The sequence below is a fragment of the Rhinichthys klamathensis genome, unplaced genomic scaffold (assembly GCF_029890125.1).
Source record: "Rhinichthys klamathensis goyatoka isolate OS25496 unplaced genomic scaffold, OSU_Roscu_1.1 h1tg000048l_1, whole genome shotgun sequence".
Lineage (NCBI taxonomy): Eukaryota > Metazoa > Chordata > Actinopteri > Cypriniformes > Leuciscidae > Rhinichthys > Rhinichthys klamathensis.
Genome location: NW_026606594.1, coordinates 18,883 through 163,061, shown reverse-complemented (window position 1 = coordinate 163,061; position 144,179 = coordinate 18,883). Strand labels below are relative to the sequence as shown.

General features: G+C 38.9%; 1 protein-coding gene across 15 annotated transcripts; it reads right to left on the bottom strand.

Moving 5' to 3' along the window:
* Window positions 1-24,187: 24,187 nt before the first annotated feature.
* On the bottom strand, window positions 24,188-135,340 carry nav3 (neuron navigator 3). Of its 15 annotated transcripts, XM_056247431.1 has the most exons (43): window positions 135,254-135,335; window positions 131,291-131,408; window positions 130,629-130,681; window positions 120,437-120,509; window positions 114,980-115,163; window positions 108,219-108,287; window positions 103,698-103,846; window positions 95,104-96,112; window positions 91,925-92,037; window positions 82,977-83,085; window positions 75,211-75,579; window positions 73,485-73,616; window positions 58,643-58,763; window positions 58,142-58,418; window positions 56,790-57,519; window positions 53,805-54,239; window positions 53,583-53,624; window positions 52,242-52,393; window positions 51,916-52,104; window positions 51,693-51,745; window positions 50,214-50,234; window positions 49,832-49,855; window positions 49,235-49,258; window positions 48,945-49,022; window positions 44,143-44,226; window positions 43,167-43,278; window positions 42,334-42,455; window positions 41,536-41,556; window positions 39,564-39,587; window positions 38,943-39,118; window positions 38,538-38,624; window positions 35,616-35,769; window positions 34,475-34,661; window positions 30,918-31,015; window positions 30,714-30,809; window positions 30,469-30,637; window positions 30,133-30,368; window positions 29,050-29,204; window positions 28,449-28,520; window positions 28,030-28,226; window positions 27,830-27,948; window positions 27,538-27,741; window positions 24,188-25,024 (listed from the first exon to the last, which is right to left on the bottom strand). In XM_056247431.1, exons 3-43 carry the CDS (start codon window positions 130,629-130,631, stop codon window positions 24,905-24,907), a joined length of 6,789 nt encoding a protein of 2,262 aa, XP_056103406.1. In that variant the 5' UTR covers window positions 130,632-130,681; window positions 131,291-131,408; window positions 135,254-135,335; the 3' UTR covers window positions 24,188-24,904. The 15 variants fall into 15 exon arrangements, with proteins under 15 accessions (XP_056103406.1, XP_056103412.1, XP_056103407.1 ...); XM_056247437.1 differs by lacking the exon at window positions 38,538-38,624 and having other exon boundaries at window positions 135,254-135,340; XM_056247432.1 differs by lacking the exon at window positions 41,536-41,556 and having other exon boundaries at window positions 135,254-135,340.
* Window positions 135,341-144,179: the final 8,839 nt, after the last annotated feature.

Genomic DNA, 144,179 nt, shown 5'->3' with positions numbered 1-144,179 from the left:
TTTTTTTTCTTCGTCGGAAGAAACCACAGGTTGCGAAGCAAGTTTGCATTAACAAAGACACTCTAGCAACGTAGGGAGTGACAAGCTCAGGCAATCATGTAACGTGTCAGTTTGGTTGCGCCATCAAAAAAAAAAGAAAAAAGTTTGGTTACGCCATCGTTGTCTCGTGCTGCTGGGTTCCTCCTATGGTTCCTCATCAGTAACCGGCGATTGATAAGCAGAAAATGAGTGCCCTTCATCTGCATGCCATGCAGGCTAGACTTGCGAAATATTATTGGATAATTCGCTCTATTCGTGTTTGATGTGAACACAGCATAATGAACAGGCTGCGATGTCAAGATTGCAATGCTGGAGTGTGTGTGTGTGTGTGTGTGTCCGACTCGGCGCGCGCGAGAGAGAGAGAGACACGCGGGCGCGATCGAACAGTGGAGACATAAAAACATACTCCGTCATTTTGTTAATACAGGACATCAGTCAGTCTGCAAAGTGTTTACAATATTTGTGTAGGCCTATACTCGCAATAAAACACAACATTGTCCTTTTGTCACACTGTATTTCTTGTCAAACTGTAGCCTACAACTGTACACACCGTTTTAAAAGCAAAACATATTTATCCAACCCCTTTGTAAAACAGTCTGTGTTCCATCTTTTGGACATTCATCATATCGCATTGGTTTTCATTTCTTGCCCTCAAAACAGAGCACTAATCTGTTATTTTTAAGTTACACATTGATTAAAAAAGAAAATTAAATTTGATGGTAGTATTATTTTATATTGAAATCAATTATTTATAATTCTGATGAGAATAAAGTTAGGGTTAATTAAAATTAAGGAAAACAAATATATTGATCTGAAATATTGCAAATTAATTTTAAATTCATTCAGGTACAATTACCAAACATATCTCATATCTATCTTTTTATTAGTTTAATTAATAAACCAATTATATAAAACTATTATCAGTGCACTATAAATAAACTGGTTCTATGCCTTTATTAATAAAACTTATTTAAAAAATACAAGGCTTAAGACATTTATAAAAATGCCTTCTATATTTCTGTTTTGCTTTTCACGCCATTGTACCGAAATCGTACCGAACCGTGATGTCTAAAAAAACCCCCCCGTCCCGCCGCGTCACTGTCACCTTTTTTTACTCTGAGGAGTTTGCAGGTCTGATTGTGAATTTAGACTTATGTTTACATTTTAATTATTTGAGTTTTCCATGGTTGTGTTGACATTTCTGTCTTGGGATTGTAATCAGAGGAAGGTTAAGTTTAAAATAAAAATGTTTAAATGTAATATATTTTTTCTCCTGGTCCTTATTTTAAATGGGTCATAAAAAAATCAATAATTATCGATATCGACCGATATGAAACACTGATATCGTGATACAGTTTTCAGCCATATCGCCCAGCCCTTCTTCACCACCACGGCCCACGTGCGTCTCTCAATCGACGGTTTACAGATCAGTGGCGTTCCTCACCTGAGGCTTGGCCACAGTCCTGTCAGTGCCTGATGGATGGCGTGACACTCGGCCGCTACCCTGTCACTTTGCCTCTGAATAAGGAAGAGAGACAGAGAGCGAGAAATGATGAAGAAATCTAAATGTTAAAGGAATTGTTTGTCTAAAAAAGTATCATCATTTAATCACCTTGTTGTCATTTCAAACTCAAAATACTTTCTTACTTGGATCACAAAAGAAGAAATTTGGGATAACAATGGTGGCTCCTTTTAATATGTGAATGAGGACTGGGGCAGCCAAGCTCCAAAATGACATAAAGAAAGTGTCATTTCATTAAACCATTCCTTCAAGATAAATAGAAAAAAATAATGAGAAAGAGTGAGTGAGGAAAGGAAAGATGAGAGTGAGAGTGAGAAGGAGGGACCCATGTACTGTGACTTCAATGTGGCTGATTCGTTCTGCGGGCTAAGTTAGATTGCAGAAAGTGCGTTGGCGTCCATCAGCTTGCCTGCCTGTCAGAGACCGTTGACAAGGCCAGGGCTGGCTGAACAACATGAGGAAAGGACAGCCAAGCAGAGGAGAAACCAGCTTTTATGAATTTACATGGAAATGAGCACATGGGGGTGGGGGGGGGGGGGGGGTTTGCTATGACCCCCATCAGGTCTCCCTGCCATAGTGTAACCATCATGGTTATCACACAGCTGATCACAAGATCCAGCCAATCAAAACCAAGACAGCAGTGGCAAAAAAAGCCCACAGAACTCAATCAGGGCCTCATGTGAGAAGCCACTTTTTCTCACATGAAACCAAACAAGTTCAGTTGTAATTATACCACATCAGCTCCCACACATGCAATGGATTTCCGTTTTAAAACTGTGATGTCCTGAATAATTCCCATTTATGATTTAGCCTAAGACGTGTGATTAATCAGTATCTAGGAGCAGCATCTTTGGAAAATGCGTTATATTTTTGAGCATTTGAATTGTCATGTTGTGCATGCAAAATTAGGAAAAGTGAATGTGAACTGAATTTGCAGAGTCGCGGTTTAACCGCATTGATATGCTTGCGTAGACTTCAGTGAAATGTGCGCTGGTTTCGCTCCGCGTTTCTGAGCTGGTGAGAGAGTCTCATCGACAATAAACACAAGCTCTTATCGGCCTCATCAGGGTTCCAGACTGCGACCATTTTTTGAGAATGTGCAAGTTAAAATTGTATGTGGTCGCATTTGTGCGAGTGCATGGTCATGTACTCAGTTAAATTCACGCATGCGCAACAGAACGCCGTTGTATCAGCAGCTGCTGCAGTCTGTATGTTCAAAATGAACGAGTACATCATGAATTCATTTTCCAAACCGTGTTTTTGACTTGACTTTTGACTGAATTACTACGGTACGCCTATAATAAGTGTTTATATTCTGACTATTTTATCCCGGGGTCGGCTCGGCTGCGGAGTTGCCCAGTGCCTGCGTGACTCGCCATAGACATTAACGGAGAGAAGTAGCTCCAGCCACAATGTTCTTCCGCAAGACACTTGCAGTTTATTTAACGAACGTACACGTCATGCCCATTGCACACTGATGGTGAAACTCGCCAATTAGGAATTAAGTCATAATAAGTGTAAGTTAAATGTACAGTGTACGACATGTAAAAAAGACAAGTGGCTAACAATGTCAAGATCAATATTTGTGTAGCCTGACACGGTGTTTTCACACTGCATCCGTTCCAGAAGCGGTGCGTAGCAGTGCAGAGATCGCTTACACACCGAGTCTATTTTTGCTGTGCTGCATGCGCTGAATTAAAGTGACAGCACATAGTTCGTGGTCAAAATGAGCACAAATTGACATGACAATGAATTTCATCATAAATGCATTTAATTAAATAAAATGTAGTAATCTCACCATAAATGCCTTTAATTAAATACTACTATTTTTCAAAGTCATCTTTTGACTTTTAACTTTTTAATAGTTTTTTTGAGAATATTTTGATTAGATAGTTAAAAGATTAAAGCATTTTGCTAACATGAGGTCTGTCGTCACTGTCAGTCTTTTTACATCAGAGCAAAACTATGGTATGCAGATTAAGACCACTATTCATCAGCATGCATTGATTAATCCCATGGCATGTAGCAAAAAAAAGAAAAAGAAAAAAAGGTGCGACCAAATCACATGCTGGTGCGACCAACTGAGAAAGTTGGTAGCACCAGTGCAACCAGTGGAAAAGTTAGTCTGGAGCCCTGCTTATCCAGCACATTTACATTAAATGTGATTAAAGCTGCTGTAGGTAACTTTTGAAAAAAATGTATTTGCTAAAACTGTCATTATGTCCTGACAGTAGAATATGAGACAGATAATCTGTGTAAAAATCAAGCTCCTCTGGCTCCTCCTAGTGGTCCTATTGCCATTTGCAAGAAATACACGCTCCCGGTCAGAAACAACCAATCAGAGCCAGGAGGAATGTCTTAGCAGTGTCAATCACGCTCGTGTCCGCGCTGATCACACCCCTCTCTTGCACAGCGCGAGCGCGAGCCGTCGTTCAATCTCAAGATTACCGGCATGCTGCAGCTGTGCTTATGACGGAGAAACAACCTAAACTGCCAATTCTCGAGTGACACCTGCTCATAAAACAAAGAGGTAAAAGGAAAAAGACCGATGACGATAAACAAGGTAAAAAGAAAGAATTACACAGAGCCCATTGACTCGGTGTCAAAACTCTAGCCGCATAACATGTAGATAAAATGTCACGCACTCTGCTAAGCAACAATTGAAACCTGCTAATTCACTGGCTTGTCATGTTGCTGAAATAATGTACTAGCACACCTTATCTAGCATTATATATCGCTAGAATAATTACTTACATACTGTAACGTTAGTTACCATTATATTAACGTTATCTTACTAGCTATTTATAACTTATAGAAAGAGTGCAACGTTATAAAAGTTACATGTAGGCTATTGCAAAATACATAATGATTTGAGGACCAAGTTTGTAGTCAAAGTATGGGCAGGCCATAGTCAATGTAAAGCATATTGTTGACGTTTAGTCCCTATTAGTGAATGTGCCATATAACTTTTTATCCGCTGTTATCGGTGGCCCTGTTTACTAGCCTGCGCGTTCACGACAGGAGGACGAGCTGTGGAGGGAGGGCTGTAGCGCAGCAGAGAGCAAGGGGGTGGGACCTGTAAGTTGTGCTTGTTCAAATTTTCAGGCTAAGTCAACGTTTTCTCAAAACTCCCTACTGCAGCTTTAATATTGGATAATTTCACGCGCTTCCGTGTCAAAGTGTCTGTTATGAGATTTATTGAAGATTCGGCTTCTGTTCATGTGTGCCAAGTGACATTTTAAAATTCCCGAACGGCTGATGTTTTACAACCATATCCGGAATAAACAGTGTATGATAAAGAGATGTATGGTAACCCTATACATAGAGTTAGGGTGTTAGTAGAAGACATAAACTGTGATATAAGATTTTGGCCATATTACCCATCTCTAAAGCCCTATTCGCACTGGATTAGTATTACCTGGTGACCTCTAATAATTTGTAATAATTGCGGAGGTTGTCTGTGATCTTAATCCCATGCGAATCGGCCATGTCTGTAATTTGTAACGTAAAAATTCCCCCGCAAATGACCTACCATATTTTGCCGACACCGAGGTCCTGTGATAATATTAGTCCCCTGCGAATCGGCATCTCTGTGATTTGGCGGGGTCGTATATAATGTTTTCAAGGTTTTTGTTGCCAGTGCGCCTTTTTATCCATCTTTCGCGAAGAATGGGTGCTGGGTCATATAGCTATACCTACACCACAACTATATCATTTGCAGAAAGATAAGGCTGAAAATCATCAGAAGAGCGAAAACAAAAAGAATGATTAGATGGAGATGGATGACATAGCAGAATGCGGTAAGGAACATTATTCTGTTTATGATATATCATACAGCTAGACCTATAACGACAAAACATTTCCAAGCAATAGCCTATTGACATCATATCTGGGAGATAATCTAATTAATTAAATGTTTTTTAATAGACTGCAGCAATTCACATTTTGTCAGGACCTCTAACAAATACCTTATTTTGTTTAGTTTTCTATTCAGAATCGTAGGAGAATCGTGATCAATATTTATTTTTAAATTGTGATTCTCCAGAATTTATCCAGAATCGTGCAGCTCTAGCTGGAAATATATTAAGATGGTAAGAGAATCTCTAACAGTTCCAGTAATCTGAGAGCAGCTCTTTTGTTTCAGCATCTGTCCAATTTCCACAGCATAGATAATCATGATTTTCAACTTTACAGACTTACTATTAAACGAGCTTTAGCCTGTGACTAATCGTGTCAGCTCCTTTAGAACTTGTGAAGTGATTAACTCATACTGTTTGACAGCAGATGTACTAGCCTTGTACAGTAAATGCTCCAATGATTAATCTCACAGATTTGTTCACTTTTGTCATTAAAATGAAAGTATTTGGCAACCTCTTAAAATGGCAAATTGCTACAGTGGCATCTCAGAAGTATTGTAGAGTTATTCTTGAGCAACTTCACAAAACCAACAGAGCAAATTGTTGGGTGATACTCATAGTCAAATCGCCCTATTCGTGTGCGTGTGACAAGCCGATACAAAATATTATCGTCAATGGGTGAGCTTTTTTTTTTGCGTAGGCATATTTACGCATAAAATCTGCGCATTTCTGGCTTACTTGAACACACACACGTCACTAAGCAACAAATAACGGTGCGCTTGTTCACTTGCATTGAAGTAATAGCGAATTTGGTTAACAGAAAAGACATTGTTATTTTCCAGCATCCTACATGTTCTGATACTGTATTGATCTGTCCACCTAAAACACATTTTTGGTAAAAAAAAAAAAAAAAGCCCCTTAAAATCGATTCCCTATTTTCGTTTTCGAAACTTGTATTGGTTGGTCCGATCAATTGTGCAATCGATTTTCGAACGTAAAGTGACAGCCCTATTGTTTATATATACTTACTTTTATTACAACAGGAAATGACGCAAGAAATGTGTATCGTTGTCCATCATTTTGCGAGCAAAGATGGAGTTGGTGATAAAGAAAAATGTCAGGTCGCAATATTGGAAATATTTTAGTTTTAAACAATGAAGGCAAACCAGTGGATTTCACACAAGCAATGCGTTAACTTTACGCCGGTGAAGAAGTCTCAAACCCCAGTGAATTACACAATACAATTTTCTTAATATACAAGTATTTTCTTAATACAAGTATTTAATGAAAAAACAATCATTTATGAACACAAAACCAGGAACACTTCCATGGAGAAATCAAATATTCAAATTTTGTTCAAGAGAAAAAGTCTTTTAACTGCAAACCAATTAGGAAGTTGGAGTAAAGCAGATGGTATCATGTTTTGCTCATCAGGTTCTTCCCAGTGGAGACATCTTATAAATTCCTAAGCCTAAATACAATTAACAGAGGTAAAAAGCTAGTTAGGCTATAAATGAACTACACCATGGTCACATAACTTTATCGTCACAACCATTAAGTCTCTAAACAACTATCTTAGTCTTAGTTTAAAATCTATGAGTTAAAGAGTTTGAGTTAGAAAATAAGTTTTTAAAAGTGTGAACAACAGGCTGTGAAAGCGGACTAGTGAGTTGATACATTTTCCTTTTCTTTGTGACAATGTTTATTGTCCTCGACAATCTCAGTAGTTCCATTTAGCCACTTGTTAGAAATCACTTTTTTCAAATCACAGAAAAAATTACGCTATTACTGATGTATTCTTGTTAGTGAATAAAATGTGAAAATATCTTGAGCACGTGTTAGCCATTCAATCCTTATTTCAGGCATTTAACCAAACCCATTCAAAAAACCCAGTTACTTTAGGACGATGGCACTGGAAGCTAACTAATTTCCAGGCTTTATAACTCATTCCAGCAACCCTCTATAAAAGACAGGCTCTAGCCCAGTTTTTTTTACTCTTTGATTTCTCGGTTTGACAAATGTTGAAGGTTTTATGTCTCAACAACATCTCAAACTCCGGTTCACACTATTTTTTAAACAGTTTTGCTTTTTTAAACTCCATAGGTTCAACAACATTTTTCATTATTGTCAGCAGCCAAAGTTTCACAACACAAAACATCTTGGTTGGGGGTGAAAAAAAGTGTATTCTTACTGTAAGTGAACCTTAATGTAATCTGGGTCATAGTTTTAATGTACCTTGCATAGTTGGTTTGCTCATGGGGTGTTAAGTAACTTGTCCATGTTGGCATCTGTCTAATTAAACTAATGTAGCTTAACCCAGTCACAAAAGAATTTGAACAAAATAACGTCCTGATTGGACAACCTCTGACATCAACAACAAATTATATGAGAAGAAATGTAACCTCCTTTCAGAAAGTTAAGATGACACATAAGCCAATTTAATTAGCTATTGTAACCTTGGGTGTTCATATAGGTGTTACTTGCCTTTTATTGGATGCAGGATTTCATTTTATTTTTCACTGTTTGTGGTCCTATGAAAGAATCTTTGGGACATCACTCACCATTTGAAAACCACTCATTTATTTCACCCACAAGACAGAGATAAAAATTAGTTTGACTCCACGGTTTTGTTCACCCTCAACCACGTGCCATTTTCAAAAGACATATGAGACAGATCAAGGCCAATATATTTTGTCATGCAGAATGCAAAGCATAACTAAGCAGTCAGTATGTTTTATTTTTCTTGCACATGGATGACTCACCTGAACACGTGACACACACAGAACGAGACCAATTCTGAGCATTTGATTACATGGGCTGTTGGAAGAGTTCTTAACATGACACCCACCATTTGCAGGGATCAATGGGAGAAAACGATCACCACATGAGCCGTTCTGATAAGGTCTAGTTCCCTCAAACACTTAAGCGTTATGAATTGATATTCTGTATGTCTCTAAATCATTCACAAAGATAAACAAAAGCCTTTTCTGAACTCTTTAAAGGATGCAAAGTCCTGTCTTAGGTCACAGTCTTCTATTATCTCATCGATCTGTTGACTCATTGTGTTTAAATGCGATTGTGAAGCTGGTGTGATTGTTCAAATTAAAGGTCCAAGATGAGGCAGTGATTTACCTTAAATGTTACTGCACTGGGTTTTACAGATAATCAAATGTAATTATTGCTGGTTGATTGTGTGATGCTAATTCTGACTTCCAATGCTAAAATACTGTTTTCCAATATAATGACACTGCTTATTCAGTTTATATAAGATAGACATGCGACTTGATTAAATGTAATCAATGTTACAATGTGGCTGCAAACAATGGGGGGGAGGGGGGATCTTTCAGATGTTTTGCACATTTGTGAGTGCATTTACCTGTACAATCTTAACATTGCTTAATATGCAGTCTAAGGTCACAAATGATTTGACAATTTTCTTTCTTTTATCGCAAAAAACTATTTCAACTAAACTAAACTGCACAGTTTAACTAAACTAAACTAAAGTGAATGGATGCTGTGATGGGTATCGTATTCCTATCGGTAGATGTGGATCAGCTGAGTCAGCTGATGCGAGCTTGACTAACGTGACCTCCCAGAAATAACGCTACGCTTGATTTTTATGAAAAAAGTCTCTTATGCTCACCAAGGTTACATTTATTTGATAACATATAGTTAAAACAACAATATTGAAATAATATAATTATGATTTTTAATAACTGTTTTCTATAAAATCATTGAAATGTGCTGATTTGCTGCTTAAGAAATATTCCTTGTATAGACACACACGTTTGTTTTCAACATGCGCATATATCTCAATATGTTTATCTCTACTTTCCTAGGCCACTGGCACACTTACAGTCAGAAAAAGTGAGAAAAACACAAGTGCACTCCCATAATCAGCAGAGAACACCACACCAAGGGAACATGAGCATTATCCTGATTGGGCTTGAGCAGAGAATCATTTGTGCTTTTGATTCAATTTTGCCTTAACAGTGACCTTCAGGTAGCCTGCAGCCTGGAAATAAATGTTCCTGTTAGCCAGTTGTAGACCAATCTGTGTGTTACAGGTTGGCGGGCTCAACTCCAATCCGACAGTGCCACATGCAGAACAGTGACCATAAACAAGATTGTCTCTCAGTCTCCAGCATATAGTTCATAATTCAAGCCCTATGTGTTGGATGTATATGGATAAAATAGATTTTGTACACACTGTAAGAATTTAATCTGTTTCACCAGTCCCATTAAAGGTTTAATTACCTTCAGGTAACATTCACTGGTAAAATATTCCAAAAGATACCACAATATGACTGACAAATCAAATCAAACACTATGGATAGAGCATTTATTGTATACTATTGCAAATTATAATAGTTTATTTTCTAACTTGTATACTCTTTTCAAAGCTCTTTCATGCTTATTTTAGAAAGTTGTACCTGGGTTACTGTGCTCTTGATTTTTTTGGACTGCTAACATTGTTTGTTTTTTCCCCAAAAAATTTCAAGGCTTGCACTCGGAACCTATTTCAAGGTTTGCGTTCTCGAGCCACCAAACACTGTTGATGTGCAAATGAGCGGGCCGGAGCGCATTAAGGGTTTTCTGTTAGAACGGTGTCGTGTTAACGCCTCCTAAGTTAATAACTAACAATCTTTGCAACGGAAGTGAATCAAACAAAACTAACTTTAGCTGGACAATAACTTTATTCTAGAGCTGCTGTAAAGCCAAAACAATCTATGTTACTTTAATTTCCTATTATCACTGTAAAGCTGCTTTGAAACAATCTATATTGTTAAAAGCACTATATTAATGAAGGTGACTTGACTTGACTTGAGTCCACTCTCATGCCTTGTTTTCTCCTAATTTTTATGAGCATAATTGCATTTGTTTGTTTTTTATTTTTTTTATTTATTCTTATGTTATCGTTTGCCTGTTAAAGACAAATGTAATGTATAAAACTAGACACAGCTCTTTTGCATCAGGAAATCGACATTTCAAAAGAAACTGTCCAGTTTGCTTGAATGGACAGATACATTTATGATTTTCTCATTACACTCTCTTCCTGATGGTCAATGCCTCTATTTTATTTTATTTCATGACATTACAGTATTCAATTACATTAATCCTGATGATCTTTAAACTATCACAACTCTTCTTCACAACTATCTTACAGTACAAAAAAAACATTTAATGAAAATAAATAGGACATCGCACATCACACTGGAAGTACGCCACGTTGCATTACAGGTAGGGCAAAGCAAAGGTACCTCACAAACCTGTTGTATATTATTTGGTACCCCCACTAGTTGGCAGGTAAACAGTGAATCAGTTCATTGTACAAAAGTAACAAACAAAGGTTTTCACACTTCTTCAAGAATGAACAAAGTGATGTTGGTGAGTTTGCATGTTGGTGTAAGAGAAAATATTTGATTAGCGCCAAATGAAAGATCAGGATCTATGCAGTTTCTCTATATGTAGCCTATATTATATTCAATCTGTCAATCCACAAAAAGAAAAAGAAAAAGTATCTTTTAGTCCATATTACAAGAAGATTTAGTTTTTTGTCAGATTTATAGTTGTGATGAAATGGAAGTTGCAACAGATCTTTACTTCCATATTGTGCGTGACAAAAAAAAAGTCATGGTGAGGCGGAAATATAGGTAAGGATAGATACTAATATTCCTAATAAACCCCATAAAAACTAAACAATATTAGACAAAAGCATAGGAAAGGCCACCAAACCTTGAGCTGTTCCTGGATATGTGCAGCACCTGCAACTCTGCATATCTGTCTGAAGGATCCCGACGCTAGAAATGAGAGGCTGAACAAGATCCCTGATCATCTGTGAGCAGACCAAGGCACTGTTGATCACTTCACATGGAAAGTGTCATTGCCATTTAATCCTAAGAGTCAGAAACAAGGTGGAAAATGGTTATTAAAAAACTAAATTATGACTGTTGTTGAGACAAAAACCTTCAGTAGCTTTATAAGTGGACCTCAAAGAAAAAAACTAAATATGACCATTTTGATGTAACACACACCAATGCAATATTTATGAGAGAGACTGAGCAGAAAGGTCAGGAAAGCTCAGAGGTCAATTACAGTTTCCCCAATTACTTAGCTTTTTGTTAAAAGTCATTACAACTGTAAATTACCTTATTTCTTACCCTTCTCAAAGTCCTATTTCAATGCTAATTAAAAAAAATATGAAAATGAAAAATAAACAAATAAAATCACTTTACAAAAAAATGTAAAATAATTATACTGAGACTACTGAACCTTAAGACGTATTTGTGTGCAGCTGTTCAGATAAGCCTCAGGTGCTTGTGTAGAGGTTGGACGCCTCTGTTTTTGACTATAATTGAGTGTCATGTAGTCTGACACTTCCAGGTGCCCACAGAGAGACAAAACTGTATTTAAAAAGGTGCATGGGAGATGCATTTGCATACAGAAGTATTACAGATGGTAGCAAAAGGTGGCTGCATAGGCTTAAACATGGTAAGGTGGAACTAAATTATAAATGTTTTTTTGCTGCAAGAAACCTTGACTAACCTAACTGCCCGTTTGAGCACTTTGCAGGTCATGATGTTTTTGCATGTACATAGACATGTCACTGCATATACACTGGCCTACGTGCAATTATCTCAAATGATGATTATATGACATGAATTCCTCTGTGATTTTCTCTTGATTGCGAATTCTTCCAATGAAGAGGATGTGTGATTGGAGAGCAAACTATGCTGAATCCTCCATGCGTTGCCTGTGTTTGCTACCAAGCTTTTTAAAAAAGCACTGTTTAAGGTGACCTTTAGGTTACAATACAAACCCAAAAGCACTGTATTACCATGCCATTGTACTTTTTGGCATTAGAGTTGGGAGAAATATAAGTGACTTTGCATGTAAATTTGTGTAAATGCAGAAATCTGAAATGTGGCAGCGGGGAGCTTATGCCACATCAGCGCTCTCACTCTGAGATTTATGTTGCATATGGGCCCAGGTGACTCTCATCCCCTTTAATCTATGAAGGTGACCTAAGCCAGACCTCCAGTCGATCCTCTCTCACTCTCTGCACACACTTAGACTTGCTAATTCATCTTCCTTTTCAGCAATGCACCCTGTGCAGGTTTCAGGCTCTAATAGTTTATTTTGTGTGCTGGAAATGGAGCCGAGGCACAAGCAGATAAGTATGGGGTGGGAGGCCATTCGGCTCATCTCTCTAGCACATCTCATTGGCCAAACATGGAGGAGAGATGATCGCTAAGACACCGGCTTACAGGCAAGAGAGCATGATGGATACGGAGAATCCGTTAAGCCTTTAGTCAATAAGGCTACAAGGTATTGCGAGAAGATTCCCATGGGTTTGTTTTGGCAGTGGGTGCTGATGATTTGGAGGATTCACAAGCACGTGGTACTCACTGGTTATATATTTGATTTCAATATGCATATGCATAAAGCACTAATATTAAGAAATATAATTGAATGTGATGGCCAGTGTTGGGGAACATTACCTTTAAAATGTAGCCATAACCAGTCAGTGCAGACAAATTTGGTTATTGTATTTGTATGCTTTGTCATGTCATTTTTTTTGCAATTTCACACCATCCGCCAATGAAAAATAAATGTGTCAATGCAATTACATCAATTATTTTTAATTGTTGGTCTATGTAAAGAGCTAGACAAACCTATTTGGCCAATTTCGGTATGTTTAATGACACTGTGCCCAAGTTAAAAACTGTTAAACTGTAATGTCATGATGACTTTTTACAGTAGCCTAACTGTTACGCAGGCTACATTAACTGTAATATTTTTTGACGCACATACTCGTGAGAGATGACAGATAACTAATGACTAGATGATGCGAGGTGAACATAAGCATTATATAAGTGGTAAGGTAAATTTGTGCAATAAAATGTTGCGAAAGATAAAACACAATGCCTTAAATGTTTAGGCCTAACTTACTTGTTCATACTGTATGACACCCATTCATTGCTAGCGAAAATTCCCTTTAACTGTCATACTACAATATATTCCTGTACTATAGGCCTAGGCTAGTATTTATGTGACTTGGGTACTTCGAAGAATACCATGGTACTACCACGGCACAACAAAGTGAAAATAGTTTCTGGCATTTACAGCGTTTTAAAGGTGCAATGTGTAACATTTTTGAGTATCTATTAACAGAAATGCAATATGACATCCATAACTATGTGTTCAGTGGTGTATAAAGAACTTACTTAATAAACCGTAATGTTTTTATTACCTTAGAATGAGGCATTTATATCTACATAGGCGCGGGAATCCCCTTCTATGAAGGTCGCCATTTTGTGACGTCATGTTTCTATCGTAACCAACAGCGAACAAACAGCGTTACAGAGCGCGTTTCGTCACTACATTGAAAGAGAAGCCGCAGGAAGCTAGAAGAAGCTAGCCATAAACACCGTGAGTAGTGACTTTTCCCTTGTCAGTGGTGTAAATATGTAGTTGGATTGTTTCATGTAACTTAATTCTTCTCCCTCGCTGTGTTATGGCTTTGCTATGTGGGGATAAATGTGCTGGTTAAGTTCGTGAGACAGCTGATTAGTAGGCTACTCTTGTCATTGACCGTAAAACAGTTACAGGAATCACCAACCCCGTCGATCTTGGAAGCATTTTAAGTCGATCGAGTTTCTAAAATCAGAGAAAAAAAGCCTATTGTGTGTAGTAAGTGGTGTCTAGGGGATGCGGAGGCGCGCGCGCTGTTACAATCATGTCATTTTTGCCGCGCGCACCTTTGGGCTCATGCGTACGCGTCGAGTTTAACCAAGGCTTTACGCTTTAACCAGCTCAGCCACAGTAACAGCTCATATTAGCCAGCTAAACTTTTACTACCCTGTTAGAAAAAATATATAGTTGCATAGTTTCATGTGGTTCTTCTCCCTCGCTGTATTACTGGCATGAAGTTGGTTTGACGTTGGACGTTCGATATTCGCGTATTTAGGGACCGTCTCTAAAGTTACATGCGACACTGGTATAAACGTTTTGTAACTTCAATAGTGTTAGAAGACAATGACTTACAGTCATAAAACCTACTGTACATTGTTCACCCAGGTCTCGGGTATGATGCACACCTTTTAGATATTTGATATGTATGACAATAAACTGTTAAATCATATGCAAATATTGATATGCATTTCACTACTGTATGGGATCATCTAAAAGGTGTGCATCATAACCGAGACCTGGGTGAACAATGTACAGTAGGTTTTATGACTAAGTCATTGTCTTCAAACGCTATTGAGCTTTAAATATTGGCATATTTTGTATATGATCCGATACAGTAGTGAAATGTATATCAATATTTGCATATGATTCAACAGTTTATTTTCATACATATCAAATATCTAAAAGGTGTGCATCATACCCGAGACCTGGGTGAACAATGTACAGTAGGTTTTATGACTGTAAGTCATTGTCTTCAAACGCTATTGAGCTTTAAATATTGGCATATTTTGTATATGATCCGATACAGTAGTGAAATGCATATCAATATTTGCATATGATTTAACAGTTTATTGTCATACATATCAAAAATCTAAAAGGTGTGCATCATACCTGAGACCTGGGTGAACAATGTACAGTAGGTTTTATGACTGTAAGTCATTGTCTTCAAACGCTATTGAGCTTTAAATATTGGCATATTTTGTATATGATCCGATACAGTAGTGAAATGTATATCAATATTTGCATATGATTTAACAGTTTATTGTCATACATATCAAATATCTAAAAGGTGTGCATCATACCTGAGACCTGGGTGAACAATGTACAGTAGGTTTTATGACTGTAAGTCATTGTCTTCAAACGCTATTGAAGTTACAAAACGTTTATACCAGTGTCGCATGTAACTTTAGAGACGGTCCCTAAATACGCGAATATCGAACGTCCAACGTCAAACCAACTTCATGCCAGTCGCTGAATTATGGGTTTGCTGTGTGGGGAGAATGTGCTGGTTACGTTCGTGAGACAATCAGCTGATTACTATTATTATATTATGTAAGGTGCATTGTGTAATATTTCTGAGGATCTATTGACAGAAATGCAATATAAAATCCATAACTATGTTTTCAGTGGTGCATAAAGACCTTACTTAATGAACCGTTATGTTTTTATTACCTTAGAATGAGACATTTATATCTACATAGGCGCGGGAATCCCCTTCTATGAAGGTCTGAAGGTATGTTTCTACCGTAGCCGAAAGCGAACAAACAGCGCTAAAGAAACCTCATTGCTTGACTTACTACTCTCTGCTGCTGACTCAGACGGCGACATATTTTGTCTTACGTCGGCCACCGTAGCTTCTCATTCGAGTTTGAAAACCGAGGGATAGGCCGCGAGTGACTGGCTGTTTGCAATTTGCAAGTCTCACCACTAGATGCCGCTAAAAATCCCACACTGCACCTTTAATGTAACGTACTTGTTTACCTGAAGTGAGTCGTTCACAAGCTGCACGTGTTGAACCTCATAAATGCTTTCTTCAACATGGGACGCTTTTGCACTTGCAGGTTTGGTTTCAATGGATTGTAGGTGAATTTACACTATGTCCAGCGCTCTTCGTGTTTTCTGTCTTCTAAAATCTTTTGTTAGTGTTTTAATGAGTGAGAGAAGCTGCTCTAAACGATTAAACGCGTCAGTGAGCTGTCACTGTCAGAAGAATGAGTCACACTGAATCGCGAATCGATTCAGACCGTTTTGCTATATCCTTTGACCGATTTATTACAAGGAACCGACTCCAAAGAGTGATTCAATCGCGAATCAGACAACGGTGAAGTAGTTGAGATTCTATTTGCATATTTAGCCTATTTTATAATTAGTTGTATGGTTCATTTATGTTTTACCTATATTTATTGAAGCCTGTGTGATTATAACGGTATATACCGGTATATACACTCACCGGCCACTTTATTAGGTACACCTGTCCAACTGCTCGTTAACACTTAATTTCTAAGCAGCCAATCACATGGCGGCAACTCAGTGCATTTAGGCATGTAGACATGGTCAAGACAATCTCCTGCAGTTCAAACCAAGCATCAGTATGGGGAAGAAAGTTGATTTGAGTGACTTTGAACGTGGCATGATTGTTGGTGCCAGAAGGGCTGGTCTGAGTATTTCAGAAACTGCTAATCTACTGGGATTTTCACGCACAACCATCTCTAGGGTTTACAGAGAATGGTCCGAAAAAGAAAAAACATCCAGTGAGCGGCAGTTCTGTGGGCGGAAATGCCTTGTTGATGCTAGAGGTCAGAGGAGAATGGCCAGACTGGTTCGAGCTGATAGAAGGGCAACAGTGACTGAAATAACCACTCGTTACAACCGAGGTATGCAGCAAAGCATTTGTGAAGCCACAACACGCACAACCTTGAGGCGGATGGGCTACAACAGCAGAAGACTCCACCGGGTACCACTCATCTCCACTACAAATAGGAAAAAGAGGCTACAATTTGCAAGAGCTCACCAAAATTGAACAGTTGAAGACTGGAAAAATGTTGCCTGGTCTGATGAGTCTCGATTTCTGTTGAGACATTCAGATGGTAGAGTCAGAATTTGGCGTAAACAGAATGAGAACATGGAACCATCATGCCTTGTTACCACTGTGCAGGCTGGTGGTGGTGGTGTAATGGTGTGGGGGATGTTTTCCTGGCACACTTTAGGCCCCTTAGTGCCAATTGGGCATCGTTTAAATGCCACGGCCTACCTGAGCATTGTTTCTGACCATGTCCATCCCTTTATGGCCACCATGTACCCATCCTCTGATGGCTACTTCCACCATGTCACAAAGCTCTAATCATTTCAAATTGGTTTGTTGAACATGACAATGAGTTCACTGTACTAAAATGGCCTCCACAGTCACCAGATCTCAACCCAATAGAGCATCTTTGGGATGTGGTGGAACGGGAGATTCGCATCATGGATGTGCAGCCGACAAATCTGCGGCAACTGTGTGATGCCATCATCATGTCAATATGGACCAAACTCCCTGAGGAATGCTTCCAGCACCTTGTTGAATCTATGCCACGAAGAATTGAGGCAGTTCTGAAGGCAAAAGGGGGTCCAACCCGTTACTAGCATGGGGTACCTAATAAAGTGGCCGGTGAGTGTAAATTGACCATTATGGAATGCGGCATATTTATTGTAAATTATTTGTCTGTGCACATTGTTATTATTTTTAAATCACGTTCTCTCATAATCTTTAATTAAAAGAACTTCCCCTCACTACATTTTCAAGCCACTTCTTACATTTTTTTTCTTGCTCGAGAAGCCATTTCACTTGGATATACATCACAAAAAAGGGAAGAAAAGACGAAGTTATTGCAACGTCTGTTTCATGCCAACTTTAAGGTTTCGTTAGCTGGCCATTTAAAAAAAAAGTCAGGATTTGAAAAAGTAAAAACTTAGATCACTATGATGTGTGATCAAGTGATGTCACAAATTTGCTTGTTTGATTAGAGAATTTTCAAAATCTTAAATATCCCTTCTTCGTTTTACATCATTCTTAAAGTTCCAAAACATGCAGTTTATTTCCAAAGAAATTCTATTATTTTCAGACTTTTGGACTCCACTGTATGTTCCTAAACCATCTTGTTATTTAGAAGGTATGTGGGATTACAATGGTCATGAATGTGCTCTGCCTTATGCCTTACCTTATCTGCCACCCAGATTCTCAACCATCTTATCTCTCTTCTTGAGCTTGGAGCCCCTCTGAGACCATCAGAAGATGAACCAGATGCATGCAATAAAGTCAGATTTCACATAATGCAGTATATAACGTCTTAGATCTGAACCTGTGCAAACACTGAACAGACCTGCCTGACTGCAATACACACTCAGGGTCCGGTCGTTTGCCTGTTCGAGGCCCGTTCACCTCTAGTGTATGTACTTGGTAGACTCAGACTTTTGTTGGAAGAGAAAAGGACACCTTTACCTTAAATATGTGATTTTTTTTTTTACACTACAGTCAGTATGTTTTTTTTTTTTATTACAACTTTTATTCAGCCAGGATGCATTCAATTGATCAAAAGTGACACTAAAGCCTATTGTTACAAAATATTTCTATTTCAAGTAAATTCTTTATCACTTTCTATTCATCAAAGTATCCTGAGGAAACATTATATCACGGTTTCCATAAGAATTTTTATGTTTCTTGAGCAGCAAATGATTTCTGAAGGACCATGTGACATTGAAGACTGCAATGAATGTTGAAAATTCATTTTATAACATAAACATTCACTTATACATTAAATATAAAATGATAAAAAAAACAATTAACAATATTACCGTTTATACTGTAAAACAATAAAAAAAACTCTTACCGCCCTCACTTATGTAAGTAGAGACTATTTATTTGAAATAGCCTTTTCACAAAAGCAAGCCACAAAAATATATTGCTATTGAAACATTGTATTCAATAAGCAGGATTCTCAGACACCTACTACCTGATAAAAGCTTGACTGATGGGAAGCTGATATAATTAATGTGGGTGTTTTAGAGAAACTCACTGAAATGGCTGACACCCTGTAATTTCCACCGACCGCTCAAGCTATAATTTACCTCATTATACCACACAAAGGCACTTTGTATTATTTCTGAAAAGTTGTTATTTTTTATTTTTTTATTTGTCGTTTTCATGAAAGCACTGCATTTTAGATGATCTCATGGGTCTTTGTACATTATAATTATGAGCAACTGACCTCCCCGTCCCAAAGCCCACTGGAAATGAGGGATTTAAAATGTTCTTGAATTATTTAGCATTTGATTAGCTCAACACACAGGAAAGTCGTGATCAATTTATTATTATTATTAATTTATTAAATGTTTTTGCATGGAGTTCGACTCTTGAGACTCAAAACTTTGTGCAAGTAGTTTACAAAAGAGCTTGTAGTTCGATCAGAGATGATCACTGGAAGCACTATTAAAATGAAGAAAAATAGGTCTATGTATTTTTAAGCAAACCTTACTACTATGTCCTGGTGTTCAGAACAGGACATTTTTATTTTAATTATGTAATGGATTAAAAATACACTTTCACGGCTGTGTCCCTATAGTTTTGTCTTTGTATTGAGAGGTCTCTTCCTATATTTTACGATAAAATGTACCGCCCATGCGCCAGGAAACACGTCATCAAAGAGATGAGCTGCAAGAGCAGTGGAAGTTGATTAATGTGCATGGATAAATAATAATAAATACTGCAATATTCCATAAAAAGATAAGAATTGTCAGGGTGGTTAGTAGGTTCATTATTCCTTACATATAAACGTTTTTTCCCCCTGTAGCTTATTTCCAGAACCAATTTGATACCAGGAAATTTCTTTAACTGAAAACAGGTGTTTTGCTGATTGAATTACTTTTTATTCAAACATAAATGTAGTTTTTCAGCATTTTCAACATTCCACATTTTCGGTGTAGTCTATTTGAAGCAAGCAGGTACGATGTTCTCACTAATCAAATCAGCTTATGCCATCAACATGGAGAGAGTTTTAATCTACTGAAAATTCCTCATCCGCCGGAGGGCATGAATCTACTGACGTCTTTTGTGAACCAGAGAGAATGATTCACTGTGAGGTCGTCTCTTTTCCCAGCACTCCGAGACACAATGTTCCAGCCTCATTTCAATTACACTGCCAACTCATGCAGATCAATAATCAGCTATTATGAAATTAGACACTGATAAGCCATTTATTTATCTGACAAGTGAAATCCCAGAGAGACTGAAGCTCAGATTGATGCTGGGAAAAGACCGGAGAGCATCAATCACAGTTACACACTTATGTTTTCCATGACTTTTCCCATCAGTGTATACTGTCCTGAAATGGAATCAAGCGGGGTCTTGCCTCCTGAATAAGACATTTGATCTACTAGTCTGTTTGTATTAATGTCAGGAGAAGAGTGCATTCAGGACATTTACTCATGCAAAGGAAGTTAAACTCATACTTATTCAAGAAGTTAACCCGAAAGCAGGGATTCTCAGCTCTGGCCCTCGAGGTCCATTTAGCTCCAACCTTGATCAAACTTATAGCTTTCTAGTAATCCTGAAGAACTTGATTAGCTTGCACAGGTGCGTCCGAAATTGCATACTGTCTGAGTTGAACTAATTTGAACTTACTTCGCGACCATTAAAAAAGTATCTTCTATATGAATATAGGTAGAATTAATGAAATTAGGACGTACTACATCTGCCATAACTGTCATGTGACCTATAGCATCAGTTGCAGTTGCTTCACTGCCATTAAAAAATCCTCTCCCATGGCCTCATAGTAAAGTGTCCATCTGACTGAAATCACTCTTTTGAGTTGAAACTTATTTTGAATAAGTAATTGGGCTACTCCACGATCGCTAAAAACGTTGGGTCGCATCACTGCCATTCACAAATCCTCTCCCGAGGCCTCATGGGATAGGGATGGGATCCATCATGTGCACACTTGAGAATCTCGCCTGGAATAAGTAGATCATCCGGGTACTTTTTGCCTATACTCTTTTATGAGTACTGTGAATTCAGACACTGTTTTTCACCTAGGGAAGTATGCATCCAGAATCTCGGCATAAGTAGTAGGTCACCCGGATACTTTTCACACTACTCTACTGTGGCGTATGTTTTTCGCATACTATAGTAGGGAAGTATTCAGTTTCAGACGCAGTGCAAGATTTCCTCGCTGCAGTCTGTAGCACAAACCCAATACATAGAGATTTGGGTGAGATACAAGGGGGTTAAAGGGGTTAGTATTTGTTGTAGCAGTGAGTAGGCAATCAGAACTGTGATTAACTTAGTAAGGAAATCTTTATAATCGGCTGCGGGGTGGAGTTTGGGGAATACATCATGTGTCCAGTATATTGTGTTTGTTCCAGTATGTCGTTGCGCTACAGGCTACAGCGAGAGCAGCGTCCTAAACTCTGCAGGAAAAAGACCTTGAGAGCCAGAGTTGAGAACCCCTGCTATAAAGCTTACTTTATCGTATTTGATACATGAATTTCTAAGGCCTCTAAATTCATCAATACCAACACGATCAAATTTTTGCTGAAAAACCTGTTGCACACAATCTCCTATGTCTTCTGATAGTTCATACTTTTTAGCTAGAAAAAGGCCTTTTTAATATAATTCTGTAAACATCATCCTTCAGTTTGTAGTAGATGTGTGTTTTTGCAGTGAAATCTTTAATGAATTTTAGAACATTTTATATATCAAATTTATTTCAAATTAATTGTAGCCCAGTTTTGCTGCCAAAAAGAAACAAACCCCTACTAATAGTGTATTTGCTTTTTATGCAAGAAAATATTGGTCAATAGGTCAATATTGCAGTAGAGTTATTACAAATCGGACACCCTGAGAATAAAGCTGTATTGAAAAGTGCTGTAATGAAATCCGAGTGAGCCGTGTCCACAACACAGGCCTGGTGCTATCGCTTCCAGAACCACAAGAGGGCACAACGAGGTTCACGATCATGATCATTTAATGATCAAACTGAACTTTTTGCAACAGACAAAATATATGACTTTTATACATATAAAACATAATAAATATATAAATAATGAATCGACACTCAATGGTCAGGTGACACCAAATACCATTTATTAGGGCTTTACAAAGACTACAAAATCCCCCAGATGAATTAAATTTGTGGTCTCTTTCTATTTACATGATATGTTACTTACAAATGTACAAAATATAAAACATCTACCAACAAATGTTCCACCTGAAAAGAAACATTTTCAAAGTAGTTCAATGTTATGCGCTCACCGAGAGATGCGTTTGCCATAACACGAAGAAAATTAAAAGAATATTTCCGATGTACCATGGACAATCACTATTTGTGTTTGAGGTTAGGGAGCATTAGGCAGTTTGAAACCTTTACTGCACTTCTTATAAATGTTTCTGTTGAGTACTTTTACACTGAACAATGGTTGACAAGCAAAGCATCAGGCACAGAGTCACAGAGTTTGGAGGTTACACACATACTGTAGCACCACTGTAGTGCTGAGGAATCAAAAAGAAGCCGTTTCCTGAATCAACTAAAAGGTAGATTGGAAAGAATCAAAGGTTAAAGCCTGGCAGTGAGAATGAGTTACTTGGTTTGAGTCAGAAGGTGAAGCTGGATGCGGTAAAGGCCTGATCAAATAAGACGTAAAGCTTTTCAATGGTTCACCTATAGCACCTTGTATGAAACACCTTGTACCTCCTGACCATGTATACATCAAGCTAACAGATTCAGTTACTGTAAACATGTGCAAACTCTGGAAAGTGAAAAGTCTTTCACAGTAACATTTCTGGGAAGTCGTAAGTGATTTATTCAGACACTTTAGTCACACTTTCATGTATGAATGCCATTGCATTAGACTTGCATCTTCATAATAAATTATGCTAGATCTTCAACTAACTACACTTTTCTGCGTCGATTATTTTTTTTACATACATGTTCCACGCACAGAAGTCCTAGCAGAGTAACCACAGGTGTAGTTCGACAACTGAAACGTATCCTGATACGTGTCCTTGTAACACGTCACATGTACTTACTATAGTAATAACAGTACATTATGCATAATTACAAGCAACAAGCCCTAAACCAAACCCTAACCCTATAGTAAGTACATGTTGTCAATTAATATTACTCAGTTCTTAATTGTATTATTATTACACTGTAACAAGGACACCTTAAAATAACCGTTATTTCCTAAATACATGCACGTTGTGTGATTTTGTTATCTAGTGCAATGACATTCACGCATTTTTAAAAGTCCATTGAATTCAAAATGAAGCATTTTGTGGCTGCTAGTTTTGAGGTCATTTATATGCTCTTGTACTCCTTAAAGAAAAGAAAAAAAACCTTTATGCAGATATACACATTTAGAATTTACAGTATTTCTCTTTTAAACATATTGCAATCATAATGGACTATAAATATTAATGGCTTATCCTGCATTTAAGGGCGTATAAATATTTCTGTCCAATCAAATGCTCTTTAGAATGAAAATATCAGCTAGGTTCTGCAATAACTTTTGGTTGTCAGAAAACATTCATGGGGTCTTTAAGCGTGGCTTCCGTCCAAAGGGGCCAGTGTATCTGAAAGCTGCAAGACAGGAACTGTAACAGTGTGATGCAAGTTAGATATGCTTGATGCATTGCAAAGATAAAACAGGGAATCGCTTTGGATGATTTTGCGCCCTTGAACAGTAAACTGACACTAAAGTTTTCTGAAATTGAAAAACACTTCACCTCTCACTGTACAGTTTAGAGTTCTGTATAATAATAACCAGTTATTACAAGACATATAAGGTTTGGACAGGTTGCTGGTTTGCTTTTTTTTTCTCTTTTTCTCAGTAAATCACAAGAGCGTAATGCTAGACAAGAAGAGCAGAAACGCAATACCGAGCGGGCAGAGTGCATCTTTAAGAGGCTGTGCAAGACTTGGATGTATTTACAATCACCTTTTCAACTGTGCAAAACCCACATAGCAAACCAAAATAAAGGATGAATGAACCTCGACTACACGAACACTGGCGCACGGGAGCGGAAAAAAACGTTTCCGCGTGCATATACACACATATAGCAAAGAAAAAAACGGCATGCTAGCGAAGCGACGCGTCGGATTTGTGCTCTCGATTCAAGTGATCCCAGCTCAACTGGGATTACATAAAGATCTTTTTTACTTTTATACATTTGGACCGTTTTATAATGGCATGTTTTGCACTAAAACACTAATTGTAACAAAAATAAAATATGTGGACGTGGCATTTTAAGGAAAATGGTTGATCGGTTCTGCCCTAAGCCACCGTTTCTGTGGAAAAGGACAGCGGCACCACATTTAAATGTCTTCAGAGCTCAGCACATTTAAGGCAGCGAGAAAGCACCATTTTCTGGTAATTTCCACAAAGCTGGTACACTCTCCTACAAGCAGTCGCCTCGCACCTGCGGTGAGGAGAAAGCAACTACGCACACGGCCGTGGACTCGAACGAAAGAGGTCTGTGGTGCAGGAGTGCTGCAGGTCACTATACGCTTGGCAGTGAAACGAGTGGCGAAAGATTTCACAGTAGCGGTAATGACACGTTGCACGTTTTGTGCTTGTTGGCTAGAGGCGTTTCATGAACGGTGCCGGCGAGATGAGTGTAAACCACATGTTGGTTCTGGCACCACGGCAGCACCAGTTTGTTGACTGAGGTCAGAATTCAGAATGTTGCCCTTTAGGTTTTTAAACCTCAGTGAATTTCAACTAAACACTTGCCTCTGTAAACATGTTTAACTAACGAACCTCCAACAAATTCAAATTCCAGTCGTTTTTTAATAATTAAGTAAGCACACACACTTTCCCCCAGTGTCGTGTGTGCCACCAGCACCTTTTCTTTCGCTGTATACTGGACACTCCACCGGAGGCGTCGGGCGTTTCATAAGCCTGTCTCATGAGCACAAGTCCTGTGGGCCCTTTGCTTTTTAAACCAATCAGAAGACTTCCTCTTCGAATGGGGCGGGGCTTAGAGGGCAGACTCCAACGAGGAGTCCAGCAGGTCGTCGTGGTGACTGGCGCTGTCGCTGTCACAGCTCTGGGCACTGGAGTAGTTCGCAGCTTCCTGTAGCCTCATCAACATATTCATCTAATGGACAGAGAAGGACAAACACATACGTTTGCAACGTGGAAGATGTTACTCAATATCGCTGTGTAACAGTCAGTGCCAGGGTTACATGTTACAAGTAACAAATTGATGTAATTAAGTTACTTTTCTAGAGTAACAAGTTCGTAATTTGTTTATTTTTCACCATTATCCAAGTATACTTCCGTATTTATTGACTGACAAATACAATAGAAATGTATCCATGTTCTAGATCACTAGATCGTTGTAAACAATGTAAAAAAAAAAAAAAAGCCAAGAATAGTTTTACTGTTCTGAAAGAAACGGTGTCAGGCAGTGACTGAAAACAAACAGTCTCACAAAAGTAGCTGAGTTAAAATAGCGTTAAAGTGTCACATTAGCAAAATTTCGCAGATAAAAAAGCTCCATTGTCAATAGTACAGTAATGTATGAAGCTCAGCTCAAACCGAAGTCACTTTCAAACCAAGCAGCGTTCTGTTAGTCATCATGGCGAATTTGCCTGGTCGACTTGAACGGGTTGCGAAATCTGTGAGGGGCAATGTTTGCACTCATGCAATGTAATCTCGCTTGCGTGGATTCCTATTGAAACGACTGGATATCGTTCACAATTTATTTTTTAAATAAGTCCTTTTGATTATAGCACATGCAATAGTTTACCATGTTACTTTGAAATGTAACATTACCCAACACTGGTCTGTGCTGAACAAACAAACAAACACACACACTACTACAGTTGTAATGAACTCACACAACCACACTAGTGATGTTCAAAAACACAGCCACGAAGCACGAAACTAATGGTGTTTACACAGCACTCATTTACATCAATGACCACTGTAACACTAGTTGAACAGACAGACATTGGAACAAACACAGATAGAAGGAAACGTTTGTACCTCATCATTCACACAAAGACACAATAGAGAGAAACACTACAACATTAAAATCCATAAATCTATAAACACAAGCGTTATCAGACTGAACCAGATCAAACTAATCACTGATATTTAAACAAACAACAGCAGTTCTGTCACCTTATAATCTCTGAACGTCTGTTCTCAGAGAAAAAAAAAAAAGAAATGAGAGGAGACAGCAAGATGAGACAGTGCAATAATTGTGCATTTGTTTAAAAGCCTTTTGGCTTTTGACCTCAGGGAGCCACAGTCATTATTATAATATTATGACAATGAAATTGGCACTAATAAATATTTGTAAAATGGCTTCTTGAGATTGGGCCTTATTTGTGAAATACGAACAGAACACATTTCTGTGTATAAGTGTTTCTAAAGACATTCTCAGCTGAACTGAAAGCAACAAGTTACATACAAATGGTTTTGTGTATTATTTACAAAGACTTTTGTTCTGCCCATGTGTCCTGATTCGTGAATACTGTAGGTCACATGGCATGTACTAAGTGCTGCCACCTAGAGGACGTTTATTACGTATTGCTCATTCAGACTCTTACATTACAGTTATGTCCACAGGAGAGTGGGAGAGGGCTGTTTTGTTTTAATTATCTCTCTTTTTTTGTCACACACGTCTGGTTTACTATCAGACTGTGGGGACTCTTCATAGACGTAATGGTTTTTATACTGTACAAACTGTCCCGTTACACTACCCCTACCCCTAAACCTACCCATCACAAAACTTTCTGCATTTTTACATTTTCAAAAAAACTCATTCTGTATGATTTATAAGCTTGTTTTCTCATGGGGACCAAAAAAATTCCCCACAAGGACAAGGATTTTGGATATTGCCATCTTTGTCCCCACAACGTAGGTTACACCTTGAACCCACAAACACTTATCACTACCAGACTGCTTGTTTATGTTTACTAAGTCTCTATTATTCATGGACATTTTGGAAATATATGTGAGCATTTGATCTAGATAGCACTTCAACTTTATCATTTCCATGCAGAATTTTTCAGTTCTCCTTTTTGAATGTGTATACATATGGATACATGTCCTTACAAATACACATATAAATGGTAACCTGAAAAATCGGCATTCATTTCCCCCTACTCAAATATTGCCCATGTTTCACCTTGCTGCTCTTGGGCAAATCCTAGTCTAGAAAAAGAGCTAGTTATTTTGCATGACTAGTGATTTAGTACTGTAGTTCTTATTATCTTATAACTTACAGTATACAACACTATTCAAAAGTTCGGAGTATGTTTTAAAAAAAAACAACTTTTATTCAGCAAGGATCCATTAAATTGATCAAAAGTGACAGTAAAGACATTTATAACCTGTCAAAAGATTTACATTTCAAATAAATGCTGTTCGGAAAAAAGTATCATAGTTTCCACCAAAAAAATATTAAACTACGTTCTGAAGGATGATGTGACACTGCAGATTTTGAGTAATGGCTGCTGAAAATGTAGCTTTGCCATCACAGGAATGAATTATTAAATGATGTTAGAATAGTAATATTACTGTATGTTTGATCCGACCCCATACTTTTGAACGGTAGTGCATATCTAAATGAACTGTGTTTTATGAAGCTATCTTTACCAGTGGGTCTCCCTCTGTGTCACTCTGAGATACTTGTTTGGAGGCGGCTCCGTCTTTAGAGGAAGTGTAGCCATCATAGCCCACGTCCTCGGGCCGCAGCTGCAGCAGAGACTGGCCTTCATGCTGCAGGGAGGCGGAGCTCCAAGGGTAGGTGTCAATCACCCATTTGGAAGGGTCCTCCCATGCCGCCCTCTTACCATACAGCTGGAGTGATAAAAAAAAAAAAAAAGGTTTTAGGTATAAATTGTAAGAAATACCTATAATACATGAGTGTGTGTGGTTAAATGTGTACCTGCAGTCCTTCTCGTACTGCTTCCAGTAGATATGGCACTAGAGAATAGTTCCACAGGTCAGTAAACCACACACGTGAGCCGTCCGCATCCATTGGACAGGACAGGAACAGCCGAGGACCTGGAAGCAAAATGATTTAACATCTCTGGGCTAAATAACCAAATCAAATATGTTAATTGGCTTGTATGTTGTGTTTATTACCGATAGTGACGTCTGAGGAGCTGTGAGCCTCTAAGAAGGAATTGAGGTGTTGCCAGGTTTTGGGGATCCAGTCGATGATTTTGATGAGGTCGTTGCTGCGCATGTTCTTATCAATCTCAGTTTCAATCAACTTTCTCTTCAGGAATCGGCCCAGGAAGCCCTTCACCGGCTCAGTGTGGTTGGCACACAGCACCCACCTGAGGGGTTGATGGACTGATATTACACTGAGAACATGACTGGAAAGATCAGTGTGTGTTTATGTTTTTGTACTGTACGTGTATGTGTATGTATGTGTGCAAGTGACAAATGTAAAATATGATCACTTATGGCCCCCATGTGGAGAGAAGCTAGAATAACAATCATCAGATGCTGTGTGTTTTGTTCAAAACCATCTGCTATATTGACATTGAACACATTACCTGAAGTTGTGATGCAACTCCAAGTTTGGAGATGAGGACACACCCTGGTTCATAGTTCCTATGACATACGGGCTGTGGAAGGGACCGATGCACATAATTAGATGCAATTCATTTGCTCAGTTTCAGATACACAAGGAAAATCCACTATAATGGGTGTCAAATTGTGGTATAAAATAAACAGTTCCTGTAAGAAATGCTGATTGGTCAATACAGATAAAATACATTTAGGAAACAATATTTACAGTAATATTGTGAAATATTGTGATCCTTCAGAAATCATTCTAAAAGGCTGATTCGGTACTCAAGAAACATTTCTTCTTATTATCAATGCTGACAACAGTTGGAATCAGATTCTTTGTTGAACAAAAAGTTAAAAGGAACAGCATTTTTTCAGAACAGAAATATTTTGTAACATTATAAATGTTTTTACTTTCACTTTTGAGCAATTGAATGTGTCCTTGCTGAACAAAAGTGTTAATTACAACAACAAAAAAACATTTGGGTGTTGTATATTTACAATATTGATGATCTCTTGTATTTTACTGCTTAAAAGCTAAATAAATATATTTAAAAAGTTTGGGGTAACAATAGGAATCATCACCATTTGTGGTATTTGCAGTTGAGGAATCCATTGAAGATGTCACTGAGGGAGCCAATATGATGGAGGTTATCCAGAATAACTACGGTGGGGAGCTCGATCTCACACTCCTCTGTGTTGCACTGCTCGGCCAGGCTAGAGAGGTACTGTCGAAGATCCTGCTTTGAACAAACACAAAGCACATATGTATTACACATCTGAGAACTTTGTCATTACTTTAAAAGGTAACAATCAGTAAGTCATTCACAGGTTGATTTCCCCAAAATGTGTAAGTCTGTGGCTCTTTCGAAACATTGCTTTTTTTATTTTTAGCATTTGGCAACTTTTGACGAAGGGCGTGAGTTTAGTGTGGGATTATATGTTGGTTTCTGCCAATAGCAAATGGGGAGAATCTTTGGAAAGCCTTTTATAAAACAATTATTTTAACAATTTTTCACAACATTGCACTTCTTCCTGATCTTGACTTCACAATGTCACTCATTTAAATAATCCCCGTACACGGAATAAGCAAAAAGGGGATGAGGCCTGGTTGATCTGCGCTAGAGAAGACCTGCTTTATAGAGTGTTTTTGGTATGTCAGAGTTGCTGTTTTTTCCACCCCGGTTGATTTGCCTTCTTAAGGCGGACAAACTTAGAAAACAGTGGTTAAAATGTATTATTTTATCTGTAATGCACAATTTACGGAGGACAGCTTCAAGAACCTAAGTGAGTACAATGCCGAATACGCACAAAAGCTTCTCCTGAGAGAATTACCAATAGCAATTACCATTTTACCATTATGGTAAGGGGTGTGACATTTCCGTAACACGCTCTAAGCAGTTCGCCAATCACAACATACTGGGCCAGCTGACCAATCAGAGCATATTTTGTATTTCAGAAGGAGGGCCTTCATTGAAACAGGCATTTGAGTCACACTAGGAAGAGAGGAGCTGCAGTGATGTAAAGTATGTGAAAAATAATTAGTTTTTGACAAATCAAGCATGAAAACCTATTCTAGCACACCCCCAAAACAAAATCAAGACTTTGTAAAAGGGCATAATAGGAACCATTTAAAAAATGAATGCTTCCCAGAATGGAAATACATGCCTTGCTGGATTTCTGGTCCACGTTGAAGCTCGCCAAGTTAGTGTCGGTTACCTCTCGACCAGTCTTGGAGATGATGAAGTAAGCCAGTTTAGTGGCTAGGTAGGATTTGCCAGTTCCACTCGGACCGGACAAAATGATTCTACGGTGCTCCATCAGCAGGTTCAAATAGCGTTGAATGATGGGTTTAGGGATCAATGTATCAAACACCAAGTCATCAATACTACCCTCCTTCACACCTACAGTACATAAACAGAAAGACATTTGACTTACTTCAAATCTTTGCTGCACATTTGTCCTCTTTTGAGGACCCTACAAGAATCTTTTGAGGTTCCTCACCTTTGAGGCTGACTGTGATGACGTTGTTGTCGCCCACCAGATATCCACAGGGCAACAGTTCAGGCACCTCAGAAGCATGAGATCGGACCACGTCCCCCATCCTATAGCACACTATACTATCCGAATTCAGTCCCAGACTGGTTAACGGGTCCACACGGAACACATACTCCTTAAGGCAAGAAAATGAATCTGTTAGATCTGAAATATTGGAACTGAAATATATTTGCAAAAGGCTAAACTGGCACCTTAAACAAGCGTCGTATTACACCATCCAACACGTCCCACTTGGTCTTTCCACTGACGCCAATGGAGCCAATCAGATACACCTTCTTCTGCATAGCCTTAGATGACGAGAGGATATGAAATGATGCTCGTAAGGTATTGTTTATTAGTAGTTTCATTTCAAAACAGCTTCTGAAATTAAAACAGGAGAATTAAAATCACTATACCTTGGTCTTGTTGAAGTCGCTCTTGATCATGACCACTATACGGACGCTCCTGCCCTCTTTGCGTAGGTTGCCCTCATAGCCGTCATCCAGCAGAATATCTGTGCACACAAACACGAACTTCAAACTCACTGCATGACAAAAATATCAAAGCCTGAACAACTCAAAAGACTTATCGCCAAATGAGTCATTGAATCTGGGGGAGAAAAACCTTTTCAGCGCTGACAAATTCGGCAAGCGGAGACATTAAAGTGTAGCTTTGACTAGATAAACGCCGACCGCTTTAAGTTTTGTTGTCTGCGGGGCTGAGCTGTTTGGTTTTAACAGGGATTTAAATAAAGGAAGAGGGCTGTTAGTGGAGGAGTGCGGCTTTGATGGGCCTTGTATGAGGAGCTTGGTGAATGGGCAGAAGGGAGGCGCTTTGTATTCATCCTGCACGAGGTTCTGCAGAGGAGTGATAACGTCCCTTCCACCACACGTCCGCCCACGCTCTAGTGCCCCTCCACACATCTCTCCATCAATTAAGTAGCCCAAAGTCCTGAGAGAGAAGGAAGTCGCTACTTTTAATTAGCCGGAGAGCAAGCGAGTCCACGCCATCCCACCCCAAAACGTGGCCACAGGCACACCGTTCAAATCCTCCCTTACAGAAAAGACGGCATTTCACTCTTCGCTGCGTTCTTTCTCTCCTCGCACAGCTGTGAAATAGTCTTTCCCATGCCAGAGTTTTCATTAACGCCACACCAGAATCATCAATAATACAGACATATGCAAATCTACACTGCAGTCCATGAGCTGAGCACACTGGTGGAAAACGAAATCATCCGATTGAAAAATATCTACCTGGACACTGTCAGCGAGATGATTATACGTATCAAGTTTGCTTGCAACGGTTTTTAATTGTGACCTCATATCCCAAATAGTACCAAGTCTCACAAGAAAACACCAATTTAACACTGTTTATCCATGTATCATCAAAACATTGAGCCATAAAAATAATCAATACTAGGATTCCATAAAGGTTTGGATATTTTGGTAGTTGTGATAGTTGTGTTGTGATTTGGATGTATTTGTCATGAGAAAATGCAGTTCTAAATGCCTGTTCTCAAAATCTCATTGGGCCCTATCATACACCCGGCGCAATGCAGTGCCAAGCGCAGTTTCAGCCCGACGCAGTTATCATTTTCACATCCTGCGCCACGTTGTTTAAATAGCAAATGCATTTGCGCCTATTTATGCGCCCATGGGCATGCTGGTCTGAAAACGAGGTGTGTTATAGACTGCGCCATTTACCTACAAAAATCTGGTCTAAAGTCAATGGCGCAATATTTTTTTTTGTTATTTAAAGGCACACTGTGGAATTTTTGGCCACTAGGGTGCGCTCGACCTGTAATTTTCACGTCTAGTGCCCCTAGAGGCCACAAGCGCCGCAGCATTGTCGCAAAAGTCAACAAACAGTCAACCGGTCAACCTCCCGTGTCTTTATGTGTGTGCAGACGGCATTTGATTTGTATGTTGGAGAAAGTTAATCGATTCACTACTGACCAAAATAATAATATAAATATAAGATTAATAATATAAATCCTATAAAGAAAACAAATTGAATAAAAGTAGCATACGCAGAAAACAATGTCTGATCAGGTAAGTCGCATTGACAAGGGTTGCCCAATCCTGCTCCTGCCGATCGTCACAGTTCATCTCCAACCCTAATCAAACACACCTGAAGCAAACAATTAACGTCTTCAGGATATCTTTGCAATGGGTTGGAGATGAAATCAAGTAGTCGGGAAATCGTGTAACAAAACTGATATAACTCACTACATATTTCCGTTATTTGTAGTCTTCAGTTTGTTTTTCCTTTTACACAAATACAAACATATATGAGCTGAAAGGAAAAAAAAACATTTACATTTGTATACGGCAGTATGTTGTGACTTATATCAGTTTTGTTACACGAATTCGCAGTAAATACTACATTATATATAGGCTACACTTTTATGCCGATGTTTATTTTAAACTCTCCCTTTTTCTTTTTTTGGTCTCCTCTGACAAAATCTTTGCTTTCTTCGCTTTCTTCCGAGTAGCTGTTGATTCAGCCATGACGACAACATACAGACGCCGGCAATCAAACGCGAGTTGAGCTCTCACGTTAGAATTTGAGGAAGTTGGGGTGGTGGGGGAAGTGACGTATGCCGTAAAGCGGTCGAATTTTGTAGTTCTTTTTGTGCTCGGGTTACTACCCGAAACCCGAAGTTACATAGTGCTAGTAAAAGCGATACAGACACCTTCAGGCTTCGGCAGACCTGTCATTCAACCTATTGTAAGTCGATGTACCATCTCAATGGGTTTTGTTAATATATTATTAAGGTTGAAAAGTTCCACAGTGTGCCTTTAAAGAGCGTGTTAGTAATGTGCGCCTATAGGCGGGTCCACAGTGCGCGTACACTCTGCTTATTACACACACAGGGACGCACAGCAGCACACAAACTAGCCAAATATTAAAAATAAAAGGATTACAATGTAAAAGATTAATATTGTGTACATAAAGATATGGTGGAATCCGGTTTGTCCTGTAGATGGTCTGCTCGCGTGCTTTAACCTCGCGTACAAGCAGATCTAGTTGCGCTCTGGAGACGCGTTCAGTCTTTCCGCTTGCAAATTCCGTCATGTAAATAGCAATCCGCCAAGGCGCGAGCGCAACTGGAGATGAGACTCTGGTTGGTTTATTTCATGTTACGCCCAAAACACACCCATTACTCATTTCACGAGTTCACACTTACATACAATTAAAGGGAATAAAGTATAATGCGTATTTGGCGTGCTGTCCGGGGGGAGGGCTCCGAGCTCGGAATTCGGCCCGCACCCAGAGTACTCCCCCCCGTATGTAAAGTGGTTTAGGACTAGAAGAGTGGAGAAGGGGTGGTGGAGGGACGCTGGTAAACTGTCAGAGAAATGAGGTGAGACTGGTGAGTCTATAAATACACGTTTTAATCATGATTGCTGAGTGCTCTCCACCCGTGTTAATTATCTGAACGTGCTTCTCCCGAACTTTGTTAATAAAACATCATTAAGAGAATAAGGACAACCCTTTTAGACCAAGCACCTCGCGTGCGCCGACCATTTTTCCCATTGTTAAACTGGATTCGGAAACCGTGGATTCGGACACGCCATAAGTGCAATTGTACCCTGTGCTTTAGAGACCATGCGCTTAGATCGTTAAAATAGGGCCTTAAACTCTAAGACAATAGTCCACACCACAACTATAACTATAACTAAACAGAGGAACGATATTGCTGGATTTTTTTTCTTTCATAAAACGAACCCGAGTATATGTTGTTATATTGGACTGAGTTGAGTACAGCAATCAAATTAATTTATGTAAAACATAGTCGTCATATTGTCATTCTAACTACTTCTATAACATATTTAGATCTGAAGAAGATCCAAAGACTTTTCACAATCCCCAAAAACAAGGTAACAATGGCTAAAGCAACATTTTGATGGTGCATAAACATTGTTAGACCCAAATAACTCCACATTCATATTATGAAGCAAAGCCTGACCTGACATAATGGTGTCTGTGATGTTGAGGTTGTTCAGCGACAGCCCCAGAGATTGGCGTGAGGACGAGGAGGACGTGCTGGAGGTTTCTGAAGGTGGACGGGCTGTTTTAGCAGGTGTGGCAGCAGGTGTGGTGTTGCCACTGGACTTGAGTCTGTCATTCTCAGCCTTCAGCAGCTCAATCTCATTCTGTACATAAAAAACAGGTCGTGTCAAAACTACAATGATAGCTACAATAAAACTACATTTCCCTAACTGGACATATATATGCAGTCAACACATACTATTATGTTACTAGAAAAAAGGGAACTTTCCCACACACTTCAAAACTGAAATACGCTTTTGTGACATACTAAGAAGATTAGGACTTGCTCTTTGTTGTCTAAGTTTTTAAACTGTTTCTAAGGCTTTTAATGACTGTGAGAAGTTAAAGATTTCGTTAATCTTTAGATTAGACTTGTGTGCCAGGCTCAGCAAACCAGTGCTTAGGAAAAGCTCAGACAGATACTTCAAGAGTATGAACAACACAGTCTGGTTGTTTTATCCTGGAATTAGAGCAATTTGGCCCTTTTATCAACAGTTACTTTGATCTTAGTCATTCAATCACCTTGTTTCAGACTTTAAATGATTCAGTCCAATTTTTTTTACAGCATAAGCTTTTGCTGGCAAACACTTCATTAAACAAAACAACTTTGTGGGATTCTTTAAACTTCTGCAATGAGTGTTCTGTGTGAGTCCTAATAAAGTACTTTGACATATATATATATATATATATATTTTATTTTTTCATTTTTATACACTATTGTTAGGGTACACAGCACATACACTATTGTTTAGGGTACACAGCACAACTGTTTTCAACATTGATTGTTATAAAAAAATGTCCCTTGAGCACCAAATCAGGATATTATGATAATTACTGAAGGATCATGTGACTGAAGACCGGAGTAATTGCTGCTAAACATTCAGCTTTGCCATCACAAGAATAAATTACATTTTAATATAATACTATAATATTTTAATATAGTACATAGATCACTGAATTGCACTAAGACACTGGATTATAATTCACAAGACAATGATATAATGTTGCAGGGCCCAGAGTGAGTCAGCATGTATACGTGTGCGTGTGTGTGTGTGTACCTGCATGCGATTCATGGCTTCTCGTATCTGATCAAGGTGGTGGGCGGAGCTTAACGCCTCCAGTCTGATATCAGTCAGCTTCAGCTCCTTCTCTCTCAGTTCATTCTTCAGCTGTAGGATAATCTCGGCCTCGGCCTCTGTACATTCACACAGTCTGCACAAACACACACCATACAGGGAGGAGGTGGGTCACAACACTGTTACACATCACAGAGAGCTACTGTACAAAACACAGGTGGGTTTAATGCACAACAAACTCCTGGAGAATTAGATGGGGTCAGAAAATGTATATGCACAAACACTTTGATGCACACAAATGCACACACTGGGCTTTGTGTTTTATATTTGTGAGGGGCGTCTGCTGCATTCCATTCAAAGTTGGATGTGAGATATAAAGCTGTGAGATGTAAAGCTCCCTGGGTACCGCCATGTTAGCCTGACATACTTTTCCACACCTTGGTGAGTTGTGAATTTATGCATGGTAAGAAGTCAGACTTTTAGTGAAATTCTATTGCGTAGAAAAATTCTAAGTAGGAAATTCCAACATTTCGAGCTGAATGGAATGCGGCATTAGAGATCACATTCATGATCAACACAAACAGGAAGTGGGAATCCATCATGTCCTTCATTAAGGCTTGTTCAAACCAACAACAATAACTATAATGATATAATGATAACTCAAGCTCTTTAAAGCAGGATGGATTCTGATTAGCTGTCATTGTTTTTATCATTCATAAGCTGTAAAAAATCGTTATGAAAGTAATTCCAACAATATAGTTCCTAGCTCTATGTCGTTATTGTTATAGTTGTGGTGTAGAATTCTCTGTTCTCATAGAATTACAATGAATATTAAAACTTAAGTTATCATTATCATCATGATTATCATTATAGTCAATCATCCTTGGTGCGAAAGGGCCTTTAAGCACAGGCAAATTATTGAAGTTAAAGCAACATAATATGGTAAGTAATAGGGGTGACCCCGAATAGTCGAAGATTCGATGCTTCGATAGGAGGAGCCTGATTCGACTACCAATCTCACGGTCGAATCTTCGCAGATGTGTTATTAAACGAGGATTATGTCATTTTGGCTATATGAGTGTGCTCAATGTCTGATTTCACATAGAACTACTGGTTTTCTGTCAAAATGTTAATATACAGCCTATTATGATAATGCTGTCAATAAAAATGTGCAAAGAAAGAAGCTTTTAATTAATATTTTTTAACGTGCGTGCAGCGTGAATAAATCCAAACACCCCGAGACAGATTTAAGTTTCACTTTCGATCCGTGACCGACAGAGGAGCGTCTTGTCGGCAGGGATTTAAATCTTTAAAAATGTCTGGGATAAGAAAATCTAAAGATGCACACAAGCCACAAGGATATTCTCCAAGGCTGGATTTAGCATCAGGAAAACCATGATCGCACTTCTGCCGGCCAACGTTAACAGGTTGGTTTTCCTCGGGACGTTCTAAAACGCTTAACGTGAAAAAAGCTTTTAAAACGCTTAAATGGCACTTTTACGTGCTTAATGTATGTACACAGTAGGCTACACACCTTAAGAAACCATTCTATGTGCAGATAAGCAGATGAACCCAGAATATGAACGCAACGCAACTCAAGTCACGTAAAGCTTTTTCTTTAACGGTTTTCTATGGGAGGAAAATGCTTAACGTAGCCTATAATAAAACGCGTTGCGTTCATATTCTGGGCTCATCTGCTTTTCTGTAGGCTATATAGTATGCTTTATTAATAAGGTGTGTACAGAATTTGATCTTTTAATATAACAGTTTTAGGACAAAGCCGTTAAGCGTTTTTCACATTAAGCGTTTTAGAATGTATTTTATCCGCGCACACAATTTGAAAAGACTCAAACGGACACAGGCCGAGTGAAAGACTGGATTTTGTTTTTTCGATCAGGTATGGGTACAAGGGATTTCAAAACATTTCAGCCGGTTCTAATTTGATTTTTGGATACTGTGAACACGTTTAGCTAAAAAGACTGCCGTTCCAGTTTAGTGTTTATTGTTGTTTCTGCAGTTAAAAAGACAAAGTTGACAATCCTGGCCATAGTTTCGTTATGTTAATAATTTATTTATTTTTATTTTATTAATTGATCACTCAGGGTGATCTAATTTAACTAGCCTATTTGTGACTTGTGTTTTGAATATTTGTTCCCCTGCACTTTAGGCATTTTGCACACATTTGTTCTGCTTCTTGTGACTTGATTCTGACTTATTTCGTTTTGTATTTTTATTTATTATAAATGTATATTGTGTTCTTAATTCTTGATTATTTTTCAGTGCATCGATGTTGCGCTGTAGGCCTAGAGCATGCTCGTACAGGCAATTCAGCCGATTTAGCAAATCCTATCTGCAGTGTGGCCTTTCTGCAGTTATTTATGTAATTTCTTAGTTTTATTGATCCAAAATGTTTTTATACATTTTCTTCTATATCTTTGTGTGATGTTCTGTAGATCGCGGCTTTAAAATGTTAAAGCCCCGCCCCCTCCCCAACACCACACACATGATTCGACTATTAGTCGACTATAGGCAGGACTTGACGAATCTGATTCGACTATGAAAATCCTTAGTCGGGGACACCCCTAGTAAGTAATATTTTAATGCAAAAACTCAGGTATATTTTAATTTGATTCTTAAATGATTATAGACGAGTTTGACTTTTTTTTTCATAAGCATATATTGAAATCTTTGTTTATTTTATTTTATTTGTTTTCACAAAAATCTTCTTAATTAAATTTCCATTTTTTTAGTACATCTCCCATTACAAATTAATTAGAATATATTTTTGTCATACAAGTCTCACATGAAATGATTTGCAACTGAAATATAGGGGAAGGGATCTTTTGTAATTTTAGTCACTGCACACTCTCAATCCTTCCCAGCATGCCACACTGTGCCCGTTACCGAGATCTGTGCTTGTAGACCACATGACCGTTTGACTTTTTCTTTGGCATCCAAATGGGGGAGGACTTGCTATCACAAAAACACTTTCTGAAGACACATGGAATTGAGGAACAAGGACAGAATACAGAAATGATTAAGGGATAGGATGAAATATAAGTAAGATTATCAAAAAAAAAAAAGAGCGCAAAAAAGAAAAGAAAAATCTCAACAAAACAAGTAATAAAATCACTGAAACACAAGTGGAAGTTACTGGTGATAAAAGTGTTGAATGTGTTATGGCCCATTAAGAGTTTAACTGAAATAGAAACAAATGACATTAAACCATAACAAATCTGTGCATGTTTAAGCATCTACTGTATTTCATAGAGCTGTATATGCATGTACTGTATGTGTGTCTGTACTCACTCTGTGGTGGACGGTGATGAGAGCAGTGGTTGGATGGTGCTGGTCTGTCTGTTGGTGTGTTGTAGTTTGGGTGAAGAAGGGAGGGATGAGTCAGTCATCTCTTCAAACTCATCGTGAGATGATTGGGTCTTGTTGGTCTTTTTCTTGCTGAAGGCCTGCTTAAAGGAGCTCCGCAACTGTAAGAAAACCCCCCACATATTATATTCTGTGCTAACCAAATGCATGCCACAATTTCTGAATATAGCCTGAAACATTCATTCAACAAATATTATTGCATTATATAATGCTTAAAAGATCATTAGGTAAGACATTCAAATAGTCGGGTAAACATCACATGGTGATTTTCAGTCAGCTTATGATAAAGGTTAAAAATAAGGTTAATGTAATATATTGAGAGGGTAAATACCAGCCTGCTTGTGCAATTCACTGTGCAGAAACATACAGTACTGGCAGTCAGTGGGACTGGGGGAAGCACATATTTCTATGGAAACACTTAAGATTTGGGGGGGGATGGGGGGGGGGGGGGGGAGGGGTTAGTTGGTGGGGTGGTGGGGGTGGGGGGATTGTTTGAGGTTATCAGAGGCAAACGGCCTCAGTGATGTGGGACGTGAAAACACTAACCTGGGCGGGGATGGAATCAGCCACCTATGGATAAAACACACTCACTGTTACTATTGACTGAAACGTTCACTGCTGGACCAGAATATTCAGGAACAGCAGCATCATTTATTCATTGTTCATTTGATTAGATTAGATCTGAATGGAGGCTGTGTCTGTCAGCATGGAACTAGTTCATTCCACAGAACAGCATTTGACTGGAACTCCATATTTCCTCAACTTCCTTTGACATCAGTGCACTCAACAACAAGGACATTTTTTTCTGACCTGGTATTATTTGCACTTGTTCAGCTACTGCACTCACAACAAGCATATCACATTTTATATGTATCTTAAGTATTTTTATGCGATTCTTTTTTGTACATATACACACAAATAATATGTATTATATATAAAATATGTATTAATATATTTCATTAAAAGCTATAATATATATGCCTATTAGAAGACAAAAAAACATACAAATGGTGAAGGAATTTACATGTGTTAGAAACTATCCATCTATCTATCCATCCATCCATCCATCCATTCATCCATCCATCCATCCATCCATCCATCCATCCATCCATCCATCCATCCATCCATCCATCCATCTATCTATCTATCTATCTATCTATCTATCTATCTATCTATCTATCTATCTATCTATCTATCTATCTATCTATCTATCGATCTATCTATCTATCTATCTATCTATCTATCTAATTAAACTTTTTCTGTTTTCTTTACAAATATTTAGACACATTATATATATATATATATATATATATATATATATATATTAGTGCTGTCAATCGATTAAAAATAACTAGATTAATCACACATTTTTTCTGTGATAAATCATGATTAATTGCAGTTAAAAACAAGATTTTATGCATTTTAATATATGTTATAATGTAATAATTCCAAATTAATGTAGAAACAACACAACGTTTTCTTTTGTCTTGTCGCGGTTGAATGGTTTAAAAGCTTTTGCATTAATATATTGCTGGCCAAAGGGTGGGAGAAAATACAGATGCTGCATTAATTGCGTTAAATATTTTAACGCGTTAAACTGGACAAAAATGAATCGCATGCATTAACGCGTTAACGTTGACAGCACTAATATACATACACACACACACACACACACACATATACTGTATATATATATATATATATATATATATATATATATATATATAATATATATAATATTATCAGAATTTTAAAAAATATTTTTCCTTAAGCATTTTCTTTTTATATATGTGTATTAAATTATATTTAATAAAAGGCGAAACAAAACTGTCCCGCAACTCTCTCTCACAATGCATCCTTATTGTTGAGCCCTGCTTTGAATGTATTATATTGCAACCCTCGTCTCCCTCGTTTTCTTTTTAGTTTGCTTTCTCATTGTCTTTCATCTTTGAGCAGCGTTTCCAGACTGTCTGAATCCAGAGACCACACTGCCTCAAATTGTGCTGATGAATAATTAATAGGCGCATAAAAAAGAGGTGATTGGTATTTATGAGCTCGGTTTGAGCTCTGCTCTCATTATAAGAGTCCAGGGCAGCTCGAGGAAAAGTTGCCATAACTGCTGCTCACAATGCCAATGTTATTTCTCAAACAGCGGTTTACCTCAAGTGCTCTCGACTTAATGTACACCCTAAATGAGAATAAACAACAGCCCGCAAGCGTTAGGAGATAATAAAACTACGAAATAGCTGCGAGTGAACTAGAACAGCTGAGTAAAATATGCAAAACTGCATCTTAATAACATAAATATATCACCGGTAATGACTGCAACCTGAGCGAGAAGATGTTCTTAATTAGTGCATTCCTCAAAGAAGATATAAAGATATGCTTTTTAAAGGGCAAGGACTGAAGGGTGAGGAAGTTTAGGGGTTTGAAGGGCCACTGAGGGGAAAAAACGGGAAGAGCATGTCGGATCCTTCATACGGGCATGCAGGAGAGTTTGAGGGGGTGTTATAGTCACCTTGTGTCCTCTATCCTTTCCCTGCTGGTGTGGTGAGGAAGTGAAAGACAGAGAAAGTGTGAGAGGGGGCGTGAAAGAGGGCGAGACAGTCGGAAGGGGGTGAAATGACAGAAATGTTTGTGCTACGTGTTCTTGATGATCCCAAAGTGGAAACTGAGTTAGAGAGGATACCACTACTAGAATGATGACTAACTAAAAATCACTTTTTCATAGAAGAATTTGAAAACAAGCCTTATAGAATACGATAAAGACACACCTTTCTTTCCTCTTACAATGTTAGTCAATGTTTCACAGTTGCTAAATATGGAAAAGGCATTAATATCTAGATGCTAAGAATGCAAAGGTCATGAGTACGATTCCCAGGGAAACCAACAATAAAACGTAAATATGTACATTGAAAATGTTCATTACATTGTCGCTTTGAATAAAAGCGTCAGCCAAATGCAAATGTAAAATATAATCAATTTGTAATATACTAAACATAAAACTGTAAGATGAAGCCATTTATGCAGCCATCAAGCCGAACAGTTCTAAGAACGGTTATATTTCCACTTGAGCTTGGTTCGGTACGGCAAGATTACTGTTCTCGGCTCTATAAGCTCTTTAAACATGGACTGCAGTCGTCAATTTTTTATATTTTGTCATCTAATGCAGTGATTCATACATTTCATATATATATATATACTCCTTGCTCTAACTTTTTTTTTTCAAATGCTGTGCTCTTGTTTCATCACAGTTGTAGTCATCATTCTACAAGCGGACACGCCTGTGATGCTGAAGCCTTGTGCAATGACTCACCCAGCTTTTCTTCTTTTTCTTCTTGTCGTCTGCGTCTTTAGCGCTACCCATACTGGAATGGCTGGCTGCACTGTTAATACTGGACATACTTTCTGACGAGTGCTGTCGACGGATCCTCAGGTCTGCCACACACACACACAGACACACACACAAACGGTCATCATCACATAACAAACATTCGTGAGTTACAGTGGAACTTACAATGGAAGTGAATAGGGACAATTTTACATTTACAGCACTTACATTTATTCTTCTGTTAAAACTGAAATTTAGTTGTTTAAATTATTATTTTTATGGTTGTTTAAAGGCTTTAGGTGTTTCGACATGGGAATGAAGTAAAATGGCATATACCTTTACACAGAAAATGTTAGTAAGTGGGTTTTTTTTTATACTTACATCATGTTAAAAAAAAAAGAAAAACCAAAGAAGGGACAAGTTGAAAATTCAATTTTGAGGCAATCGATTATACCACAAGTGCTGTCGATTGAGTTTAAAAGGTGCTGTCACATTAGCAAAAATTGCGGTGAAATTTAGTGGGCAAAAAAAGATTCATTGTTTATCATCAATAGTGTAAGGTATGATGCACAGCTCACATAGAAAGTCACTTTCAAACCAAGTAGTGTTTTGTTAGTCAACACATCGAATTTGCTGTGTGACAACTTGATATCATTGCGAAATCCGCGTGGGGGAATCTATTGCACGCACTATGCAAGGATTCTTACTAAAATGAATGGATTTCAACGGTAAATGTGACAGCACCTTAACTTGAACCTGAAATATTCCTTTAATAATTGCGAACTAGGAAGATTTTGAAGTAGCTACACAAGCAGCACCTTTATGAACGTGATCAGGGCCGTTGAGGGCCACTTGAATGGCCGTCTGAGCATCTGTGTTCTGAGTTTTCAACGCTTCAATGGTCTCTCTCAACTCCGCCAGCTCGGACTCCTGCAACACACACAGTTACATTGAATATAAACACAACTGACTTCCCCATATCGCTTAGAAAAATAAAAGCACACCTCCCCCAACAAGCCACACGATTATGATTAATGTCTGTTGCTCAAATGATGCAGGGAGAATTGTGCACCAAAGTTGAAAACTAATGGTGAGAGGTTTGTTTAAATCCCAAACCCTAAATATGCACAATAATAATTGTGATGCTAGCAAGCATTGCTAATTAAAATATCAAATCAGCATTACTTCTGAATCGCTAGAAAGGAAGTGAGCCACATGGCACTTTCGGTTTTTGACCCTACACAAACTCTTTTGTAGGCGAAGCACAAACTCCCTCTCGTACCACCAGCTGTCTTATTCCTCTATCAGATGTTTCCTGCCAAAAAAGCACATGTGGAGATAAGCGCCCCGCTGATCCGAGGAACCGAGCATGTGTTGCAGCCCCCTATTCCATCACAATACGATCTCTCTGTCGATCCAGAGCTCAAGATTCTAGTGCTTACGATAGGGTTTCGGCTTTAATTGAAATTGTCCCGTCTTAACAAAGACGTCCCTCTGTATTCTCTGATGGTTTATTCAAGAGGGATTAACAGAGGCAGGAACTCATTAAGTCGATGATGGTGCTTTGTGCAAATTAAGGAAGCAGTTTCACATTTTAACCTGAAGGTTACATTTACATGATGACTGGATGGTTTTATTGATGGGTGGAACTGCTTAGACTGCTCAGTCCCCCCTAGAAAATGGTACAAATATCTCTTGATTGGTAGAATATGTGCTATTATGTCTCAACAAACACAGAAAACATTCAGATATTTAAGTTGTTGTTCACATTTGTGTGTGTATGTCCTTTCCTACCTTTTGCTCCGCTGTCATTGTTAGACTCTGCAGGCGACAGGTCATGTTCGTCAGACTCTTCTCAAACGCAGCCACCAGGTGTGCCTGTCAAAACACACACACACACACGCAGATTTTTCAACAGAGAGTTCTAATAAGATACTTTACCAAATCCACAGGGTAACTGAGAAAGAATCGCAAAATTAAACTTCTCTGGGTTCAAGGCTATCAAAGTTCAGTCGCTGAACATCAAGAGGTACATGGATAAATAATAGTTATGCTAATAGTATGTATGCTAACGTTCAAAAGTTTGGGGGTCAATAAGATTTGTTAATGTATTTAAAAAAAAATAATATTTTATATTCAACAAGGCTGCATTTATTTGATCAAATATGGTAAAAACAGTAATATATATATATATATATATATATATATATATATATATATATATATATATTAAATGACAGTTTTCTATTGTAATATATTTTAAAATATAATTTATTCTTGTGATGCAAAGCTGAATTTTCAGCATCATTACTCCAGTCTTCAGTGTTACATGATCCTTTAGATATCATTCTAATATGCTTATTTGATGCTCAAGAAACATTTCTTATTATTATTATCAATGTTGAAAACTGTTGTGCTGCTTGATATTTTTGGGTAAACATCATACATTTTTTTTGTATTCTTTGATGAATAGAAGGTTCAAAAGAACAGAATTGATTTGAAATAGAAATATTTTGTGACAGCACAAATGTCTTTACTGTGACTTTTGATCAATTTAATGCGTCCTTGCTGACGCTTGTTTTTCATACAACACAAAACCTGCTTTGCTTTCGGCAACACAAACCGATTAAGCCAATAATGTGAATGCAGTGGGTGTAAAAAAAATATAAGTACACGGTGAGACCCACAGTATAGATTTTCAGATCTATTAAGTTTATCCTTCTGTGCATAAAAATTTACAGCACACACTGGGCATTTGAGCAGGAAAAAACATCATTTGTAAAACTATCTTTGTATCCACCCAGTCTGAGCCTCTGGAGGATTCCTCCTGGGAAACTCTCATCTATACTGCACAGGCAAGCTAAACAGTGCTGTGAACTTTGAAGCATGTTTCAGGTTTAAGCTACTGAGAAGGAGTTCAAAGGAAACACAATGTCTAAGGCTTGTCTGAACATAAGGCCCAGGGCTTTGGTGGAAGAGCCGTCTCTCCTGACCTCAGCTACACTGAAAAGACTTCTGAAGTCTGTGAATGTATATATACACTCACACAACGAACGTAAGAACATCCAAAATATATTTAATACATTTAATACATCCAAAACATCTTTTGGCAATAGAAATGACCCAGTTTAACATCAGACCTTTGACTCATAGGGCCCTATTTTAACGATCTGAAACGCAAGTGTCAAAGCGCAAAGCGCAAGTAACTTTGTGGGCGGATCCCGGCGCTGTTGCTATTTTCCCGGCGGGATAAATGCCTCTTGCGCCTGGCGCAAATCTAAAAGGGGTTGGTCTGAAGTAGCTACATTACTCATAGGTGTGGTTTGGGCGTAACGTGAAATAAACCAATCAGAGCGTCATCTCACATTCCCTTTAAGAGCAGGCGCGCTTGTTCTAAAGCGGATTCCTATTATAACGGCGGATTTGCCAGGCGCGCGCCAGGAGCGGTTCACAGCCGAGGAGAGCAACGTTCTCGTCAGGGCCGTAAAACACAGAGAAGTGACATTGGGGATGGAGAAACCCACACAAATTAACTTCTGTTAAACAGGCGTATGATAATTTGGGTAAATGTGTAAGCTACATGTATGCTTTTATAATAAATTGTCTATCTATCTATCTATCTATCTATCTATCTATCTATCTATCTATCTATCTATCTATCTATCTATCTATCTATCGTAATAATGTATGATTTGCAAAAATGAAAACTGCTGCTTAGATGAGAGAATCAAAGTGTATGCGCGTTGTGCATTGCACTACAGTGTGCACAACACACTACATTGATTATGGCCAAGCATGCGCCCTTAAAATAGCATAATGAACAACGCGCAACACGCCACTGACTTTAGACTAGGTTTTTTCTGGTCAGTGGCGCAATTGTCTTATAGAACAGCAAAATAGCATGAGGGAAAGTTTGCGCCGGAACACGCCTCCTCTTTGCGCCGAACCGCCCCGGGGAGCGCAAGTGTATTTCTTAGTTAACCGACGTGCGTCTGTGGAGGGAAAAGCCCGCTTTGCGCGGGTGCAAAATAGGAATGATACATGCGTCAGTGTACAAAGTCATTTGCGCCGAGTGCAAGATAGGGCCCATAGTGTTTTTAAAAACTAAGGGACAGATCAGAACAAAAAACAAATTTATTTTATTTATAATGCTTTTCTAAAACTCAAAGTGCTATGACAGAGTAATAATAATAAAAGACAGTAATACAAAAAAAAAAGAATACAAACAATAAAAAAATAAATAAAAAAAACAGATTTGAAACGAGGAGTCTTTAGAGACTTCTTAGAACAGTCCAGTTTTCGAGACCATTTTGATATGGGCATCGAATGTGAACTGCGCATCAAAAAAAAAGAAAGAAAAAAAAAGAAAGAAAAACGCGCCACCAAGGTTGCACACTTGAAGCAATGGAGATACTGAACGGCAGTCAGTTAACAAATTGAAATTATTCCATTTATGCAGAGCCGTTGGCATACCACCAAGCAGCATTTCAGTTTTTCACTAATTGAGAAAGTTGTCTAGCATCCACACTGGTAATAGATAAGAAGATAGAATGCATGGGCCCTAACACAGACCCCTGAGGGACACCCTGATGAACTAAAGTTGGTTTGGATTCATTTTTCACCAAACATACATACTGGAAACGATCAGTGAAATAAGATTTTAACCACTCAAACACATGACCAGCGATGCCTAACCACCCACACATCCTTTCAAGAAGGATGGTATGGCATACGGTGTCAAAAGCAGCACTAATGTCTAACAAAACTAAAATGCTACAAGCACCCGTGTCAGAAGAAGTGAGAAAGTCATTCGTGACCCAGACTAGAGCGGTCTCAGTGCTGTGTTCTGATCTAAATCCAGACTGAAACTGTTCTAATAGATTATTTGTGGACAACAACGAGGACCTAAGCTAGATAGCTGTAGTCCTACAGTTATAAATAAAATAAAAACATTTTAAATTCTAATATTTTAAGTTAAATATTGCTGTGTTTTATAAAAGTCAAAAGTTTCTTGGTATTTACTATTTAAAATGCCTGCCAGGAAGTGAAGCCAAGCGAATACTGAGAGGCACAATGCCAAATGCTTGAGTGACTCTAATGGGAGAGTGCCTCTATAAACACACTTTTACGACATGCCCTGCCCTGACCTGTTTGTCCATCCATTTATATTCCTTCAACAATCTGTCCACACTGAGTCCCTCAGCCCAGTCAAGCACACCTGAAACAGGCAGCATTTCCACAAATCTTACACAAAGGAGCCTGACACATGAATCCCACCAAAGCAAACTCTCACCTATTAAAACCTCAAGGTGGACATTTTGACATTAAAATGATTTTAAACTATGATATGCATAGTATGATCCTATGATATGCATACATATTATAATTAAAGCCACATATTAGCTGTTCAAGCAACATTAAGCAACCACATTTATAAAGCTACATCTCGTGTTATCACCTTACCTGGTGTGGTTGTGATGACAATATCTGAGCAAAATGGTCTTGTCTCTTTGACCTTTCTTTCCCAGGATAACGGTTCAGCTGTGGCCAAAACACAGAACTAGCTAAAGCAGTACCCCTGTTAGCCACAGCCATCCTTAAGCTCTCTCACACGCTAATACAAAACTACACAGACTCTCTAATACAAATGCACATGATACTGAAGGATTAACCAATGGGTGGGCAGAAAGTTTTGAATGGAAGAACAAGAGAAACTTTGAGGGTTCATACCCTAATTTGGATACTTAACCTACACTTAAATGAAAATTATAGACTTTCTGATTGTAATTGTAAGTTCAGACTGGTGTCAAATTATTATTATTTTTTTAAATGCTTGTGCTAATTTTAAAATAAATGCCACTTGGTTTGAAACTGTGATACTGGTTTGATAACTAATGAAATAGGATTCAGACATTTGTCCACATAATTTTTGGGTCCAGATATCAGGAAATTTTTCATATAATATAGTTTCTGTGTTGCTGTGGGGCATCAGAATCCAAGAGAAACAAAGATGCTCTCTTTCATCCCTGAATACTGAACACCAACTTTCAAAAGTTGTTCTGACACTGAGAAGTTCAAAAACATCCAGCTGGAGAGCAGACATTTCAATCCACTCAAGTATTGTACGACTTGAATAGATTTAGTTCGAAGGAGTTCTCCCATACACGAATCCTGTCAAACACAAATCACAGAGGAGGTCGAGTGAAGAGACAGGAACTGTCTCATGCTCTGTCACACTTCTCACTAAACTGTCGGAGAGCAAAGCCCTTCATCACACCTGCCCTCATCACTCCTGGGACAGGAAAGTGAATAGAGCTCAGCCCGGTCCAAACTCTGCTCTCTTCCTGCAGTGCCTTCACACAGAAATCTAATGTGACACTGTGAAACAATGTGCCCTAGTTTGTCAATGCAGCCAGGGACACAAACTAAAACTTCTCCTCAGAATATCACAGAATACCTCAGAATCTGGGATTTTGAGATGCTTTCAATGCAAATTCCCAAACATGCTGACTGTTAACAGTTTATATTTTAGAAGCCACTACTGTGCAGTTTGAGATGTATTATGATGCCTTTCTTTGTTTTAGCATCTAACTCACGTTGGCCGCCAGCTGAGAGGTCAGGGTTGCCACTTTCTCCTGAGAAGCGTCCAGCTCTCTCCGCAGTTTTCTGATTTGCTGTAGGAAAAGAAGTGGTTTCTCATTACAAACCTCAATGAGCTGTGCACTCAAACAATGGAGAATAAACTGCTTTCATTTTCTTTGCTTAACAGTAACAAAAGAACCTAGATATCCATCAGTGGCCTCAGGTAAGCACTCTGCGTGTAAGACTTTGAAGTGCTTTCTCTTGTATCATACCAGAAGAGAGTGTATGTAAAATGGGAAATTACCGTTGTATTTTGGACTGTTTGGCCCTTGATTGAGAAAAGAAAAGTACAATTAACTCTATGTTGCATGTTCATACACAATGCAGCCATAACCATGAGACAGGAATACATTCGTTTTTAGTAGTTACACGGAAAGTTTAGCTGTTCGTTAGATGTTAAGCATTAGATGACACATCATATATAGAAGTCTGCAGTCTTGGACAAATATGACAACAGGAGAGAGAATATTAATGGCACACAAACACAAAATAAAGTGAAATCAAAGGTAAATCAGTGATCAAATGAACAAGAGTCCAAATAAAACCAATCCTGGGAAATTATGGTTGTGAGTTGTTAAAGATGTTTGTCCAGGACTGTATGTGAGCCAGTGAATACAAGTGAATTAAAGATATTGATACCATAAGAGTGTCTCATAAAATAATGCAACACAGCGTAAAATATTTTAAATATGTGTGTTGTTGGTAAATGTATTGGTGTGGTTGTCCGATTCAAAGGCGCAACTGATTTTGGACTTTGTGAAAGTGTATCACTGTTTGACCTTTTATTGCTTTTACGTATTACCAAAATCACAAATATAACTAGGAAACAAGATATTCTTACCTCAGAGTGGGCCTTCTCCTCCGTCTGTGGGAGAAAACAACAGTTAAAGGAGACGAAAATAACCCAAAGACAATATTACCAACATCCCAATAGTCTTTTTTTTTGCATTCATAAAAATCTACAATCAGTGTTTCCTATTATATCCAATAAGAAGAAAGAATTAAGAAGCCAAAATCCACACCAGCTCTTTGCAAACACTTAAAGGTAAATCACAAAGCCATTCAAATTAACCAATGATCAGAATTTTGCCATTTGGATCAGATTTATGGTTACCCGTTAGTAGCAGCTGATTTGAAGCAAAACGTTAGACTGTTAGGGTTTGCATTTATCAAAAAAATATGAAGTGAATACAAGCAGACTTTTCTGTATGACAAATTATTACCTTGTCTAAAAAGGCCAGCACCTGAAAGTGAGAAAATGTGTGTTCAAATAGTGGCAAAGTCACAATACTGAGCCACCATGAGCCTCTGAGATGGGTCTACTACCTCTCTAAATCTCGTCATTAGTCTTCATTTATAGCCTTGGTGAATAGTGGAGGTTAAATAATCAACTTTGACATCTTCTCAAATAAATTACTCTTTAAAGTTATTAGTTTGTCAAGCTCAGGCAAATGGAAACAGCATGTATGATGTTACAGTTATTCAGAAACTAGCAGTTAATACTAATGAATTTACTATGATCTAAAATGGCGAGACTCAGGCAAGGAATATAATGTGTATCTATTATATTTTCAAAGGAAACCCAGCTCTAAAATAGAAAAAAAATGAATAAATATCAAATATAAAACTAAAAGGTTTATAGGCAAAATGAAAGCACAAATTAGTTCAAATAAATAATAGCATGCGATAAAATCAATAAAAAAAATACACACTCAGAGTTTTTATAATCATAGGGTACAATGGGGCTAAAGGCACACCGTAAGGAAAATCTGTTTTTCAACACTCCAGTAGTATGATTGCAGAAAAAAATATATCTTTCCAGTCCCTCTAAGGGGGTCCGGGGACATGGACCCCTGTCAGAAAAGTTTGTACATTTTAAAGTTCTATGCATCAATATGGTGCACTTTAAGAGTTATAATAATAAGTATATTATTTTACGTTACAATACCTTTCGTTTTAATTTCTTCACCTGCAAGAGTTAAACCATTAAACTTTTATTTTGGTGGAAGACTGTAGTCTCTGTAAAAACTTTAAAAATGTTGGTTTCATTATAAATATGGTGATTATCTCTAAGGTGGATAAACAGCTTAATACATTATTTTGACCTTTTAAATCTAACCATGTCATGTCCACAATTGTAAAAGTCAGCCAGTTAATTGTCACATTAAATATTGTGCCATTAGCCCTCAAATACCAATATTTAACATATTCTTCAGTTTTTGAAAAACTGTTGATTTAATCAACTTGAATGGGAATATAAATCATTAATAATACTTATGTCTCAAAATATATTTGGTAATTTTATTGATTTTCATTTGCTACATACATCTTAAATGTAACTTAAAAAAAACATTATTACTATATTAGAATCGACTTTGCGTTGATGCGATCACATGAATAACATTTAACTTGCATAGTGAAACGTAGGTTGAGATAAATATAATCAAAATAAAATATGTGCCTTTAGCCCAATATATATATATATATATATATATATATATATATATATATATATATATATATATATATATATATATATATATATATATATATATGAAAAGTACTATTGATTTATTTTTGTAAAACTTTTTAAATGAAGAAAACCAATACTGGGTGCAAGACTTGCTAATTCTTTTGCAAAATTGAAATCTGACTGATTAGTCAATCACAAGATTCTGTAGGAAGACTATAGCGTCACTCACCGCAGAATACAAAGATGATGTGCTCGAGACCAAAGACAGAGAAGAACCATGAACTGTAGACAGAGCAGAACAACATAACGATATAAATATTTCTGGTTTTAATGCTAAAGGAAACCAAAAGTTTTCTAACAGACATGCATAATTACAGATACATGCACAACTATATAGAAACGGCATGTCAATGGATTAAACTTCTTTTAAAGGAAGTAACTTCAGCACTAACCTTCATCGGTGCTGTCTCGGAAGGAGCCGGACCGGCTCATCCCGCGTGGCCGTTCCTCCAGCGAGGTGGCACTGCCACCCAAAGTGTGACCCTCCCCGTACAGCTCGAATGAATCCTGTGCTGGAATACTGTTGGAGCGGCTCATACTGGTGCTGGGAAGATTATACTGTGACATACTGGTGGGACTCACTGCAACACAAATGTCATGATGTCACAGAATTATATCTGTTTATAACCCAATGTCTGTTTATGGTGTAATGAGAAATCCAGAAATTGTAGGTGTTCTACTGTAAAGTATAAATCAGATATGATATATGTTTACATACGCAGGTTTGAGTAGTGGTATTTGCCAGCGTTGGTGCTGGTTGTGCCCGGTGGTGAAAGTGGACTTCCTGTGTCCTGCAGACCTCCAGTGGAGTGAGAACGCAACCATTCCTTTCCTTCCTCATGTGATGTCTGTCTGGAGGATGGAGGATACCTGATTGGAGGCATATATACAGGTTTAGCTATTCCACAAGGATGTATTTTCCCAAAATGCAGTGTTTTATTTTATAAATAAATGCAACTGTTCCAATTATTGAGTCTATTAAACTAAAAGCACTAAATCTTCAGCTGTGATAGGGCTTAACATGATTTATACAATAAAGCTAGATAATAACTGCCCACACAGTCTCGCATCCATTGTTCTGCAGTGATAGCTTTAGGCAGTGGGCAGACTTAGCATGCGTCAAAGACGGTTTCCATTAAACGAATGGAGATCACGTGGATCTTCCTGACTGGACTATCTTCAGTGCACACATCACTGCCTACCTGAGCCTTTAGAATTAAAATACCATATTGTGACCTAAATGATTTGCTCACATTGCGATTTAACTGCAAATAGAAGGTCACACACGCATGTAGCATTTCCGCAGTTTATCTTTCATCCTGACTGCAGATTGATGGCTCTTTTATAGTGGTTTGGACACAACAGTCTGATTTAATTTAAATGCTGTGCTTATCTCTGTGAATATTTAATTGCTTCTTAAGAGCATGTTACTGTTTCTGTGGTTGTCTCTTGCTAAAAGTGTTATTAAATGAGTGTAAAAAAAATCAGTGAGTCACAGCTTGACAAGCCACTGTGGATATGTACATTTTGCCAACACTACCAGTGCTGTGGGTTGCTGTCTGTGTGTTGCTATGCAGTTGCTAAAGTGTTCTAAAACCATTGTTTTCTATCTTAAAATATTTTAAAATGTAATCGATTACTGTGATGGCAAAGCTGCATTTTTAGCAGCTATTACTCCAGTTTTCAGTGTCACATTCAGATTCTTATATGCTGATTTGCTGATTGATCAGTTTAATGCATCCTTGCTGAATGGTAGTGCAAGTCTACAGAATATTTTCACTCGTTTTCGAAATGTAATTACAGCACAAACTGTACAGGATGATGAGCTAAAGTTTAATATTTAGGGTTGGGGGGTTCAATCGCTAACTGTATGAGTAATAATAGTAATCCTTGGTTTAGCAAACACCACTAATACATAGATGTACACATGTAGTGGGTAAGTGACACAAATTCAAAAGCAGTTGATGAGAATATTAATGCTAGTTACTTGATGGAGGTGACAACATAAACAAAAACATATTTGTGAGGACAATTACATGGATGGTGATTATATTAGTACCTTAATCCCTTTTTGGGGAGAGTGTTTCTGTCAAGAGGCATGCTATTAAAACAGAAGAAAAATAAGAGAGTTATCTACGACAAACAGGCAGTTTGATCATATCACGACTAACAGATTTCAACAACAAACTAATGCTCCATTATTTCATTAAGCATATCATGTAATAAGCAATACATTGTCATCTTATCATTTAATTAATACCATATGGATATCTGCACTTACCCCTCAGACAGGGTGGACTTGACACTGCCTGTGCGGGTGACCTTTGGCCCATGGTGATGTGGGAGCGGCAGGTCTATGGACTCTGAGCTTGTGTGTAAACTGGTCATACTGTGGCAGCTCAGTGTGTCTTTACTGCCCGCAGAGGAACTGCTGAGGTTCGGAGGCCAAGGCCGGGCGTTAGAGGGCAGAGAGAGGCCTGACGCCGGACTAGAGGCGGGGGAGTCAGTGCCCAGGTCGGGCGTTTTGCCGTACAACGGGCTGCTGCCTCCACTTTGCCCACCCATGCTGCCCAGACTACCTGTTCCTGAGGAGGGTGAATCCAGGCTGGCCTGCCGCGCCAGTGTGCCATGAGGACTGCCCAGTGCCGATGGGCATTTACCGGAGTCAGGGGTGCCAGGGGAACTTGGTTTACTGCTAGTCTTGCTGCCAAACAACCTGGGCAAAGTGAAAACAAGACAACAAATTGTTCATAAACCTTGCTTATGTAAACTGTCGCAATGAATTGAGTTGATTTCAGAAACAGTTTACACACATTTGCTCTTTCATGAAAGAGCAATGGATGTAAATGTAACCATGCAATCTCATTAAAAAACAAAGTATCATCACACAGTTTCCAGCATAACTTAATTGGTCAGCTTCTACTCCTTGTACATAATCAAATATGCTTTCAGTGGTGGATCTGCCCATGGTTAGCACTGTATGGCTCCAGCAATAACAGCCTGAGGCAAGCAAATTACACTATTACACTTCGGCTTCATGGAGCAGATCAGCGCACCATGTAGACATGTTTTTAAATGGACACACCTACTAATAGAGAGATCAGTGTGCTGGAAATCCGCTCACTCCATCTGCTTTAATCAATGCTGAATTGAGTCTGATCAGAATGGCAAATCATGCTCCCTGAGGAGTGTTTCCATATATGCACTTACATTCCATAACCACCAGGTGGCAATCTGACCCTAATCCGCCTTGTGTGCAACTGTCCTCTGATGTGGGAGAGAGGTGCTAAGACAGACTGCTAAAGTGATTCCGATTCTCAAAAATGGGTTGCAGCATACCTGCCAACTTTTGAGTTTTGCTCGGCGTGAGATATGTTGACGGGGGCGGGGGGGTGGTGGTAGAGACGAGTGAGATTTGTTGACGGGGGGGGGGGGCTCGCTCTACGCGGTTTGGAGCACAATCTCTGTCTCGCATGCACGCTCGCTCTAGATAACGGGAGATTTTTAACGAATTTGCGGTATAACTAGTCGATCACGAGTGGCTCAACAGGTAGATATATAGATAAACTCATCTTCCAGGCATTTGACCGCCCGGGTTGACACTTCAGCGTGAGATATCGGGAGTGTGGCGTGTGAGCGTGTGAAACCAATCAAATGCGGGTGTCTCACGGCCAAAGCGTGAGAGCAGCTATGTTGCAGGCTGTTATGAGACTCACAGACAACAGGGGAGATGAATGCTAAATGCATTAAAAAAACAAACAAATTCAAACTAACCGTATAATTGTGCAAATTAAACAGGCTTAACTTTTTAAAGGCTTCTCACATCTATTGTTATTGATGTGAAGGTTGTGTCCGATCAAAGTTTACAGTGTTTTGGCAAAAAAACTAAAACAAAAAACGGCTGTTTCTTAGTATAAGCTAACAAAATTAGTTAGTAAATATGGGCAGGTTTCATAACAACAGCTCATCCTCGAAAACAATGAACAGACTTACAAAAAGTATAAGAAAATATGAGCCAGACTACATTAAACATACAAACTTAGCATACTGCAGAGGACAGACATAAGCCACTTTTCTATAGTCGGGCCAAACCGTTCTCTTTGCTTAACCGATCCATTCCGATCCGGGCCAGCAGGTACAATTATGGTTTCATATAGGCTATGGTACGAAAATGGCTGATAACTGAGCTCTTTGGAATGTAATACGAATGTGTCAGTCATTTCCTTGGTAACACAAGACTTTACAGACGATATAAATTTAAATAGTGACTGCATTATGGAGGATGATCGAATATTTCTTTTAATTGTATTATTAATTTGTGTTTACGTCTCTCAAATAGCATGCTTAGCCAGCTACAGAGAAACTGGTAGCCAGACAACAGACAAGTGACCAATCCTGAGTTGCGACATCACTACACGCATTCTACCAGCACAGGAATTCCAGGTCGAGAACGGTTTGTAATTGGGCCGTAATAGGCTCAAGTGGAAAAACAACTGGAATCGTTCCTTACTATTCTTAGAACCGTTCAGCCCGACGGTGGAAAAGCGGCTATAGATTGTTCTGACCACAATTTTGTTTTGTGCGGTAAATCACTGCTTGTCATGAAACCATCAGGATTCAAGAGACATTTAGAACCTTAACAATTATAGTTAATAAACTTGCAAACATTTTTGGCCAATGTAAGTTTTTTTTCTTTTGCTACTACATAGGTCATCCCTTGATGTTCATTGTGAAATCTGGTTCTGTATAAAAACCGGTTGAGAACTAGTGATTTAGATTACATCCTTCTCTATTCATCAGAGCATTTGTGGGCTGCTAGCAAGATTTCAGGTCATCTAATGGTGGCTGGGGGGAAATACAAGAGTGAGACGGAAGGCTATGGCTATGACTCAAACGATGAGCTCCGTAATCCATCACAAAATTTCCTGGATCTCTGAGGTAAGCCTAAACTCATTGGTGGATCAAATCAGCAGTGCAGCGCAGCCTAAAGCATCTCACGTCCATCTCACATACTTACTGAGGAAACATGCTGGAACGCTCCTCCATGCTGGCCAAGAGGTCATGACATCGCAAGAGTGAGCCAAACCACAAAAAGCTATTGTTCTTTCTTACTGTCTGCTTGTGTCCATTTGTCTCAAGCTAACTGCCTACTTTGCTTTCATATTTTAGTCTTATCTCTGCTTATGTCTGCCTTGTGTCATCTTTGTCTAACTTTTCTTGTCCTCCCATTACCCCAGTCATTTTATTCAGAAAGAAAGTCGGTTACCTGCGGAATGTGGGGGATGCAATGTCTGGGTATTTGGAGCCTGGCTGTCTGAGTCCCGATTGGGTGGAAGTGGGACTGGATTTGGGGGAGGTGGACAACCCCGTTCCCTCTTGATCCGACCCTGCCACTTTCTCTTTATCCGTTTGGTTGATGGTAATGGGACTAGAGCGTCCTGACCCCACTTTCCCGGGGTCTCTTCTCTTTGTGCTGGTTGGGGTTCCAACCACCCCTCCACTACCTCCCGCAGACTTTCCGCTGACATTAGAATCAATGCTGCTAGAGCTGGAACGATGCCCGCTGCGGCCCACCACGCTGCTTCCCCCACTAGATGACTTTGCCGGTCTAGGTAGGGAGCGATACTGGAGTGGAACCTTGGAGCCTCCACAGCCTAACAAAACGGCATCATCCTGGTGTTGAGCACCATCGAGACTTGTCTTCCGCTCATTGCCGATACCTGCACCCTTCCCAATGCCTGCAGACTTTGGTACCTTGCCTAGAGTCGCAGAACCACTGGTCAGAGTGGCCCCGCTGGCTGTGATAAGGGCTCCGGCAGAACCCGGAATCTTCTTAAAGCCGAAGGAGCTTGTGGTAGGTGGACGACCGATGCCTGAGGGTGGCTTCTTCCCTTCATCTCCGCTGCTCTTGCCTGCATCCGATGGTGAGCGCTGGATGCTTGGGCTCTTAGATGGGACCTTGCCCTTCTCAGATGCCTTGGCATCATCTGTTTTACCTGTCAGCACAAAGATGTTTGTTATGGCACTAGTACCTCCTGATCAATCATTCAATACTGCTGACAAGTTTTTTGCAAATAATTTCACAACCCAATCCATCATCACCAATGCAACGCAATGGCTGTTGTGTTCTAGCCAACGGCCCTTTTTTGCACAACTCAGCAAACAGCACAGATAAGGTACTCTAAGCCAAAATAACTTTTTCCTGCTGAGTGTCCCAAAAGAGTTTCAGCTGCAAAAGTTGGCTGAGATAGAGAAAAAGACAAAGACTCAAAGTTGTCAAAAAGCCTCATCTCTTTTTGATGTTACCTTCTCTTTGAAGCTACAGTAAGCAATTATTTTGAATACCATGCATAAAATGCCCCCTACTGACAGATATCACTGTTTCACTGATATGCCCTTGGTTTTGTAACAAGCAAAAAGGCATCTTTATCTTTCATGCTTCCTTACAGAAAATTGTGGGTTCCATTTTGAAAGTTCCTCCAGAGAACTGCCATTTTTGAAAAGGGCACCTAAAGTTCTTCTAAAGGATTCTGACAGTGTCTCTCTCAGTGAAACCACAAATGGTGCTCCACGTATCTTTTCATATTTACAAAGTACCACTGTATGAGATTTTGATACCTGGTGATTTGAGAGAGGTCGATGAGCCTTTGGTCCGTGGTGGTGTGATGCCAACCTGGGCACTCATGCCCCTCCTCCAGGAGCCTGTTTGAGACATGGCCAAAGCTGTCTTCTGGCCAACGTCCTCACCCTGACATGAAGAGGAAGGGGATGAAGACTTCCACTTGCAGGAAGGGTCCATACCTGGATCCATCTCTTCATCAACCTTCTTCAGATCCTCAGCACCAGCCCAGCTGCTACCATCCTGCTCGGTATGACTGTGCGTATCTTTATTTGACTGTGAATCACACAGACACACAAAATATAGTGCAAACACAGTAATCTCACATTGGCAATCCGTCTGACAGATGGCCAAACTTTTCTTACTAGCCAAAGCAAAATGTCCAAAACTCTCAGTCTGTTCAATCTGCTGTGGCCTACTGACAGACTGCTGATACAAAGCTATTTATAAAAATGTGTGTGTGAGGAGAAAAAATACATAAGACTAGAGCGTATGCACACCTGTGCTGCTTTGCTCTTGCGAGATGAGATGCCGGAATATGTGGGTGGATTCAGATCGTCAGTGCCGATGTTATCTAAAGTATCACTCAAACCACTGCTGACCGAACTACTGTCATCCCAGCTGTAGAGACAGAAAGAGAAAAGAATAAAATAAAATTATAAGCAGAAACAAAAACACCCCAAATTTTGGCGGCTTCCTTACTTATCGTGCCTGGTGACAGGAAATAGTGTATCACTTTTAATTGGAATAAGGACATTATTAGTCTGATTTATGAAAAAATAAATTCCCTTGTGGAGATGGCCCATTTGATTGGTTTTTGAAGGTTTTATCTTCTGGAAATATTTAGAGAAAGTTTGTCCCCACAAGGTTTATCTTTTATTAGACCTTTCCAAACATTCATCACAAGAACCAAAACTGAAAATATGATTGCAGTACACCTTCATTCATATTTCAAAGCCCATTATTGTTGACTCACTGTCACCATCTTATTCATATTATTTCTCTTAATTAGTGTTCTCCGTGTCTTGCCACTTCAATTCTCATTAATTATTGACAATATTTCTCTTTTCTCCACAGTCCTTGAGTTATCATTCTTCTCAATTTACCAGATCATGTCTAATTAATGAAGGATATTAAACAGTAGCTTTGACACCCTCGACTTTGTTGACCCAGTTGAAAATCCTAGCTAGGTGTGAATGCATGAAGTTATTACTACTGCCAAAGCAGAATTGTACAGGCTTGTGTAACATGGCCCAGTTAATTGCAAACTAATTTTCTGTCTATTACACAAGATAAATCGTATACTGATATTTATCACCTACTGTCTTTCTCTTGTGTTGCTAAGCGAGCTCTGTTTGATCATGTTTGGGGACGCATATGTCCTCATATTTAATAAGCTCTTCAGATCTGATCATATATTGTATTCAACTCTCTGATGACTGTTGGCTATTTGTTGTTCGGCTCTACAGACTAAATTGACAGTTATACCGACATGGAATCCATTTATACAAGACAAAGAGAAACATACTGGCATTTACAGAAATCTGACATAAAAAGAGATTGAAATATTCAAACCTCTTTCATGATGTCAATATGTGCAGTTCAATTATTCATATAGATTCTAAGATTCTGAGTAATGCTTGCAGAACTACATTGGCATCTCAAATTCAATATATTCAAGTCTACCCAGGAGACGTTCATGTCCAGGACATTTGGTCTTCTTCTTGAAATGTTTGACGAGCTAGTACATATTCTCTCTTCACTTTTATAATGTATGCAGGGCAGAGCGAGAAGGAAAGAAAACTTTGAGAGGCTGAAAGCGACTGGATAATAATTGTGAGAGACCCCGCAGGGCTCTTAACACCAGCATGTGGGTGTTTCTGAAGATTCTTGCATTAGAAATAGGCTCGGTGGGTGCGAGTATGTGCGCAATCACACTAAAAATATCATTATTGATTTTTCAACATCCTTGTTTCTCCCTTATTTAACTCCAGGAGCACTTGACACATTTAGCTTGAGATCTGATACTGTTATACAATAATGTAAATTAAAGATTAGAGATGACACAAAGTCTATTACACAACAGATCTTTTCTAAAGTCTGATTGGATGAGCATTTGATGCCACTGTAAAAAGTTGATATACTGTATGCATACATTTCACTGCAGAAATTAAAGTAATACAGCAAGCTGCTACACAACATTAAACACCCAACAGTAAGACAAATTAACAATATTTGGCAGAAAATTATTTCTTATGATTATATTACTGATGCCACCACTTCTACTTAAAGGGATAGTTCACTCAAAAATTTTAATTCTGTCATCATTTACTCACCCTCATGTCGTTCCAAACCCTTATATTTATGATCTGACAGCTACGCAACTGACACTTCAAAAAGTTCATAAAGAGATCATAAAACGAATCCATATGAATTGAGTGGTTTAGTCCAATTATTTTTGAAGAGACACGATTGCTTTATACAATGAACAGATTGAATATAGACTTTTATTCCCATATAAACATTAAACAACTCACACAGTTGTGGTAAACAGAAGCTCAAGCTTGCTTGCTTTACCTTTTCAACATTTAATTTAATTTAATTTGTTTATTACAGTTTTTTTTCTAAATGTCCAGTTTGATGATGTTCTGTTTTATTGAACACTTTTCTAATATTAAATTACAAGAAGTAATTCATATTCATCTTCTAGTCATTTAACTATTATAGGAAATAATTACATCTAATGACCACGAATGTGATTCCATCATTTAAGGGAGCAGATACAATTAACTGAAATTGTGATGTCAAGCATGAGATATATTAAAATCTACAATGGTTGTGCTTGTCTAAACTACACATTAAGTGACACTTTTCAAGAGTAAAATGTCTGCAGTATCCAGTGACTTTACACACATTAGCAGCTAATGCTTTAACACCTGGTAGAGTTATTGACTTGTTGGTGCTATGATGTGCTGGTAGTCTTGAGTTCAGACGAATGTGAATTGAAGCTGCAAGTGGACCACCAACACAAATCAATAACCAGGCCAGTTGACAATTTCCCCTAATATGCACTCTGCTGAAACCTTACCTGCCTGAGAGATTTCTAGGGCTTCCTGCTTTCTGTGCATTTGCCCTCCCACAATGCACCAGTAAACACCTGAAACTATGGTACTCAATCTTAGTTGGGCATCCTTTGCCAGTTGGACACTTTTTGGCATGGGCTCACTGGTTAAGGTCACCTTGACAGTCTTGTTTCCACACACCTATGTCCCCGCTGAGTGCGCCCACTGCTTTGAGAGAGTGATTTCAGCAGGAATGTCACTGTTGTACAGCCAGAATGGTGACTAAACCTTCACTTCTTGTGACTTCACAGGATGCCGCAAGTAGGAAATACATGATCTAATTTTGGGTGTTGGTGTTAAAAACCTTTGGGGTTTGAATGTTTCATATTCTCAATATCTTGAGTATTAATACCATTAACATGGGGACCATTTCTCAAATATATATTTCTGTTAATTGACCATGAGAAATGAAATGTGACCAATTTTATTGAAGCACATTGTCGATGGAAAAATGAGCTGGGAATGAGTTCCCCTCTAGTGCAGTTTGAGATTACATGACTTTAAAGTCAGATTTAAACAATTTGACTGTTTAACAGCGTACCTTTTTCTTCACTTGGAAGCAAATGCTGTCTTCTTATGCAAATTTGACATAATTATAATGATTGTTTACCAAAACAAAAGGCGATTCACCTAAAATATCAATTAATGCTTTCATGAATAGGGAATAATTACCTCAACATTTGGCTTTTTAGATTGAAATTTGTCACAGTTAATTCAGCAGAACAGTCTTAGGGTGGGTGGTACATTGTTCTTGAGAAATGCAATGCTCTACAGACAGTGGCGGATCCTGGAATAGGCAATATACAGTAGGCAGGTTAGTTGGTTAGGGCGGCTACATTCTCTGCATACAGTGAGACAAATACTCCTTACTTAACCACTGCTGTTTTACAGGGCCACACATGTTGTTAGCTCCAATCATTCTTATTTAAACTGAATTGTGACTTAGTAGATACCTAGCAGGTTTTCTGAGCATTGCCCTGTGCTTTACTTCACTGTCCTGTCCCGCATATAGGCCACTATCTCTATGGATAATATATCTATGAAAAAAGTCTTTACCTGTTAAAAGCCAGTCCAGGTTAAATTAATTCAAGCACTAAATTGTGGAGGAGGCAGCAGACTACCACAAAATGGCATACTTTATTGGGACTATACAACAAGATTGCATTGTGATTCAGAATAGTTTTTATAACAACAGTCAGAAACAATGCTGCTAGCAGGATAAAGACCCCAGAGAGCTGCCCTAAAAGCTTGCCCATATGGGTTGAATATTTTATTCTTTTCTGTGCTGTCATATCTGTGATGTGACTGACGGTCGGACCATGTCCTTAGACACTAGCAATACTAGTCAAAACGCCCACACTTGAATCACTTATATATGTAAAACATGTTTCATGATGTTGATTTTAGCACCTGTGATTGGTTGGCAGAATATCTTCCATGGATTGTTGTTTTTTAATTAAAACGCCTCACAATATGAGTGGCGGCATTCGCTTGACTTTCACTCGATGTTCAGTGCAAACGTCCATTCAAGCATACAGTAATATTCTCATGCAATATTCAGTGTTGAAAGAACCATGAAACAATAACACTCAATAAAGCCAGATTTTGCGTTCTACGTGGATCAAAACAAATCAATTTCTTTATCACTAGCTGTGTCTATTGGTCTGTTAAATATGTTTCATGTTGTGGCTTAATTATGGCAAAGCAACATATTTCCAGAGGAAATTAACCATCGTCTGTATGGTTGCATAACAGTCCTATTTGTAGCAACCTCAACTGAGTCCATTCAAATGCAGTTTTTTAAGAACATGTAGCCATCAGCCATTCATTTTCTTCTTTTCTTCAAGTTAAACCCAAACACTTAAGTACAAGAATTCAAAGATTAGCATAAGAAGTCTTAAGGCCACAACATCATGCAAATTATTTTTATGACTTTCATTGCAAAGAAAATCATTTACAGAAACAATCTGCTATCCAATGGTCCCCAAAGGGAAAATTTACAACAATTAGCAGGCTGTGAATGATGACACTTATATAAAGACAAAACATAAAGAATGATCCAATTTAACCCAGTAAATCTTATCAACATACATTTGTAATGAAAACAAAGTATTCTGTACTAACCTAAAGTTAATATCTAGAGCCTTAGCTGTATATTAAAACAAACGGTGACCAGCCTGTTAGAGTACCAAAGTATGTCCCAAAACCAGTGACTGATGACTCCCAAGTGAGCCGAAAGGGTGAACACTAACTCACCACCCTGCGATTGATGCTGTCTGGCTTTCTGCAAGCTGCCCGTGTCATGCTGTAGCTCCAGGGGAGGAAGAAAAAGCAGAGGAGAGGGAAAAAAAGGAGGGGAAGAAGATGGAGGAAGATTGCAACCCACCTGCTTGGCTGCGAAACACGGGCTGGAGGGAAGAGAGCGACATCTCACCACTTCTTACAGCTCCACCCCACCCCCCACACCTCACCCCTCCCCAGGGCCCATCATGCACTCTGAGAAATGCTTCAGACATCCTCAACCAACTGGGGCGTTGCCAGAAGACACAGACTCCAATCAAAGTCAGAGTCAGGGTCAAACTTGAAGTTGCATGCTGGGTAACACAAGGGAAAGGATGCACAATGACCTTTATGTGCTGAACCTTTGGAAACTAGACATACTGTATCTGACTCATATTAATGCATTCTTAATGTTCTTGATTAAATAAATGCATAGTTGCCATAACAAGATGCATCATTCAAGGTAAAAAAAAAAAAAGTGAAATGTTCTTCAGCTGTTGTATTTGTAAAGCTTAATTAAATCAGTTTGAATAAAATGACCTTGTGGAGGCAGAGTATGACAATGCCATCTGTTATGAAAGCAGGGACAGTCAAACGTCACTCCACTGGCTTGCGTGAGAAAAAAAAAGTGTTTGACTTCTGCATTGCAGAGGAAACCGACAACCAGACGCAACCAAAATCCGCAGAACTGAGCTGCAGATACACCCCTTTACTTCTGGAAATCAATACACTGGCACCACCGAGGGATGTAGAGGCTCTATTTCTCAAACAGACAAACCCACGATCACAGAGGCATTCAACTGCATTCTTCAGTGTGTGACATAAAATGTGTGGAAAGGACAGATGATGAACATGAGTGTGGTGATTGTGAGAATCACCACAGGCATACACACTAACTCACACACACTCACGTTGTTGGGTTTCCATGTTTTATGGGGACATTCCATAGAAAAAAAATATTTTTATACTGTACAAACTGTATATTCTATCAGCTAACCCTAAACTTACCCATCACATACATTTAATAAAATATAAAAACATCACTAAGTATGATTTATAAGTTGTTTTCCTCATGGGGACCAAAAAAATGTCCCCACAAAGTCAAGGTGTTTGGATATTGCCATCTTTGCGACACACACACTCAGTATATGTCAATGTGCAAATGTGAAATATTAACAATTATTGTGAATTAGTAATATTTTACAGATAATATTTTAATAATTACATTTGACTTGCTACAATAACAACACACATTTTTTAATATCACACTTACTACTTTTTTTTTTTAACCAGCATAAATGAGTATATAGCTGACTTTATACACTAGGAGTCCTTCGCAAGAGGATCTTCATATTTAGGAACTTTCGCATCGAGAAGTTTGAAAACCCTTGAGTTAGGCATTATATAATGTAGTAATGTAGGCCGGTTTTCTGTCTGGGTACTAATGAAACCTTGTTTGTTTATGCGGACAGTGTTTCTGTTTACATCACCGGGGCAATGCTCAATCCTAATAGTCCATTACTTACTGACTTTGAGCAGTGTTTGTCACTAGCAGAGTATTCCTATTACATCCATTATCTGAACAGATGCACAGTGTCTGCATGAAGAAGTCAGTATGAATCCCAAAAACTCAAGACATTCTACAAGGAAGAATGGCTTAATTCTTTTATCATTTGTTCTAGAAAAACATGCCAATTGTTTTGGCATAGATGGAGCAGCAATGGTCACTCAACCATGCTCCTGTATTGATCAGGACCAACACATCAGAAACATCTAATGGTGTTAAAAATGACCATGTCAGAGCTGCCATATCTGATTCATATCTAATTTCCAACGCTGTACAAAGGCAGTATACTTCTACGTAGAATTGACACACAATTGATTCCAGTGGAGTTTGCTGTTAGCATGTTGCGAAGCTAAAAATCTATCCAAAAGCGACTTATAAATAAGGAAGTACAACACATACACAGTATACAGAAATATTGGGTGAAATAGTCCATTTGTAAACATCCTGAACATTTCGTATTCATGCTTTTTAGTTTTAAATGAAATATAAGTTTGTAATAAACAGTGGATTACAAATCTTACAAGGTGGCATCACGGCTTTTGCCTAAAAGTGCTGTCTAGGTAGGCAACTCACTAAGTTTTGAAATAATGCTAATGTGTCCACATCAAGTTTAAAGGCCCATTCACATCAAGAACGATAACTATAAAGATAACTATAACAATAAATATTAGGGCTGTCAAATGATTAATCGTGATTAATCACATCCAAAATAAAAGTTTTTTTTACATAATATATGTGGGTGCACTGTGTATAATTATTTTATATATATATAAATACACACATGCTTGTATATATTTAAGAAATATTTTCATGTATATACTGTATATGGATTTATATATAATTTATATTATATATAAATATAAAAATTGTATATATAAATAATATTTTTTTCTTAAATATACATGCATGTGTGTGTATTTATATATATACAAAATAATTATACACAGTGCACCCACATATATTATGTAAAAAAAACTTTTATTTTGGATGTGATTAATTGCGATTAATCATTTGACAGCCCTAATAAATATATTAGCATCCACACCAACAGAGTAACATACTGTTTATGATAAGTGCACTAAAGTTTATGCTCTTTAAAGCAGGATGGATTCTGATTGGCTGTCAATGTTTCATTCATCAGCTGGAAGAAAAAATACTCAAAGTGATTCCAACGATATTGTTTCTCTGTGCCGTTACAGTTATAGTTGTGGCGTGGAATCTGCTATTCTTTTACCTTTAGCCTTAAGTCTTACAGACAGTCCTACAGAAACTTAGAATTAAAGACACATACAGGACAAAAAGGAATAGTGAAATACTGAGGCAGCACTCTTCAGGGTTTATCCCAGGTGAACACACAATAATTACTCTGCTCTTCTGTAAATGCTTGTGGCTTGAAGTTCAAAACTTTAAAGTGCTGAACAACAAAACCAGTATCTGAGCAGCTTTCTCGATTTAGTTACTATTTGACATTCCTGGGGAGTTAGAAGAAAGGAGATTTACATAGGAACACCAACAACAACCTTTGAATGTCGCAAATGAGGAGGGATTAGTCAGAAAATACTCGAGAGTAAACAAAATGTTATTAACCTGTTACTATTGAGGAAAGAGACCATGTTGGTTGACCTCAAACTGTCTAGAGTCCGATTATGGTGGATTTGGTGGACTTTGATGGATGGTTTGACTGCAGCAGGAAGGAAACACAACCCAGAAGGCTGGCAGGAGGTCTGAGTATGAGGCGTCATGACATGGGATATTGTCGGATATTGCGAACTGTTCCTGGAGACTTCAAATACGGAAAAGGGTATCAAAAGCACCTATCAACTTTTTAATCAGCAATTGATCTCTTTCATAAAATTAAACGCACCTTATATAGTTGATGGATTTTCTTCAAATACAAATACATGTTTTTGACCCATGTTCTGAAAAACGTCTTTGAGCTAAATTGGTTGAGCTAAATCAAAACAGGCTAAATCTACTGTCACGGTGTGGGTTTTGTGTCTTGTTCCTTGTTCTTATCTGTCATGTGATTCCCTGTTTGTCATGTGATCCTGCCATGTGTCTTGTCCCATGTTCAGCTGTTCCCCGTTATGTTGATTAGTCTTCCCAGGTGTTTCAGTTTTACCACGCCCCCTTGTTATCTTGTTTAGCGTGTGTTCCCTTGTATTTAAGCCCTGTGTTTTAATTCAGTCCTTGTGAGTTCTTGATGTTGTAACGTTTGCTGTTGTCTCCTTGTTCCCGGTTCCTGTTCTGAGTGTTCTGTCGTGTACCCTGGATTACCTGGTTGTTTGTTTATTAAAGTGCTTGCGATTGGATTCACTCTCCGCTTCATTCCTGCCTGCACCGTTACATCTACAACTTGATTGAATGGACTACTAACACTGAGCTTTGTGACACATTTTTGTTTTTGAAAAAGGAAAACTTTTTTTTCCAGTTAGGTATATTTTCAATGTGCTCCAGGTTGACTAAACGCCACTCAGAATCAGTGTCCACAAGAAGATTTAAAAATCTGGACATTAAGAAGTTTCCAAACTCAATGGAACATTTTTATTTGCAATCCTTTTTTACCCCTAAAATTTATTTAAAAATGTAAACAGGTAATGAAGTCTGATCAGTAAGAGAAAAATACTGTTAAATGAGAATATGAGCACTGGACTGCAGCAGGTTAGTGGAGAAAATATATTTTTTCTCCACTAACAGTTGGAAAGAAAGTTTATTTATAGGAACATCTCAGCAGGTTCAAGATAATTCATGTTAACACGCAGAGAACATGATTCATTGTTTTAATCAAGTGTCAGCCATAAAACGCAGTAATAATCTGTGTTCTCATGAGTAACCGTCTGTACTGTATGCAGGTGCGCTGAACGCTGTTACCGGAAACTCCCGAGTAGTAATAAGAAGAACGCGGAAATAGTTGTGCAAGTAGTCCATTACATTTTACAAAAGACAGTGAACAAACAATGCATCTTGTGCATAAGACAACACAAAAACAAGCATTTAGCACAATCAATGCAGTCCGATTCATGAACAAATCGTCTTTTGAGATGCTTTGTCTAGTGAATCAGTCAAAAAGATTTAAAAACTTGCATCAGATCAACTTAGGAAGGACTTACTGAATCAGAGCAGTTACTGAACTACCATCTAATAGTTTCTTTGCAATAAAAGAGGGGTTTAAACTTAAAAACATTTCCCTTTTAATCTAATGGTAAAGAATCAATAATGAGTTAAAGAAGCAGCTTTCGGGAACAGGGCAAGAATAGTCATCCATATGAAGCGGGCAAATGAATTTCAATTAGTGAGTGATTTCCTGCACCAAATGAGGTGGTAAGGTGACCATCTATAACCTGAAAGAACTCCATGACTCCATTTTACTGTGATGAATGAAGGCGCAGGAGTCCGACTCATGTCTTCACATACTGAATCAGTCACAAAACCTCTTCTGTCTAATAGGAATCTTTGTCAATGACTGTAAAATCAAATCACTACAAAATCCTCCCGCTGTTTACCACAGAATGACAAAACCACAGATCATTTAAGCATCAGTCCTTCAAACAGACACAAACCCTTTGCTCTCACTCCCTTCTCACGAATAAACACAAACCAATCCCCAAATCGTTCCTTTCAAGTACAAAAATGCCGAGCAAGCTGTCATAAGCAGCCAGCCTCTTTCTCCGAGTCTGAAAGTGAAGGGTTTTACTTATTCATGTCTGCGTGCCGCCGTACGGGTCCTGCTTTCTCAACCACAGAGCTGCCGCTAGCCATGCCTCATCTATGTTGCATGGTGGGTGTATTTATAGCCAAAGACTTTTAGCAACCATTGGATTAATCGCATGGCAACTGATTTTCAGACATCACCACAATGAGACATATATAACTTTTTGTCAGACAAGCTATAAATTCCTACAACATTCAGCCTGCAATGGCTTTATGACAGTAAAGTGACCTGTTTCATGCAAGTCAGCACAGTCTTTTGTCTTTTTAATGAATATTATTACAGGATTACTAAAAACAACACTGTGAGATTAAGATTTAGTAGCAGCAGTAGCCCACTTTTGTACTTCAGACCGGATTTCTATACGAAGCAAAATTATTGCCATTATACGGGAGACGTGTTGCTGTTGGCCGGGCCGCATCGCTGCTTATTCAGCAGTCGGGGTTTTAAAAGGGCAACAGCAGATTGAAATAATCTCATTTCCCCCAGCCTGAGGGATTCAAACTGAGCAACACGCCACAGCAGGAGAGAGGGAGTGAGCTTTGTTTAAATGCCCAAATCTCAGCAGTCACACTCTTTGAGGTACTACACACAGATGGCCGCTCAAAGCATATGACAGCCCCATTTACGCTACTACACACTGCCAATACGCAAACACGCTACTGACTGGCTTTTTTATTCAAACAGATGAAAGTTAGTGAGCTTCCAGCATGTGAAGCAATGATATTAGTTGCTAATATCAGTTGCATACGTCGACAATTCAACCTTTGCCTTGATGCTCGTGTAGGCGATACTGCTAGTTCAAGTGACAAGTCTGAAACGAGACTTACATACACTCACCGGCCACTTTATTAGGTACACCTGTCCAACTGCTCGTTAACACTTAATTTCTAAGCAGCCAATCACATGGCGGCAACTCAGTGCATTTAGGCATGTAGACATGGTCAAGACAATCTCCTGCAGTTCAAACCGAGCATCAGTATGGGGAAGAAAGGTGATTTGAGTGACTTTGAACGTGGCATGATTGTTGGTGCCAGAAGGGCTGGTCTGAGTATTTCAGAAACTGCTAATCTACTGGGATTTTCACGCACAACCATCTCTAGGGTTTACAGAGAATGGTCCGAAAAAGAAAAAACATCCAGTGAGCGGCAGTTCTGTGGGCGGAAATGCCTTGTTGATGCCAGAGGTCAGAGGAGAATGGCCAGACTGGTTCGAGCTGATAGAAGGGCAACAGTGACTGAAATAACCACTCGTTACAACCGAGGTATGCAGCAAAGCATTTGTGAAGCCACAACACGCACAACCTTGAGGCGGATGGGCTACAACAGCAGAAGACTCCACCAGGTACCACTCATCTCCACTACAAATAGGAAAAAGAGGCTACAATTTGCAAGAGCTCACCAAAATTGAACAGTTGAAGACTGGAAAAATGTTGCCTGGTCTGATGAGTCTCGATTTCTGTTGAGACATTCAGATGTTAGAGTCAGAATTTGGCGTAAACAGAATGAGAACATGGAACCATCATGCCTTGTTACCACTGTGCAGGCTGGTGGTGTAATGGTGTGGGGGATGTTTTCCTGGCACACTTTAGGCCCCTTAGTGCCAATTGGGCATCGTTTAAATGCCACGGCCTACCTGAGCATTGTTTCTGACCATGTCCATCCCTTTATGGCCACCATGTACCCATCCTCTGATGGCTACTTCCACCATGTCACAAAGCTCTAATCATTTCAAATTGGTTTCTTGAACATGACAATGAGTTCACTTTACTAAAATGGCCTCCACAGTCACCAGATCTCAACCCAATAGAGCATCTTTGGGATGTGGTGGAACGGGAGATTCGCATCATGGATGTGCAGCCGACAAATCTGCGGCAACTGTGTGATGCCATCATGTCAATATGGACCAAACTCCCTGAGGAATGCTTCCAGCACCTTGTTGAATCTATGCCACGAAGAATTGAGGCAGTTCTGAAGGCAAAAGGGGGTCCAACCCGTTACTAGCATGGGGTACCTAATAAAGTGGCCGGTGAGTGTATAACTACTTTAAATGTTGCTAATATTGCAAAATAATATCCACTGCTCACGTCTGGGGAAAACCCCAAACTTAAAATATAATGTAATGTAATATAATGTAGTAGAGTAATAGGATAGGATAGATGATTAAGGGTCTGTTCAAATCCCTAACCCATAAAACCAAAAGCAACACTACATATATATTATAAACAGCATAAATTTCTACATAGTTTTTATTAATTATCAGTATTATTCTGATTTCTGCAGCCAAAATCAGAGTGATGGGTTTAGCTGTAGATTTTTAGTGCATTGCAAGGAAGAGTCAGAGACGGACTGGAACGACATTAAGCAGCAACTGTAATGAGTCCCTCTGGAACCTCCTGCTCTCTCCACCCTATAACATCACATCGCACAGAGAACAAGCACACAGGGATCATGTTTATCTTCCCAATTAGAGCTGGTAATTGGTCAGGGAGTCAGGGGTCGGTGAAATAATAACATATACATAAAACACACAGGTACTGACTACTAAACATTCAGTAATCATTCAGAGCAATAGCACACGTGAGCTGCTATTAAAATAAACTGCTTAGAGAGTGAAAGCTATACGAATTGGAGAGAAAGAGAGAGAGAGAGTAATTTTCCAGTGCCAATCCAGAGTAGCAGGGGCCCTGAGCTGACAGTTTTTCTCAATCACATCCCCTCTGGACAGGTAGGGTTCATTAGTCTGGGGACCGAGGTTCAGTCTGGGGACTTTCAGCACAGCTGATCCTCATCCACGGAGTAACTGACTGTTACCGGAGGCAAGACTAAAATACAGTGCCTCCCTGAGGCTTGAGACTGTGCCGTTGTACTGAATTTTTGGTTGTGAAAAACACTTGACACTGATGAAGAAAGGAAACAGCTCAAATGGCAAGAAAATTCCAAACCAAGAAGCAGGTACTGTAGTCTCACACCATACTGGTTATTGTATGTATGTAAATATAAAAAATAAAAAAAAATGTTTACATCGGGGCTTCTCATTGAAAATATATTGAAGGAACCACTTTTGAGGAACTACTAGGAACAAGTAAACATATTGTTTAGCACACCTATATTTCATTTAGTTCTCAGAATGAATTACGACTTTACATTTACAACCCTAAACGACTTGTAAGAGATCTACTATTCTGATATCTTCATTTACAACAATGAGAGTTGCCCATCCAAAACTTATATTTTTATATATATATATATATATATATACTGTATATACCATGGTCTGTTCTGAATACTTGATTCTGATTCGACTACGTAGTTACAATCAGTTTAATCACCGTTCTATATTAATGCGCTGCACACACATACATCACTCACACACAGAGATCACTCACACACACAAAGATCGGAGATTGCGCTGCGCACACACAGAAACATTCAGGAGCACAGAAATGTATCAATGCTGCCACACTACTTTTGTTAATAAAAGTCTATACTGAATTGCTACGTTATATTTTTCAGCAAAAGAGGGGGTAACATTGCTCTTTTTGAAGTAATTAAACTCACCGCTTCAGAGTGTGAGAGTAGAGAGATGCTGAAGACACAGGTAATTCACACACATTTCAATCAATATTAATTCAAAGAAATGCAATAATGAATTAATTATAATAAATGTTATGTTACCACGCTACTTTATCGCTGTGTCTGATTCAAAGTTGGCAGAATGCTAGATCTAATGAGCAGTAAAAATTGGGCAGCAAACAATAATAACAGCTTTAACTTGTCAGTGCAGGCAAGTGTCGGGTGGTTCTTTGCCTCCACATCGTGCATTAAAATCGTTTCATGCACAGATAGCCATGGATTATCCCTTATATATTATATTTATGTTATACTGTATATATATGTATATATATATATATATATATATATATATATATATAATTACTTTTATAGATTATATAATAATAAAAAGGCTCAAATTATTTAAATCTGCTTGACGGCAGACAAGATGTAGGTTTTGATGCGATTGGCAGGCCGCTATGATACCGTATGGACCTCATCAGTTAGAATCACTCCCAGTCATTAATATCTGTTCTCATCCAGCACAGATAAAGGCAGGAAGCAGCTCACTGATCAAAGAAAAGTGGTCTCAGGTCCGTCAATCGCTAAATCTCATTCATCATATGACGGAGGTGATCTGATCTGAACTCTGCTAAACTCTGCTGATCTGAACTCTGCTAAACTCCTCAAAGTTACATTCATATAAATCACTTGGATTAGAGCTTCAGCTAAAAAAAAAGATTTATGGATCCTATTATCAAATGACACAGTGAAGGAGACCAGCAATGTAATGAACTCTAACATTTTGCCAAATTTCCACAGTTACGGAAAATGTCACACGTTCATTTAAATCTTGTCAGAACTTCTTACTCTCTTAAATGAGCTTTCCCCTCAACCGGTCAGCACTTGGCTGCTTCATAGCCTGTCAGAGACCTTAAATGTGTGGAAATCCACTATCTCTACTGTTAAATCACACAGTACTACAAGAATTGTGAATGCACACATTTCAAATATTACAGAAAACGTCTAAAACACTTCCTGTAATCAATCAGGAAATACATTTATTGGTGAATGATTACTATTTGTTTGATTCATAACAGGAAGTCTTACCTGTCTTCCCCTTGCATCTCTTTGACTCCTTTTTGAACGACCTCTCGAGTTGGAGTCATCTCAGGTGGGCGACCAACATTTCGAGAGTAAAGGTCGACATTCCGAGAGTAAAGACCTCCGTCAGTGTGATACCTTAATGGTTAAACAACAAATGCACAGTGAGCATCTGAGAGCATTTGTCAGGGGGCTAATATAAGTGAGGTTAATTTTTCATCATTTGTTGCTAGATTTGACGATGTTATTGGTTCTTGCAAATTTATGCAGACGAACAAATGATATTTGAGAGTTACGACGTAGGGATTTTTAGTGAATGAGAATTAAAATTTCAGTTTCTCACACAAAGTTGTCGTTTGATCTTGGAAGATTTCGGATATAGTGAATGAGCTTTATGAACTTTTTTTTTGTCATTTCTGAAGCTTGACATCAGCTTTCATTATATGGAAAAGAGCAACATGAACATTCTTAAAAATTTCTTATTTTTTCTTTCACAGAATGTAATAATAAATGTAAATTATTTACAGAAATGTAATTTTAAGGTAAACTATTCTTTTTATTGCAGCAATACTTATAACACACACACACACACACACATATATATATATATATATATATATATATATATTTATATATATATATATATATATATATATATATATATATATATATATATATATACATAGTATATTAAAAATCATTAAAAACAAAAAGAGCTAAATAATTTTCTTTGTAAAAAAATAAAAATAAAAATGATAAAATAAATATAAGATGAAAAAATTAAAGAAAAAAATCACGACAAAATTACTAAAACTAAATATTAAAAATAACATGAAATGAAATGAAAGTGATTCAAAATATTTATAAATAGTATAATAGTATATAAACAGCAACAAGACGTTGTGCATAAATGCGAGCATCATTTTTACTTTCAACTTACAGTATGTAGCCTAATGCTTTTTGATGAGAATCAGTTAATTAAATATATGCCATAGATTACCGTTAACGTTCCGATAATTAGTGTAATACTTCAGCAAATTGCTGTTTTAGGCAGATGCACTGCCAGCAGGATTGAGCTTTATTTAATTTAGTATCGCCAAATCCATTGCTTTCATGCGAGTTTCTTCAGGTACATGGTACATACTTTGGTTCCCTTGTGAGTCGGTCTTTTATAGACTTCATTTCTAGTGTTATTTTTCTCTCTCCGTCTATTCATCAGCATAGAGACAGCAAGGGCAGAAGCAATAGTGCATCACACAGTGATGTATACGTGACCCTGAGCTATTCCTCCAAACAGAGACATATGGGTGTTTCTCACCCATATAAGGATATTGAGAAACAGCTGTACTCCCTCTTTGCTTTGATGGAATGAACATAAATGTTATAAATCGATCATATTTTTTTTTAAAAGCCTTCTCTTTATGAACACTGCATACAGCAACAGAAAAAGTGATCGATTGTTCGACTAGCCTGCTTAAACTATAAGATGTAGAAGAAGAAAAAAAATCAATCTTCAAAACAGTTGGGCTGCTTAATATTTTTTATGCATTTTTTTCATGATTTATTGATGATTAGAAAGAATAGCATTTATTTGAAAAATAAATCAAATAGCATGAAATGTCTTTACTGTCACTTTTGTCCTTGCAGAGTACCAATTAAGCATTCATTTCTTGGAAAACACCCCCAAAAAGGTTTGTTATCCAATATGGTTTCTAATTTTGTAGTTTCTTACCCACTGATATCGTCTGCATGTACATTCTTGGCGAGTATGTCCCCATCGCTCCCGTATCCGGTCACGTCCACCTCTGGCCCCGCCTCAGAAACCCCACCTTTCTCTCCCGGCTCTGACCCTCGAACCCCTGAGGCCGCCGCTCTCCTCAGGGGGGCAGTGTATAACAACCTCGATGAGTCACCATAGCGACCAGTGGTGCCAGCACTGGATCTGGGCGGGGTGAAGCTAGGAGCGTCGCCGGCCTGAAGACGAGGATTGGACCCTTGGGCGAGACGCCAAGACATGGGGGAAGAGCGGCTCGAGAGGGCGGGGAGGCCACGACCGTTCACTTCTGTAGTTACAGTGGTGTCGAATGTTGTCTCAAGGGTACTACAAAGAAAAAAATGAGGAAGAGAAGGAGATTAGAGGAGAGATTTGGGGGACTGCAGACGTAATTGGGTAATTAGATCAATATCCTGCTTCTGAAACAGCTGACTTGCCATTAAAAGGCATAAATATCTAACACCTGTGCCAAGGTGAGGAGTTTGCTTGACAGTTTGAGGACCAATCTGTACTCTGCAATGCAGCACAGTTTCTAAAGTAAAGTTTGGAGTTTCAAATATCCACCTACTCTCTTGAATATTTCCATGGTGCAAAAAATAGCATTCGAACTGGCTGACTTACACAAATGTGTTTGACAACTACAGTGATTTGCTCCACAACTATTGTGCCCATGAGGAAAGATGGCAGATTTCAAATTACCCTCATGTTCAAAAGTTTAGGGTTGGTAAGATTTTTTTTATGTTTTTTTTTTAAAGAAGTCAGTGCTATTATCATTAATGAAGGTATATATAGATATCATAAAACATTTTTTTTTGTTGCTAAATACAGCAATAACTAGTATGATTTGGAAAACTGATATTAAAAATAAATAGCTAATAATATATGTGGTATTAGTGAATTATTTAAGTTTATTTCCAGTTTTACCAATCATTAGTTTTTATTTCAGAGATTCCAAAACAAAATAAAATAAAAATGGCTATGAATTATTTAGTAGTTTTTGGAAAAACAATATAGTGTACTGATTTTTTAATTTATAACCTGCTATTATTAAACATGAATATAGCAGATATACAGTATAGATAGATAGATAGATAGATAGATAGATAGATAGATAGATAGATAGATAGATAGATAGATAGATAGATAGATAGATAGATAGATAGATAGATAGATAGATAGATAGATAGATAGATAATGAAAAAAAAATATATAAACCAAACTGTTAGGAAGAAGAGTTCTATATTAGACAGAGTCTCTCTCCACAGCAGGTTTCTATCTGTAGGTTGTGAGTGTTCAGCGTGGCGAGAAGGAGCCAGCTGAAGCAGAAAGATTGCCAATGTGGTTGTGCTTGATTTCTGCTCTCCATAAAATGGAAGCTATTCCCATCTTTCATGTCTAATCCACTTCAACTAGCATCAGCCCATCAACAAGCGTGTTACCGTGAGCACAACTTCAGTCTGACCTCCTGACCTTTGATTGTGTGAATATAAATGTGTGAACTGATGTGTGTATAGGTGTCTCCACACATTCACAAGCTTGTTGATGCGGGAACGTGTGAGAAAACAGCAAATGGACAGATGCTCAAATGCAGACGCCCATAATGACACACCCGTCATACAAGAAGACTGTCCTGCAACAGCTCTCTCTAGTGGTGAGACAATCACATTACGGACATATTTTCAATTTCTAGGGTACATTTTCAGGTTCTATTCAATTTTAAATTACACATAAATATTTATCATTAAATATACAAATTCATGAATATGAAATAGCTTGTTTAAACAATGTCTACAAGCATATACCCCAAAAAATCCCCAATAAAATGACAGTCAGTTATTCGCATGAAGGGACAACAGCAGGGTGTCAAAAACAAGTGTCACTTAACAAATAAGTCATCAGCGCCAGGGCGCCGTTGTCATGACTACAGCACCGGCATATTAATATCCTCTCCATCAAAGTCCATTCAGAACGAATCTCATTAGTGGTTAGCCAGCATGTAAGCTGGTTAACAACATCCTTCGAAAGAGATACACTTTCATGTACTGTGAAAAAGCAAACTACAGTAGTATTAGTGACCAAAGATACATGTATTGATTTGTATTGAAAAATCCAAGGGTCTAATTTACAGAAACAGCGTTCCCGCCTAGTGTTATTCTGTTGTGCTGTGTGTGGACGCTCTTGTTATGAAATACACCAGAGGGTTGTGACTCAGCAGCAATGAAGGGTGGATACCAAGCCAGAAATGGTCACGCTCATGGCTGACCGGTGTTTTTGTATAGATAGAAAACAAACATGTACATATTTGAACAGTAATATTGAATTTCACAGTCAGAATACATTAGGTCGGTTTATTGGGTTGTTGTTGTTTATAAAATGGTGCAAATATGTGGATAAGACAAATACAAATGATAAGCATGTATGTACAAATACACAAGCAAAAAAACAGAAAAAAAAACAACAACAAAAAAAACAGAAGAGGGCCTTGACTTGGTAGTACTGACCAAAAAAATGGATTAGATGGATTTATGCAGGAGGGCAGGGATACTTCAAGTTTTGCAGTTCATATTTCTTGTTTAATTACTGTGGTACTTATAATAAGGTTTGAATTGTCAGCATGAATTTATGAATATCCTGCACTAACAATTAAAATTTTTACAGCATTTATTAATCTACAGTAAATTCATGTGCCTGTATAATACATCAACTATATGGCCACTTATACCAGCATTGTCTTCATCAAATAAATCTATTAAAAATAATTGTGGGTAATTGAAATAAATCTGAAATAAAATAAAATATAAAAATTTGATTGAAAAATAAACTTAAAAAATTAAATAAATACGTGTAAGCTGAAGTACTAAAATAACTAAAAATAATTTTTGGGGGGGAGGGGGGGTGGAAACATGATCTTTTCGTGCATGTATCTTTAAATGCAAATGAGATTCTACTGCTCGTGCCTCGGATAAAAAAATCTCTTTATTTTTGATTATCATCTCTATCGCGGTCACTCTCACATGACATTGCAGTTCTTCATCATCATGAAAGCTTATTATCTGCATGCGTTTTAAAGCCACATCAGTCTAAACTTCTGATAAATGCTATTCTTAGCGCACACATCCGAAGCACGCGCACAGAAAGCTGCCAGACGGCGTGTCCCGTGAGTATTAAACTAAATTCTCTTTCACGTCTTATTGTGCTTAAACTCTCAAATACACACAAAGTTATGTCAAAAACACACAAAGTCCACATAAACAGTCTGTAAACGTAAACAGCAAGTAAATAAATTGCATGTGTATTTTAGATCTGTGTATTAAAGTGAAAGCAGTGTAATATACAGTACCTAGTGCTATATTTGCTGCTAATATGAATCAAACAACTAAAGAAAAACAGAAAATCACTCACTGCTCTTGACTGAATAACTTTAGTAGCTATAATAAGAATACATTTATTACATGGATGCTGCTGTTAAATGCTCTGGAGAGGAGATAAACATGGCGGACTGTGTACAGCTCACTCAGGGCGGGGTCTATGCTAATAGGGCAATAGAGTAATAGAGTCTGTCAGCAGTTGTGGGCGGGGCCTAAACAATGTGACATCACATTGCATAGAAACTGCAAATGGCTTATTCTAAAACACTGCTTATGATTTATGGGTATTAAAAAAAGAGGAGTGAGTGGATTTTTACCATTATAGGTTGTGTACACACTGCCGACACACATTAGGGCTTTTGGGTCATTTTAAAGTCATTTTATTCACTGCCCTCCGGTCACCCAGTATTTTCTAAACGTGTATGCTGAACTGTGTAATGTGAGCATCCCTGCAGTACGGTACACGTGCACTACTCCCAATAGTGTTGAACAAAGAACCCAGACCAACTAAGAAACAATGACTTCCCTTTTCGTCTACAAATCCAAGCCAACAGGAAGTGTATGAGCTGAGGTTTATGGCTCGCTAAGAACATAAATCATGAATCTCGAGTTAGTAAACATCACTGGATGCAGCACATTTCGGCAGGTTGCTCGGTCTAATCTATTGATCTCCCGAATCACCCTCTGGCCAAGTCACCAGCATTTATCTTCCTCTCTGATGTCACTCCTCATGACAGCTGACAGATCCTCTATATATATTCCTGATGTCTCGTCTTCTTGACAACCCCTCGTCTCTTAGCAACATGCTACCGCTACTGGGTAAGGGTAAGACTGCAGCATTATTCTGAGTCTGCCATCCTCCTCTGCTATGCCTTGAACGAGCGGCAAGAAATCAAATGGCCAGATGAAATGGAAACACAATTATAAAAGCTACCGGTGATAAAAGTGCTAGAGCTTATTTCAACATCCTCTTACATCAGGAAGTATACGGTAATCATGCATGCTTGCTAATTAACAGGAGCGGTTCTGAAATCTTTTGACATTTTTTATCAATTCATAATGCACATGTTTTAGTGAATTTTAGGCAAACACTGTGTAAAATACGCAATAAATTAATTTCAGCAGTTTTATGTAGCCTACATCTTATTTGTTATTAGAAAACGGTTAGATCCAATCCTTGATTCTGATTGGTCATTAGCTGTGCTTTATTCATGATAAAACACGGCTATGACCGCTTCACCCAATTTATCACTATTCTATTTATTCACCCAACGGTTCTATTTATCACTGTGCCCTTAGCAACACCCTTAGCAACCACTCAACATAAACATAGAAAAAAACGTAAGAATTAAAAAGGCTAAAATGTTTAAAGTAAATTGTTATTTGAGCTTTCATGCATATTACACATTGGAACGTTGTTGTTCACGGTCAGGGACAATTTTTTTCTAGCGGAAGGAATGTTTTTATTGATTTAACTTCATGAAAGTTGCTCTAATAATTTTTTTTGTTCCTTTAATATTGTGTGGTAACCGTTTTATAAAAGCAATAAGGTACTCGAGGCGAGTGCTGTATCGTGAATGAGTATCGTTACTTATTCACGATACAGCACAGCCTCTCGTACCTTATTGCTTACTTATTGCATTGCATTAATATATACAGTGGTGTCCAAAAGTCTGAGACTACATTGAAAATCTGGAATAATGTTTTCACATAGTGTACATATATTTATATGACTTAATCTGCCTATACAGTATCTTGTATAGTATTTATAATGAGTTTCCATCAAATAAATCCCCATGAAGTCTAGATGGGATTTTCATTTTCTTTGAGATGCTGTATTGACCTTGATGCTGAAGATCTCAAACTCATATACTGAGGATTTTTTTATTTAACATCAATCAATACAATATTTAAGGTCTGAGAACCTTCCAAACACAAACACAGGTTCAGATCAATAGAGCTTTGTGGCGTTCCCAGCACTGCAGTGAATACGTGTGTGCAGGAGTTTCTGAAAGAACATGTTTGTACTCTATACTCTTCCAGACTGTACACCAATCATATGGTAGAGATTAATGGAAGTCAATTTCAAAGGCTCCTGCGAGATGTATGACGTTTGATGGAATCCACATAGTGGGTCAACGTCTCAGAAAACGACAGGTCAAATTCCTGACCACCGAACGATGTCACAATGGAGAAAATGGAGCTCTTCCCTACAATTAGCTGGATCGCTATCTTTCCATCTTTGCAAGTCTGTTGTTTCTATAAAGTCTGCTGTCCTGCCCTGAATTACTCTGTTCCATTTGTTACAGTGATTAATAGTTTTTTCCTCATCTTCATTCATCGAGTACACAGCCTGACAGCCGTGCATCAACAACATATACATCTGAGCATTATGAACTCCATACAAAGAAAGGTTGGAGATTTTTGATTCATGGGCTCTTTACTGGTTAGGTTTACAGGCGAGGGAGTGTGAGGAAGTGTCTAACACCTTTTTGGCTCCTTTGAGAAGCAATGTGCTGTGAAAAAAAAACAAAAAAGGCCAAGCATTGATTTCCAAAGAAGATGCTCCCCGTGAGGGAAAGAGAGAGAAAGGCCCAACACCATCTGTCATGTCAGAGCGCTGCCTCTGAACCACTTTCCTGTGAAATTACGTTCACATTGTGAGTGAGATAAAGAGAGAGTCGCCGAAATAGGCCATCCCAGAGCCGGACAAATGTGGTTACGCTTAAGTATTTTCTTCAGTAATTGGGTGTTTGGGAATTTGGGTCTTACAGGCAATATGGTTTTAATAAATGATTAACTCGACAAAAATAGAGAGCATTTTTCATTTCACAATGAGATTGGTGAGCGTCTTTGTTAGCAAAGATGTTGGCACAGTGAGGGTTTGCATAGTTTGTGAGTGCCAAAATGAGCTTTATCTTAAATTGGCAAAAGATACCCAATTTTTCAAGTGCAGCTGTCACTTTTTGGAACTAATGAACTTACTTTTATTATGTTTTACTCAACTGATATATACACTCACCTAAAGGATTATTAGGAACACCATACTAATACTGTGATTGACCCCCTTTCGCCTTCAGAACTGCCTTAATTCTACGTGGCATTTATTCAACAAGGTGCTGAAAGCATTCTTTAGAAATGTTGGCCCATATTGATAGGATAGCATTTGGCAGTTGATGGAGATTTGTGGGATGCACATCCAGGACACGAAGCTCCCGTTCCACTACATCCCAAAGATGCTCTATTGGGTTGAGATCTGGTGACTGTGGGGGCCATTTTAGTACAGTGAACTCATTGTCATGTTCAAGAAACCAATTTGAAATGATTCGAGCTTTGTGACATGGTGCATTATCCTGCTGGAAGTAGCCATCAGAGGATGGGTACATGGTGGCCATAAAGGGATGGACATGGTCAGAAACAATGCTCAGGTAGGCCGTGGCATTTAAACTATGCCCAATTGGCACTAAGGGGCCTAAAGTGTGCCAAGAAAACATCCCCCACACCATTACACCACCACCAGCAGCCTGCACAGTGGTAACAAGGCATGATGGATCCATGGTCTCATTCTGTTTACGCCAAATTCTGACTCTACCATCTGAATGTCTCAACAGAAATCGAGACTCATCAGACCAGGCAACATTTATCCAGTCTTCAACTGTCCAATTTTGGTGAGCTCTTGCTAATTATAGCATCTTTTTCCTATTTGTATTGGAGATGAGTGGTACCCGGTGGGGTCTTCTGCTGTTGTAGCCCATCCGCCTCAAGGTTGTGCGTGTTGTGGCTTCACAAATGCTTTGCTGCATACCTCGGTTGTAACGAGTGGTTATTTCAGTCAAAGTTGCTCTTCTATCAGCTTGAATCAGTCTGCCCATTCTCCTCTGACCTCTAGCATCAACAAGGCATTTTCGCCCACAGGACTGCCGCATACTGGATGTTTTTCCCTTTTCACACCATTCTTTGTAAACCCTAGAAATGGTTGTGCGTGAAAATCCCAGTAACTGAGCAGATTGTGAAATACTCAGACCGGCCCGTCTGGCACCAACAACCATGCCACGCTCAGAATAGCTTAAATCACCTTTCTTTCCCATTCTGACATTCAGTTTGGAGTTCAGGAGATTGTCTTGACCAGGACCACACCCCTAAATGCATTGAAGCAACTGCCATGTGATTGGTTGATTAGATAATTGCATTAATGCGAAATTGAACAGGTGTTCCTAATAATCCTTTAGGTGAGTGTATATATCTTAATGGATAAGGCTCATTGCAAAAAGCTTTCCAAGCAAGACCATACTGGTCCACCAGCTTCACCACCAATATTTTGAATGATGAACTAACTAATGATGAACTAACACTCACCTGTGGCTTATCTGCGTCCCACGTAAACTGGACATGGTTTCTTCAAGATTCTGTCTCAGATCGGCGATGTTCTTCACTGTACGCATCCGTCTAGCCTCTGGATCCTCCCCTGGTGGACAAAGAAAAGAAAACATTGGTTACCCTGTTACAGACGCTTGCTAGTAAATAGTCTGGAAGGCAAAACAGACTCGGCATATGAACCAGTCAAACATGCTGTGGCCAGCGGTTAGTGAGAGGAGGCTGTCTGCTCTTGCATGTCAACTTAGATGCTGAAGCTACAGCTTGCTGTGCAGCTGATGGGATAAAGGGACAGATTTCACGGTCATCACTTTTCCGCGGAGCACAGAGTAATCCATGCGCTATGACACCTCTTCTTAACCCCTAAGCCAGGCTCAAAGTTTGGCTGGAGCATGATTTACCTATAAAGCAGAAATCTGTCAAATTCGAACAGACCAAGTCATTTTACTGCACATATTTTCATCCTCATTTTCTGGACAGAAGTGAAGAAAATTAGGTATGAACTCAATAGAGGTGCACATTTTAAATTGTCTCAGTGGTTTAAATGATTTTAATCTGTTCCCCAAAAAAGATTCTTTCAGATTCATTCACTGATTCATTCAGTGAACATTTTCTGCAGGTTACAGCATTATTGTTATTGACCAAAGAGTGTATTTTCGTGTGTTGTGAATGCGTCATTGAATTATTTACTCAACAGATTCATTTAAAAATCTACTAAGAGACTCCAGCGAGACTGTTTAAACAAAGGGTTAATAAGGGTTTTCCCCACTAATGTCAACAAAGCATATCTATATTTTTTCCATTTTCTCAACTGCTGGACATTATGTTTATCATGCTACATTTTTAAAAATAATAATAATAAATCAATAAATGTTAAATTGCAAAGACATCACTATGAAGCCAGGAAAATACATCAAAGGCATTCATGCACTTTACAAGAAAGAAAACTTGAAATATTTTTCATTTGTTCAAGGCCACAACACCACTAGAACTCCGACTCTGGATCTGCAGAGGTTCAGTTAAGTGCTTCTTTTCCACTGCATTAAACTCATTGAACAAAGACACTCAAAGAGACACTCATACAAGCTGATGATGGCAGTAGGAGGTCTAACAGCAGGTCTGCATGACTCCCACATCACATCAGAGACCTGCTTATTTGATCCAGTCACGTCTGGTCTTATCACACCCTGCCTGTAAAATACTGTGTCAATGGCATGATCTATGATATGAAACACTAATAAAACTTATATCACTAAATAATAATAAAAGAATCTGCTATCATACAGTATATGGTGCACTGATCTTTAGTGTGAATTTACTTTGACCATGTGTTGAAGTTGCAGAAAAACTGTCATTATGTGAGCATTTAAAATGAGCTTTAAAGCAAAACTGATTGTACTGTATTACTTTCACAGTGTCTGGAAAAGCATTTAGCAAAAAACAAGAAATATAAAAGGTGATTTCCCATGTGAACCATAATGGAACAAATCGCATTAAGATTTACACCCAGAACTATTTTCAACAGCCCTTCTCACTTGTCAAACACCTCCAGGTCAAACCTTATTTCTCTCCTGTATTATTAAATGCCACTTCATATTTTGTTTTAGCATGTCTGTGTTGCTGCTTAGAGAGCTGGACTCTTATACATAGATATTGTCAAATCAATATTGTTTGGTAGGCAAACCATCTGACAAACAGAAGCAATTATGTAAGTGAGCCTGACTCAAAAGTCATGTGGAAGTTCTGTCCGAGAGGACTGAAGACATGACGAGAAGCACAACCACATAATGAGGGAGTCATGACTGACCATCAATGCAGAGCCAGAGTGCAAACTTCGAGCGATATGAAAAGATGCATATTCTGCCACAGGAAAGAACTGACGAGATTTCCATGGATGTAAAGATCCGACACTGCGTGCAAACCAACATATTTTCATAAATGAAAAAGATGACAAGCTGGTCTTGAGCAATGGAGCACATGTTTGCATTGGTTCCATTACTATGTCAAAAAACAGTTTTAAAAGAATTGAAGGGTTTTGAGATGCATTTTTAAAAAGTCAAACTGTTTTTGATATGGCATCTTAAAAACTAAAAGTTCACGGTGCAAAACGCTGCAAGACATCTATGTAATGTGCACATAGACCAACATTCCAAAAAATATCTGTAATTTTGTTCAAAACTATATTCCTTGCAGCTGACAGTTTGATTTGTTACAAAAGATGAATGTGGCGGTAATGATGTAAAGGGAATGACTTTGAGAGACGCAACATTTCTGAGACAGATTACCGTGTTGACATTCTTGTTACAGTACCATGCTAAAATCCTCTTTGAAAGGGTGCATCTCAAAGTTCATCCCTTTAAAGCACACCACTTCAAATAATAACTCTCAAACAACTAAACAGAAAAAAAGAACACTAAACCTCACTAATTAAACTAGTCAACCATCCTGATCCCTACAGCCCAGAGAGGCATAGTCCTGGAGCACAAACACATACAGAGCCACTGTGAATGTATCAGGCCCTCTATTACCCAGAAGGCTTATTTTATAGCATTGTAATGGACCATTCAGCCAAACTGTGTAAGGCAAATAAAGTAATTTCTCTTTCCTGCACTACCTCACATATAGAGCAAAGGGCAATTTAACACCCACACACATACAGTATAGCATATAGGTGCACGGTGCATTCTCAATGCATGCGAATCTTGGAAATGAACAAACAATACAAGAGCTTCTGACTCGGGTATTTGATGATCAAGAGGGCTCTGGGTGGTATACTGTAACTGCACTTGTTGCCCTCTGGGCGAGCAGACACATTTCTGTAAGCACCATTTGAGCCTGTCAGCAGCAAAGGAGGGTGTGAGGACACACCGTTGGCTCTGTCTGATCAGATGTTAGCTGAGAATTTGCTTTGATTTAACCTCATTGTGCCAGTGTGAAAGCTAACCTCAGAGTCTACAGCTACAAACTGGAATCTTTGCAGATTGCATTGTGCTGCTTGTGTTTTGCATAATAATTCAGAGCTGCGTTGCACCGTATCACTCATTTCAAGGCAAACAGGGTGACACAGCAGATTTCTGTGCCCTAATAGCAAAGAGTTTAGCCAATTAAATATACTGTAGTGTTAAAGATACAGTAGCAAAAACCTGCTTAAAGGCACCATGACATGAGAAATCAAATTTGCCAAAAGAAAACACTTTTGACATATACAGTACAGTAAGAGCTCTTTGTACCATTAAAACATCCTGCAAGTTTCATAGCTTAAAACGACCTCCTCATTATAAACAAAGCATTTATTTATTGCTTTATTTATTCGATTTGACACGTCCAGTTTAAACAGCTCATTTGTGTCTCTGTACAGACTTCAGAAGTATCTTAACCTCGGAAACAACTGGATGGTGTATTTTAAAGGCGTCCCGGATCGCGTTGAAGGATTATATGTTTGTTTGGAGCATTTTGTTTTGTCAGCGAGGCACATTGTAAAGGCCTGTTCACACCGGGACGAATTTCACGCGCGATATTTGCCGACGTTTAACGCCTCGTGACTAAACAAAGGGCGCCAATGTGAGTGTGCACACCAACGCGAAAAACGGCACGCGTAAAAGCGTCATTTTTTTTAAAAACACCTCGGGTTCGTTTTTTTGGTTTGACGCGCCGTGTCAAAAACTATCCGACCAATGAGATTGGCACTTTTGCTCACGTGTCTGGAGCTTCTGAAGTTACAGTAAAACACAACTTGGAGGCGCTCAAACACAAAACAGTCTTGCTGAGCACACATACGTAACGGCGAAGAAGATGCGCCAGCGTCTACACCATAGATATCCATAATAAAGGGTAGATGTCTCGTCCGCGCTGCTGGCCAAATATGGCCTTTATTATGGATATCTATCTACACTGCCGGGAAGAAATAAGACGAGGAAGATGCGAGGCAAGATGAATGTAGAGCTGCTGGTCTCGTTGGTGTCTGAACATGAAGAACTATGACAAACGCGACAGCGACTACAAAATAGGACTATTTCTGTTTTACATGAAGCACCATCTAATGTCAGGGAATGAATTTGCATGTTCACTCGGCTCATCGTCAGCGAAAATCGCTTGGGTGTAAACACAAAAAACGCGTTGAAAAACGCTGACGAATAACGCGCGCCGATATTCGTCCCGGTGTGTACGGGGCTTAATGGAGACTTTGCAAAGAAACTTGAAAGAAACGGACAGCAGCTGCATCACAAACAGTAAGTAAATGATTTTATAATGCTTTGTCTTTAAATTATTTTTTGAAAAAGACTTACTCGAGTGGGCGTTGATACCGTTTCCTATGCAATGATGTTAGCCAATAATAACAGTATCATTTTATGGGATGCATATCATCGTCCACAAGGCTAAAAGCAGTAGTCAACAGAATTGACAGATTGCTTAGAAAAGTAATAGCGCACCTTACAAAAAAAATAATAATAATATATATATATATATATATATATATATAGCCTATATATATATATTTTTTTTTTTTTTTAATTACTTTTATTTTCTTTATGTAAGGTGTGCTATTACTTTTCTAAGCAATCTGACCCCGAGCACAGGGTATGACCATAATATGACCATAACCACATACATTACATATTACATACATCTTTTGAAGATATTATGAAGACTGTTGGGGTCCAAACAACATTGGACTCTACTGACTTTTAATCTATGGCCAAAAAAGAACAATTTTTCTCAAAATATCTATTTTCTGTTTCACAGAAGAAAGAAATGTGCATAGGTTTGGAATGACATAAGGTCAAGTAAATGATTTTCAGACAGAATTTGTCATTTCATGTGGACAATCCCTTTAAGAATTAGCACTAGTAACAGTGACCACTAAAACAAGTAAGAAATAGCCCCTCTAAAACATTTCCTCAGTTAACTCAAATGCTGTGTGAAAGAATGCTGCGATCACACTGAACTACAGGGAACTGAATTACTTCAATAAGATGAGGTGGTGGGCTTGCGAACAAACAGCCCTGTGGTTGGCGGTTAACATTAGATGGGTGAGGAATAAAAGCATGGATCACACCGACGGGAGGGTAAATAGAGCTATTGATCAGAGCAGCAGACAGCATGGCAATGCTTCCATAGCTGGCAGGTGAGTCTGGCTTCTAAATGTTCTCCTATAGCACAATCAGAGAACCATAATTCACCCTGACATCCCCAACAACCGTTTCTAATGCAGTTACACACGCGCTCGACCCGGAGTACAGGGATAAATATGACCATTACTACAGCATTGCACAAGCAAGGCACAAAGACTGTTACAGTATGTTACGGATGAGTTTGAGTGACTGAGTAGCTATACGGCACGGCACTTACGGCGTGTCTGCGGGTTTAAAACCTGCTCCAGGTCTCCCAGCATAGTGAGTATAACCTCTTTATCCAGCTGTGCCTGCTCGTCTCTGGCACTCTCAAGCTCCCAGTCTCCCCCAGAGCCCGCTGGACCTGCCCGGGTGTCCTCATCTGATCTTCTACTGCTGCCCGCTTTGTCCACCAACTCGGGCCGCTGGTGTGGATGCGCAGGTGCCATCCGGCTGGACTTACGACCCCAGGGCACAGGTATAAGGGAGTGTTCGGACTGGGAGAGCATCTTGGTGAGGGACAGCGAGAGCGACCGAGCTCGGGTGCTGCTTTCGGGGTGTCTACGAGCGCTGGATCGGCCGTGTTGGGGCGAGGGTGATGAAGACGACATCCCGGATGCTGATGAAGGTGGGCATGGCGGTTCGTCCAGCTCAAAGGTGTAAACCCTCTGCTCCCCATCACTAAGCAGCACGAGGTTGCCGAGAGAACGTTGCTTGCGGAGGTTTAGATTGTCTGGGAGAGACTGCGGTGACTTGCGAGGTGGGCTGCCGCCCTGGAACACAGAAAAGTCAGCTCCCCGCTTCATATTTTCACACGTTCTTTAGGATCCCTCGCACTTGTTCTACCTTATCTTGAAGTTTGTTCCGACTCACATGATCTGCGTGCCTCAGGTGGCAGCTGGCACACAAGCTCAGTCGCAAAACTGCCCCTTGCACCAGGGAGCTTCAAATATCATCCTGCCCACACACACGCTCGCTCGCCGCAGCCAATAACCAGCATCCAGGTGCACGTGCTGAGAGCACACTCCTCCTTGTCTTCCTCCTCTCTTCCTCTTCTATCACTTCTTTCCTTCAATGCAGCACGGAGGCTCGCGGGAAGCAGATCTGCACCAGATTACGGTTAAATTGTGATACATATCCTTCACTGCGTTTCCCTCTCTTCCTGTTTCTCTCCCAGCAACCGAGGACTCTTCACACACTCTGTCTATTAATTACCGGCTGGAGTGAGCGCATGTGGCTCGCTCCAAGGGACAGGAGCAGAGACTGAGTGTGTGTGCGCGCTACGAGATGCGAGCTCAGGGTCCGCCTGCTCCTTTTAACATGCTGTGAGCTGCTTCATTCTCTTTATCTATCTCCTCCTTTCCTCTCACTGTGTTTCTCTTTGCAGCAATGATGGCTGGTTTCCTGTTGCTGTTAGCTACCGAGTCAGCACAGGTATTTGTGTGTATGTGTGTGTGTGTGTGTTGTGGGAATAGCGCAAGACAAAACTGGCTTGTAACACTGTGATTTCTCTCCCTTCATACTGGCGAAGGGTGTTAAGATGATGCATTTGGAAATGCTGCAGCACACAGCTCAACTGGAAAAGGAAAGGAAATCATACAAAAAAAGCTGAACTAAGACCATAAAATATCCCAAAACAGAGATTTTCAACCTTTTTAGGTCAGGTCCCAAAATAAAAAGCTAAATTATTAAATAACATTAAAATTAATATCTTTCATCAAAAAATTCTTATTATGCATTCAAAAATTCAAATCATACTTAAAAAATGACTAGCATGATTTTATAATGATGTAAGACAGATAATATAATATAATAATACATTTATGAATTAAATATTTCATATAGACAATTGTCTGTATTATTATATATGATATGATATTATTAATGTATATATATTTATTTATTATTTATTTGGTAACACTTTACAATAAGGTTCAATAGTTAACATTAGTTAACTACATTAGTTAGCATGAACTAATAATGAACTGCACTTATACAGCATTTATTAATCTTTGTTAATGTTAATTTCAACATTTACGAATACTTTATTAACTAACATTAACAAAGTTTAACAAATACACTAACAAATGTATTGCTCATGGTTAGTTAATGTTAGTTAATACATTAACTAATGAACCTTATTGTAAAGTGTTACCATTTATTTTAATCCGTTTATGGACAAGCTATATTAACAAAAGAGAGTGCCTGATGTTTCAGAATTAACCAACAGAGATAGTTACCATAACTAGATTCCGGATAATTCAACAAATGTAAGGAAGTCATTTTTTTCTTCTTTCTTTTTTTTAATCAAACAGTGGTATAAACTTTACCAACTATCTGCAGTGCATACCACCAAACCAAGACATCTAAATGTGCAAAAACAAAGCAGGTGCATGCATAGATTTTGTTCTTCTCCTTTCATGGAGTAAAACAAATTTTACAACAGGGTGGAACCCACAATGCACTTTAACAGGAAGTGAGTTCTGAGGTTCACATCTATAAGTAGTCCATGTGAGGGTTTCCCTGACGCATCACTGGACAAACCACAGCATTTCAAGCATGCCCAGATGTAGAACAAAAAGCCTGAAGACATGCTATCCAAGAGGAAAAATGCTTTTTGTCTCACATGCTCAAGAGTTCTAATTTCTGTTTAAAATAAGTATCATCCCGTGCATACTATTGGAATATAATAAAAGCGAAACATTGGAGTTCATAATACAAATTCTGACTTTATATTTTAGCATTTTGGCAAATCAGAGCACAGTTTGAGACATGGATCTGAGATAAAGTCTAATCATCTTAAATTATTGTATATACTTTGGATTTACAATCTAGCTGTACCATTTAGAATTTGTATTTATTTCCTTCATTTGTTTTCAACAGCTCAGGGTACAATAACAATTTTATGCTTTCCTAAGTCTCATCAGCCATTAACTGTCCCAAACTCTCCCAATGCAGGGCAAAAACATCCAGTAAATGTCTGACCATGAGTCATAATGTTATTGCTGCTTCAAGATCCATTTGCAAACAACAATGTCCCTCACCTTCAAAATGACCAAAGCAGGCCTGCATTCGTATTGACATACAACGACTGACCACTTTGTGCTTATGTGTTCGTCGGCAGTTTATTCACTTTAATTTGACATTCCAGGCATTTTTGTGCAAGCTGGAGCACTAATTTATATCTCATTAAAGAAGAGTGGGCTGGTTTGAGAAAAGATTTTGGGTTTGTAGCTTTTTTAGATGGTTAATTACAACAAAATGTATCAAAATAACAACAGGGAACCTCAGGGATGCACAAATGCGGCCAGATCGCAAACCGATTAAATCTTATCTCGTACAGAATTAATGAAATAAACCCAAGCGTTTGCAGAGAGCTATAACAACAGTGGCTGTGATAAATATTCACACAGGAAATGAACAACTAGGAACGTATGTCATAGTGCACCCTCCATTTCCAGTAACTGCAGTGCAGGTAAATGCAGCATTTGGGGACAATTTGCATTTATTTCTCACAGACTGGCTGTTAAAATATGTGTGCGAGCAGAGCCTGAGCCCCATGCACATCTTCAGCTATCAGCTGTCACATCATAGTCCCACACATGGAGAAATACACAGAAGCACAAATAAACAACACATTCTGCTGCTTGGCCTCCCAAACCAGGCCGGCCTTTGTCCACCTGTCATATCTGACCTTTTTCTTGCTGCGATAGCAACATGGAACTAGAGGCCTGCAGAGAGAATCTGTGCCTGTGTGAGTGTATGTGTGTTTGACTGTGTATAGGTGTGTATGTGCACATGTGGCGGCACTCATCCTACCTGAGATCTCCTCCAGGCACTGTTTGGCAGTCTTGCTGTAGACCAGGTCTTTTGTGGGACTGAGACACGGTTCAGTGGGGACCACGGTAGTGCAGTCATTCTCTGAATACGTCCTGAGTGAAGCAAAAGGTAAAAAAAATAGCATATTAATTATTATTTTACACAGAGAAGATCATATTTTTAGTTTGCCTGCATATCATCCTAACAATAGTTAGTGACTTTATGTAGCCATCTTCCTCGTGGGATTTTTCTTAGGTTTGACTGTCATTGTGGGGACACACCTGGTACCCAAAAATATAGCAAAACCTGACAAAAACATGCACATACGACGTTGTTCAGACTGGAACAGTTGAAACAGACTGGGAGAACCTCTATGACTGTATATATGCATAACAACCACATCTACAACAAAGTTGTCCGAGGATACCTGCACTCGCCCAGATAAACATTCCCTTCTCTCTCTCTCTCTCTCTCTCTCTCTCTCTCTCTCTCTCTCTCTCTCTCTCTCTCTCTCTCTCTCTCTCTCTCTCTCTCTCTCTCTCTCTCTCTCTCTCTCTCTCTCTCTCTCTCTCACACACACACACACAGTCACACACATCCAATTCACCAGCCAAATATTTCAGTGGCATGTCACACTGTTAGTTTCACCACGTGTTCCACACTCATGCCATTGAGACGCTGAATTACCTGTGACAACAAACACTCACCCACGTGCACACAAACTCTGCCTGAGAATGCAAATAAGCAAATGATGCAGAAAGGAAGAGGGCTTAAACTGTCAGTTAGGTGAACTGAATGAACAGACAGTTTCAACAGAAGGTCGGGTAAGGACACATACAGAGATTTTATGGGCATCAGACACATCATTTCATCTTTTTAATATAGTTTTCATGCAACACAGACATCCCAACCTGAAATAAGTCATTTCTAGGGTTTGACTGGATTGTTGACGGGGGGAGGGGGCAACATCACTGAAGCTTAAAATGTTGATGGGAAGAGAGGCAATAAGGCACTGTTCTCCATGCCAGTGGAAAAAAAAACCCCTCTGTTTTACAGTACCTTTAATCAAATAAATTTTGCCTTGTTCAGAGACTTCTTTTAAAAACATAAACAAATCTTACCAACCTGCTTAGTGTATGAATATTTACACGTACACAAAATTGCAGTTTTGAGGCTGGTAATGCAACTACATCAACTGACCCACCTTTGCCAAACATGTCAAAAAGTTTGACCCTATGTAAGTGTAGTTTTAAAGAACATGCTCAATATGTGGACCCATTCAAAATGCAGTGTACCATCTCGCAGCACCATTGAGTGCTGTCGCAGCCCTGCAGGTTTTACAGTGCCAAGCAAAGCTCTCGAGAGGAAGATCTGCAGTGGTGGTGTGTGATAAAGGCTTCAGTTTAAAATTCCATTAAGACTTTAGGTTATAATCCTTATGAGACGACACTGAGAATGCCAAACACAGCTTTAAGAAAACGCCATCATCTTCCTGTGAATAATGAACCGGTAAGGTGGTGAGTGTGTTTTTATGAGAGCCGTTGAGCTCTAAAGGTTCAGTTTGTGCAGGCATGTGATGTCAGACGGGGGTCATCAGGTTTGAGAGCTCTTTATCAAGAGAAGGATTAAACGTTACTGAACATACACAATCGCTCAAGGACAATACTCTTCCTCCCTCGCTTTTAACACTCTCATCTTTGTCTTCCATGTCAGTCTTCCATGTCATAGGACCATTAACACTCTCTTTGTCTTTTTAACAAGCTGACTCAAACTGTTATGAATGCCCTCTGCCCATCAATCACATATTATTCTCTTTTCTGTTCCCACTTCCTCTTCCTCCACTCTAACCTATTCACCCTCATTAGTCATCATTTGTGATGTCACCGGTCTCTTGGTGAGGACTGAGGGAAGCCACGCCCCTCAAACGAGGCGGTCTGGCAAACTTCTCAGCGGTTCCCACTCGGGCTATTAATACTGTCGAGATGAGACGTTTACCCACTCAAAGCTTTGCGCGATTGGATATGTGATGCAATGGACAGATGATCAGTGGGTGTGTGTGTGTGTTTGTTTGTGAGTTTAAAAGCTGGTTTGATAAACTGTATATATATATATAGATGATTAGTTCAACATATATTTGTCTGTAATTACTAATGCTTTATGTTGCTCTGTTAGCCTATGTGTGTAAGAGGGGTCTCACCCCGTCTGGTCAAAACAGGAATCTTGTCTAGACAATCTATAATGAAAAGAGATCCATCCTGTTAACATCACCCCCCACAGTCAGATTTAACAAGACATCCTCCAGATTTCTCTTTCTGCCTTTATCTCTGACAGGAGAGTGAAGAAATGATTGATTTGAAAATGACTAAAACCCGGGTTGCCTGCACAGAAACACCACTGTGCAACATGTCGGAACATGTGCATTTCCCACCAGGCCAACTCTATAAGATTCAGATCTTTCATGCAGATATTCATTTCCACATCTAAACAAAAACTGGATTTTTCTGTACTTTGTATATAGTTTATGGTGTATCTTGTGAACAACTAGTGATTACGAATAGTACCTGTTACATTTGGCAAAAGCCACTCAACTGGTTATCAGTGTGCAGAATGAGTAAAAGATGAGGTAATTATTCTGGACCTCCTGGGGATGAGGGTTTCATCTTTGCCTGTCTATTGAGGGTAATTACAGAGACATGGTCCTGCTGTCTCATGGATAATGATAATGATTTTACAACCCAGAATAGAACCAAGGAACCCAGATCTGTCTGTTTATCTGAGCCTTACACTTTAATGTCTCTAAGCGTCATTGGATATATAGACCCCAGTAGCCCTGCCAGGACTAGAAGCCAGCAGGGTCTATGATGAGGACATAGAAAGTTTGAAAAATGACCAGTTGGCATCTGTTTTCTCTACTGAGGGATTTGTGTCTAATTTTATCCAAAATTTGACAAAGTACACTGATCACAAGCAAAGTCCACCTGCTCTTAATTAATTCACTAGGGGTATAAAGGTGAATGTAATATGACAGAGGTGGACTCTTCTGTGACTGAACAGGACAGATCCAGATCCTTAATAATTAAGCAGGTACCCACAACTTCGGCAACCATCATTCACAATATGCAAAGCAAGACATTTGAAAATGCAACAATCATGTCCAACTGTGTTTGAGAATCACTCACCGATACATGAAGGGGGCGACGGTTGCTGTGTTGGGATGGTTGTATTGCTGCTGCTGGGGAAGTTGTACTACCCCATTGCCTCCTAGTGCTCCTCCACCACCCAGCCCTGAAGTGGCGGATCCAGAAAGTGCTGAGGTACTGGTTGATGACACCATGCTGGTCTTACGATTCTCCAAACCTCCCAAAGATTTCTGCATGTATATAGACTGACTGCCTTTACTATGTTTGGTCTTCTCACTTGTAGCAGGTACACTAGGCTGAGATGCTGCAAGCTTGGTGGTCGCCGCTGGAGCCTTCAGACCAGACTTGGGGATGCCGCTGGAGGCGGGGATTGCACTTTCTTTCTTCACAGAGGCTGCAGATGTTTTGCTTCCTTTGGGGATGAAGCTGGCGATCTTTGAGCCTTTCTTAGAGGGCTCCACTATTACGGGCTCCTCTTTGGGTGGTGTGCTGGCTTTGCTCTTTGTCTTGTTCTTCTCTTCTTTGTCTTTGGGCTGCGGCAAGGACTTATTGTTGTGGTTCTTACAGTTGTTGGTCTTGTTTGGGGGTGCAAAGGAGGATGCGGAGGTCTTCCCCTGATGTTTTGAGATCCCACAGGGTGGTGTGGGACTGCAGGTCCCCTCATCTCCAAACTCTGACAAGTCGTCCTCCTCCTGAAGAGACATTTCGGCCACCGAGGGCGAGGTTCTGGATGCGGAGCGAGGGTTGATGAGCCGGAACTTCTCCAACATGGAGCGCTGGTTGCCGGGGGCTGATTTGGAGGCATCTGTGATTGGGGGCCGGAGGCGATCAGATGATAAGGGAGGAGTCGGGGAAGCGGTTGGGCTAGGCGGCTTGGTGGCCAGCATGGACGAGGTGGCACTGTGCTTTATGTTCATGGATTTGCTGCGCCAGGACTTTCCAGCTGTGGGAGAGGGGATGGCAGAGGCCAGCTGCTGCCCGCTGGTGCTTGAGGGCACCGAGCCACTGCCGTTCATGCTGCCTGGCAGAGGGATGCCCTTCACCGACTCTGTGCCAGAGAAACAGACCACACAGTGGACAGATCTGTTAGACTGATAAAACTACACCCTAGAATCAATACGAAGTTGGTGTTGTGAAAATTGTAAAAAATTGTATGACTGCGGCAATAATCAAATATTAACATAAGAGGAAAGGGATTGTAGGAAAGAAAAATGATAAACACGTGAGAAATAGATAGTGCTCCAACCAAATCTTTACTCTGCAACCACCGCATACTAAAAATCCCAAGCAATGCTGCGATGCACTCAGGCAGAAAATTGGCTCCTAAATTGATTTTGTGGGATTTCAAATACTTTGTTGTTGCCAGACACCCTCTTGTTCTTTGTAAATGCAGTGATGTTTTGCAGAGAATCAACATGGCTCACAGAATTATATATATATAAACATATTTAATCCAATACAAATACATCATGTCCACAGATCTACATATATCAAGCCTTTTAGATCATGACATTGCACAAATGTAACATCGTTTAAAATGCACTGACTATCAGTCCAATAATGACAACTTCCTGTTGCAAAGCTCAGGGCGCAGACTCAAAATGCTTTACAATGTAAGTGTATATAAATCAGATTACTTTGATTAGATTTCCGTGGATTGTACATTACTGACACGAACGTACAATTGTATTACCATGCTATTTTTTTCTTCTTTTTCTATGATAAATGACATTCTTTCTAGCACCTATATGAATATGGCATATAAATACAGTAATCATAATCATACAGTACCAACATACATACCAAATTACCATGGTTTTACCATCTGATTCCACTAATGTACACAAGTACTTCTTTTGTAAGTGTATGTTTTACATTTTAAGAGTGAATCTCATGCAACCAGACAAAGGCATATTTTTTCACTTGGGTCATTTGTACTAAAAATAAAAAAATAAAGAAATAAAATAAAATAAATGGTGTTGAAAAGTAATTTCTTCACAAATTTAAATCATTGTAATACTGTAAAAAAAAGAAGAACATTTAAATTGCAGTAATGAGAATCTAATGAGAATTCCAATTGAGAATTGTGAATTATGAATAATATTAGAATGAAAAAAGAAGAAAAAAACTTTTTTAATGCCAAATAAAACTTATGTTTTTTTATTCGTTTTGTGAGATTCACTCTCAAGTGTTTTTAAATCAGATTGCTTTCACTGAACTTCAATGGATTATACATGGAAATAAAATACAATTTTAATGAGTTTCTGTGAATTTAAAAAGATCAGTAATACACCAATGCTTCAGCTGCCTTATAACACAACAAACTGCAAGTAAATCTGCTTAATCTCACAGTAACGCAGGCTGTTCCTAACTTTGATTTGCACCCAAATATATCAAAGTCTCAAGCTGAAAAATTCTAAACACAAAAGAAGAGAGGAAGAGATGGGACTTCATTTGGTTCCATTGAAAATCATGTAGAGGGAACAGTGATTGGACTATGAATGAGTGTTGTGTGGATCGAGCTTTGGAGCTTTTAACCCCGTCTTTGGAGATAACAGCAGCTTAAATAACAGCCTCTCTCTTGCACGTACACACACACCAGACCATCGAAACGTGGTTACCATAGCTACCAGTCTTTTCTCTACACCACTTTATATGTTGAAAGTGAAATTCCTCTTTGGTCTGGGAATTCTGGTAGGATGCCATACACATTCCAAAACAAACATATTAACAGGTGTACTGACAGCAACTCTGTAATGAAAATACTTAATTCACTACTGTCTAATCAAGAATGGATCACATTAGCCATTTCCTTTGCCTCTGGCTTTCTTTATTATCTCTTCTGTCCAGTTCTCCACCGTCACAGGCAGGGGCGTAGCAGCCATTATAAAAGTGGGGGGGACAAAATGGTGTGGTGATGTGACCCAAAGGTCAGTCCTTCCAGAAAAATGCGGAGTTTTTTTGTGATTGTTGCGGGCAAAAATCCTTGATTATGCGGCGATGGAATATGCAGGATATTTGCAATTTTATGTGATGAAATTGCGGGAACTTGCAAAAACTGCGGTTTGATGAAAAAGAGAGAAAAAGTTATTCCCCAACACCCTGTTCTCACTATGCTACTACCTTAATGTAAAGAGCTATTTCTTATTACTTCCTATGATAAGCAAACATAGGCTACTACATCACAGAAAGTGCTGGAATATTTAATCTTGTTTTATTTCAGACCTTAATAAACACATGGCTCAAACTTACAAAACATTGATGAGTCAAACAAGTTATGTAGCTTTACAAAAGGAATATGCTACATCTTCTGTAAAAATGAATAGATAAAATGTGAAAAAAATGTTTCCTGTTTTACAGCTTTTTTTCTTTTCTTTTTAATGATGTTCACGTCGCGTAATTACGTCACTTCATAACGTTCCCATGGCAACAGGGGGAAACGGCTGCTCTCGTGTGAAGCAAACGCAACATTTTTCAACTTTCTGCTAAGATATATGTGACTTTTTTTTGCAACAAAAATGCGGGGATTATGAAATCATACAAGCCCTGCATATTTTGCGTGGAAATCGGCAATTTATACGGCAAAAGTGCGGCGTATTTGAAAAAATGCCCCCGCATAAATATGCGGACTTTGGCTGATTATGCATTGAATCATGCGATCGCATAATCGCGTTTTTCTGGAGGGACTGAAAGCTGATGTTCATAATAATAAATTCTAGATGGAATAGCAATTGGCATTTTACAGCACCCTAGTGCCAATTTTGGGAACATGCCATGATAGTTTACAGCAACCTATTTTTGTGAAATCATACTCGAAATAAAAAAATATTGCAGGACTTGGGACTTTCAGATAACTGTGGACATCTATACTTTATTTTTATGAAATAAAGATATTTTATGATATTTACAATATTTCAGTTAAACTACACTTGAACAATAACTTTTATCTTACTTCTTAACAGTTGGACCAAAAAAAAGTGTTCAATGAGTAACTTACAGAACCGATTACATAGCCTAGGCTACAGTAATTTTATACAACAGACATTTTATAAAAATATATCAATAAAACCTAAATCAATGTATTCGGTATTGGACATCAATTTAACATTGACATTAGATGTTGAATTTACATTGAATTTTGGTCACCCGACGTCGCAACCAAAATTTAACCAAATATCAACGTCTTATGACGTTGTGTGCCTGCTGGGAATAATCTGTCATGTCTCATTTAACAGACGCTTTTATCCAAAGCAACAAGTAGGAGAGCATTTAACACACACTCGGCACAATCCGGCGCGACGTGACGAGGTCCATACGGGTTCTGTTGTCTTACACGTCTTACAGCGTTACAGTAGGTTAAATCATAATAAGGAAACTTTACGTGTGATTCATGTCATCGCGACATACTGTAACAGTGTGTGTTTGAAAAAAATGATGTAGTCCTCTGCTTTTTTTCTGGGGTGCATTAGACGGCCAAACAGCAAAGCGACTAAACAAACACGAAAATTCGCAAGAGCAACAAAAGATTTGAAGCTCATGGCAGACGCGCCCAATAGATGCTTTGCGCTGTGATTGGCTGAATGTTAGCTCACTCAAGTCTAAGTAACAAATCAGAGAACACGGGCGGAAATATTGGCGCTGAGTAAAAAAAAAATGCGGGGGACAGAATCACCTGTTTCTAAAAGTGGGGGGGACGTGTCCCCCCCGTCCCCCCCGGTTGCTACGCCCCTGGTCACAGGTGCTACTGTATGAAGCTATGCCAGAAGTTCATTGAGTGTACTAAATAACAATGATTTCCTTCAAACTAATTCAGGCACTGGACATAGTGCTTTTGAAAGCCTCCTGAACTGAGCTAAACGTGCTGATTCACTCCTGCAGCCAGTGTGAATGGAGAAATTAGCTTTGTTATACAAGACTACTAAACATGCAAGTGTTTGTGCCTACTAACTTGGCATAGGGTTTATAAACAGTGTGAGATTTGCATCCGCTTTGTGCTGAGATACGCAGGTGACAGTAGCACTGGGTGCTGATGACAGATTTTGAGGTTAAGGATTAAACCAGTTAAAGGTCAAACTCCAGATTATGAAATTTGTATTCAAGCCTGCCATAAAATGAAAGACTACATGCTAGCTCTGTTCCAGAACCTAGCGAGCTGCCTAAAGGGCTACAAAGGCAGCATCCCAACCGCAATAAGTGCCTGATTTGGAACTCTATGTAGGCAGCATAGAGTGCAAATAAAACGTATCTCACATCTTAATTGATTGCATGTTGCTAAGCTAATTCATTGCTATTATGCTATTAAGTTTTTACAATATGCATAATAGATACATAACAACATGTGCAAGCTATTTCTGGCCATTTCTTGATCTATTTATATTTTACCAATATTATATAATATATATTTTATATTTAATTTCAGGGTTACCCAACTTATGCAACTTATGTTTGTGAACCCCTGGGCGTACGTGAGGGAACTGCAGGGGGTTTGTGAGCCGAAAAGCTTTTAATTAATTAATAAATAAAATAAAAATGTAAAAAAAAATTTTTTTTTAAATGAAAACATGAAAATGAAAACATTTATTATACCCGCATCTCATGTAACCCTTACAAAACTTCACAGAACCGTGAACATGCGAATGTGTTGTTCAATTATTGAAATATGAATTAAAATCTAATGGGGTACTAAGGGGACAAAATAGTTTGGAAATTCCTGATCGAAATCTAAGTAACTGTCGTTAGAAATTATGCTTTAACAACACATTTCAAATCAGGAACAGAATTACACAACAATGGTGTCATAAAAATAATTAAAGTTTTAATTTTTTTCAGGCTGGTCCAGCTAAAACACTATTTTTTGGCTCTTTTAACTGTATAGTGTGACTACAGTTACGATTTTTCCAATTCATATATGTATCAGACCATTCCTGCAGCTTTTTCAGCTTCTCGTTTGGCAAAATGCATTATGGGATATCCTCCCCTATGAAGGCGCAGCCATATTTACCGTTTTATGGCAAATTTTCGCAGGTAAAATAGTCATTTCAATCAGGAAATTTTCGTTTAGTGAAAGATTTCCCCGACTGGTTCAAATTGGACACATGGATTCACCACATTGACCAAAATAAAGCTGTGTGAACTGCTTTATACAGTACACTCACCGGCCACTTTATTAGGTACACCTGTCCAACTGCTCGTTAACACTTAATTTCTAAGCAGCCAATCACATGGCGGCAACTCAGTGCATTTAGGCATGTAGACATGGTCAAGACAATCTCCTGCAGTTCAAACCGAGCATCAGTATGGGGAAGAAAGTTGATTTGAGTGACTTTGAACGTGGCATGATTGTTGGTGCCAGAAGGGCTGGTCTGAGTATTTCAGAAACTGCTAATCTACTGGGATTTTCACGCACAACCATCTCTAGGGTTTACAGAGAATGGTCCGAAAAAGAAAAAACATCCAGTGAGCGGCAGTTCTGTGGGCGGAAATGCCTTGTTGATGCCAGAGGTCAGAGGGTAATGGCCAGACTGGTTCGAGCTGATAGAAGGGCAACAGTGACTGAAATAACCACTCGTTACAACCGAGGTATGCAGCAAAGCATTTGTGAAGCCACAACACGCACAACCTTGAGGCGGATGGGCTACAACAGCAGAAGACTCCACCGGGTACCACTCATCTCCACTACAAATAGGAAAAAGAGGCTACAATTTGCAAGAGCTCACCAAAATTGAACAGTTGAAGACTGGAAAAATGTTGCCTGGTCTGATGAGTCTCGATTTCTGTTGAGACATTCAGATGTTAGAGTCAGAATTTGGCGTAAACAGAATGAGAACATGGAACCATCATGCCTTGTTACCACTGTGCAGGCTGGTGGTGGTGGTGTAATGGTGTGGGGGATGTTTTCCTGGCACACTTTAGGCCCCTTAGTGCCAATTGGGCATCGTTTAAATGCCACGGCCTACCTGAGCATTGTTTCTGACCATGTCCATCCCTTTATGGCCACCATACCCATCCTCTGATGGCCACCATGTCACAAAGCTCTAATCATTTCAAATTGGTTTCTTGAACATGACAATGAGTTCACTGTACTAAAATGGCCTCCACAGTCACCAGATCTCAACCCAATAGAGCATCTTTGGGATGTGGTGGAACGGGAGATTCGCATCATGGATGTGCAGCCGACAAATCTGCGGCAACTGTGTGATGCCATCATGTCAATATGGACCAAACTCCCTGAGGAATGCTTCCAGCACCTTGTTGAATCTATGCCACGAAGAATTGAGGCAGTTCTGAAGGCAAAAGGGGGTCCAACCCGTTACTAGCATGGGGTACCTAATAAAGTGGCCGGTGAGTGTATATCGCTACACTATTGACAATCCACAATGGACCTTGTTTCATTAATGTGACCATACCTTTACAATTTGGCCAAAACATTAAGTCTCAAAAGGCAGCATCATTTTTCTGCCTATTGTTTGGAACAGCTTTCGTGTCAACAGTGCACCTATGGTGTCCTAAAATGCTAGGTAGGCAGCTCACTAGTTTTTGGAACAGAAGCTCATTCTCTCCCTACCAGCCCCTCCCATGGTTCCTCCAGTGCGGCAGACTCTTTGGACAGAAGAAAGGAAGGAAGATGAGGAAAAAAAGGCAGAAGGGAGTTTGCTTTTCTCATCTGTGGAGGTATTAGCGCAGTAGCCCTGTAAATCAAGGTTTTGAGTAATGTTAGGCCCGATGGAAAAGGGCAGCCATGGGTTTCAAGAGAGACGTCGCCTATTAGGACTCTCTGATTCATCAAAGCTCCGTCTGCCATGCGAGAACCTCTGTCTGGCTTTGTGTGTGCCGTCTCGCCCTCTCCGTACCCAGTGTCTGGGAACACCAGCATCTGTGCTAACGGTGAGCAAGGACCAGTAAAGTCCAGTATAAATCTAATCGGGCAGCACAGCCAAAACAAACAGTCTGCGAGGGAAATCAGTTGCGTTTTGTTCACCGATCGCCATGGATCCTTGCTGTGAGGGGTGAGGTAGGGGCGAAATACAGGTCACACGTCTTTGAACTCCCAACCCGACTTCAATCGACACACTCCATCAGGCCTAGTGCAGATTTATGAAGTAACCAACTAGCCTGTGGAGATTTACACACTGGTGGCTGAATAGCCGTGTGGTTTTATGAAGTCGGCTTTGAGTGATGGTTCGGCTCTGACAGGAAGATGAAATCTGAAGTGAACCCTGAATAGGCTGGTTATGTGGATGAAGCAAAAATATAACATTAACGTCATCTCTAAATATGTAGGATGAGGACAGTGAATGCCTAGGGCAGATCACCTTTTCAGATGTGAATAACACACCACAAAGGAACCGCAGTGCAATATTATGCTTCAAGTCCCAAAGTTTTCCTCAGGAAATGTGTCTTTCTGCAGATTTATTTACCTCATTATGAAAATGTAATAAGAAATGCTTTTTTTTTTTTTACCGGGGGGAACCAGCTTAGAGCATCTTGCCCGCTCCCAGAGCTCTATTGTTTCTTAGATAGTGGCACCATCTAGTGGATAACATGATATAGCTGCTGCTGTTTTATGTTAGTGACATGCAGAAACCTTGATTTTAATATTAAGGTAGAAAATGTAAAGTCTGTAAATTACTCACCTCTGTCGTTGCCGCTAGCATACTGCAGTGGTTTGCTCTTGTCAATACTGTTGAAGCTCTGGCTCCTTCGGTTCAGGTTTGAGGAGCCGTGGGCTTTACTGCTGCTACTGCCGCTGCCTGCAGCGGGGACTCTGGAGGGACCTGGTAACCTGTAACACACAACACTAACACATTAGTTTGGTCTTCAATAATCACTGGATATGAGCTGTATGAGATTACATATTACTATGACAGACACACACACACACACACACATTCTTGTACATCTATCTTTGTGAGGACATTCATTGACACAATTCAATCTCTATCTTCTTGCCCTAACCCTACCAATACAACAAACTGCCTAACCCAAACCCTTACCCTAAACCTAGACTTAATGTAATTATAACCTGATCCCTAAAACCAAGTCTTGACCCTCAAACAGGCCTTTACAGACAGACAGACAGACAGACAGACAGACAGACAGACAGACAGACAGACAGACAGACAGACAGACAGACAGACAGACAGACAGACAGACAGACAGACAGACAGACAGACAGACAGACAGACAGACAGACAGACAGACAGACAGACAGACAGACAGACAGACAGACAGACAGACAGACAGATAGATAGATAGATAGATAGATAGATAGATAGATAGATAGATAGATAGATAGATAGATAGATAGATAGATAGATAGATAGATAGATAGATAGATAGATAGATAGATAGATAGATAGATAGATAGATAGATAGATAGATAGATATACATTTTACTTTGCTCCCTTCTAAGGACATTTTATTCTTAAACTATATAGTAAACCAATACAAACATATGTATGCATTCCATTCAAATATCGTGAAGGTTTACTTCCAATGGAGGGTAGACATATATTTCCAACTGTATAAGCTCTAATAACATAGAGCTCTGGTAATGCCTTTTGACCCAATAAATTAATGCCATTTAGGAATCAAACGGCTCATTCCTCAACAAGCCAGCATAATAAACAGCTCTTAATTGCTCTAAAATCTGCAATGAAACTATCCTGGAGTGTGTATGTGTGTTTTTTCTTTGCATTGCCCTGGGCTCTATCCACATTATTGATGATTTACTCCTGCACAAAGCTTGTTAATGACCCACGAGTGGTAGTTTTTAATTGGGAAACACAATCCCATGGCACATCAGCCTAACAACATCTCATAAACATGTCGTGGGAGAACAGAAAAGGCAGGGATTTACAGGTTCTTTGACATTGACACACACACATATATATATATATATATGTACAGAGACGATTATTTTCTCACCAAACAGAAATGTTCGACGTTACTCAAATCTGATTACGGCAAAGGGCAATTGATTTCAACAAACCAAGTTGATAAACTAATAAAACCATTTTAAATTTCCATCATCATTTGAAGTTCATCGCTGATCAAATATGTTTGAAAAGTCTTATTATAAAGAATGAGAGCAAATATCTTTCTCAGAAATGATGGATTGGAAACCAACGATTCAGGCAGTTGAGCTGCATGTCTCATCAAGCCTCTAATGACACTGCTTTATCACTCGCTCATTTCCCATCAGGAACGTCTGCTTTTCCCTATTGACCTGTTACACAGGCCACCATTGCCAGCTATGATAATACACAAGTGTGAAAAGCGGCTCTGAAAAAGCATATCTCGTGTTATTTCTCAGAGAGGTTATTTCTGTGAAAATTGGGGTGGACAGCTTTGCATGAATTGAGAACAGCATCTGAACGAAAGAGTTTTAGAAGTTTTTGTTATAACAGGCCAACATGGAATTGATGTCTATTGAGAGCTCAGCAGATTCACATCAGCCCTCATGTGTTTGTTTATTAAATATGTTGACTAATTTCATCATGCTTTCAGCTATCAATACAACCGTGGTATCCTCAGCTGAGCGTAACGCATTTTATCATGTTGAAATCTGCAGATTTTTCCCCTGAATTTGCAAAGAAAACACATCAAAAGTGAGCAGATTCAGTTTGCCCTGGTTCAGAGATGCAGGCAACATCTGACATCAGCATTTATAAGACATTTGGGTTTCTAATTTGGTCTTGAAATGTTCCTTAGACTATGCTTTGCATAAATACGTATCATGTATACACAAACACAAATATGCCTGTAGTGTAGAGGATACATTTGGTGCTTACCAGGCATTTGAAGATAGAGAACGTTGCTAAAATAGACCTGAATTAAAGCTGTGGTGCATAATTTTTTTCTGCATGTGCTAAAATACTTTATCCTATCCTGACAAATATGACATTCATAGGCTGAATTTCTGGAGAAAAAAAAATCTGTGGTATTTTTAAAGCATTACTCTTTTTAGGCATCCCAAAACAAGCCGACACAGCCAAGTTGAGGATGGATTGTTTGACCAATGGCAGGGAAGCTTGTTTGAAATATTACTATTTTTTTGTTGGGTAAATAATGCTAAAGAAATGGCATATTCTGCTTTATGGGGCTGATATTGAAAAATCTGTACCTGAAGCTGAGATGGTCAGCAGGAAGATCAGGTCTCCGGATCTGCTCTTGATTATTTTAGGGTAATAATTAAAGTGTCAATGGGGCTCAGATGAAAACCGTGAGCGTTTGCAGGGGTTTAACTGTGGAACATCTGCACTGCCAAATAATAACTGAATTTTATTAATATGTCACATCTTTTCCAATCTGTGTCCTGCATACATAAAAGGCCTTATGGAAGATACAATCTTTCAAATTATGCCTATTAAATGGATGTTTCAGGATCAAATAAGACTGCTTCTGTCATCTCCGGTGATTCGTAATCTAAAAAAGTACTTTGGATTGAGGTGAAAGTTTTGGATTCTAGAGGACAGCTAATTCATGCACTATTATCTATTCTGGTTTCCCCTTTGTAAAAAAACAGGATCATAGGTTATGAAATTTGTCTCTCTAACCCAAATTACTACACAATAATCCTGTTTAATTAAAGGTACAATATGTAGGATTTTTGCAGTAAAATATCCAAAAACCACTAGGCCAATGTTATATATTTTGTTTAGTTGATTACTTACAATATCCCCAATGTTTCCAACTATTTGTAAATCGTGAGAAAATTGCGATTTTAACCAAGGAAACGGGACGTGTCAGCAGGGGTGAGGAGTCGCCAGTCAATGGCGTCATATCCGCGTTACCCTCGGTTTCGCTCGTACTGCCATAGTAACCATGGCGACAGGCGTGGACAACTGGGTTATGCTTAGCAGGACGCTCACGCTGTTGTTGTTTGTTCAAACATTATGGACTATGGCAAGCAGACTTTGAGACAAAAAGAGGACTAGAACGAAGATCAGAATCTTTCGAGATGCCGAGAGCTCCACGTCCGCGACTAACTTCGACTTGACAGAGACGCGAGTGTTGCATGTACTTTATTAGACAGGTGAGCAATTGTACATAAAACGATATACGCCTTTGTTATTGTAAGAGGTTAGTGACCCCTGGTGGCAAAAATCCTACATATTGTACCTTTAATCAATTAAGCCTCAATTGTAGTATATATGCATCTTTCTAAACACAAACACACAAACAGGAGAAAGTGTGTACTTAGAGATACTTATATAGATAATTATATATAAAATTCATCATTTTTATAGTTTTTTTTTTCTCTTTGGAGATATTTGATAAGATTTATCTATTTTCCAGTGCATTTTACCAGGCGTTTTCACTTACAACCACCAATAAATCTCATATCTGATTAGATTTTCAAAAGCTATTGCCAGTAATGTAGCCCACTGATAACATTAGGTGTGAGCAGCCCTCTACATCCTTACAGACTATTTAAAAGTCTATACAATAAAATATACAGTACATCTGAACTTAGGACGAGAGCAGAGACCAGTATGAAAAAAAGTTGATTCAGGACACATTTTATATCAGTGCTTTGAGAGAAGATCCCAGACCTCATATAAGTCAAAGAGAACTGCAGCGTCTCCATTCCTGTGCCTTTCCCTGCAGGCACATATTGTCTTTGAGCAAATAATGCCATCAGTTGAACCCTAGCCATCAGGCTGTCAGTGGAGTAAGCACTATATCACACATAGTGTCCATCACATTTCTCACATAGTTTGGCCAGGGGCTGCTTGAAACGCTTCGCCAGCACTCAGCTTCCCACCAGCTCTGAGATGAAGCAAATGCTTTCAGGGCCAGACAACTGCTGCCGAAGCTTCAAACTACAGAAACCTCCGGCTAAAGTGGTCAGAGATAAACAGCGTTCAAGATCTAGGGATGATTCAGGACGTTCTGCATCCGCTCACCTCAGGTAAACCAAGATATTCAGCAACAAAAAGGTTTTAAAAATGGGGAAAAAAAACTAGACTACAGTTGAAGAACGGACACCACCAGCATGCGTTTATCATCCACCACTTCCATCACCCAGATCTGTTGCTACAGCTTTGAACATCAGTAGATCGGCTTTCCCAGTCTCTAGCCTGAAGGTCTGCGGAGAGTTTCAGGTGTCAGAACAGAGCGAGAGCAGGCAGATACTGTAAAGACTCTACCTTGTGTTTTTCTTCTGAGGGGCTGCTATTCCACTGTGACCTGGTGGACTTGTATATCGTGCGGTGAGACTGTAAAGAGGTAGTGGGAGAGAACGAGAGAGAAACGGGAGAGAAAAAGAGGGAGGGAGAGAGAGAAAGGAATGAGGTTAATGATTGGATTGAATTTTTTATTTTTTTTCAAACTGTGGCATCTTTCTCTCTAATGCAATAAGGGCGGCACTTAGCGAGCCACAATCAGGGCTGGGCGCTCACGTGGAAACGCAAACAGCATGGCCTCTGTGTGCGCCTATTCAGATTCACATGACATGTCACTCGTCTCCGACCACAAGTATGCGTACTTCTTCCTCCAACCGTCCTACTGTTCTAGTGGCCATTTCATGCTGTAGATCTAAAGTTAAAAGCCAAATCACACTCTTTATAAACCTGCACCTTAAACTATGCGTGTGTGTGAATACAGTAAGAGCTTTATTCTTCATAGTGCTGAATCACTGATCCATTGAGAATGACCTCCAAAACCACATATAACTCAAAGAAAGTAATCCCACATGACAGAGATGATATTCCTGTAGGTCCAGTCACAAAAACAACAACAACAAACAAAAACTTCACACTCACTCTCTCACACAAACACATACCTCTTCCAGGAACACTTTAACTGTGTGTATAAATAATACATAAATATACACCGTTCAAAAGTTTGGGGTAAGTAAGATTTTAACTGGAAGCTTTAATACCAAGGTAAATTCCTTGGCAATAAAGCTCTTTCTGATCCTGATTTTGAATAGAGGAAGTAAATAGTTTCATTTAGGAAGAATGCATTCTTTTGACTCATTCGATTGATCGAAAGTGACAGTAAAGACTTTTACACTTTACATGCACTTTTACATTACAATTTTTCTATTCATCAAAGAATCTTGAAAAAATGGTTTCAAGAAAAAAAACGGTACCACGGTTTGTACCAAAAATATTAAGCAGCACAACTGTTTTCAACTGTGATGGTAATAATGATAATAAATGTTTATTGAGCACCAAATCAAGCATATTAGAATGAATTCTTAATGATTAGTGTATTTAACAATGAAGACAAATCTGAAAATGTAGCTTTGCCATCACAGAAATCATTTTTTTTTTTTTTTTATATCAACATAGAGAACAGTCATTTTAAATTATAATAATATTTCACAATATTATTGTTTTGACTATTTTTGAACGAATAAATACAGCTTTTGAGAGCATAACATTCTTTCAAAAACATAAAAAAAACTTACCAACTCTGACCGAACTTTATACCAGTAGTGTACATACTATAATGAAAACTGTAATAAGTTAGTAATAATAATAATAATAAATATAACTGAACTGATCTCTATAAGGACAGAGAAAACCCTTGCCGAGGTTTGGATGAATGAATACATTGTCAGATAGAATAAATGATAGATGGAGGTCCTGCCAGTAGGAGTTGTACTTACAACACACACATTTAAAACAAAACCCAAACACCTCAGGCCAAACAGAAAACACCGAACAGTTGGCTGTATAGGTCTCAAATCTCTCTCTCTCTTTCCATCCCCTGACAGCTGACTGACACTGCCTTTGTTCGTTTTGGGTGTGCATTTTTGTTTGTGCGTGTTTGTATATGCTGTGTCTAAGCGGTAAATGTGCCTTGACAATCTTTTGCGTTTAGCAGGTTTGTGAGCACTGCATGATGGAACGAGAATGTCAATGGATGGATGAAAATTGATGAAAGTTGAAAGATGAGAGAGAATGAGAAAGAGGGAATGTCCAGTTCACAACGGTTCAACAGTTACAGTAAGAAGACATCTATCTAAACAGTACCTAGTTGCTATCAGCATCTGCCATCAGCAAAACGTTGTAAATATGGTTTGTTGCTGGTCCAAAATGGTTTACCACCACCAATCAGAATGGTTTACAAGGTCAAAACCACAGTGAAATTTCATTGGTTCAAAAACCTGTTCCACAAAATTAAATATCAAATATGTTCTGATTGGTTGTGATTGTGTAATGTCACGCCCATTTAGACATAAGGTAAAACCAGCTTTATCTTGTATATCAACTATTTCTATTCAGGGCAACAAAAAAAAGAAGGAATTTCTATTCCATTCTTCCTAAAGTTGCCCAAAGTGACTGAGCTTGGGTGTGTCTGCTCAGAAAGAGATCATTATGAACACCATGACTGTTTCTACGGCGAGTGCGTGACAAGGAGCTGGCTTGAGTCTAGCTGGCTAGACTACCTCAGGTAAAACCCTAAGGAGCAACAAAGACTTCACCAGACTGAGAGAACGAGAGGAAGACAGTAAAAGAAGGAGGCAAGACAGCAGGTTAACAAGCATTGTAACCAAAGACAGCTCCAGTGAGACACTAACACTGTCTTTCACTCTCTCATTCACTCTCTCTCTCTTGAGAATGTGATCATGTCCACATGATTAATGAGGCCCATCGTTTCTCCTCCAGCTCAAAGAGGAACTCAGCTGGGGCAGTTGCTCTACAACCTTCTTTCTTTCTTTTTCCTTCACTTCTAAAAGCGCTCAGCCAAGCAGTATGAAAGTACGACAGTGGTGAGTTTGACAATCTCAAGGATACATCTTTTGCTGTGGACCATTTTGACACACTTCACAGTGAGAAATCAAACACAGACCAAATCCGCCAAGGTCACTATTCTGAAAATCTTAAATTGAATCTAAACAATTAGGTTTAGTGAGGATTACAAAACTATAGTTTGTCTAATGGGAATCAATACATCTCAAGATTAGCCTACTTACTCAAATGTAAAAGCATCAAAATGATAAGGACGCATATGAAAAATCTTAAATGTTGTGCAGTTTCCAGTCCTATGAGCAACGGTGACCACTTTTTGTGTTGCTACAATACATCCACGCCAATCGACGTCAAGACAACCGTCGTATCGGCCAGAGAAACAAAAGACACATTACAAAAGCATAAATTATAAATCAAAACTTTCCAATTGACAATAAAAGTGAATCTAACTACATAGAACCACTGCAGATGTAACATTTGCATTGTAACAAACTACTCAATGTATATTCTAATAAATACCCCCATTGCATTTTAACATATAGTACATTTGATTAATAATCTAGATTAAGTTTCAGATGTTATGTAATGTTTTAGTTCATATTTTTTGACAATCCTACCTTTAAAATAAAACCTCTTGACTAGCAGTACTTTACAAGTTCTAATGCAATAATACTAGATGACTTTCTACAGCAAAAGACAGGAAGCAAAGAATGACCAACCTGCAGAAAAGTTTTAAACTGATAGAAGTGCAACAACCCGTAAAATGAGTTTCAACTTACCTCCCGAGAGAGAAACATCTCATTTTCAAAGCAGAACAGACAACTTCCAAAAAAGGAACTAAACACCTGAATATAAATGTCACTCTCTAGTCTAGACCCAGAATAATTATCAAATCTGGAGGGACACAATAGCCTGAATACACTGAACAGGACAGTCCAAAAACTTGCACCATAAACGATTAATAAACTACCACAAAGCCATGTTGCTTCTAGTCAAAGCACCTATGTAACCCAGATACGTAACACGACCAATACTACTGTACCTATTGCTGTCAGACTTTCTCCCATAGGACAGTCGGCTCTTCCTGTCCCGTGAGCTGGGGGCAGGCAATCGTGAGCATGAGACAACCGAGTTGAGTTGTTCACCTCGGGACATGGTGAGCTGAGAGGGAGGGATGACACTTCACCCCCCATATCTTCCCCAGACCTAAAGGCACCGCAATGTCCAGCTATGCCCCCCTCTCTCTCTCTCTCTCTCTCTCTCTCTCTCTCTCTCTCTCTGTCTCTCGCTGACCGACACTCCAGCAGGTGTTGGCTATAGAAAGCCTGGATCTCTAAAACTGTAAATGGGAGCAGTGCCTGTGAGTAAAACCAGCAAGAGTGCATTATAAAAAGCTCCCCCCTCATTCCCAGGGATCTCAGACAGAGTTGTATTATGGTATTTAAATCTTTAAAACAAAACAGATATCCAGCTGACTTGGTGTCAAAAGTGTTAAAAGTAAATTTCCCTTTTTAAACTAATAGCAACAGAATTTGATATAATGTCCTTACCAGTAAAAAGTGATAAAAGTTACTGTGTGTAAGTCTATGTACAGGTATTAGCACTAAATGCAGCAGTCTCATTGCAGTTTTCTTTCCTGTGCTGATGTATTTCCTATTGAAACAGGAAGTTGGGGCGGAACTTATCGAAGGGCTTGTTCTTTTGGCTAAATAGTCAATAGTCTTTAGTTTAAGTCATAGCTGGGAACCATGATGCTTTTGCTAGAACATAGCAAGTATGGTTAAGAGAAGGCATGCTTGTTCTAGAGAACAATTGATTGGTTAAAAATCCAGGTATGCCCCTGAGTGCAAGATGAGTCATCAGTATTTTTAATGCATATATCAGCTAAAATATAATGCTGTTAACTTTTAGCAGTACAATACAATACAATATAGAGTATAGATGCCCTAAAAGCTAAAAAATAAAATGAATAAAAGCCACTAAAAACTTAAATTGGGATTTTATAAGCATTTACACTGACAGTGTAATATAATGTAATTAATTATATTATATTATAAAAAAAAAAAGAAATGATCAGAAATGGGAGTAAATATAGTGCTGAGTAGCTGAAATTGAATTGCTCCACATTTTGCTGTACTGTATATAACATGAAATATCTTCTGACTGGCTTCTAAATTAAATGACTTGTTAAGCAGAAATTTTAAGTATGAACAGAATTTTTTTTTTAGCACCAGCAACTTGACGAATGGCGCTTGCTTAGGTCAGTGTATGGAGGGCCGTTTTACCCATTGAATTAAACATAATGAGTTTATTCACTGAGTATGTGATACGCTTCTGCCAGTAAGCTAAAATGCTTTAAGAAACTCCCAGGAGTCTGTTTAAGTGTTTCTGTGCTGTTGGCCAAAGACCAGAGTTGATGAATCACCTAGACCCCTGTGACCCATACAACACACACACACACACACACACACACACACACACACACACACACACACACACACACACACACACACACACACACACACACACACACACACACACACACACACACACACACACACACACACACACACACACACACACACACACACACACACACAAAGCTAATCAGCCAGCCACCCATTTTAACACCTGTAACCCCAATCCAGTAAACGCTTGAAGAAACATTTCCTAAATGCAATACAATAGCTTCCTTTTACCAGACTGTCTGGATACAACTGTGATAGTTATCTGAGGAGACTGCGTTTACAACATCCTCAAGGAGTGCGACCAATCTACAGCCCTCCTGGCCCAATTCTGCTCACTGATGTCATTTGGTGTGTGTGGAATGCTAAAGCTGTGTGTGTGTGTGTGTGTTTCAGGCTGGCAGTCCAAGGCCCTCTGAACACCTGTCACTGCTGGATCTGAGTTGAGAGAGATCCCACGGGCCCCGGACAAGAATGAGGGGCAGCTGTTGTCTTTCTCTCACTCTCTTCCTCTCTCTCTCTCTCCCTCTTCTCTTTGCACTTGTGAATGCTGACAGCACAGAGAAGCACTACAAAACGCACACTCGTGCTTTTCTGCCTATACCACACACACACACACACACAAATGCATTCTGGGCCAGGTAACGTGAGCCAGGCTGTGTAACGCCACTCATGTGCGGCATCTCCTCTCCGTAGCTGCTGCTAAGATTACTCATCTATTTACATCACAGTTATGGCCTTCCTTTTTTACCAACACACACACACACACACACGGTTTTCATGTTTTATGGGGACATAATGATTTTTTTACTGTACAAACTGTATCTATGCCTTTACACTAACCCTACCCCTTAAACCCATCACAGAAAACTTTCTGCAGTTTTACATTTTCAAAAAAATGAAAACGCTATATTATAAGCTGTTTTCCTCACGGGGGACCAAAGAATTTCCCCACAAGGAGAAGGATTTTGGATATTGCCAGCTTTGTGGGGATATTTTGTCCTCATAGTTTACCAGGCCACACACGCACACGTACACACATGCACAAACACACACAAACACAGCTCTATTCTTCCGTTTAACTGTAACTAGTTACTAGTAATTTCAGTTCAAATGGTGTGTACATATGATGTATATATACGGTTACAAGCCAGGTGTCTTTAGTAAAAAAAGTAAACATTTTAAATAACAGTATTATATTACATTGTTATTGTATATTATATTATATTATTATAGTATATAACTGTATATTTATTAAATTGTATTGTATCATATAATATAATTATATCAATTTACTTTTTTACTAAAAATAATAAATGTGATATTTATAAATTACTAATAACATTTCTTTCAGAAGGACTCAACTGGTTTCGATCTAGCGATCTAACAAATTGTATGCTTCTAGTGTAGAAACTTCTTAATTAATCTTAATTACAGTAGAAGCCATATTTAATTTTATGTGAACAACAGTGAGCTGTTTTGGTAATTATATGTACCTTTATTTTGATTGTTAAGTAGACAAAACACAGAAAATAATTTGCAAAACATCTTCAGAATAAGCTCCATTTTTTATGGCCGTTAGTACAATATAAGTCTTACCAGGTCTATGAACATAGAATTCAACTAACGCCACGCAGCATTTTTTCTATTTATTTATTTAGCCATATATTTCATGACTAAAGATGCAGAACTCAAATAGAGGAGCGACAGCAACAGGTGTGTCTGTTAGACGTGTCCTACCTGGACTGCATGTCTGGTGTTTTGTGCTGGCTCGCTGGCGCCACCCCTGTGCTCTGATGCGTGACGTGCTGTTGAAGCTCCACCAATGACTGCAGGTACTGCTGCTGGTGCTGCTGTTGCTGTTTGTAGCGGGACAGGATGAAGAACAAACCCAGGATGCTCTTCAGATTCCCATTACACACCTCTGAAGATCAAACACACCAGATTTAGAAGGTACCACAGGAACGACTGCATTACATTGAAGCGCCCAAACCTTAGATACATCATGTTTTTAGTACAGGATCAAGTCAGAAAAAACGGCCGTTGAGTCACATAGCTAGCCTCATTATAAGGAAGTTCAAACTGTGTTTACAATCAGTTGAGAGTTTGGGGCAGATAAGTTCTGTTCTCTGAATGAGGAAGTAATACACAGTATGACAATACACAACTGTCTGGAGGATCCAAGTTTAGCATGGTCATTTGACTGTCTGGAGTCTTGTGCGTCATAAATTAGATGCTAACATTTGCAAACAGTCGCTGTAACGACTGGATCTGACTTTTAATTGAGACCTTTTACAAGGAGATACTGATTCAATAAGCAAAACGTTGAAGTGCCGGATGGAGTTTAGAAGCCCAAACGCTATTATTCTATGCACATTAGCGCTTTGAGGTGTGCTACGAGGAATGCTTTTCAAATTTTTCCCAAATTGAGGATGTGAGTTTGAATAAGTGCTAACATGGCGTTGCTCTGATCGCAGAGATAGACGGCTGCCTGCCAGAGACGCTTTTCTCTCTTGTGCCCATTTATGAAATGGTCTTCATTCATAGTCACACACTGCTAATGGCTGGTGCAGAAAGCGACTGAAGGATGGCAGTGCTGAGGCAGCGCTAAAGAAAAGAATCCGGTTTATTTCTGACAGCCCGCCTGTTTGTTCTGCCCGTCAGCGATATTTGGGGTTATTAATCTTCCCCCGGTTCAATTTGGGGCCGTGCGAAGCTGTAATTTGTATTCTACATAATAAAGCACTTAGATGGTGTGTTTTCATTGAACATACTTTTTGGGTCAGGCGACAGGAATTTGGCACTATTTAGTGTCGTTGCACTTCAGGTCAGAGCGGAAAATGAAAAACTAGCAGGCTAATTTGTAAATGCATTTTGTATGTTTGCATTAATGGATGGGAATTATTATTTTTCCTCAAAACTGCTTTGTGTAATAGCATATGGAGAACATTTAGATTTTGGCAAAGGGGGCTACATTGATTCACATTAAGCCATTAACGATTTCCACGGACACCAGTGAATTGAACATGGCTTATGAGATGTTACCATAAGGATTCCACTATAGAAAATAGCATAGTTACTAGTATTACTAGTAGTACTGTAAAATCATAATAAATTATAATGACATCTACTTCAAACAGTTGATGGGCATCCATAGCATGGGGAAAAAATACCATGGAAGTCAATGGGGTCCGTCAAGTGTTTGGTTACTGACATTTTTCAAAATATATTCTTTTGTGTTAAGCAGAAGAAAGAAATTCATTCAGATTTGGAATAACTTGAGGGTGATGGTGACATAATTGTCCTTTTTGGGTTAACTATCCCTGTAAGTAATACATTTTAAACATAACATACTGCATATTCAGTCTATGAAGATTAATGATACTTAAAATTGTGTGGCTAGTTTACATTTCTAAGCAATCATATGAACAAATTTTGTATTACAAATGATAAAATGGGTGAAAATATCATAGATTTGCATGGAAATAGGGGCCCAAGACACATCTAATGACTAGGATATCATAAAGAAATAGTTCTCAACCATGGTGCCACATGTTGATTTAAAATAATTTAAACAATATTACAAATAAATCAATAAAATGCTATAAAAAAAAATCAAGATGTAAACTGAAATTTACAGTAAAATATATTTTAATTGTCCCCCCACCCCCCCCCAAATAACTCTCCTTTTTATTGAAATACATACAGAATCAGAATCTTCTCTTTCAAAATCGTTATATCAACTAATCAAATGTTATTTTTTCATGACAGTACTGCCCCAAACCATGTAAACAAACACCAGTGAGCTAGGATGTACATTGGAAACTTGAAGTAAACGTTGTACGCTAATGAACACACTTTAAGCAGAAGTTTAAATGTGGAGTCATCAGGCTCTTTCTGTCACTTGCCGCACAAGGTCAAAGGCGTATCTGTTCAGACGGGTTCATTAAGGGAAGTGAGGACAGGGAAGTGTGAATACATTATCTATTTACAGTGATGTGACCTTGACCACTTCCTCTGTATACAGTAGCGTTCTATAATGTCCTAGCCAAAAGTACCAGTAAACATGTACAGTAATACTTTGTACAGAATTACAAAGTGGATTGGATGTATATACACTACCGTTCAAAAGTTTGGAGTCGGTAAGATATTTCATCACCAAGGCTGAATGTAAAAACAGTTATATTGTGAAGCATTAAAATTGAACCAAAATTACAGTTTAATATATTTTCAAATGTTATAAAAAAAATCTGAATTATCATCAGTCATTACAACAGTCTGCACTGTCACATGACCTTTCAGAAATCATTCTGATTTGGTGCTCAAGAAAAATTATTTTTATTATTTATATTATTATCGATATTGAAAACAGTTGTGTAGTTTGATCATCTCTGGAGTTTAACAGCCCCCATGCCTCTATTTCTGTGTTTCACAGAAGAAAGTCATTACCGGTTTGAAACCACATGAGGGTGAATAAATGATAAGAATTTTCATTTTGAGTGAACTATACCTTTAGACCAGCTGAGAATAGGAAAAGTGATTTCTATGAAAACAGGCTTCCTGTATTTTACATATTAATGAGTGTCTTTCAATTCGAATACCTCAGAAGGTCATGCTTGATCTCTTTTGTATGACTTGTGAGGATTTTTGATTTGAGCGGAGGGATTAAACAGCTCAGAGGAAGCGCCTCTTCAGTTACGCTGACGTCAGTTGTGCGAGTGTCTTTATACACGTGTGTGTTTCTTGTCATGGTGGGTTTCACCGTCAGGTCACCGGTGAAGGTGCCCCCTTTGACCCTATGAGAAGTCTTTAGGACTAACCTGCTCTTTAATGAACTGCACTTTTTCACCAGATCCTCACAGCCAATGAGATCAAAGCTCAGGTCATGGTGTGCCCTGCACTTAAAAAAACACTTAAAACCGGTATCCCGCTGGTACCCTACACACCGTGGCGTGAACACAGAGTCATGGCCAGTGCAGCAGGAAAAGGGATACTGAGAGCTTGCACCTATCATTATTGGACTGTTCTGGGGAAAGAGGGCTAGGATAACACTCAGCAGGGGTCGAGAGGAAACTTTCCCTGAGGACAATTTTATTGCACAGAGGATGCGCTTCCATAGCGAATGAGGTTAGGTTTCATTTAAGTGTCAACTTTGACTCAGATGTTTCTCTTAAAATTCCTCGAAGAGATAGAAATAGAAACAAATGTGACAACTGTACACACACAGTTAGAGTGGTGTTCTATTAAACTAATGCCTTTTTAAATTTGGAATGGTGATTTGTTTTAAAGTACATTAAACATTCTGTTGAGTCTCTGAATCCATTGAGTCTCGGAGTGTCTGAAAACCTGCATGTTGTTACTTCCTCTTAAAATGACAGTTTTCTATCATTTTGAGGTCATGTGTTGTGGGAATTAGGATTCATAGACACGTATTAATTAATTAGTTATTAATTAGCCTGTGAATGCAGACTACAATGGCAATAATACTAATAATAATGATGATGGTATTTTTAATTGTATGTTTTTAAATACTTTTTTATTTATATATTTAAACTTGCAAAACAAAATTGTACTTTTTTTTATGGAACGACTTGCAGTATAGTGCTATTAAACTAAATAGCATAACTTAATGCATTTTATTTAATAAATTGAAGATACTTCAGGAGGAGTGAAATTTAATTCGCCCTGAATTTAATCTCATTGTCTAGGAGAAATAATTTAATAAATTCAAAATTGACAGAAAAGGAGAAATACTATATATATATATATATATATATATATGATAGTGTCTGTGGTTCAGACATTATTACATTTATTTTCCTTGGAAAACTCCTAAACAGTCAAGCACATCAAACAAAAAAACTACTTATTTTATAAAGGTCTCGAGTCGGCATGCCTCATAAAATACTAAACACAAGCGTATGCAAGCCTTCAAAACCCAAACTCTGAAACCTCAGCTAATTTAATTAAGACAACTACTCACAGCTTTAGGAAAGATGCTCAACACACACACACACACTCACTCACTCAATCACACACACACACACACACACACACACACACACACACACGCTCACACACACATACTCATTTAATCACTCACTCACTCTCACACATACACACACAAACTAAAAGTAGGGGATGAGTGTGTGATGAAAGCTTGAGAAACACTATACACTGTATATTTATGGATTATGGACCCTGTGCACTCATGGTGCTGAATTTAGCGGGACAGTGAATACAGTTTCCAAGCTGCTTTAGGTTAATGATATCATTCCACACAGAATTTAGTACACTTGAGCTCCGACTGAAAAAAAAAATATCAAGGATCTTTGTGGTTTGTCAGTGGAGCCGTTCTAAGAAACCTAAAAAGATCTTAAAATAAGGTTCAAACATCAACTAGTATCTATGGGCTCAAACACTCTACCACCAATGTAGCTATAACAATGATGTGATACTTAACTGTGTATGTGTACAGAATTACATGAAATGTTAAAAATAATAATTATTCCACCACGCCACTATGTCAGGGTGTTGCTATGTGTTTGCTTGGGTGTTTTGGGTGGTTCCTATTTGGTAATTTATAAGCTTAATTTTATAGAGAATAGAGAAATCAATAGAGAAATATTTCCCCCCCACAATTTCTTTTGTGTTTATAGAACATTCTGATTCTGTATGTATTTCAATAAAATATGAAAAGAAAAAGAGTTATTTAGGGGTAAAAAATACATTTCACAGAAAATTTCAGTTTACATTTAGATTTTTTATAACATGTTATTGATTTATTTGTAATATAGTTTAAATTATTTAAAATCATCCTGTGGCCCCATGGTTGAGAACCACTTCTTTATGATATCCTAGTCATTAGATATGTCTTGGGCCCCTATTTCAATACAAATCTGTGTGATTTTCAACCAATTTTATCCTTTGTACTGCAAAACCTGTTCATATGATTGCTTATAAATGTGAACTAGCAACACAATTTGAGGTATCATTAAACTTCATAGCCTGAATATGCAGTATGTTATGTTTAAAATGTAATACTTAATGTTGGTGATAATGAAAAGCCATTCATTCTATATTTAAGCAGTAATGTAGCAATAATACTGATGCAAACACCACCAATCATAAGAATAGCAGGCCTATTTGTGTATATGAAGGGATTTATTTCGTTTCAAGCAGACAGAGGGGTCTTACCTTCAGCAGAGAGCCCTTGAACACTGACTCCTCTGGCCCCTAAGAAATTCAGACAAGCCTCCACATTCTCAATCTGAAAGACAAAAACAAAGAGATCAGCCATAGAGCAAACTCACCAGCACATGGCCATCACACTGAGGATGTGGACGGTTAATGTGAGTGACCAGTGATGTCAGCGAGGCGGCTATTGAACCTCACACATTCCTTTCAGTATTAAAAGTTCAACAAAGCCTTTGACTGCGATGGTTTCTTCTGAAGGTCGCCTTCAGTAATAGCATACTTCAGTATGTATGACAGCTCAACTGGTGTCCGTGTGGCTGACGCGCGCATGTCGATGTTGTGCGGGGACACGTCCACGGATTTATTCCCACAAAGGCTCTATTGTCGGGAGTCAGACAGTGTCATGACCCCTGGCTAACCTTTGTGGGTCGGACCCGGAGTGTGACTCTGGGACGGCAGTGTGTCACACCTACACACACGCTGACAGACGGACCAGGCATGACATTGCGGGCTGTAATAATACAGCACTTGACTGAAAGTGTGGTATTATCATGGCGCCTCCACTCATGGGCACACAAAGGGACTTTAGCCATGTGATAGAAATGGCTTGCATATTTTGCACTAGTGCAGGGCAGAATGCTGGAGAAGTCGTACAGTAGGGTCAGATATAGTCAATGGGCCAGACCGCACTATATTATTATGCGACAAGCTCAATACTATGTGGAATGCATTGTGCTGTGTGCTGGACCGTTGTGACAGAGGCGAAGACAGTTGACTCAGCTCATACAGTATATGAGACCCTGAGGGGTTGCCCCAGTGCACATTTATTAATGCAATCTATAATACACAGTCTCACAAGGAAATGTCACTCTAGTGGCGATTTCCACTATTTGTATTACTATTTTTAATGCTGTTTTGAAGGGTATTGTAAAGAATCCTCAGTTTTCACTTTAGATGACTGTGTAATAAAGAAAGTGTTTATATGTCATGCTGATACATAAAGAACTAAAACAATCTAAGTAGATCACATAAATAATAAAAAAAGAATATTTAACGGTTATACACAATTATTAAATTGTATAGATTCATTCAAATGATTTGGTTGAATATAAATACTGCAATACAGATAAAACTGCAATACAATACTGAGAACTTAAGAAAAATACAAAAAAAACCTAAAAACTGTTCATTAAAAATTTGAATTAGACAATTAGACGATGAACATTACCCTATATTTTTCTGACTCCTGTCACATTTTAATTGGAATGTTAGCTAATGTGTGTTTCATTAAGCATGTTCAAATTAAATGCAAGCATTCAGAGTGAACAGAAATCGAACAAATTAATTCGTACAGTGCTTTCATTAAAAAATCTGACCTTATCACACGGCTCTGGAACACTATTGTAATTGGTCAATCACAGCATTTTATGGTTAAAAGTGTGTGTGTGTGTGTACAGTATAATGAACACTATAATGTTGTCTCACTCACCTAATTACCTGTGCTAGTTTCATGTCACTCATATTTTGTCTCGCATGTTTTCAATTAGCCATGTACAGTAATATGTTAGATAATATACAGTCAGCGAGTCCTTATATCTATAAAAATGACCCTTTAGAGTGTTTCTTTTAAAATAAGGTTAAATATTCTAAGAAGACTCAACTGGCGGAGTGTATATCTGCAGTTCATGCAGGCACCACTAACTGCCATTATTTACTAAAATGCTGTAGTTCTGCTGTGAAGGCCGAAAGGAACATAATTTAATGTCATTCTCACAGCTGTCACAGATTTACAGTCTTTCACACAACTCCATCCATCCTCTGACCTCAGTGCCCCACAGCGTCCAGCATGGAGCCAGAAAGATCCACACAGATCACATACAGTATTAACTCCCACACACACTCGCAAACACACAGAATGACGAATGAATGAGCAATTGTTAATGCGATCCGCATCGACAGCATCTTGTTTCTTCTTACATCTGTCCCGATGGCAAGTAGCCTGTTTTTCATATGACACACATCCCTCACACAGCCGCACATGCAAAGGAACCTAATGCGCTTTTAACGTTTGATTATCTTCTCTCATAAACCTCTTCTAATGGCAACACAGAGCAGAACATGTGTGGTGCACCAGAGACGGGCTGTTTTTCATTGCAGTCTCATTCAGACGACGGCACATGGGCACCCGACTTCAAGTCCTGACCAAACACTGATTCAGACATTCTCAACGAAGATGAAACGTACTTAACACTAATGTGGTCAAACGCTAAACGCTTGCCTGGCATTTCAACCGCATCGTTTAATGCTTTTCTGGAGTGTTTACGATATATGATAGCTCATAATGTCTCAGACTGAACATTTGTTGCCGTCACCAAAGGCGCGAGCGGATGCTGTTGATTGACAGACGTGCGCGAACAGACATATGGATGGGGTTTGCGATTTAAAAGCGAGAAGATCATCAAGTTTGGTGTACGTTACGGATATAATCCCATAAGTACGGTTGGAAATTCCACCCTCTTTTTAATAGCAGTCCCATCAACCCATCCCTCTGTTTATTTTTAGTCTGTCTCTCGGCCTACAGTGATGTACACATACAGAAACCGTGATTCTATACGCTAATGGCGAGCAGAGCTCCCGCCAGCTTTAGATGCCGAACCGCCGCTTGCCGAGCGGTTTTTCAAACCATGTGGGATTTTAACAACTCTCCGGGAAAGTCAGATCGTCTGTTTTTCCGACATAAACTGACATTTTCCAGCACCAGATATGCCATTAAACGCAATTAGGGAGGAGAATGTTTTGATGAGGTATATTTTCACAAAATAATATTGAGAAATTTATAAGCAAGCACTTTTCAGGGCTGACACGGATGCAAACGGGATGGAAAATTACCACGAGTAGGCTTACATCCCTTGCTCGAAATGACAACGGCGAGCTGTTTAAGTTCACTGTCTCTGCGAGCTGCAACCGTCATAAATCTGATCATGTTTAATCTATACAACACACTTATCAGAGCGAGGCTTTAATGCAGAGTAAATGTTTGCACTCGGGTCCGGCTGTGTGGATCCAGATGCTGAGGGGCCCAAGCTAGCTGCGCGGGGACAGACTCCAAGCATATCAGATAACCGTGGGGTGAGCGCTGGCTTTGGAAAGTGTTGCTGCTCCAACACTACCATGAAATACAAATGGTCTCTAGCCTCAATTATATGGCTTTCACTTAAAAACCACTCGGAGCAAAGAGAACAGATAAATGCCGTTTTCTCCGACACTTCGGGGGGGGGGGGTTTACAGAGAGACAGCTGCAGTCGTTTTGTACCATTTAATTTCCTCTGATCATAGTGACCACATACACATGAATTTGATGAGCAGTCCATAAGTTCAATCCAAAAAGAAAAAAAGAAAAAGCCTGTGCAATAGAACACACTGGGGCTCATTGTCAAACAGGGACGTTTAATTTTTAATTACACAACAACAACAAAAAATAATTCTCTAACAGTGGTTCATAGTTCAAAAGTCTTCAAAAGTTTATATTTCAAGGTAATATTCAGTTTCAATTTAAAGGGAATTCTACCTTCCAAACTCATTTTTAAAAAAAAAACAAACAAAAAAAACTGTTTTTGAAAAAATGTTTTCCCCCTCCATTCTCCATATAATGAAAGTGAATTTTAACCAAATAGTTGAACAGTATTATCAGTATTTTTCACAAATTTACATTTGGGGCAAGTTGTCAAGTTGTGTTTTAAATGTCATAAATGTATGCAATTAAAAAATTGGGCCAAACAACCGCTCTGTTTTTTCCATTCAATTTTTTTCTCTTTCTTTATTCTTATAATTAGTTTACTATCGGTTTTGCTGATAAAGCCGTTTAATGGCAGGTTCCTGTTGTGACAACTTACACCATAAAGTGTGTTAAATAAACTGTATCTTAATACAAACAACAAAAGATATTATATAAAATGTGCTATATATAATATTGAAATAGCAAACCAAGTGAAAATAATTTAGTGCTACTTTTTTCACTTTGCTCTTCAGGGCTTTAATTAATAACTTTTATTAATTGTTTTAATTCATGCAATAGGACAGTCATGTCTGCACTAATAGTGTTATGGTAATGCTTGGCAGGTCTATTTGTTAAAGCCATCTCAGTGCCAACTTCAGCAAGCCATTCTCTGTGCCCAGTGGGCATTGAGACAAACAACCGTAGCTGAGCCATTATGATGCCAGCCAATGAAGACAGCCACATGATTCAGACACATGATTCCTGTGGCCTCCTCTATCTAATTAGCAGCTAAATGGATCAGGCTGCAGCCACTGCCCTGCACAAGACTGGTGGAGGTACGGCACCAGCAGGATAGACTGCCTGCAACATGTGCTTTGATGTGTCTGCTCTCTCAAAACATCTGAGAATGCCAAGATTTCATACTGCAGGTCCACCATTTGGGAGAAGGTAAAATGCCTGTTATTTTCTTCCTTGAAACTTCAAAAAATGACCCAAAAGCACCAGAAAATATCATAAAATTGGTCCATGTGACAGGGGCACTATATTTCCAAGTCAATAGTTTGTTGTTTTGTCAGTGAGAGATATTACTCAAGAAATAACTCAATAAATAAGAGATCATTTTGATTCATAATTTTTTTTTAAACTGGAACAACTAAATAATAGAAAAGATTTTGTTTTGTCATGAAGGTTTATAGTAAATAATGACTTAAATTTTAGATGACTTGGGATATAGCGCACAAGCTGTTTACTTTAATGATACTTTTTTTTTATTTTGAAAGCTCTAGTACGCTTTCATTGCATGTACGCAAAATGCATAGAAAAGGAGCAACCACAGTCTTCATTTTTCTCTCCTTTTGTGTTTAACATAAGAATGTCATATTGGTTTGGAATGACATGAGGGTGACAGAATTTCTATCAATTTAAGGCCATCATCCCATAAATTAATAAATCATAAATCATCTCATTAATGCTCATGTATTTTTGAATAATGTTTTGGTTGACAGATTTGCTCTTTTAGTCATGTCACACAACCGGTTCTTTCATGTTACCACCGGAAACCTCTTTGCTGTAGTTATCCTCTTCAAAGTCTGTTTTATGTTTGATCTTTGTAGATTTCTACAAGTTGCTGGGATTTCACAGGCTTACTTCTATAGTTTCCTCTGTGTAGAATTATTAAGCTTATTGTTGCCGGGCAGAAAAGCATTCAATGAGATGTAATCAGAGGATTAGACTCTCTGGGTTTTAAACTCTGGGAGACCGGATATTTGGAGGTCCATTAAAATGTCTGTCAAATATGTTTGTTGTCGCCATAATGAATGAACATTTCCTTTATTCATAACTGTGAAAATGTCTTCGAAGACATGATTACAACAGGACAGGGAAATTAGATTTTGAAAGCATGTCAAACATGTCTGAGGAAGGAAAAAGACATCAGGGCCCGCCAACCTCAAGGTAATTTCTAAGCGGATTGAAATCTTTATAATAACTAAAATGACTCCCTGTCAAAAGTAAAAAGTGGAAAATCCATCAATCCAAAAACAGATCCTCACACAGAAGAGGTCAAAGCACAATCACAGTCCAGTGGCAGTAAACATTTCTGACAGGAAACATTCAGAACCATTTCTGTTATGTCCACAAGCCCAAGTGGAAAGGTCATCCCCAATGTCAAACACTAAACGTCACAAATCAAATGTGAACGTAGAGTGTCATTATGTGGCGTTAAACACACGAAAAGACAAGGTGAGAAATGTCCTATGATTCTGTGCAAGAGGCATTTAGTCATTAACAAACTTCTCAACCCCTCTGAGCTGGCTAAGCAGAGAAAGAGAGTGAGAGTTGACCTGATATTAACCACCACCTGTAAGACACAAAAAACAAGTCTGCAGAAAAAAAATCCATCTTAAAGGTGCATTGCGCAACTTTTCATGTTAAAAATACCTGTTTTTCTATCCTATACATGCTTAAAGAACTGCCTGCTGGGCTGAATGAGCCCTTCTCTGCGCACTGAGATTGCCTCTATAATCCTGTACAGTAATATATATAAGAGGGATTCGGGCTCGAATTTGAGACTGGGCGTGACGTCATGCGCGTTCACGCTCACCAGGCTATGTCTCGCAGGTTTGTGTATTCGCCGGCGCCGCCATTCTCCGCATCAGCGAAGACAACTCGTGTGTCAAAGGTAGAAGATGGATTCAAAGAGATACTAACAAAATCAACAAAAGCCCATCCTTTTGATGAACTAACTTACAGTATTAACTAACCAAACTAACGCAATAAAGTTCCAAAGCTTATTCTCGAGGAACTAACTCACTAATACTAACTCGATTAAGTCGCACAGACCATCCTCTTGACGAACTCATTTTCGAACTAACCAAACAAACTCTATAAGAACCCAAAGTCCATCCTCAATAAAGGGTTCATTGATCCTGACATGTGGACGAGCTGACATCCAGAAGGGTAAACCTGCTGAGCATCTGAGGTCTCTCTAACGACCAGTTGGGTAGATGCTGTATTAATCATATAAAGGTGAATGCGGTGTGCCATCAGAGGGATATGCTGATGTCTGTGTCCGCAGCGAGGAGCGAATCTCTCAGCTGTCAGCTAACAGATGGAGCCCAGATGATGCAGCCACTTTACAAGCCCTAACACACTTAACTGCACTGGTCCTCCCACAAGACCTGGAGAGGTAACCAATCAGTCAGCCTCTCCTGACGCCCACAAAATGAAACCTGCAAGAGACACTGACAGCAACTCATAATATGTGTATAGACAGATTTGAAGTTTATGTGGTGCATTTTGTGAATTGCAGTCCAATTGTGTGCCTAGTCATCTGTAGCCTTTTGAAGTGCAATGTGGTTTATTGAAATTTTGAATTATATAGATTAGTATTGCGACACTTTTCTTTCAGTTGAATGGCTTTTTATGGCACTGTTTGGATTTCTTTCTGTCTTTTTCTGAGCTGGAGGGCATCTGGTTGTGTTCAAAGGCGCGCTCTGCATGCACAGTTCCTGTGGTTTCCAGTTTTAGTGACGAGACAACACTGTCAGACTGAATTTGTCCCAACAATGCCTGATAGGAGAGGAAAGAGGTGCAAACAGGGATTTGATAAAGCAGCCGTCAGCCACAAAACATCCACTAAGCCAATAGTCTCCTCAGTGATCTTAATGTTTATACTAAATGAGATCGCAAACTGCATATTACATTTTAAATTTTGAATTTTCCAATATGTTGCCTCTAATCTGTTTGTGCAAAATAATTTGTGTACACATGCTTCGGAGATGTCTTCAAATGTTGCAATCCCTGAATCTGCTAAGAAAGCCAAGCTAATGGGATACGCTTGTGTACAGGGGAACTCCCATTCTAATGCATAACCTCTCGAAATAGCTGTCTCTCACTGACTACGCTGCGAATGGCAGAGAGGGCTCATTTGGTTTACCAACATGTTCAGAATTCCAGACTAATCCGAATACCAGCCTTGGGATCGTAGCCATTCCTTATGGGAAAAGTGGGTCCTACCTTTTTAGCTTCTTGTGCAATTGCGGTTCAAAAGACAAACGTTTCCATAAGGGTCAGTGAATGAACAGACAGCCTGTAGGCGGCGATTTATCTGCCTCTCTTCATGCCAGTTTAATTAAGCCCCGAGAGACCAATCAGATCAATGAGAGAGAGTTTATTACGCATGTAATTTAGCAACCATCTTCATTGCCTGGGAAAGCACCCAACAGTACACTCATTTAACTGAAGCCGAGTCACTTTTAACAGGTGCTTTTAATGGACATGAACAAGCGGGTTTTTTTTTTGCTAATGCCAAAGTTGTAAAGTTTTATTGGTTCACAGCGGAAAATGCATGGAGGGCTATCTAATCCTAATCGATAAGGAATTTCCTTTCTGAATGATAGTTATAATTGATTATTCCTCAATGGCAGATTGCCGACTCCCTGAGCAATGAGGCTTGACGTGATTTACTGTTTAATATGAACTGCCACACAGTAACAAATACAGGAAAAGGGGCACAATAGATTCGCTTCCTGACTTATATCTGAACACGTTAACCAGGCTGAGGGCAGGATATTTCTTATCCTCTCATTTAACACACATAAATGACCCCATCCTACACAACTCCCAGAAAAGACCATCTTAAACCAGCATGGATTTTTGATGGTCAACTGGCAAAAAATGCTAGTATACTCGCTGCATAACTACCATAAAACGGTGCATCCTTGAAGAAATCAACTAGCTAGTCACAACTTTTTCCCTAAATCATATTGTCGCAAATTTGACGTTCAACCACGCTGAAGAAAATAGTGTCACTGATGTTCAGTGATGGTTCATTTTTGTTGTAAAAAAGTTATTAATTTAGTTCATTTATATATATAGTCACTCGGGAGAAAACAGTGATGTCATCGTCCAGCTCAGTTCAGCTCTCATATAATGGGGTCAATGCAGGAAGATCAATAATATTGTTGAATATTAAGTGTCCCCAACTAAGCAAGCCAAAAGCCAAAGGTGACAGTGGCAAGGAACCAAAACTCCATCAGGTGACAGAATGAAGAAAAAAAACTTTGGGAGAAACCTGGCAATTGTGTGCAAAAGTTGTAAACTTCAAAAAGGACATACATGTATCGTAAAAGTAATCCAACTCCAGTGGTTTAATCAGCCTTCTGGTTACTTTGAATGTATGCATCTCACATGACTTAACATTATGATAAGCACCAATGAGGTTTGATGTTACTGACATGTGGCCAAATTGACTAAAAACAACATTTTCATTTTCATCATTCACTACTCATTTAAGCTAGTTAAGAACCCTGTACACCAGCATCCCATTTATCAACAAGGCATGCTGTTTTAGCACAATAACCTGTTCCTATCAATCAAACACTGACAAAAACCTTAGCAATCACAGACAAGTCTCCCGGTAATCTGCAACAATGTGCTGATAGGTTACTCTTGTGAAGCTTGGCTGTGATACAGTATGTGTATGTCAGATTCCTCTATAACCTCAACTTCCTGTAAACAGTTTTATAAACAGGCATGCTTCCTCAGAGTAAAACCTCTAGTACATACGTGTGCACACACATGCTGGCCGCAGGTGCAAGATCAATGGCCATTGAATGAAACCTCCTACAACTCCCCAAAACACTCAGCCTTGAACTTAAAACTAAATATTTTACTGCAGTCTTTGTGCTCTTCCAATCTGACAAGCATACCTACATGGGAGTTGTAAGGAAAAGCCCACAGTAACTATCCTAGCATTCTCTGCTATACTCATTGACATGCAGAGAGTTATAGCCCAGTGCCCGGTCGGTCCATTCTACTGCAGAAAAGACCTGTGAAGCCACTAAAGCCTTTACTGTATTACGGCTTAGCAAGAGTTTAATCACTGCAATGTGCCACAGAAGAAACACAACATAAGCATAGAGGATCTTACTTACATGTATAACAACAAAGAATCATTAGTTTGCAAAATCCTCAGCAAAAACATTATCATTTGGTCGACCAAATGGAACAAAATAATAATTGATCTTCATGATTTTGTGACAGAAGCAATTTCAAGAGACTAGTTTATTTTATAGTGACATGCGCTGTTTAACATAGAAATGCAATGACAAAATAGCTATATAATACTGTTGTGACAAAAAATAAATAAATATGTAACAAATACGTTCACACATTTTATAATAATATATAGCTATGTCTATATATATATAATATATATATATATATATATACACATGCATATAATATATAACAGTGTTATCACAACTATATAATAACATAAAGGAAAGTATGTGAATTACGTGAAGAATTATCTCAACCAACTTCATGAAAAGCATTCTAGCATGATTTGTAAATACTACTAAAGAAGTTTGCATGTAATACTGGACACTTGTTTCCTTTACTATTAGTTTCAGTTAATTTAATTGTTTAAACTTATACGTAGATACAATTTATGTTTGTCTACTAAACAGATTTCAAGTATTTTCAATTTCTGATCAAAAGTTCTGTAAGAATTAGTTACAGATGCTAATGTAAAAAACCTTAATATATCAGGACTTTGTATAAAACGAAAACCAATGATGGAGAGAACAATCATCATGCTATTACTCTATTTACATTGCATAATCACAAATGGACTAATTTAACCAATGAAGCAATGTATTTTAAAGCATTATAGATGAAAAAGACACTTACCATTTGAGAGTGAGTCTTGGGGCAGATGTTAATATCTTCTACCTTTTCATTAGCTGCAAAAGAGTTATTGCTGGGTTAAACCTCTGCAGCACACTGGTACACAGCAAAAAAAGCATACCATAACCTCTGGCCTTTCCATCCACGGGTTACCGTCATGAGGCAAGAAAGTTTGCCTTTGCAGTTTGTGAGAATTTGTGATTGAATGGGCATATGTATGTTCGCAGTGTGGGAGAAAATGCTGAGAAAATGAACGGTTGTTAATTCATCAGCTGTTGGTTGCGAGTTTGTGACATAAGATCTTCCATTGTATGCTGGAGGTTCATAATAACGTTTCAGGACAGCCCAGAGGAGGGGAAAATGGGATGGGGGCGAAGAAAGAAGGAAAAATAAAAAAGACAGACTGACACACATGCACACAACGCAAACCACTCTGGGCTCACTAAAGTGAACACATGGGAGACACATGCTTTAATAGTGCAGAAATAGAATCCAATTCTCATGTTGCTGATTTTCTACGGCTTCTAATCCAGTTTAACGTGAGCAGAATAACTTAAAAATGAAACGCTGTAAGTAGTTATGTTTTACACAAATAATTGTATCACTCAAATGAGCTGTGAAGATTTATTAGCCTGCACTGTGTGTCTGTGTGTGCATGCTCTCACCTATTATCTGGATGATTTCTGCCAGCAGAACTCCATCGGGTATGTCCTGAGTCAGGTCCTTAATAAGCCTTGGACAACCGGACTTGGCCAAATAATGGTTCGCCCAATCAGTGTAGATCTATAGGGAATAAGAATTATTTTTGTTAAGTAACAGAAGATGGACAGAAGACTAGACAGAAAATACAGATTAATGAAGATTTATATCCAAGAGGACCTAAGCAGGTAAAACGTTTTTGTGGTTTGATTCATGGAAGATTCACTCAACACTGACCTGAACCACATACTATGAGAGACAGAGAAAGAGAAAAACACAACCATCTGTAGTATGGACAAGTTGAGTTCAAATGAATCAAAACTATCAATAAGGCTTCAGCATTTGTAACAGCTTATCTGGATTTTCTACTGGATAAAATCCAGCCCTAGCATGACACTATGACACAGCTGATCCATTTAATCAGATGTGGATTACACAGATAACGGGTAGCTACTTACAACAAATTAACTTTTCCAAATGTTAATTCTTCTCTAAAGGCTGGTGTCATCACATCTTCTTGAGCTCATAAACCATCATTAAAGTCTTTTAAATTAAGTCCTGGTTCATGAACGTTTTTACATAACAGTTTCAGAACAGTCCCAGTAGTGAAACAGAAAAAGTTAAAATAAGTTAAAACAGCATACAGGGAACACTAAATAGAAAGTCCTTATTTATTGCTTAATATACCGGGTCTGTTCGAGCAAATGCAACCCCCTAGTGACTCAGTAATATGTCTAAAAGATTCCTTGGATATGGTGTTCCTCAGGGGTCTGTTCTAGGGCCCCTAAAAATACTCATGTCGCAAATCTTAGAGCTCTGCTCTTTTGTTGTGATCTTAGGATTACATATCATTGCACAAAAGGCAAGCGGTTTTCCATTTCCTACCTAAGTGAAAGCACTCCAGTGGCAAGGTACACTCTTAGAACTCACATCCTCTCACTAATAGAGTTGCCTGTATGGGGCTTTTGTCTGTAATGTTTCATTTCAGTATGTGAATTTTACAGTGACTATCAAATAGGTTTAACTTTTTCAGCTCAACCAAACAGCGGTTCTGTATCTTATCTGTTTTTTCAATGTGCCATTTGATTTTGTTCCTAGCAGAAAATGGTCAACCATCCTACTGTACTGTTGCTATAAACCTTTTGTTTTGGCTTCCTTTAGACAGTTTGAGCCTTAATTAGGGTGGTCAGACCTCACCACACCCCCATAATCTGCACCATGCTTCACGTTTAAGTTATGAATGACGCACTGAAAGCTATTTCAAGTGGTAAAAGTCATTTACTCCCACGAACCCAGTAAAATTTCAAAGGAATTTTCATTCACATAGATTCACGTTTCATTTTAGACCATATTATAATGCCTCATGAAATTTAAAAAAAACATCAGCCACACTCTCTCGCCACCTCAAACACAGTAACCAATTAAACATTTCTGTCTTTGCCAGGCAAAAGGGAGCATTCCACTCAAAGATGCCACAGTTCAAAGGTTTCGTCTGTTGTGGTTTCAGCATATGAAGAGGAGTCATTAACGGGAACAGGGTGATGAAGAACACTTTACTCACCATCCTACTTAAACACAACACAATGCAAAAGCTCACCACTCCAAACCACAGTCACCTCCGAGAGTTGAGTAAACAAAGAGCTACTTTACCGCATATGCCAACACCTCTAGTCATGGCAGAGAAAACAGCAAAGAATTTACACATTTCCGCAGCATCTACAGTAGTAAGCCAGGTGATTTCTGCTTTGGTTTGGCTATGATATTGATGTTTTAGTTCATCCTAGTGGTCCAGGATGTAGGAGGAAGACAGATATCTGTGGCTTAACCTGAGTTGGTGAGGTAAATTGATGCAGTGGTTAAAAGGTCAGAAAAAGTGGAGTATAAGAGAGATTCCCTGATTCTCTGCAGCACAACCCTGTTCCCATTTTCTCTGCCTAACGGAGGGCAGAGAGAATAAGGGGTGCCACAGTGCCACAGTTGTTCATGGGCTCGAAGGGCAGAAATTGTCCATCTGGACCTTTGAAAGGAAGGAAAGAAAAATCATTCTGTCATCCTCTTATTGCCTCCAGCGCCCAAAGATCAACAAAGAAAGCAGAGAGAGACATGGTATGAGAAAGCAAGATGAGAGAACAAAACGAGAGAGAGAAAAAGCGGGAGAATGAGTGTATCTTGTAGCTTTACTTTATTTTTGGTAAATTTATGTCAAATCTAGGCTAAGTTGTAACTTATGCAAAGCTGGTGCAACCGGCCCCTGGATATCTAATTGTTCTATTGATTCCAATTGTAATTCAGCTCCAACCCTGATCAAACACAACTGATCCAGCTTATTGAGATCTTTAGGAGCACTTGATAAATACAGACACGTGTGTTGAATCAGGGTTGGATCTGAACTCTACAGGTAGTGAGGATCTCCAGGAACAGGATTGGGCTGCATTGCCCAACTGGAACAAGATAACAACCAAAAAACTTGACTTTTAGTTGTTGATTGTTCAATACTTTTACCTTTTCCCTCAGAACCCTTCACTCTATATAGTGTAGCTTTGGGACTATTAAAGCTGGGGTTCATAACCTAGGGTTGAAATTATGCTAACATCTGTCAAAATTATACATGTGAAACATTGCTGAAAAGCTGCTTAAATTCTAAGCCACCTGTTCTCAAACAGGTTTCCCAAAACTCCTACCATTGGCCAGACAAACAGCCGTTCCCCAAACGCTATTGGCTGAGCTAATGTTGCTGTGCAGAGCTGGTCAGGATGCAAAACAAACAAAGCAATGTTTTGAAAACACCACAGAGACAGTGTTTTCACTCTCCAGGGAAATTGGTTTACTCACAGTTGTCTCTGTATATTAAGCTGGGATAAGAGTATATATTTTAACGTCAAAGAAATTACACACTTCAGCTTTAGATTGGCGCTTAAATTAGCAAAAAGAACTGAAAATTACAAATAAAAAGCTGACAGGTACAGTAAGACTAAAGGAGTCTCCCTACGTCCTATTAATGAGGATAGAAGTGGATACAGATGAAATCTCCCTGAGAGGACCATTACCACAGTCATTTCACTTTCTTAGAAACCAATTGATTCATCTGAAAACCACCATTAACATTTTTATCAACATAGGCAACGTACAATATATCGAGGAGAAGCTGGAATCTCCTATGCACACGATAACCACCAGCACACTGTAAATGCTTTAATCAATGCTGCCATTAACACTCAGGCACAAGGGAGGGGGAAATGGGCCGGTCTGCAGCTGTAAATAAGCGACTGTTATGGCAGAAGGAAACTGGTTGTAAAGCAGTCTTTCAATCTGATAGTTTCATGGAGGGAAGTACATCGAGCCAAGGTTAAACAGTTTCCCGTCCCGTTATTTCAGGGGGAGAACTTGCTGATGTTTCCCACTGTGAGACCGGCAGAAGCTCACATGAACACAAACACATCCAAAACTCAGTCAGTCAGTGCTCTTCAGTCCCCAGATGTTTGCTGGATCCCATCTGAACAGCATTAATCTAGTGCCCAAGCACCCCTTGACTTCACTCACAGCTATTTATCATGCGTCACGGTTTCTTTTCCCACGACCCATTATTTTCAATTCATCCCAACAGCTCTGACACTGTGGTTTTGTCTCTATTAATGAGCAAGCGCTTGTTTGGCTAATGCATCACTCCGCTGTAAAACCCAACTATGCCACCCTCAGCATTCACGCAGCATTAAACGGACACACACACACACACTCATACAGCCGTCATTCATGAGTGCAGCCTCCTCCCCTCGCAAGTAGGTTGCCAGTGCACACATACATGCGTCCAGACACACACATCCATCAAACAAAAACACAAATCCCCAGGCTTTGTCCCTGACTCTAAGAAGCAGTCAACAGTCCCTGTTGTTTCAGCCTGGCAGAGTTAAGCTCGAGTGAAGTGTGTGTACCTCTTAAGAGTATCTGAGCCCAGGTTGTCCCCGTCCTCAGTGTCCCGCTGATAAACGGCAGCGTTCGGCTCTCTCTACAGTCTGCAGTGCCTATAACTGCGCAGGTACTGGAAGCCTGCAGTTACAGTACTCGGCCAATAGGGGGAGTCAGCTGCTGGGAAAGGCTGCCATGCATAAGCCAGAGGGGTCTGTGAGTTCACTGCCTTGCGGATGATCCAGAGACCGTATTTGGTGTTTATTTGAATGCTTTTAGATGAAGTTTAGATTATGAATCACAGGACTGAGTGGAAAAGGAATGTAAATGTATTATTTAATAAAAATGAGGGGCTCTGTAAGCATATGGAATACTTAACGGCCCTGAAACACTTAAGGGCTGTTGTGTAATGCTGTAAATTGAGTTATATGACTGTATGGGACTGTAAACCTTTATATATCTTATTAGAGGAATTCGTTAAAATAACTAAAAACAATATCAAGGAAAAGGGATAGAGCTAAACAAAATCAGGAAGTTGTTAAACAGCAGGTTTACAACACAAATACAGCGTAAAATCAGACTACAATTTTACATTTTCTCAAGAAAATGTGATTGTGCTTGCTTGAGTAAAATTGGGTTTTCTGAGTGGCTGGTCTATATGGTATTTCTATACAGTTGCTAAGAGATTTAGAGCTTGTTTGTCATTCCTATGGTGTTCTAAGTGGTTGGTAAGTCAAAAGAAGCAGTTACACTTTATTTTACAGTGCCCTTGTTATATATGTTACATGTACTTAGTGTATAAATAACAGACAATTATGCATAATTACATGCAACTAAGACTAAACCAAACCCTAACCCTAATTATATAGTTAGTACATGTTGTTAATTACTAATACACAACAGTGCGAGACAAGTTAAACTACCACTCAAAAACTTTTAAAATGTAGTATCAAAATCAATGAAGTATCAAAGTCAAAGGAGTCCAAAATAACATTGCACCCCAATGACTTTCATTATAGACAAATTGGTTGTGAATTTATTTTAATATCTGACAGAAAAAAAATCATTTAGGTTTGGAACGTCATGAGTGGGGAGAATGAAATGTTTTAAATCACATAATTTGCACACAAAAAAATCGAATACATGTCAGGCTGCAGAGAGAGAGAGAGAGCGTACAGAATGCGTTTGCAGTACTCAGGGATAGAGAGACACCTCGAGGAAAGGGAATCATCTTATGACATTGTAACTGAGCAATGAGCAAGACTTTGCTGAATCAGGGCTGAGGCGGCAGCAAACACAGCTCACCGCTGTTTACCCATAACACACCAGCCGTCAGTCTGTGTGACACTTGAGTTTAATGCAGTTTCTCCATTGATTTCATGGTAGTTTTCCATTCATACTGAGGCACGGCGTTCCGCCACATGAATGGGAGCGCAGACTGCTGACATATGGCTGTGATTCTCTCATTTGGCTCAGGGGAGATTGGAAGAGGATGGGGACTAGGGTTTTATTGTGTGTACAGTTGTGTATGTGTAAATCAAACATCACTCTCAGACTAAACCCTCGGCGGAGAAGGGCGAGAGTGTTTGTCGTTTCTACAAGGATGAGACGCCACTGTGCGCTTTGACAGGAAGTACAGGCAGTTGGGCTGTCAGAACTAGTTTCCTGTGTGCTCGCTGGCCCTTGGCTGCTCCTCGTCCCATTGAAAGATGGGCCTCCTAAATGCTCCTCTCAGCCAGGACACCCACACACACTTGAACCCAGCGAGACGACAAATGTCCCTTCCTCTCACATGGCATGACATTATCATTGTTGACTTGGCACACAGCTGACATTTGGAGATGCTCTTTATGTTGAGACCTCATAGACGGTGAAATTAATAAGGTGCGAGCCCTACCCACTCTTTCAGACCACATTCTCATTGGCCCATTGATGAAATTTCATAATTTAAGAAAATACACTGGCAAAATGTTCCTCCTAATTGTATATCAGATAAATACCAGCATGGAGGAAGATAACAGGTTTGCCATTTATGGGCTCTTGACAGAAGACCCACACAACAGACAACCAGGTTCATTAAGTGACCTGAATTAATCTGTGTCAGTAGCTGCCAATTGAGTTAATTGTGTTTGTTTGAAGGTTCGTACATCAGAATGTTCATGAGCGGCACAGAGACTCATTTAGTCTAGTTTCCCTTGAGAATCCCCACAGAGCAGCTGACATACTAAAGTGCACAGACAACAGAGAATCCCCTGCTCCAGCATTTAGTAATTAAAGCATCTACGCAGAATATTCTCCTGAGTGTTGAATACCGTAAAAATCAATGGACGATGATGATGCGTGCGAAACAAGGTTACATAATGGTAAAACGTCCCTTTGTTGTTCATAATCAACAATGAAAGGTTCCCTTTTGGAGCCAAGGCTTAGAGGTAATTCATTGAGAATGGGTGCTTATATGAGGAAAGCAGTTTTGAGCCTATGTTGGAATATACTACAAACATTCTGCCTACTTAACATAGACAACCATTTCAAGTGGCATATGCAAAATGGTTGTCTATGTTGACACTTTGAGATATCTACAGCATGAACCAAACTGCACCATTGCACACATCTGGAAGATATCACTATGCCAAACCTTGTTCACTTTCTCCTCAAAGCAACTTTAAACAGTTCCTGGTTTTCTTCTTTCCAGTACAAACATCATTATCTTGTCCAAGGGAGCCAGTAGCCCTTCATCTCACTTAATGTTCCCAATAATAGCACCTGTCAACCCCATGGTCACTTCATTAAAGGTCCACAAACACTCACAGCTACAGCCAAACTCTTCTCCTTTGAGCACTGCATGGGGAAAATGCCTCTTTAAGTGGAAAATAATGCAACACGTTGTAAAAGCAAACACATTTGTAACCCTGCCACTTGTTAATGGCTGGAACTTCTGCCAAGCATAAAATACCTTTCCTCATATGCATATGCATGTATTTTGTCAATAAAACATCAGGTGCGTCCTTTTCCCACACATACATGGCAAGAGCTAACTAACTTACTTACTAAATAAGTATTAAGTTACAATCCAGAAAAAAAATATATAGATTGTTGTATTACAAGGACAAATATTAAAGTATGTAAATGAATACAGTAATTATTCTTTTTTATTAAACAGCAATTAAAAATACGTAACAATGTTGTATTGTCAAAATGCAAATCCAATGAGAATCAACTTTGAGAATAATTGGGATTACAAAACAGTTTTAAAACTTTCTAAAGACCAGAAAAGTGGGCAAGTTTTCCGTTCTGTTACACAGACATATGCCAACAAAGAGCTCTCGTTTGATGAGAGCTGAAACGAAGATATGAAGGACCTCACGGCAGGGGAGCCAGTCTCTTAAATTCTCTTGCAGCTGTCAATCAGCTGAAGTGAAGAAAGAGAAAGCAAGAAGAAGGGACAGAAAGATACAGAGATGAAAAAAAAACTGGGGATAGAAACATGTGGGAAGAAAGTGCATAAGCCGTATTCTTGAATTGACTTTCAGGAGTTAGGAAGCTGAAGGGAGTTCTGCATTTCTAGAGCACAAACAGTGAAGGACACAATGTTCCTTGGCTATCCACAGTCTATTCACAGAATCTCTGATGAATACTGCTCACACAAATGACAAAAGTCGATTTGACCAAATGTGATGAGCTGGTTCTACGCAACTACAAGAGTCATGTACAAAAACGTTAACAGTGGTTGGTTGCTTTATATGTCAAATCAAACTCTTCCTGCCTAAGTGGCGGATATTGACCATAACAAAGGGCAATGAGGACCAGATTTTAGGTCGCAAGTCAAAAGTCTCCATGACAAAACTGACCTTGACCTTGGCTGAGTTTGAGTGACAGCTCTCTGCCATTCAACCAGTTACCACAGAAATCATAATAAACACAGCGAGATATTTCTTATTATGACCTAAAATGTGGTCATGCTTACTCCCACTGTTGCTGAAAAGAGGAATCTCCCTCAGCCTGCCCCATTTCAAAACATGTCATTACTAAAACAGGCAGCGCTTCCAGAGAAATATCTGTCATCTAATTAGTAAGCACATTTCATTCAGCAGAAAGGAATAATGAGAACTACGTTAGAAAATGTAAGTATATCCATTGGGATCTGGTGTGAAATAGAGCTTAACCACCTAAACCTTTAAATAATTCTGTCGTCTCAAAGTGGAATGCAGCACTGAGATGCAGCAACACTCAGTAACACTTTCTATGATGCATGTAGCCTATATATAATGCATTACATGTATTCATAATGCAATACAGGAGACATTGTAATCAGGTTTATCTGGTCATGAATAATTGTACTGCAAGGTAATACATTATAATACTTGACTTTTTACATTCAAAGAGTACACTGCATTTTAACACTCAAATGTGGTGTTGAGTATATGCTAGCGTGCCTTATACTCTTTAGAAGTGAAAATTACTAATCAATAAGTATCTCATAACTGTGGTTACAAGTATTTAGGGGAACATAGAATGTATTAAGGTGTATCATGCATTATGAATGCATAGAAAGTAAACAACACATTGGCACTGCATTTGTAATTGAAAGTGTTACACAAAACTTTGGGGTGTGAGACATCTAAACTCACTATTTTATCTGACTAAACACTATTCATCTGCATATGTGTGTATATGTGTAGCTTTGCTGGATCTGGACTTAGACATAGCATCTCAGCTATATAGCAACCCCTTTGTCTCTTAGCGACACAAAGCTATTCCTGTCTCTCAGCATGTCTCTATAATTAGCAGTAGACCTGTAAGAGCCACCTTCACTAAATAAATTACCCAGTTTAGAAAAGTAAATAGCAAACGTGTAATTAGCCTCCATCAACTCGTTACTGAGCACCAGCTAGACTGCAAATAGAGACCTTAGCTGTGTTTCAAATATGAGTGAGCTGCCTACCTAGACAACATTTAAGATTTCATACTAGAAACACTCCCAACATGAAGGCTGTTTTTAAAGGCCAAAAAGTAGGATGCAACATTAATCTGCCTGGTTTTATTCAATAAGGATGCAATAAATTTATCAAAAATGACAATAAAGACTGGAGAAATGATGCTGAAAATTCAGCTTTGCCATCACAGGAATAAATTCCGTTTTTCAAAATAGATTTTCAAATGATAATAATATTTCACAGCATTACTGTTTTTACTGTATTTTAAATCAAATAAATACAGCCATGCTGAGCATATGAGACATAAAAAAATTGAAATCTTACCGACCCTAAACTATTGAACAATAGTGTATATTTCATTCAGTACTATTGTTAAAAAAATGTAATAAAAAATTAGTTTTAGGCTTCTTGGAGTACAGTATTAGTTAAGCAACATGCTTTTGTCAAACTCTATTGGAATCAATTTTGAGTCGCGTCTCCTTGCGATTTGTGTGGTTCTAAATCAGTCACTTATAAGGTCCCATTGCTCTTGCGAACTTAGAAGGCTGCTGCCTAACTGAACTGCATCCCATCCGCCCTGATATCATAAACCAATAATGTTAGGATGTGAGGAATCATCGGTAATGTAGTTACCATGTGTATTTATGTTTATGTTTAAGCTCATCTTTGGATTTGATGTGGTGCTAAACTGATATTTGATACAGATGGGGCTTTTCAATCAATTTTGAGTCATGCCCCCTTGTGCTTCACATGATTTTGTGTGATCTGTAGAGCATTCCAAATAAGTCACTTATAAGGTCCATTTGCTGTTGGGAACTAAGAAGGCAGCTGCCAATGTAGATTTGCATCTCATTAACATTATCATTATCTGGCATCAAAAATGCCAGTAGGATAATAGGATTTTCTCTGTATTTAACAAATAAATGAAAAAAAAACTGTACAAGCCATCCTTTGTTAATGCAGGATGACTGTGGAAAAGCGGAGGAGGGGGTCCGGGTGAGTCAGCACACAGTGTTCCAGTATCAGTAGTCTGACTTGACATCCCATAAGTGGATATCACTGAGAATGTATTGCATTTGGAAGAGCAGCGATTACCCCTGTGGGTAATTAGTCACGCTTCCTGCTTGTGTTCAATTAAGTCTGGCCTCATGCTCACCCGTGAGTGAAAGGTGAGTCAAAGCCTGGGGAGAAGCAGTGACACACACCAAAACAACAGCACACTCAACCCTAGCACGAACCTGTGACCTTGTGTATGGTGAAATATATGAAAGCACTCATTTATTTGACTTATTTGTCTCTTCCACACACACATTGCCTTGCAGTTAAACCACTTGTAGAACCATGGAAAGGTTACTGATTAGATTTAATGCACTAGTACTTTCATATATGAAGCCTTGAAAAAGTCAAAGTCCGCTGCCAGTTAACTGAACTGCATCCCATCTGCCGTTAACCAATAATGTTTGGATGTGAGGAATTATAGGTAATGTAGTTACCATGTGTATTTCTGTACCCAAAACCCCCTGATTTTCATATAACCATGATGCAAGAGGGATGCCACATGATAAGTGTCAAACCCAGAGCTCATCTTTGGTTTTGACGTGGCACTAAACTAATACTTAATACAGATGGGACTTTTTTTTCATCTACACGGAATTTGCTGCAGTCTGACATTCCCGTCACATTGACGTAACTTTAATTGGTTTAATAATCAATAATTATGAGGGCTGGTCATTTGAGCGCTTGACGTCCTCATGTTCCATGGACACAGAGAGTGGGATTATGGTTACTTTGAATTCAGGCACGTTTGCTCTCTATGTAAATCAATCTGTGCAACCTTCACAAATGTGATTTAACTCACTGGCTTTCTCTAATGGCTTTTTGATTTGCATCTTCACCCGGACTGCTTGGAGCCTGACTGTCTGCTTGAAACCCACTACCGGCAGCTCCCACTAGAGGGCCCCGTTTTCACTCAATACTGTGGTGCATCTTACAGAGGGAGAAAAAGCTTGGAATTTTAGCCTCACTGGAATTTAACAAGCAGGAAACCAAAATATGCTGAGTCATTTTCATTCACTTATGAGTCATTGGAGAGTGAAACCAAACACAAAAAATAATGGCTACAATTTGAGACAGAAGCCTTGCCGTATAGCAGTGCTGTATATCTCTGCGGTTCAGACACTATATGAAGCGCACCAATTCAGACACCAATAAAACACGCTTTCATCACGTCAGAACGACCGCCTATCAGAGCCGTGGGGCATGTCATCATTCTTACTGACAGCGAGAGTGGGGTTGAGTCTGGATTTGCCCTGACCTCCACACACACACACACACGCACACACACTTCATAATAGAGCTGTTCAGTTTGTGGTTAAAGGTCTGTGATTAAAGACTCAATTAAATCAAAATTAGAGTTGTGTGGCTTTAAGTCCATGTGCATCAGTTTTGAGACCAACCAGATGCTAGTGTACTTGCTGACAAAATTGACTTTTAGCACAATTAAAAATTACCGTCTCTCTTTCAGAAAAAAAGGGATGAAGATATTGATTAATTCTTCTTACATTACACAGATTTTTATACAAACAAATGCTCTCCAGAATGAGAATATCAATATCCCCCGTCCCAAACTTCCCGTTTCAATAAAAAAACACATCCACACAGAAAAAACTGTCAAGTAATTTCATGTTGCCTTTAATGTTACTTAAAGGTAGATTTGTCTTATAAAACATAAATAACACACTGTCACACCTTAAACATGGATTTAAAAAAAAAACCTGTGCGTAGTTTAGTTTCTAACAAGTTTCTACCTAAGGACAACTGGAAGTTGTCAGTCTATATGCTTGATGAATCGCACAACTGTTGTAGTCCTTTTATAGAAACCATTTAAAAGCCATGTTTTGAAACCACTTTTACAAGTTGCTACAAAAGGACTACAACTTCCACGAAGTTGAAATCAGACAATAAATCAGACAACGATTAAATCAGACAACGATTGTAGTCCTTATGTAGAACTGAAGAGTATGTTTTTAAAGCATGCAAGTACGCAATGGTTTCCAAACAAGGCTTTTAAATTGCTTTAAAAACACCAGTTTCAACAAAGAAACCGGCTATTCTAAAAACCCATTAGATATTCCTGAGGGAACCCAAGGCGGATTAGCCTTCCGGGTCGGGCTAAAAACTGACGTCATGACTGAACAGCTAATGTTGTCATCAAGGACAACATTACTCCACTTACAAAGGACAGAAGCCAGACCGATTTTGTATGTGTGGATGGATAGTCTGCACTAAGACTCTAAATCAGTGGCTGGTAGACATTAAGCTTTGGTCGACTGTGTCACATCAATTTAATTTATGTAATCCATAATGATGCCATTTACAGTAAAAGCTTCTTTTTTGGACGTTTGAAACATCTGCCAGTGAATGAGTGTGTGTGTTACTCATGTCTGACATACCGTGATTCATCACTGGTAAGTGACAGCTACTGATTTTTATGTGTTTGCTTTATTTTAGGTTTTTCCTCTGCCTTTAATCAGTGTTGACTCATTCAGGTTCGACCACACTTCCCGCTATCTGAGTCATGTGACTATCAGAGGTCAGAGTTCTCGAGCCCTGCAGTCGTTCAGGATTTCCCTGGGATGCTTTTTGAAAATGCCTTGAGAACTGCTTCACCAGCTTTCCTGCATGAAATTTCCTCCTCCGCTCAACTGAAAGCTTTTGCTCTAGTTGGCACATGGCTCAGCCTTCCACTCCTTCACTCAGCACAGCTATAATAACAATATCAGCCCAGGAAAGGAGAGGGGAAACACAGGCACATGAGTGCACACCTGTCAGGGGAACGGGAAGAGGGAAACCCAGTCTTATGATCACTTCAAGGACGTTTATAAAGGCCAAACTAGCTGCTAGAGGGAAAAAGAAGAGTCACTAGAAATGAATGTTCAAAACAAGGACTATTGACAGCTTCTGAGTCATGCTTTTGATTACCAAAAATATATATATATATATAAATAAATAAATATAA

Coding starts and splice junctions, on each gene's coding strand:
- nav3 (XM_056247431.1), bottom strand. Junction 54,240..56,789: donor GCATCCCCCACATTCCGCAG/GTAACCGACTTT, acceptor CACTTTGCCCAG/GTTGTTTGGCAGCAAGACTA. Junction 51,746..51,915: donor CCGAGACAGCACCGATGAAG/GTTAGTGCTGAA, acceptor CTCTGTCTACAG/TTCATGGTTCTTCTCTGTCT.